Source organism: Falco biarmicus, chromosome 9 (genome assembly GCF_023638135.1).
Source record: "Falco biarmicus isolate bFalBia1 chromosome 9, bFalBia1.pri, whole genome shotgun sequence".
Taxonomy (NCBI): domain Eukaryota; kingdom Metazoa; phylum Chordata; class Aves; order Falconiformes; family Falconidae; genus Falco; species Falco biarmicus.
The window spans coordinates 13,935,994-14,062,495 of NC_079296.1; the positions used below are offsets into that span (position 1 = coordinate 13,935,994).

Consider the following 126,502-nt stretch of genomic DNA (forward strand, 5'->3'; position numbering starts at 1 on the left):
TGCGCGAGGGGGGTCCCACCGCAGCCTGGGGAAGCTCTGAAATCTGTTCCCAGCTGTAGCGCGGGTGCATCCCGCCGCTTCTGTTACCTTCTTTCCCAGAGAGGATTCGGGAAGAACAGCCACATCCCTCGCTCGTGGATGCTCCGGCACCTGGGGCGCAGCGGGTGCCTCAGCCCCGCGCTCCTGGCTGCTTCGGTCTCAGTCAGCGGCCACCTGGCTGCACAGGGCACTGCGGCACTTTACCGGGGCAGCTGTGTTGAAATGTTGATAAAAATCATGGAGTCTAAACCTCCAACAATCATTCAAATCCTTTTGCTTTCTTTTTTTTATTCCAGGTAAATGAAAACCTGCAGGAATCTTCCTTGGACACCCCCAGAGATGGTGTCAGTGCTCGTCAAATCTCACGCAGAGGCTGTACATGAGGCGGCCGGGCTGCTCCCCGCCTGCCCCAAACACCCCGAGAACCTCCCTGCTCCGAGGGTTGCAAAGGAACTCGCTCGGAACAGCGGGAAGCTCGGGACAGCTCAGCAGGCTCCATCTACAAACAGAAAAAAAAAGGTGGGCAGCCCAGTTCCCCTTCTTTGCAGAGAGGTGTACATTTTAAAGCTTAATGAAGGCAATTTGAGTAGTAACAATATTACCCACTTGCAAGTAGAAACATTTTGATGCTCTGAAATAATTTGTCCTAGGGAATGTATTCTCACTGTTTTGTGATTAAAATAATTTGGTGCATGTTACACTTTGTATCTTTTCTTACAGCTTCAAAACCTCTCTTAACAGAGATCAGCGCTTACCTCGGTCTCAAGGGTTTCAACCTAAACAACTGGTTGAAATTAGGCTTAGTTCTAGAAAGTCTCCACTGGAAAGTTTCTGAGTGGAGAATCTAGATTCTTAGGAGATTCCAGCTAGGAGTTCCATGCTGCTGGAAGCCTAGGGTGTCTTACTGTGCTCTTACAACATGGTACATTTTCAGCGTCCTAGAGGCAGTTCAGTGTGATGGTTCCTCCTCCTGCTTCAGGCACCTGGAGTCTGATCCTCTTGAGAGTTTACTGTGACCATTGAATTAACTGGCAGCTGAACCCTTGCAGGGCCAGGGTATTAAGAAGAAAGTCACGCTGGCCTTAAAGCAGATCGACTGTTTTAAGCTAGAGTCTTTTCATAAGTACTCAGCTTCTGCCCACTTACAAAGCTTAGGCTGTGGAATGCAAGCCACAGATCCGTTACAAAGTGCAGAGGCAATCTGCACAGCCAAATATTGTTCTGATTTCCTCCTCCCTTTCACATAATTTCCTAACGATGCTCTCTTCCTCCACGCCTCTTTTCTAATGACAAACAGTATTGTATCCCTTGGAGTGATGAAAGGAAAAGCCACTGAACTGCACCATCAACACATGGCAGTTCCTTTCATTTTTAATGAAATATATGACAGCAAATGGACCAGTAATGTACCTAAATAAACCACATTCATAGACCAAAGGAAGAAGACATTGTTAAGCACTAGGTTTAATACACAGCGGGTATCCAATGGATACAACGGAAAAGTTAATTCATTCAGAATTGTAAGGAAGCAACAGTTGTGCATTATTATTTTTTCGCTTGGTTTCACCATGTACAAACATTTGAACCAGGCCTCTCAACATTAGGCAGGTCAATGGACAGAGTAAAAGCAGGTGCTTGCTCATTATAACCGAGGTTATTTTCTTGAAGCAAAACAAGGAAATACATATTTGGTTAGCTTAAAAACTTTTTTAAATGAGAAAAGAATTACAACCAGTGACAATTATATGATATCAAAATATAGTCTGCTAATGCAGAAGTGTTTCAGTTCAGCAGGAAATCTCTCATTCCTTTCTTTAAGTGCTGTCTTCTCATCCAGCCCCTACGTTACTTTTCATCCATTCCTGACAACTATTACCCTCTGCTTCATACATGTGGATGTCATGGAGACCAGCTGTTTCCCTACTTTTCTTCCCCCCCCCCCCCCCCCCCCCCCCCAGCACAAGCTACCCTCTAATACCTGAGCTGTGGCAGGCTCCTCCCTAAAGAGTCTGAAGAAAATGTCTTTTCTATGGAGCAGGGCCTGAACGCAGCGCCCCTGTGGCTCTTGTCCTACTGGTGATCAACTGCCGCCTTCATGAGGGAACAGGCTCACAGCTCCAAGGCTTTTCTCCCCTCTCATCTTCCGCAGAGACCAGAGCGGCTGCAGCAGAAGCCCAACCAAGGTGACAAGCTGGGTAGGATTCAGTGCTGAACAGATACCGTTTCAGCCAGTAGGTGGGTGCAGGGTAACAGCAGCCATCATGCAAACGGGGCAGATGAATTATCTGCAATATTACTAATTGCCACAAATATCAGTGCTAAACTTTCTTGGCTTGGTTTAGATGAGAAAGCCTAGTGCTGCTGGGTGTTTGTTAAGCATCATACAAGTAGCTGCCAATCCTTATAAGCGATTCCTCCCACAGATCTTGTAAAATGGAAGCACTTGTGGGAAGTTGCCCACCAATTTGCTCTCATCTATTCCAGAGAAGAGGGCAGACACTGACACCCTGCGTGCTGAGGACCGTGGTACCATTGACTTGGGCCACTGACCAAGGAGGCACCCACCAGCCAGGAAGGAAACTATGTACGGTCAAGGTAGAGGGTCCCTTTGTTGGCACAGTCTCTGCAGAGAACTACCAGGTTGTGTTTGTGCTCTGCTTGCCAAGCTTTCGAATATTAAAGAAAATGTAGTAGTGAAAGTATGAATAAGAGTCTGAATGGGACAACAGCTACGGCCCCTCTGCTGTGTCTTTACACACTATGAACTTTTCTCCAGCTGGATTTTCATTTGACAGATAGAACCCTGTTCTAGTTTTCTGGGCAGGGTTGGTTGTTGGCTCTATATTTCTGTGTGGAGTTGAAGTCTCCTGGTTCGTTCCTTTGATCCAGCAAAGGTGGAAGGCCTGAAAGGCTTCCCTCCAAGTCAAGCATTTCAGGGTATCCAACTCCCCCTTTTACATTAGACCTTCACAAAAAATCAGCCACTTTGCCCTCCCCTCCTTTGCAGAATATTGGTATGTCTGCAGGTGCCTATCCTGAGCACTGGATCTATGGCAGCAATTCGTTAACTCCTCCTTGCCTCCAAAAAGTGCTTTCAGGTCATGGTGCAGCATTATGCCTAGGGCGCTCCTGTCCTTCCAGTTAGGGAAACCGTGATACAAGCTAGTTTCAAATTTCCAGTTTCAGGAACTCCTGGATTATGCTCAGGTGTTCAGAGGCTACCTTTCTCTCTTTGGCCCCTTACTGAAAGGGAAATGTCATTTTTCAGCTCACAAAGTCTGTTGGCTTGAACACATGTTGAAACGTGTAGTCAAAACTCGTGTTACTTTAACAGGGATGTGGTTTCTTTCAAAATGCTGTCTCAGGAGTTTACCTTGCTGGTGGCCTGACTCAAAATCTTGTGTGTAGCTACCTGTAACAGAGCAGTTGTAGTTCCCCCCTTCCCCCTGGGATCAGCAACAGAATTCAGAAGACTTAAGCTCTTCTTGCAGGCTCGTCTGACTCCATTAATCTCCATGTTGCTGGGAATTTTAAATCTTTTTATCCTGGCTCAGGTACAGCTTGATAAGGATGTGTGAGCAGTGAGGATAGAGGTTGTCTTTACAATGGGAAACAAAGGTTCGATACCATGGTCCAGCTCGCAGCAGGTGAGATTTCACCAACAGCTGAGCTTACAGGGGCACTGGTCTGAAAAACCCAAACCTTTGGTGTCTTGAGGCAGATGGAACCAAGCCATCCGTTGTTCGTTAACCCTGATGTAGTTGTGCCACAATCTCAGCGTAAAGCCTGGTTGTTTTGCTGGGATTACAATGCGAGGCTGAGGTCTGCTCTAGCCGAGACAGGAGCTCCTGAGCTCCAGCTGTCCCCACAGTGTGGCACCTGCATTCTGAGGACACGAGTTTCTGATGCCTCTTGCATCTGTGACGTGTCCCCTTCTGCTCCACTCCCACCTTGCCAACATGGTCAGAATCTTGAGTGCTTTTTGTCAAGTGATCCAAGATTTTAGTGGCGGGGGCTTTCACTATGTGGGCACTAAACAGAAGGAAGCCTAGCGGGTGGCACTGTCACGTGAAACAGCTTCCGAAGGACAGCAGCACTAAATGGAGCTTCAAGTGAGCAAAACCCGACTCCCCTAATGCACTGAGGCTGGCTGGCGCTATTTGCAGCCTCCCTTAGTTTTGCATCTTGAAGGAAGATTAGCAAAAGTTATACAGAAAACAGATCCCGAAATAAGCTTCCCTGTCTCAAAGCTCATAGGGACACAAATTCTTGGAGAACAGGAATAAGAGAGAGAAAAATACATTTCAATCAAACGACTGCAAAAAAGTATAATTTGTCAAGTTTTGCAAACCATATGAAAACAATTCAAAAGTGACACAAAAATATATATAAGTTTGAAAAATACTTAAAGAAAAAAGTACAGATCTCACAATACCAGAACAAATGACGTATGGTTAAAAAGAAGAAAAAAAAAAAAAAAAAAAGACATCGAATAACACCATATTGGCAGAAAAAAGTAAACCTCTCCAGGGCAGCTGTGTTCTGTCATTTAAAGTGTCAGTTGTTTGTGTATCTAGGATCCGTCTATAACGTGCTCGGCAATGACAACATTAACTCTGAGCATTAGAAGAACCTCATAGCAGCAAGTCAAATCCAAGAGCGACGTATACAAGGGAAGAGAGCAGGGAGGGTTACTGTGCTCAGAGGCCTGAAATGTCCTAACCCCATGGCCGTAGTCTCCTCTTCCTGCCACCAGACATAAAAATCTTTTCTAAATCCTTTCTCAGGGGAGATTTGTGAATTGGGAAAGAACCGTGGCAAGCAGAGGGCTCCAAGCATGGACTGCATGTGGTGTCGTCGAGCGCCTAACTGCGAGGCAAGCCTTGGCCTTGGGCTTCTTGAGCCTTTACAGGTCTGGAGTCCTACAGGTGACGACCACCTTAGTGGGACTCTCCTCTCCCCTACATCATATAAATTGGAGTAACGCTGCCGACATGAGCAGGACTGCACTGGTAAGTGCCACTGGGAGTCGGGTAAGAGCAGGGCCTTCTGCTTCCCAAAAGAGAAGGAAGATGTTGGGGTGGAACAAGAGGTGCTATTTCATGAGACCACCTGCCAAAGGGTGCCCGGAGACTCACCAGTCCCAGTAGAGGACTTTAGCACACCAATTACAGCGTTTGTGCTGCAGTGAGCTTCCTGTAAAGGGAGATTACTTTGCCACTGAGCATGGCTTGCACTGCTGCAGGCTGAAAAAGAGCAGAACAGCTTCAGTCCGTTACTGGGACTTGCACAAGTGGTACAAGTTGCCCCAGACTAGGGCCTGGTAGAGCGTATTATGCGGAGGGGAAACGCTCTCTGGCATTTGTAGCCCTTCCCCATAAAATAGAACACAACTAAAAAGGGGGTGAAGAACTGGAATGAAGATGTGTAGCCCTTTGTGAACAAATTTTGTTCCTTGTTGCACAGGCTCCCTTAGAGAGAAAAGCTCTGTGTTGCCAAGAATGTCTAACTGGTTTTACTGGTCATCCCTGACCTTATCAGGCTGGGTGGGCTGGCAGATCCTACTGTACCACCAAAGGGGACAAACCAGACCTCTTTACTTGAATGGGAACATCTTCCCAATGACCCACGCAGAGTTACCAATGCTTCCATTAATGTGAGTCTTCTATTAAAAAAAACCTTAAGGAGCGAATTGACTTGAAAGATCTTTCTTCCCCATTTCCTCTGTTTACAAGGATCACTAAAAAGGTTAGTTCTTTTGGTCTAACTCTCTGGTATTGTGTCCCCCAACCTCTTTAACCAAATAAGTAACTCATCACTGCCTGTAGCCCCATCGAGCAGCCAATACCAATTCAGGACTGGTGTTCTTGCAGACATTACAGGACCTCATGCAATACAGCAAAAGGGAATTTTCTAAAAAGTGGGAGATCAAAATGTCACACTAGCGATCACACAACTAGGTCTTCAAGCTCATGGTCATTTGAGGCTCTCTGTGTGGTCTAAAATAAAAAGGTTAAACAATACATGATGTAGTTGTCTTTGTTTTTTGTTTTCTTTTTATACAGAAATCATACACACAGAACTTCAACCAGAAACTTCATAACAAAAAAGTCCACTAATTTAAGGAAAGCATTTTGTTGTGCAAAAAGTCCCTCCCCCCTCCCCTGTTCACCTTCATCTACTGAGGGTCTCACACACACACATGAAGTTTCCTTCCAACAGGCAAGTTGGTAAGAAAGAGTCCTCCCTATGTACAGTGAATTAGAGAGAAGCTGGATACAGTGCTGGCGAGAGGCATGAGATGATTGCCTCTATCTGGAAGTGTCCATGTTCTCCTCCTTAAAGTTACTGCAGTGCTCTATAACTTTCCTATGGACAAAACAAGGAGAGAGGGTTTAGTTTAAAGCTCATTGCACGATAGCTGTGGGACAGTAACGTAAAAACTGTCCAACAGGCTTGATCGCGATGTAGATGGACGCTGTTCGCAGCAGGCAGTCTCTTCTGAGATAAGCATCAACTGGTGTCAAAACCAGCATTCTCCACAAAAGCAGCTTAGGGCTCACAGTTCACCCCCTTGGAATTTCAAGTCATGTTAGTACAGATCCAGATCCATATGTGACCGTTCATTCCTCACCCCCATATCCAAATCATCGGGTAACTTCGAATCACATCGGGAAACACATGCATACAAATGTTTGTCATTCACTCTGATGTCATCTGTCCCTGCTTTTCCTATTTATTCACCATTCTTGCACTCTACCATCCCCATACACGACCTGCCTGTGATAGTCTCCTGCAGGCTTCAGTCACCTCCAGCATTTAGCAACCCTCCAGCGACGGGGAATGCCTGCCGCCCGCCCACAAGGTGCGTATTCCCAGCCCCTCTCTGCCTCTCATTTATATGCATCCCGCAGGTACGAAATCCTACCTCTCAGACTGCCAACGATTAGAAACCGCAGCTGGCTTTTAAAACTCTGAAAGAATGACTCCAAAGGAAGGTCACACAGCACACCACAAAGGTGATGGACTCTTCCACCTTTTGAAATAATCCTCTCATTTTAACTGCAGTCAGCAAGTGCAGTGACAGGCCAGTACAAGTGTGGAGCCAGGGAGCCCACCCCAGTACGGAGACTGGTGCTGGCTGGGGACTACGGGCCTAAGAGATGCAGTTAGCCATGTGGCTCCCCTGTCCCACGAGCCACTTCCATAACCAATGTGCCCCGCACCCACCAACGCTGAATGACCTGTGTGTATTGCCCGACTCCGAACCCTCACTACTCTTCTGCTTTCATCCTCGTTTTTCCTGCTCTGTGCTTCTTACCCCTTGAGCACATCAGTGCAGGCCTTTCTTTGGGAGCCTTACTTGATGTAGAAGAATAAACCCTAAAGTAAAGCTAAACTGAACGTTCGATGATAGCGCGCTGGTTTCCTACCGGGCCATTTCCTTGGTCTCCTGCCGTGCTGAGGCCATTTTAATCATGTCCTTCAGAAGGGGAATCCCGCCTTCTTTGATCAGCAGTGGGCAGTACTTGTCAGCTGCAGGGAAAAAGAATAAAACAGAGCCTTGTGAACCTTCACAAGAGTGGTGTAAAGGGCAGCCGGAGGGGAAGGAGAAGCCTGTGGCCTGAGAAGCCACAAAACTTTTTTATGAAGCCAGCCTGCTAGGGGTGCCCCAGCTGTGAGAACAGACAAAATGTCTGAGAACGTAAGAGTGGGGCCAGAAGGATCAAAGCATTGAAGCCGCTTCCTACACACCGCGTCTCATTGTTTCTCGTTTGGCTGTGCTGCCCAGCCATTCCCGCACCATTCAGAGAAGGTTCTCTCTACCTGCACAGCTGCACCAGGAAAGCTTTTTCCGCTAACAAGCTCAGATCCACACCCTCAGCCTTCACAGTGCAGTGGACGTGATTTCGAAAAGGAAACTTACGGTAGACAGAGACAAGGTTGTACAGTGCCCAGGTAGCCCAGTGCTGGCTGACTGGGGAGATCCCTTGCGGAAGAAGTCGAAGGATTGGTTCAAATGACCTGCACGGAAACATTGCAGAAGCTGTTAAAAATCCAAGAGCTGCTTCACTCGGCACCTTTGCCACTGAAAGCGGTACAAACTGCGCTCATAGGTACCCCAGCAGTAAATCCACTGGCATGTCAAAGGTTCTGGCACCAATGGCGAAGGCTGTGTCACGCGGCAGCGCTGGCAGGGTGACAGGCCCTAGCACCTTGCCACAAACACACTGCCCAGATAAAGAGCTGCGACAAATGCAATCGAATCCAGGAACTGATTTCCACCCTCTGTCAGTGATTTCCTCGTGACAGCCGAAATGCAGCCGCACTGCTCCATCTGTAGAGAGGCCAGAGCAACGCTGTGCCCAGCCAAAGCTGGCTGCTCACGTGCAACGGTTGCTGCGTTTCTTCTGGCAACGATAATGTGTCTACACCACAGAACAGGCACTGGAATGCCGTTTGTTCTAGATCCCTGGCAAGCACTAAGGGAATACAGAGCACCTGATACAGGAAGGGCTTTGGAGGATTCCACCAGCTGTATTAACCCTTGAAGGGATTTCTGGGAACTGTGTCTAAATACCCCCAGAGCAGAGTGAAAGCTACAGCAATCCACATGACTCACACAAGCAAACAGACTTAAGGAGGTGCAAAGGACAGTCTTGGAGGAAAATGTTTAGGCAGTCCCAGACAGTCAGATCACAGGTCTCCTGAACTGTGCAATTTCACCACAAACACATGGGAGGGATTCTGTTGGGGTCCCACACTTCTTCCATAGGAATTGCCAGGCAAGGTGTCCAATTTCAACATGTTTCAGAGGAAGATGTAAAACCTGTACTAAAGAGTATCTCCCTGAGGATGTTTCTCCTTCACTCTAAACAGAGCCTCCATGCTAGGCTACCCCTCTTCCCTTCTCTGTTGGTGCTTGCCTCCTGTGATCATCCTGGCTCCTAGGTGAGTGCACCAGTCTTTCTACTCCTCACCTGTAATTGATATTTCTCCTGGAGTTGATATCCCAGCTCTGGATGGCTGCCCACATCCTCTTTACAACTTCCTCTCGGTGCGGCTCACATATACCCCAAGCCTCTGGACCATCAAACATGATATGGGAGAGCACCCCACAGGCATTATAGGATACCTCAATCCCATCTGCTTTGCTCTCCAGCAGGTTGCTGCCAAGGGAGAAGAGATCATTTAGAGGTGCTGATGCACCTTTCAAACCAAAGGTTTAAAAGTCCCCAGTGATTCAGGAGCAGAGCTCCAGAGCATTCTCCCTGCCCCAACCCAGCTGTTTGTTAGCCAGGCACTCACCTGAACACACTGATGAACTGGGAGGTCATGAGCTGCGGGCGGAGCTCCTTCACCTCTGCTACATTGCCCAGGAGACCCAGCATGTTGCGATGCAGCTCCTGTTTCTCTGGGAACTCCTAGGTAAGCAAACAACAGGATTATACAAAAGTAGGGCTACAGAGAGGTTGAGAACAAGCAACCCTGAAGAAAGGTTGTACAGCACATGTAGAAAAGCTGAGGGTTTTTGATTAGTCAGCAATGGTGCTTTAGCAGATGCCAAATGGGATTTCTAGTGTCAAAGATGCATGTGAGATGAGAGAATTGAGGCCAGAGCCCACTACTCACTGCTGCTCTGCCTAAGGGTAACTGTACACAAGATGGGGAAAGAGGAAGGGATGTTGAGTGTAAGTTTCTCTGTTCTTCTACTGGTTGGGTGGACAGACATGAGAAAGATGCAAAAATGCAAGCTTTTTCTGTTTGACCAATATAGGAAGTACCATTTATAGATTAGTGTGGTCAGGGATCCTGCCCAGGCACCTGCACCTCTGCTGCTAACACCAGTGTTCCTCTAGAGAAAACCAGGTGTACTTACTTTCAAGCACTCCAAGAACAGTTTCATGCCACTGTAGTTAAGGAACATCTCGCAGTTATCAGGGGTTTCATCAGTGATGTTCCAGAGGGCACTCCAGGAGAACTCCATCACCTGATCACACTACAGAGCCGAGGAGAAAGGGACAGAAAGAGCTTTGCTAACTTGGGAGCCCAGCGCAAACCAGCTACTCGTGTTTCCTCTCTGGTATCACCCTCAATGACTTCAAAGGTAAGAAAACCTCATTATTCACTTTCAACTTGCCAGCAAGTGAGTTTTTTGTTTAATTTTTTTGCCTCCCAGCAAACAGTGGAGGGACATTCCCTCGCCCTCACCCTGGGACAGGAAATTCTGCAGCATCAGCTGAGATGTCTTGTTTTTTAGAGAAGCTGAGCTGGCACTCTGGACTGACCTTCATGCCTAAGTCAGACTGAAGAAAAAAATACTCTATGTATACGTTTTTTGGGGAAATACTCACCGTTTTATCAGCCAGCTTCTTCTGAATCAACTTCAGCATTGTCTGTGGGCAGAGGAAAGGGAAGAGTGAGAAACAGTTCGAGAATCACAGAGCTAAAGCTAACTGCTGTAGCACTGCAGGGCTGGCTGCAGCCCATTTGCAGGCGTATGCAATTTTGATCCTTTGTAGAGAACAGATGCAGTATCTCTTTCCCTAAATCGGTAGGACTGGGTTATGCTCAATGTTGCAAGTATCCACAGAACTGAACTATATGTCACGGTTCCCAAGCTGTCGAGTCTGCAGTCAAGTCAGTCTTGATCTGTATGATACAAGTCCTGAATGTGGTATAACTGCACCAAAGCAGTGGCTTTTGCAGCTCTTTGAAAAGGTGAGGGATACAGGTTGACAAGAGTTGGGAAGTTGATGCAGGAGGTAGTCACGAGGTGGTGCCAGCTCTGGTGAAGAGGTAAGATACAAGGTTATGCTGCTTCCCTGCTCCCGCAGACAGCCCATCTCTGAGATCGTGACCTTTCGTGCTAGCAAGCAAGTAAAAGATGCCACGTGGAGGGGCAGGTTCCAGGAAAGTCTGGCACTGCTGGGATGCTAGCTCCCTCCTGTAATACTGCAAGGTCGGCGCACTGGCTGGATGTGTTTGGCAGACTGCTGCAAGGGAATTGTGCTAGCTTGGGTTAAGGATAAGTAGATGTCTTGGGACCATACCAACCATGACAAACCCCATCTTGCCCACAGCTTCCTTATGATCGTTGTCCACCTGGCAGACCAGAGCGTTACAGAGGTGCACAGCGATGCGCTGAATAGACTCATCCTGCCGGCTCTGGTTGAGGATGTTCAGCAGCAGCTCATTGACTCGGCGGTACTGGAACTCCAGCTCCTCAGGAATGCTGAAGTTACACAGTGTCAAGCAGCAGTTTCGCTGTACCTGGGTCAAAAGGAAGCAAATACTGAGCCAAGTGGCTACGAAAACATGGACCCCATCACCTCACGTCTTCTTGCTGCTTGGTACTGAAACCATCTTTCTGCTTGAGCACAACCATTACAATTTCTGCTACCCTCCTATCCAGCACTGTGCTTTAGCTGTGCTCTACTGGTACCCTCTCCTCTCTCCCTGTCACTCTAGTCTCACAGGGCCACCAATCGCCCAGTGCCCGTCACTTTCCAAGCCAGCTCCTTGCTGCCTGGAAGCCCCCTATGCAGCGGTCTCCATTCTGCAACCCAGTGGCATCATAATGTCAGCTACGTATTCCATTACAGTGCAGTGGGATAATGTTTCCATCTGTTGACTCAACACCCCACACCCTTTTCACCCCACAGTGAGCACCGGACATCTCTGCTGTATGTCGGATATACCCTTTGACCACTATCATCAGATAAAAAGGAGCCTTGCTATCATCACTTTTTTCCCCCTTGTTCTGGAGAACATCACGTGGCTAAGGAGCACCCTGCATGCCATGACAGAATTATTTAGGTTGGAAAAGACCTTTAAGATCACTGAATCCAACCATAAACCTAATGCTGCCAAGTCCACCACTAAGCCATGAGTGAGGGCAAGGATCAGATCTGGGCAACAGCTTCTCTGGTGTCTGCCTTAGCTAACATCCTGGGGGCTCAGAAGACAGATGCTAACAGCAGGCTAAAGACTTGATACAGGGAAGGTGGACTAAGGGAGCTGAAGGAGGCTGGGCTGCCCTTACTGTGACTTCCTGGTAGGACTCCATGCCGTTCAGCACCACCTGGATGACCTGGCGCCGCAGCTTTACACTCTGCTCCATGCGGTACTCAGAATTGGTCAAGTAGAACAGTGCTGCGCTGCCCGTCACCTGGATGTTTTTGTCATCTTTGTGGCACTTGAGGGCTGTGATCACCAGCTGCAGAGAAGCGACATGAAGCTTGAGTGCCACTGACTTGCTGTTGAGCCTTGGAATGACTGTTACAAGCCCGCAAGGAATGTGCGGCCCGGGCACTGCCAGAACATGCTTATGAAATGAAGGGACACAGTTCCACTGCATTACTGGAACTTTCTCCAGAATGGCCTGATATGGTGTCCCAGGGTGAGGAATGACTGAGACTGCAAACTTTCCCTTGTCAGGGTGAGGTGAATGCTAGCGTGGGGCTTACCTGAAGGGCTCGCAGCAGCTGGCTGCAGCGTTCAATACGGGCAATGTCAAAAAGGAGGTTGATGGCCCGGGAAGTGATTTCTGGTCTGTGTTCAGTGTAAGCCTCGATAGCGTTCAGGACTTGCTCTTCATTCTTGTCTCCACTCACCTGGCACGGAGGAACAAAAAGGGAAGAAATCATGAAGGAGGAAAATGAACATGAGAAGGGAACTCTGAAAGGTCGAAGGGTACAACTTCCCTCTACTCTGCTAGTAGGATTAGGCCCAGGATGGGAGCAAAGAAGTTGAGTCACTTCTAGTGACACTTCTAGGATGCTAGTCACAAGCAAGACTCCTACTGTCTTAAATAATCTTTTTGTAGTTACAGATGTCCTGGTCCTTAGGCAGAATGTTTTTTTCATGGCCCTCTTACAGAGGTATGGGGTTTTAACCCTTGTAAAAACCACATGGGGTACAGGTCTTGCCTTCTGGCAGGTTCCCTGCATTATCAAGTATTAGCAATTGAAAGGTCAGAGCACCTGAGACCTGAAGAACTCCACTGTACTGGCAGCCAGTAATTTTCATGTTCTTTCAACTCCGACCAAGTACCTACCAACCAATATTCTTGTGGCCTTGTTACCTTGTAGGCTGGAATATGTGTCAGGCGGCACAGCGATGTTTCAAAAAGGCCCAAGAACTGGAGCGGTCGTTTCAGACCCCGGAAGGGAGCAATGCTGCTCTTTGCTGGCTCAATGCTGAAGGGGGGGAAAAACATCACTTGTGTCAGTACTGTGTTTCTTCAGGCGTCTCCTGCCACAGAGGCAGCTGTCGGCTCTCCATTCCTCTGAGCCTACTGCTTCATAACTAGAGTGATAATAGCTACATTGTGGTTACACTGGCTAGCTTTTCCTAAATGTAACATTCGACATTCATCCCAGGTGATCCCGAGCGAAAGGCTGAACGTGTTGAACAGAACAGCTGGAAGAATTCAGACAGACAGAAGGCAGCTTTCCCAGGTAGAATGTGTCTGGAAACCCACTAGCTGGGGTGAACACTTCCTTTTAGAAAAGGGCCGTGGACTTCACTGATCCAAAGCATTTGCAAACTGGATTGCATGTCATCTGATAAGACATGTTAGTCTGCTTCTGTGATCATGCAAGAACACTAGTTTTGCTGCCATCTTCCTTATTGATCAAGAGCCGGTATTTTTTTCACCAGCTCTGGCGGCAAGGAGCCAGTACTGTCCCACTTGTTTGCTTTTGTTCACCAAGTGCTCAGGGAATAGGAGTGTCGAGTTCTTGGCTGATCTGGAAAGCCAGACCTCTAGGTATGCCTCTACTGAGGTGCACCAGGATTTTCAAAGGTTGATCTGCCCAGTATCCAGGTCAAATCTGAAAATATGCCTTTAGATTCTAAGTTCCTAAAACACTTAGCCCTCCTATGAATGCCAGTGTATTGACTTGGTATAGAAGTCTTCTGTTTTGGAAAAGCCTGAATTTCAGTGAGGGTAAGAATGTTTTGTGTAGAAAATGTTTAAAAGGCTTTGGAGTCCCTTCAGAAAAAAACATTAACTACTGCAAGAGAGCCCTGGAAGAATGTGTGTGGAAAAGGACAGAAATACTTCTTCAGACATGCATGGCAGGTAGATAGGATGAATCCTTTACTACTCTTATAAGTCCTTACACCTGTCATGTACAGGAGTCACAGCTGATTTCCATACCAGCCTTTACCATCAGGGGATGCTTTTTAGCATTAATTAGACCTACAGAATATGGAAGCTTAGAGGGAACTGTTCGTAATTCATCATTGCCTAATCCATCCACCCAAGCAGACCTCAGTAACTGCTGTTTCCTTACCTTGTCTGGCCCATCTTCTCCTCCATGCTTGGGATAGTGCAGTTCTCCAGCATGGTGTGCCCTGAGATATCGAGCGAAGTGAGGTTTACCAAGTTTTCCACAAACAGGTTTAGAACCCGCCGGGTCAGCTTGAATTTGTAATAACTGGACAGATGGTCTCGGGAGATATCCAAGTGCCTGCAAATGACAGAGAGCATCTCAGAGCCTGGAAAGCGTTGTCTGGGGCTTCCGCCTCTCTACCGGAGGAAGATGACAAGCCAAGTGTGATTATTACTTCTTTGTTATGACTATTTCCTTCACAAGATACAGGAATGTGGTTCTCTAGGATCTGGCCCTGTGTCTAACTGAAGCATGCAGATATCTGCTGGAGGTCTACTTAGAATGGAGCACAACAAATCGTCTGGCCACAAAGGAAATTGCTCCTGGCTCAGGAACTGCCTTTCCCAAGCTCCATCACAGCAGCCACCTAAGCATTTCTGCCTGGTGATTAAGATGCTCTAGAGGATCTTTGCATGTCCAGAAACATACGTTGCCTCATCCCACAAATGGTTACATGAGTTCTTGTCTGCTTCCCCAACCTTATATTTTTTCCACTCCAGGCTATTACACTGCCATGACTTCATTCAGGTATTTAATTGCTTAAGCTTTGGGGAAACCCTGATGCTAAGGGAGTGGTGGGACAAACTGACCAGCCATCATGTGCAGGACAGGGGCCGCTCTTGCCGGCCAAACAGTAGCGGAGACCCTTGAGAGACTTTGAAACTGCCAACATCCCACTCACAAAAGTGTCTTCTACTTGTTGTAGACCAAGTTTCACTGCAAGTCACTGGGAGTTTAAGTACTTGGATTTATAAAATGTTATTCAGGACGTTCCCCGAGACTCCAGGCCCTACGTTAACATGGTACCCCCTAGTGCCTGCAGTCAGTAGAGACAATACTAAAGCCATTGCACAGCATCCTTCCTGTGACTAGTAAGGCTTAGGAAGCCCTGGATCCCTTTCCTGATACCACTGTGCAGTTTGAATAGCAATTGTCTCAGCTCTGTTTCAGGAAGTCGTTTTACTGCCAACACTGTCTGCCTATTTATTTACACTGCTCGTTCCCTTGGTTGCACCATCCATGCACAGTGTGCTTCCACAGAGTGCACCGAGCAGACAGTCCGAGCTCAGAGTTTTTTCCAGGTTTTACCTCAGAGGCAGGCTTAAACTTTGGACATTCCTGTTTGACAAGCGGTTTGGAGGACTGAGCTTCACAGTATGATTATCACTATATTGGTTTATGTACACATATGTAGTAATTTTTTTTCCCATCTCTCAGGTATTTAGCTGTTCTTTTTTGTTCGGCTAGAGGGAGTGGTTAGTTTTGGTTTGGTTTTGGGTTTTTCTTCTTTCTTTGGTGTGTGGTGGTTTGAGTGTGTGGTGTTTTTCGTTTTTCTGAGAGGGAGTTTCTGCTAAGTGGTGTCTTTTCCGAGCAAAACACAGGCTGGCTTTAGACATGTCAGATACGGATAGCGAGTCAATGAGTGAGCCTGTTCACAGGAAGGCTTGTAACTTGAAAGCAGCAGTGGGTGGCTCTCTGTTAGCAGGCAAGTAGACCATTCTTAAAAGATCTTTCCCTATCAGTGGGAGAAGGATAAACAAGGAAGAACAGATCTGCTGACCTGAGCTTGTGAAGCTGTGCGATCACTTGGATGTGCTCCTCTGAAAGGTCCATGTTGTAAAGCACTAAGGAAACCAGACTGTCCTTCCACTGGGTCAGAAACCCCACATCATTCAGCTGGATCCCAGAGAGATCAAGAGCTGCAAGGGAGGCCAAAGGCCGAAGCAACGTTTCCACGTTTACCCCTTCGATCAAGCGGCCCAGGTTCAGGAAGCGCAAGCGGCTAAAGCCTTCAAAAGTAAAGTCCTTGACCAAGACCTGGCGAGTGGGGTTCACCAAACAGTCATCTTCACAGCCTCCAGGGTTCTCCTCCTCGTAGAAGATATTACAGCAGCCAAAGAGGCTAAGGGAGATAAGTGTGTGGCTGAAGCTCACCAAGGTTTGCAGACTCTTGGCTGTCAGCTTCTCACAGTTAGTCAGGTAGAGCTCAACAAGATCCTGGAAGATGGGAAACCAAAGTCAGAAATACTTCATGGGCACAGTGGCCACCCTGCTTGCTACACCACCTCCCACTGGGAGAGCCTGACACCGTATACCACCAAACCTGACCAGTGCCCCCATCCCAATCCATACAGCGGCTCTGGGAGCTGAGAAGGGAGAAGCTAAGGCTCTCCCAAAGAAAATCTGGACAGTGAAGGACAGAGTCTTGCGAATCTCTGAGTGGCTGGGATTCTAGCTGGTGCCCATGCAGCCGTGCTGCTAGGCAAAGTGGCAGCTGGAGGCTGTCAGTGCAATACCACCTGCTTCCTGATGGCCTCCAGGTCCTGGTCCTGCACAATCTGTTCCCGCAAGTGGATCCGAGCCAGCCTGGTGCTCCGAGGATCTGAGAACAGGGTGAAGAAGCTTTCATGGGGTTCAAAGATGCTGTCCGTCTTCACCAACTCCACGTACCTGTATTGGGGCAATGGCATTAGCACAGCACCACACAAAAGCTCAGCTACAGCTCTAGCGCCTTCACTGGTCACAAGAAAACGTGACCAAGTGCGTAGGCACACACAGACTTCCTCCTGATGATCCAGAATAGCCTTTGGGGTAAAGGGAGCTGGCCTATTATCTCTTCTTGCACAGAACTAATGATCCTTGGGAAAATCTCAGGCAAAGATTTGTGCAAAGTTGTGTGTGTGTGTGAGCAAACCGGATTCTGGCAAGCACAGACTCCAGGATTCTTTTCCCTAGCTGTTTAAAGCTAGTAATTTGATTATTTTTTTTTTCATTTTTCTGAAAATTAGCGGGCCAAAGTTCTCTGCCAGACTTTGTGGGCAGGAGTTCAGCCAAGAGGGACTGTGATAGCCAAATTATATAAAACCCTGGAAACGGGTTGCTTTGTAAAGCTATGGGAGTAGCAGCCTTAACATTTAACATCTGTTAGCACTTTGCACTCTCATTTCTCTGGTTTGAGAGAGTTGTAACGCTTTAGTGGTGGGAAGCGGGAAGACTCCTTGGCTTACTGGTGGCTTCTTCCAAGAACACGACTTTTGCTCTGGGTTCACCTATGTTGAAATGGTGATTTCCACAGAAACTAAAAATACATATAGCAGTACTGTAACCCCTGGGGATGCTTCCTTCTGCAAACCCTTATTTCCAATATGAGGATCAACTAGAAAAAAAAAAACAACCACCAACAAACCAGCCCTGGGGATTCTTCCCCATTTTTTTCCTGCTTTTCTATCAATCCTTTTAGAGAACTATACTCCTCCTTCCCTGAGCTCCCAGCTTGCTCCCAAACCAGACAACAGCTTCTCTACAGGCCTGAAACGTACTCGTTGACAAGTTTGTCACAAATCTCGCTTGGCAAGAAGATGTCAGGATGGAGCCGGAGAGTTTCATTGTCCAGTAGGTAGCAGAGAGTCCCTTCCAAGTTGCGAAGGCAGTAATCTGTGCACAAGGTCATTAGCGACTCGGGGCTATCAGATGCCATCTTGAGGGAATTATGGGAAGGGAAGACCAGAAGGAAGCTATTGATTCAGGAGATCCTTTCTTCAAACGAAGTTCCAGGATGAAATTACAGGGACATCAAGACAGCTATAAGCAGAGGAGGGGAAAAAAAGAAGATACATTGAGAAAGGCACATTGACACACAAAGCTGTCGTACCAGCAGGACATTGATAGTTGTATTTACAGCCCATCACTTGCTGACCTCAAAAAAACCTGCAGCGTTTTGGCTGCTCTGGCAGTATGCCCTTAATTCCTTGGTATCCCCACCCCCAGGGGATACTGTGGGAATGAGTTAACATGAAACGTGTTTAGAAATGAGGCTACACAGCAAGAAAATGTTTCCTGATTGCAGGGGTTATCTGGCTGATAAAGGCCCTCTGAAAGGGAAGTGGCAGAAACCATGTTGCTTGGCTTTCTTCAGGGCGGGTTGGATAAACGACCAGAAAATTTACTGGCAGGACAGTGCTTTGTTTGGCCCCAGTGCAATCTGGTAGCCCAGTATCTCATGCCTGTAATTTGGACTGCCACCATTCCAAGTTTCATGTTCAAGCTGAATGTTTCTCCATACTGCCAAGCCAGAAGCTTCGTGCAAGCCCTTGAACTAGACCGTGAAGTGGATCAGAAGCCAGAGGGAAAGACAACGGACTGGTCTGGCTTCCCTCCGAGTGCAGTGCATGTTTATGCATGTGCCAGACATCTATACACCAGGCTCCCTGGGATGGGCTTACCCAAACCATTCCAAGCCTGTCGCAAAAAGGTGTGAGTGACTAACCTGGAAAAAGGCAAGACACTTTTGCCCTCTTTCGTTTTTAGTACGGGACAAAGAAGGATAGGCAAGGCAGACAACTGGGGGAAGCTATTCTTGTCTATTTTCTTATTTGAAAAAAATCTCACAGCTCTAGTATTAAGACTTGCTCACTGGCACTGAAGGAGGGCTCACTGAAGCCTTGGAGGTGTTTAGCAGAAGTGACTGAAGGCCAACAATGCCATTTCCCTTTCAAAGGGTCAAATAACATTAGAAGTAACCCTAATGTGAACTCGTCTATGCATTTCTAGGGACACACAAAAATTGTGTTGAAATGTTTATTTCTGATGTAAAACCTGTGTCTTATTGATAAGTATGTCTCTGCTGGCAATGAGAACACCAGTGCTATGGAGTCAGTCGCTATTCTCTGCGCCACAGCTGAGCAGCCATTGCTGGGGAAGCTGTTGCAAAATCTCCTTAAATATATTCTGTTTCTGATCTTTATCCTGCAGCTGTGAAGATCAGGACACTTGTCTGTGTCTCCAGCTCTCTGCTTCTCTAAAGCCTCTAAGTGTGCTCCCTTTCTTTCATTCCTGCAGTTATCGGTACAAGACGGAAGAGTTTGACTCCCTCTCCTCAGCTTAATCACGATCCCCAAAGGCACCCAGGGTGGATCAAGCACCTTCCCTTCTCCCCTTTCGAATGCTCTGTTCCACCACACCCTGGCACAAAGGATCAGTCAAGGCTGTGCATGAGGTAACCTTTCAAATTTGGGCACCAAATGGTCTCTTTGGGTGACAGGAGCACAGCTTGACTGAGCCTGCCTGGCAGCCTGGGCTCCTGGCCTTCTGATCCCTCCCCATGCTGCAGAATGGATTTCCATGCAAATATGAAGGCAGCACAAGTCAGAAATCAAAGCTCTTTTCTTCCTTCCTTGTGTGTTTCATGAATTCTTGTTCTGAGGGTGTGCTTCAGTGCCGGGGCAAAGAGCTGGCCAAGGAATTAACCAATGCAGAAAGGATTTTCTCAAAAAGCCAGGGGAGATCGGCAGCACTGCTCTTCACTCAGCAATGCAGGACCGGCCATGCTGGATCACTCCTGTGGTACGCCCACCCCAGGCCTCCTCGCGTTCCAGTGTAAGTGGACAAAACCTTACTGGCAGAGGCAGGCACTAGTGCTGAGCTTGACTTGTCTTTTGGCTTTACTCATGTTTGATGAATAGTTTCACTTTCCTATAAGCACCTTTGGGAAATACATCTGCAGGCAACTGGCAGGATCATGTTCCAACCCCAAACTTCTGACCCACTGTGTTCTGACCTACAGCTTTCAACAGCCATTCCGGTGGGGAGCTCAGACAGGTTCTCTGCTGGTTTTGGCTCAAGAGGCAAAAGGTCTCCAAGCAAAAGCAGATGCTGAGGGGGAAAAAAAATCCCAACCCCCAAACTTCAGCAATCACAAAAATTGTATTTAACATCCTGATCAGAGATAGTTTAAAGGGTATAACCTGCTCTGCTGGGTCACAGAGTCCTGAGCTAGGGTCATGGTAACATAAAATGTGACTTGTCAAGGGGTGCCATGGTAGCTTGGAGACCTCTGACATGCATGCAGTACAAACAATGAAAATGAATAAAGTGGTGGCTCTTCAATTTTGAAAATCCATAGTGCTCTCCTGTGTAGGGAAGTCAGGAGAGAAGTGAAGGATGAAATGGGCTGCTGAGTGCAGAGTATCATCTCACTGGCAGTGGGGTCCTGGCCAAGGGAATGCAGGTAGGAGGAAGCTGTTCTGCATTCTGCACTATGTCTGTTCTGGAGATGAATCTGCTTCACCTCCAGAACGAGTCTCTCTCGCAGATTTTGCCTGAAGCTTCCTTGAGAGAATCTTTCCAGAAAGGCAAGATCAACAGGAAGATCTGAACCGGTCAGCAAGCATGTTCTGCTACCCCTACCAGTTCCCTGTGCCATCAGACAGGAGGTCCCTGCAGCCAGTGTCCTTCTACTGTTTACTACCAATGGCCAGAGAACTCAAAAACAAATTCCCATTGACAATCTGTTATCACGTGCAGCTGGAAACGGCCAGTACTTGGGACTTGTCCAAGCAGCTTAGAGCACTAAAGGGCAAGGACTGCCTTCCTGTGGCTCTGACAATCCTCTGTTCCCTCGCTGCTGAGACCAGCACAATGTAGCCAGTTGATCCTAGCCCTGGAGAAATCAGCTGCCCTTTGATTTCTGAGCTCCCCGTGAGCCACCAACAAAATCCCATACAGAAGGTTAATATAAGAGAAAAGTGGTTAAACCATTCCAGTGAAATAACACCAAAGAAAAGCACTCGTCCTCATGATTTATTATGGATATTTGAGCAGTGTCCAGAGCTGCTGCTGTGACCTCTTTGTACGGGACACAATAGGAGCTAGCCTCTCCCTCCTCCGTTAGACTCAAGACACAACACATGGGCAGGGGGAGATGGAAGTCAGAGTGCCAATAGCTGCACTGATCAATACTGTCTCTAGTTATAAGCTCACTGTGTTGATAAAATTAAATGAGCTAGAGATGCTGACAAATCATTAACATTTGCCTAATCATTACCCTCAGGCAGCTTTCCATAGGCAAGAGATCAGCAAGCCGCCTGCCTAGCAGACTGTCACCAGCGCTTTCCGATGATGAGCAATGAACTGTCTAGTGCATATGTGCTTCTGAAGGGTCAAAGACAGATATGTGAAATGCTGAAAATTCAAGTGCAAGAATCAAAAAGTGACTAGAACTACAGCTGCTGATATTTTTTCCAATTTATTTCTCCAATAGATTTGCCTCCATCTTAATGCACGAAGGAATCGAGTCCCTTGGAGACACAGGAGCAGGCATATAAAAGCTATATGCCCAAGCACCCCCAGAAGCAGCCCCCTCCCACCATCCGTGGACCCCAAGGAAGCTGCAGTACATGCAGCTTTACTCTCCCCTGTCACCAGCCTTCCAAGCCCAGACAGCCTCTTTGGCAAATAATGCTTATATGTAGGCTATGTCTGTATTTGTTGTGATGTTTCAGGCTGCACTGGCACACGAGGCTTGGGGCTGCTTTTGGCACTCCTGGGGCCACCTGTGCCAGTATTCTCTACCTTGGACTTCAGACTGATCTTCTCTCCCAGTCCCTCTCTCCAGGCGGCTGCCCAGAGCCAAGCCTGACTCACCATGGCTCCGCGCCAACGACATAACGTTTACGCTGTTGCTACAAAAATGATTGGCAAAGCTGACTTTTCCACAATGAGGGACTTGTCCAAGGAGAGGGCAAACAATATGCACTGACATGAAATGATTACGATGCTTCAGAATAACAAATTCAATGTAAATGCAGAGTTTGGCAGAGGTTACATTTTGAAGGAAAACTGCACTGTCATTTTAGCTGGCATCTTGCAGCTGCAAATCACTGTCTTTTTTATTAATTGATGGGTCATCGCAGCTTGTGCGGGGAAATACCATCCCTGCCTTACAGCAGGGAAACTGAAGTAGATGGAACTAATCTGTGCCCAGCAAAGCTTGCAATTTTCAAACTTGTCAGCTTGCCGAGACCGACATTATAAATGAGGCGACTCCTGCTAGCCAGGAAACAGGCTGATCTCTGTACCTGCCTGCAGTACAGATGCTCCTTCGGCTCACTGGATTCCATCACCGATTTCTCCCCCAGAGGTCACCTGCCCAAGTGGGCAGCCCCTGCAGCCCCGGGTTACTGCTCCCGGGCACCGGGATCTGCCGCCGCAGGACCGCAGTGGTCTGACAGCCGGTGTGAGCCCCCTCCCCAGCCCACAGGCAGCTCCGGCCACCGACCCAGCCCCTCCGCCGCTCCCCCCACATGGCCGGCCGCGCTCCGTGGGCCGGCTCCGCGCTCCCGCGGCACGCAGAGGTCACCTCGGCCGGGCTGCCGCGGCCCAGGGCCCTGCCCGGCGGCTCCCGGCGCTGCTGCCCAGGGGAGGGGGGCTTCGCCGGCGGGCACCGGGCGGCGCTGCCGGGGACGGCGGTTCCGCGTGGGGCGGCGCTGCCTCCCTCCGCCTCAGCGGGGCAAGGCCCGGTGCCCCCGGGGAGGGCGAGCCCCGCGGGTGGGACTGAGGAGGGGGCCGCCGGCACTCACCTGGCGCCAGGCCCCCGCCCGGCGCGGCGGATAGCTGGCGGCGGGAGTCCCGGCTGGTCCCGGCGCCGCTCCCCGGGGCGGGCAGGGGGTCCGCGTCCTCCTCGGGCCCGCTCCCCCCGCCGCGGCCTCCGCTGTCAACAAACCCCGCCGTCACTTCCGCCAGCCGGGCCGCCCGCACCGGAAGCGCCGCCGCTTTCCCCCCGGAAACAGCGGCCAGGCCGGAACGTGCGGGCCGCGCCCGCCGCTCCCGCTCCCCGGCGCCGGGCGGCAGCGCGGGGCTCTCGCGGCCCCAGCTCCCCCTCGCACGCCGCGACCTGGCGGGGACGTGACGCGACGCGACGGCAGCGGCGCTCACGGCGGCGACACGGCTGCGCTGCTGCGCGGTGTCATGGCGCGGGTTGGGGCTCGAAGCGGCCCCCGGCAGGGCCTGCCCGGGGCAACTGGCGCGGCCTGGCTCCGCAACCCCCCGCTCACCCACCCCGGCCGCGGGGCCCGGGGTCTCCCTTAGTGCTGCAAGCGCCAGCGAGGCCGGGCCGCGCCGGGCGGCCGGTGGAGCCCCGGGGCGGGGGGGGGGAGGGGGGGGGGCCGGCTCCTGCCTGCGGGGCTTTTCCTGAGGTGGGCGATGCGGGCAGCTGCCTGGGGAGGGGCCTCAGCCACGGCAGGGCACGGCCCGCAGCAGAACCGCTGTCTGGCAGGGGAGCCGGCCCCTAACAGCTCCGCGCGCCGGGAGGGTGCTCTGAGGCCACCCCGGGGCGCGAAGGCTGCCCTGGGGTGAGGCGACCGCCGCAGGGTGAGAAGGAAGGGCCGGCCCAGCGTGAGGCGGCCCGCGCGGGGCACGGCCGAAGGGCCGCCCCGAGGTGTGAAGGCCGGCCCGGGCTGAGGAGACCGCCCCGGCCGCGGCGGCTGCGGGGACGGGGCGCACGCCCCCCAGGGGGGCGGTACCGAAGGCCGGGCCCGCCCCCCGCGGGCAGGGTTTCCAGCCGGAGCGTTTATGCGGCGCGCGGGGAGGGGGCGCGGGGGCCGCCATGTCGCGGTTGCACCAGAGCAGGTGGGTGCTGGGGCCCTCCTGCCCTCCCGTGCGGGGGATGTGGCGGGGGGCCCGGCGGGGGGCCAGGGAGGCCCGTAACAAGCGCTGTAACGCCTGCGGCTCCGCTCCCTTTAGGATCGCGGACTTCCAGGAGGTGCTCGGCGAACCCACGGTGGCTCTGGCCAAGCTCCGCGACCTCTGCTTCAGCGGTGAGCGGCCCGGGGGGGAGGGCGCGGGGCACGGCCGCGGCCCGGGGAGGCTCCGGCCGGCGGTGCCTGAGGCTGGCGCTGCGCCGCAGGGCTCGGCCCGGGGACGCCAGGCCCCAGGGGGGCTGAGGCCGCCCCAGCTGCCACGAAGGAGCCCAGTCCCGAGCTGGTGTGAAGCAGTGAGTGCTGGAAACCAGGGGCTGGCGGCTGGGTTTTCAAGCCCGAGGTCCCATCAGGCCGCAGCGGTCCCCAGCTGGCCTTTGAGCTCAGCCACAGACTTCCAGGCAAGCCCTTCCTTCCCCCTTTCTGACATGCCTGTGGGTTTCCTTGCTTCTGCTGTGCCCTGTCCATCACCTGTGCGGTCCCCCAGCTTTCTGCTTCCAACGCCTGCTGCAGGCACCCTGCCCCGTGGGAGGCACCGGCAAGTTTGGCACCGTATATAAACCCTATGGCGTCCCTGCGAAAACTCCTTGCCCCCTGGGGAGGAAAAGTGCTGCCTTGCCTGTTTGTGTGGCGACGCTGGCAAACCGCGGTGAGCAGACTGGGGCTGACGTAGCTATTTCTCTGCCTGATGTTCCACAGGAATTCCTTTTGACGGTGGGCTGCGCTGCCTGTGCTGGAAGGTGGGTTTTGCTTGGGGTGCTTTTGTTTCTTGTGAGCGACGCTTTGGTTTGCTTAAGTACACGTAGTATTTTTGGGCACTTAAAACTGTAAACAACCATAAAATCTAGAGCTTAAAAGCCATTCAGAATTGGCAGTCATTTGTGGAGATCAGCACTGGCACAGTCACAATAGCATTTAATGACACAGGGCAGCTGTCACCTAGGATGACAGAAAGCGGGTGTCTGCTCTTTGCATGAGAACAGTCCTCAGTATTAAGCTAGGAGCGCATTGTGGTCAAGTTGGCTATTGATCAATCCTACCAATAGGTCTGCATTGAAAGCCAGTCCCCAAAATATTCCTGACACTAGCTTGGCAAAGTACTAAAGCTCCCAGTATGTTCAAAGGACCAGTTCTAGCCACTGTGTTTGGTTTGCTCATCTTACAGGTATAACAGCTCGTTCTCCAAATACTAATTTGTGTGCATCTGTCTTCTGTACAGATACTCCTGAACTACCTCCCATTAGAGAAAGCCTTATGGAGCTCTTTGCTCAAGAAACAGAGGTGAGCATGTTGGTACTTGCCCTTTTATTTCAATGATATCTGCGGGGAAGGAGCATAGTTCCTTAAATAATTAAGTACCTTCATAACATGAATTGTTCTTGTGTGGAATGCACTGTTCTGTAGACTGCCTGGTGGACTGACCTCTTCAGCTGAAGAGAAAATCAAATGCCTTCTGGCTGAGCACGGTGGTAGAGAGATCTATTTGAACTCAGTCTGGTTGCATTCATTGACTTAATCTTCTGCTCCTTTGCAAACTCTTATTTTCTTCCTTAAGGGATCTGTATTCCCAGTTCCTAAAGGAAATGATTATACAGCCTGGGATCGCCAAAGCCAACCTGGGTGTTTCAAGGGAAGATGTGACCTTAGAAGATCACGTAAGTGTTGTTGGTGTTGCACAAAACTCCCCAGAGCTGTAAACTGTTGTTCTGGAGCCTGAACTCCTGGCCTGTTCTTGGCTCTGTTCTCAGCTGTTTTGCCCTGCTAGCAGGAAGGACGGTTCCTGGGTACCAGCCTGGCACTTGCATCTTAGTAGCCTTCAGTGGGAGTAATTGGCAAAGCACCAATAGCTCTGAAGAGGGCTGTTTGCAGCTATGCCTGTCCCTTCTCCCCTACCTTGTGGCTAGCTGCCCAGGCTGTGGGTCTCCTAGGAGAGAGGAGAGGATCACAAGAGGTACCTCTAGCAAAGAAATGCTCTCCTGGGAAGTCAGGTCTGGGGGTGGACTCAGAGCAGGCTAATCTGAACAGAGGATATAAGAGGCAGGAGAGTTAAGTTGGACCATGTCATGGAAGACAGGAGACTCCCTTATTTCTAGTTCTTCTGCTGGCTTTGGTTTTTTAAATGGAATATTTCCTGCATGCCTTGGCTTTTTCCTTCTCTGATAGCACTATAAGAGTGTATATGTTGGGGGAGGGAATGAAGTAACTGATCAGAAGAGACTGTAAAATGATATAGCTGCTTCCATGACTGGTCCTGAATGTTAATTTCTCTGCTAGCGTGCAGTTGTCTGTGCTGCTGTGGTCTCTGGAGGCTTTGGTGCTGTAAAACCAACATGCTTGTAAAACTCCATGTGTTGGCAGGTTGCAGTGATCTTTGAATCTCTTGTAACATTGATCCCACCCCCCCCCCCCCCGCCTTCTCTCGGTTAGTTGTTAACTTTGCGTGGCTCGTGGTGTGGAGAGAGGAAAGCGTGTGTGGAAGGGGAGTTAAGTTTGCCATATTAGAAAACTGGTGAGATGTGGGATAGGTTGTTCATAGTAAAGTGTATTTCCTTTTTCCTGGACACAGTGGTGGTGCTTAGTCAGCCTTCTCAGAGCTGAGATAGAGGGCAATACTTGTAACTAATAGCCACAGTGCCTAAGTACTGCGTGGGTGGGTAACTCTTACCCGAAGTACAAAGACCGTCTCTGTTGTACAGGTCGGAGCTGCAATGAGGAATCTTGTTGGCAGGGGACAGGATACCTGATTTGGGAACAAAGTCATTAAGAGACAGGTGAAAAGCAACTGGAAACGTTGGCTTCTGTCTCTCCAAGTGAACCGGCACACTCAGTTGTTTCACAAGCTCTGATCTGCTTCCTGCATGCTGTGTGAAGAAACAACACTAAATGTAGCTAGTGAGAGAAAAAATCAGACCTGATGTGCTAGGAGTATGCTGACGAGATGCCAGAGGGACAGCAGAAGTGTTAAATCTTTACTGAGGGTTTTGACATGTGAAACATGCTTGTTCTGTTTCTGTTGTTTATTTCTTTAGCCCCTCAATCCAAATCCAGACAGTCGATGGAATACTTACTTCAAGGATAATGAAGTGCTTCTCCAGATAGACAAAGATGTCAGGTGTGTGAAGCAGGACAACTCAGGTTTCTGAACCCGAGTGGTTTGGTTAACACATTGTACTTCGAAAACAAAGTTTAGTATTAAATTGAGCCTCGCGTTCAACATGGGGCATGTACTTCCTTCTTATGCCTGATCTCCTTCTGTATCCGTCCTAGGAGGCTGTACCCTGACATGGCATTTTTCCAGCGCCCAACGGACTACCCCTGCCTTTTAATCCTGGACCCCCAAAATGAGTTTGAGACGCTGCGCAAGCGGGTGGAGCAGACCACGCTCAAGTCGCAGACGGTGGCACGAAACCGCAGCGGGGTCACAAATGTGAGCTCTAGGTGGGGTCTGTCCATGGGGCAAGACAGCTGATAAGGGGTTTTGTCTGTTTCTCTCTCCACTTGTGCGCTGGAATTAAGCAAATACCCCAGTAGGTACTGTGTATTCTGGTGGCTGGACAGCTTTGTAGAACCAGTTGGGGTGCCTGACAGTTGGGAATTACAGGTATATTTAATTTTAAGGATTACTTTTTCCTGACTTCTGGCAGAAGCTGGAGTTTTAGGAAAAGGTGAGTGTGTTATGCTTGACGTGTGCCTTTCTGTATGGGAACAAAACACTGAAGGGTTAATTTATTGAAGTTGAATTTATATAGCCTGCCAGAACTGGATCTCATAAACCTGCTATTAGGAAAAGAGCTGGCTATCTACTGAAATGTGTGGTTGTCTTTTTTTCATGAGCATTACAGTGCAAGTGCCAGATGGTGTTGGGGAAGGTGGCTTGCTACCACAACACATCTGTACTTCTCCTCATACCACTAACAAAGAAGTGGAACTGCTGTGGTTTTTTGCTGCATGGGGTCGGGCGGTGCAGTGGTTCAGGGGAACTGTCTGTTGCTGCACAGACTGCTTTGTTCTTCAGGGAGAGCCAGCGCTACGACTTCACTGCGTCTGTGCTTTGAGTTACTTGTCTTGGTTTATGTGAATACCTGCCTGCTTGGTATAAGCTGGTCTAATCTTTTGGGGGCCTGTCGTGTACAAAACTATCTGTGCCAGTTGGTTGTCCTGAATCAGCCATAGTCTTGCCTTGCTTTTCAGGTGAGCTCCCCTCTTAAAACGACACCCAGTTCTCTGAGCGAGTATGAAGTTCTGCCTAATGGCTGTGAAGCTCACTGGGAAGTGGTGGAGCGAATCCTGTTCATCTATGCCAAGCTGAACCCTGGGATAGCATATGTTCAGGGGATGAATGAAATTGTGGGGCCTCTTTACTACACCTTTGCTACAGATCCAAACAGCGAATGGAAAGGTGAGAGACTTTGGGCCACTTGGTAATGGCTGTCGTACTGCATGCTTTCTGTAAAGAACTGTTTTGGGAACAAGACTCTCTTTAAACAACTCTGTTTTGACCAGTCAGGGCTAAAAAGCAAATACAGCAAGAGATAAGGAGTTTTGGGAACCATAGCAAATTGATAGAAACTGAATGGGTGGTGAGTGGTAAGGACATGGGAAGTGAGGATTTCTGAAGGGTTTTGTTTGTCTTGTATGGATCTGGGTTGCACTTTGTGAAAATTAAAATCCCTGTAGAAGCTCTTGTTTGCTTACACTGTATATACCTGGTAAGAAAAGAACGGAGTAGGAGGACTTTGCCTTTTGCTTCTGCTTCACAGGAGCTCCTAGGATGTGTGCTGATGGCAGGGAGAGCAGATGATGTTCTTGGGCATAGATAACTGGCTGGTTTGTGACCCAATGTCATGAAGACCTTGTGTTGCCCACAGGGTTGGTATCTGCAGTAGCTCTGTAGAAATTTCTATTTAAAAAAAAAAAAAAAAAGTCCAGACTAAGCAAGCCAAAATTTTGTAGGATCTGCTACTTGATTCCAGTACAGCAACCAGACTATGGAGCCGGAACAGTTCTGTGTGCCTCAATCAGTGATGCTTTCTCTACTCCCCCGTGATTATTTTTTTTTTTTTTCTTCCCTCCCCCAGAACACGCTGAAGCAGACACATTTTTCTGCTTTACCAATCTAATGGCTGAAATTCGGGACAACTTCATTAAGAGCCTGGATGATTCTCAGTGTGGTATTACCTACAAAATGGAGAAGGTCTACTCCACCCTGAAAGAAAAAGATGTGGAGCTGTATTTGAAACTGGTGAGGAGCTTAGGTGTTTCTCCGAGTCTCAGCTGGAACGTGAGGAGGAGAGCTTAATAGCGCATTTAAATGTCAACCGATTTTGTTAAACTGTTACTGTGCTTGAATAGAAAGGTTGAGAGAGTGTGTGAAGGGCTTTGCCTACAGGGCATAAAGGTTCTCTTATCTGTGGGCTGAAATAACCTCTCCTTGGAGTAAGCCTAGAGCGAGCTGACACAGCAAGGCTTTTCTCCCCTGCCTGACTGTGAAAGCAAACAACTCTTGTTGCAAAGCTGCCAGCTGTGAGTCCAAAGTGAGTTGGCCGCATTCCCTGGTCACCTGGGTTGAGGCGTAGCTAGCGCTAGAGTCTTTAGTTTCTTCTAGTTATCAGGCAAAACATGAGTTTTGCTGTATATTTCCTTGGAATGTGAAATTACAGGAATTGTGTCTGTCCTTTAAGAACAAAACAAAAACCAGCCTCCCCTGCTTCCATGCACGCACTGCTATAGCCTCTGATTGCCCTGACAGCACTGACTTAAACTGCATGGAGATAATCCCAGAAGTAAAGTGAAATCCAGCAAGATGGACCATCCCACCCACCTAATTTTACAATTCTTGTTCATCCAGGGGTCTCTGAGTGCCATGGGTTGGTGTGAGTTTTGTAGAACATGTAGAAGGCAGCTATTGCTGAAAACATTTTCAGGTCTTATAGTCAATTTGGAGTGGAAGTCCAAGGAGGATTTGGAAGGGAAAGCTGTTCTTGTTACTCCAACCTCCACCAAATCACACTTGAGATTTTTTGCATTTAGAAAAATCAGGATTTATTTCTTTTATAATCCAAAAGATGGTTTGTCAGGCCAGTGACAGGACCCACAGTGTTGGCTGGTGGCTGATTCAGTGGGGAGAAAATAGGCTGCTAACTGTTTGTCTGGCAGGAAATGGTCTTGGCCATGCAGCAGCTGGTCCTTAAGAATATCAACAGCATCCTGAACTTGTTTGACCTTGATTAAACTCATGGTTCCTTGGATTTAACAGCAGAAAACAAGAAAGCTTCAGGCTAGAAGTGCTTACAGTACACTTTACTGACCATCAGTGTGAACTCTTCCATCTTTGTTTCTTTTTGTGAACAGTAAACATTTTGATAAATTCAGGGCTTCTGGAAAGGAGAGGAAATCCTGACAAAACAGTGTCTCTGGTAGAGGGGGAGGGCTGCAGCTTTGCAGAAAAAATTCAAATGGGAACGTTAAGGTTACTTGGCAGGTTTAACGGAACTTACACAAATAGTGCCTTTAGGAAGAAAAGCTTCCTCTACCCCATGTTGTGGACAGAGGAGCATTTTCTGGCTTGTCTGTAGACATGGAGCATGGCTGCACTAAAAATCTCAGTCTAGCTTAAACATGAGAGCCTTCAAAGGAGGCAGCGGGCTTGCTGATGTTGTAGCATGAGTTGGCAGCTTAGAGCTATATCAGGGTGGAGATGGGGATGGAAACATGGGGTGCATCTCTTGCTTGTAGGGAACTGGCCGAGAGCACGTATTCATTCTTTGCCTGGTGCATGTCTGACAGCAAGAACAGAACATCAAACCCCAGTTCTTTGCCTTCCGCTGGCTGACGCTGCTCTTGTCCCAAGAGTTCCTGCTGCCAGATGTCATCCGTATCTGGGACTCCCTCTTCGCTGATGATAAGCGCTTTGATTTTCTTCTGCTCGTCTGTTGTGCCATGTTGACGTAAGTACACAGGTAGTCCTCCTGCTCTTTTCTTTCCCTCCTTTCCAGGAGTCTTCTGTAGGCATGTGTTAAGGCATCTGGTGAATAGGTTATAGTCACTGTTCACAGTGGTATCAAAAGTGTTTTTTTAAAACCTCTATAAGGGCACAGTGTAGTCTGTTTTTAAAGTTCCTTTTAAAAGTAAAAAGTCAGAAGCAGCTGGAATAACTTCTGTCTTTCAGATTAATACGGGATCAGTTGCTGGAAGGAGACTTCACTCTGAACATGAGGCTGCTACAGGTAAGGATTAAATATCATGGGCATAGGGAGCAATTTGAAGAGAAAATAGTACTGGGAGAGGGGATGATGGTATGGGAGAGGGTACGCCTGGCTGAAGAGAAGTACCAGATTTCTGATGTTTGCATGCAGAAAAATCATAAGGGACCTTACAGCACGCTCATTACAGGGAGCGTGAATCTTTCGCTTGTGCACCCATTCCAGCCTACAGGGAAATTATGATAGACTAGAAGTTTCTAATGTTCCTTTGGTTTGCAAAAAATGTAATTTCTAGCAAAGATGTGAAACCCTGTGTAACATTGTTAAAGTTTTGGCCAGAGGCTTTTGATTAGTTCTGAGATCTGTGAGAACCCAAGGTTGAAAGCACCTGCACGGCACAGTAGGATATCTTTGATTCTGCCAGTTCCTGCTTTGGGCTGTGCAAGATACTGGCTTTGATAAGGCTTTCTGGCATGACAATAGCCCTTGTAGCAGGCCAGCTTACTGCACCCTTGGAGGACAAATTAAAACAAACAACCAAACAACCTTCTTGAAGGATATTTGAGGCTTGATCAGTTGCAAAACAGGAAGCTGTTAGCTGTTAAGGGAGTAACTGAACATGGCAGTTATTATATATATATATATTATATTATAATAGGCCAAGAATGCTGTTGTCAAGGTTTGCCCTGCTTAAGTGAAACAACGTGTACAAGAAATGCTAGGTAGTCACTTACATCGCTTTGTTTCTTTGACATAGGATTATCCTATCTCTGATGTTCATCTGATTTTGAAGAAGGCAAAGGAACTTCAAGATTCCAAATAGTCCGTGAGCCTAATAAAAGGTGTCAGAGAAACTGTATGGCAGTGGATCCCAGGAGATGCCCCCACACAATGTGGTGCATTAAAGCCCCTAGTGGTCTCTGCAGGACTTCAGGTTTTGTGTTTGGGCTGCTGGCCACCTTGAAGATTTCCTTCTACTCTATTTATTAGGTCAAGGACTGATTACTTCCCCATCTACTTGGGTCCTGCACTCCAGATTTTTTTCAAATCTCAAATGCCTCTGTGCTGCCAAAAGCAGTTCTTTGTATCTTTTTTTAATGACTTTTAAGTAAGGGGAGAAAGAAATCATCTGTCTGCTTATTCCTGAAGGGATGGACTCCTATAGCATGGAAGTAACACACGGAGTAACTTCTGACAGGGAAGGGACAAGCTAAGTCCAGTGGCTTTTGGTGGGTGAATATAGAAGGATCTTCCTCCTGTGTATAAATTGTATTCCAATGAAGTCATGCATCCTGCCATTCAAGTAGCTTCTGGATTCTTCTCCCTTGTGTCTGCACTTCGCCATCCCTGGGGTGTGCAAAGAAGATTGCATCAGTTTCTCGTGATTGTCATCTGGCAGTTTGGACACCTTTGCCTGGGAGAGAGACCTTGAGAAGCTGAGATGGGAGGACACAATTACAGCTGGTGGCTTTGTGCACTGAAACTGCCTGAATCTGGAATCGCCTTACCAACAAGGTCTCCTTGAAAGCAAGACCGTGGTGGTCTTAATGAGTGTAGTTTGAAGTCAAGCCTTATTACGCACAGCCTTAGATCAGGAACTTGTTGCTGCAGGGAGGCCTCATGCTGCATTTCTGGCTCTGAACTGGAGCATATCCAGCTACAATCAAGAATCTGAAATACAAGAATCCGGCGCCTAGTCGCATGCAGTGAAGACAGCCGTATTTAGGGGCTTATACAGACATTGCACTGGGGTTTTCTGCCTCAGTGGCTTGTATAATATCACCCTGCATAAGCTGTGGTCAGAGTAACCTTGATATTGTCTCATAGTGCTTCTTGCCAGGAAGAGACAGGGTACTGGTCTGACCTACAAGTAAGAGTGCTCTTCTGATGTAATCCAGTGGGCATACAAGCATTTGTCATTAGCTGGCTGCTGGGGCTGATCCACTCTCCTGTGTACCGGTCCTGCTGGAGTCACAGTCCTGTGTTGGACACTGGTTCCTCCTGAGAGGGAAACCGCTGCATTTCAAATACAGCAGAGCAGGCTCAGGTGAACGTTGACTAAGACAAACTACGGAGAGAACTGCTAACCTGCCGGCAGCGTTGAGCTGATCAGAAACTGTAATCCTCAGAGGGAGAAGTTGCCGGCACCCAGGTGCTTTGGTGGTGCAGAAGCTCTCGAGCGAACACTAATCCAGCGTGCTTTTCCCTTTCTTTCTGTGCTGTGTTGGCTCACCTCTGCATAGCTGTTTGACACTGCAGTTTCTGGTATTTATGGGTATTGATTTGTTAAAGGTCAGTTGTCTTTGTAAGATTTGCTTAAGCTCCTGATGGCCCAGAATCACCCTAGCAGGAGGGATGTTGTCAGCTTTCAGCTTTTTTACTAGTGTTACTTCCTTCACTGAAGGCCAGTTCTTTACACGCTACTGTAATTCTCACAAAGGTGGGTGGGGAGACTGGAGGACAGGTTGATGCTTGTACCCACGTTCTTATTGGCAATCCCAAGCAATCTTTGCCTCTTCAGAAGATGCTTGAGTAACACTGATGCAGCCAGGTGTTGCTGCTGTGGCGGAGCAATAGCAAGCGAAGACTTAAAACAATCTGTAATCAACAGCTGTGGCTAACAGTATCCCTCTCTGCTGCAGTCCCTTCTAGAGGGTAGAGTTTTCCTCCCAAGAAATACAGAGCTGATTGACCAGGACAGCTCTGTGATGAAGCATTCTGTCTGCTCTAAGCACTGGGGCTGTGTTCTTCCTGCCTTGTATCGCTGAGCTATTCCTGGTGGTCTCATGGTCTCGGTTCTTGGGTACCCTGCACTAGAGAGGCCGGTGGTTAGACCCTGTATGGCCAAATGGCTAGCTGGGAGACACAAATGCAGAACCGGAGGGTCAAACCCTTCGGCAGAATTGGACCTCCTCCAAACACTTATGCCTCAGAACTGCTCTAAACTGCTGTAGCCTGCTCACATTCCACTTACAAGCTCTGCTCTCACATCCCTGAATACCTAGGCTGTCTGTTCCAGGTCCTTCTGACAAGCGCAGGGTTCCCTTAAGCTGTATTTTCTCTCTGGTAAATGGGAGCGTCTGTGAGGATTCCTGCTCTGAACAGCTAGAAGTCTCCTTAAAAATAACCTGAGAAGGCAGCAGGCAAATCGGGATTAAAGATTTTACTTGGAGATGAACTTCTGCTTGTTTTTTAGAGTGGCGTTTGGGCCCTGCGGTTGACCTCCTGCAGAGGAGTTGCCCAGCTCTGAGGTGGGTGCTGGTCTGTCGCATTACAAACACTTGAGGAAGACACTGGGAAGGTGGCTAATTAAGTGGCAAGTGCAGGTGGCTGGCTGGGTACGGGTGTCATGCTGTCTTCTCTTTTCCTAGGTGCTGAAGGGCTTATGTTACGCCATCTTCTCTTTAGGGGGAGATGCTAAATGCTTTTAGAAGGAGTCTGCTGTGGTCTAACAGGATGCAATGAGGGCTTTGGCTGCTGGAAAGGTTCTCTGGGATAAATTCTCTAGCCTTATCCAGACTACAGCTGCTAAATTGATTGAGCTTTTCAGAGAGAACTTTTAATGACTTTGATACACCCAGACAGGCTGGTTCCTATGTGAAAAGCAGTTTTATATTCCTGCTTATCCCCTCCTGTGTGGTAGGACTTCTGTCTGGCTGTTGGAAGGACTTGTTGGACTTTTCAATGGCTTGGGACATCCCATTTTTTATTGTTGGGGTCAGACTATTTCAATAGCACTTCCTTGCTCTTGTGGCCAAATAACACCTGCTCCACCCTTGAGATGTTTTCCCCTCTGATTTCTTTTAATCTCAGTCTGCTGCAGGAGCAGTGAGGTTGGCTGAAGCAGCGGTTCTTTGGGTTGGGGGGCATTGGCCTGTGGTGCCTTGGACACCCCTTCTATCTTAGGGGCCCAAACAGAGGATGTTTAAGTGGCTGTTACAGCGCGTTGCTCACAGGCGTGGCTGCTGCCAGGAGGGGAAGGGGGACCCATCTTCAACTGGGAGGAAAAATGGGACGCTGTGCTGGATGCAGGGGAGCCGAGCCTTCCCTGGGAAGAAGAGGGGCCGCTCTGCCTGCAGCACCCTGCAGCTCGGGCTGTGGGAAACGTGGTGGCTTTGCCAGGGGGGTAGAAGCAAGAGGATGCTGGCCATCGAGTTGTTGACGGCGGTCACTCAGAACACTGATTTTGCGTTTGGATTTTGTGACCTAACGTGGGCTGATTCACGCTGAGGCTGAGGCAGCGGGCGGGATGGGGGGCAGCGGCGCTTTGGGGGAGGCCGGGGTGCCTGGGCAGGTGGGAAGGGACAAATGCCGGAGGGCCGGGGCTGGGTGTGCCCTGGGTGGGGGAGGCGCCGGCGCGGGTGGTCGAGGTCACTCCATCGCCCTCGGGCTCGTCCGCGCTTCCGCTGAAGCTCCGTTTGGGCGGCGCTGCCCCGGCCCCAGCGGGCGGCTGCGCGTTACGCGGCCGGGCGGGGGGGGCGGGCCGCCCCGGGGACGCCGCCGCTCCCGGAGGGGCTGGCGGTGCCCCCGCTGCGGTTTTTGTACTCGCCGCCGCGGGGGCTCCCCGTTCGGCGCTGTGCTCCCGCCTGCGCAGCCAAGCCCCGCCCCGCCGGTGCCGCTTCTGCCGCCGCCGGGCCCGGGGGTCGCGGCCTGCCCGGCCCGGCGCCCCTCGTCCTTAAGAGGGCGACGCTGCCGCGGCCCCTTTAAGCGGCGGCCGCCCCGCCCCTCGGCGCAGCGCACGGCCATGCTGCGCGCCCGGTGGCTGCTGCCCGGCGCCGCGCTGGCCCTGGGCGCGGGGCTGGGGGCGGCCCTGGGCGCCCGGCGGCGGCCCGAGAGCGACGCGGTGGCGGCGCTGCTGGGCCGCCTGCCCGTGGTGCCCGCCGTGGCGGCGGCCGGCCCGCCGGGGGCGGCGGGGGGCGAGCTGGCCAAGTACGGGCTGCCCGGGCTGGCGCAGCTGCGCGCGCGCGGCTCCTACCTGCTGTGCTACGACCCGCGCAGCCGCGGCGCGCTCTGGGTGATCGAGCGGCTCGAGCGCGAGCGGCTGCGCGGGCCCTCGGAGCGCGCCGCCTGCGTGTTCCGCGAGGACGACTCGGTGCACGAGTACCACCGCGCCACCAACGCCGACTACCGCGGCAGCGGCTTCGACCGCGGGCACCTGGCGGCCGCCGCCAACCACCGCTGGAGCCAGGAGGCCATGCAGGACACCTTCTACCTCAGCAACGTGGCCCCGCAGGTAGGGCCGCGCCGGGCCCGCCGGGGGGGGGGGGGGGTGAGGAGCCGGGCCCGCGGGGGGCGCGGGGAGGCGGAGCGGGGAGGGCCCCCAGTAACCGGCTGCTGCCCCGCGGCCGGGCCAGGACCCCCACCTGAACGCGCACGCCTGGAACAGCCTGGAGCGGTACAGCAGGAGCTTGGCCAGGAGCAACAAGGACGTCTACGTCTGCACGGGGCCGCTTTACCTGCCCAGGTAAACGCGGGGGCCGAGCGCGGGGGGAGGAGAGGGGCAGAGGGGGCACCCCCTGCACCCCTGGCCGGGGCGATGTGCAGGAAGGAGCCCCCTCGGGGCAGGGTCACCCTGCCCCTGCCCCCCTTGAGCTGGAGCTGCAGCGTAACCGCCGCCCGCAGCGGTAGTTACCGGGTTAGACCGCAGGCCTCTGAGCACAGAGTTTCGAGGTTTTGTTTCGTGGGCTGTTTCTCCACTTCAGACTGTGACTCTGCTTGCAGAGACCCTCACGCAGTGCTAAAGCGCAGCCGTCTCGTGTGGGGTCTCTTCAGCAGCAGGAAACGCTTGGGAAGGCTGTTAGGGAGAGAGCAGGGGAGAAGGGATATGGGGGCGCAGAGCCGACACACAGCTCAGCCTTCCTGTGTCACGTAGCCCCCGTCTCAGCAGTGGGTTTGCACCCCTGCTGCAGAAGTGGGGCTGCTCCCTGCTGTCCTGTGGGGTGGGAGCTTGCTTCGGGGGCAGAGGGCTGAGGGGGTGGACGTGGCACCAGACTAGGAGGTAACACAGGCGTTGCTGTTGGTGCAGGATGGAGGCGGACGGGAAGATGTATGTCAAGTACCAGGTGATCGGGAAGAACCACGTAGCCGTCCCCACCCACTTCTTCAAGGTGCTCATCTTGGAAAAGGAGAGCGGGGAGATAGAGTTGCGCTCCTACGTGATGCCAAACAGCCCCGTGGATGAGAAGATCCCCCTGGAACGGTTCCTGGTTCCTATTGAGAGTATTGAGCGAGCCTCGGGGCTTCTCTTTGTCCCCAACATCCTGAAGAGAACAAGTAACTTGAAAGCTATCACAGCTGGAAACCAGCGTTGAACCCCAACTAAGCAAATCCAGGTATCCCCTAGGAAGGACCGAGAGCAGTTGCCTGCAGGGTAATAGTTCTTTGTGCAGTTTTAAAGGTGGGAAATAAGAATCAAACCAATGCTTCTCCTTACCCTTGCCCTCATCCTGCATAACAGTGGAACACGCCATGCAGCAGGTCTCAAGGGCAGGTCCTGCAGAAGGCTCCCAGGCACTTCACTTTAGCAGCCTGCTACAGAATCTGCTCTTGCTCTGCCACACAGACCATGCTCCTGTAATTGTTCCCTTTGGGTTGTGTGTGGCTCATTAAAACAAAGGGAAGTTAATTTAATTTCTGCTACTTAGCGGGGAAGGATGGCTGCAGGGGGGGAGGACATGAGAGGTTCCCGCCTTTCTGTGGCCAAAGGCTTCTGTGATTGTTTTCTTTCAGCAGATGGTTTTAGCAGTAAAGCTTTTGATCATCACCAGTATTGGGTGTTTCTTATCTGCTCTTACCAAAGCTCTGAATATCCTGGCAGGAAGAGGGGAGGACAGAGCCAACTTTTCCCGCTGCTTTCCTGTTTGAGCTCAGTGTAGGCAGAGCTTAAGGCATCACAGATAGAGCTGAACTGTAACAAGCTATGCTGATGTGCTTTAGTGCTGAGGCCCAACAGAGGCTCCAGCCTTTCCTACTGTTGGTGAGGATGAAGACTTGGAGTTGAAGGGGGCTGGGAGAAGTCAGGCCAAGACAGGAACAGCTTCTTGGCACAAGGATTAAGCTTTGACGTCCTTCAAATCTGAGGGCCACACGGCTCTAGAGGCACTGAGCATGCAGGATCTTTGCACGCTGAGCACCCACCCAAACATGGACTTCAAGGCAGCTGAGGTTCTGTACTGCTTTATTCCCCACCCCAGACACCTGAACTGCTGTGACCCAGGGCTGGTGCCAGCCCTTGCCTCAGCTGCTGAGGGGCAGCAACCAGCCCTTGGCCAGGCCGTGCAGGCTGGAGGGCGCAGACCTGCTGCTCCCAAGGGCAGCCCGGCGCTGGGTCGAGCAGCGCTGCCAGCTTCAGTCACGCTGCGTCTTGGCCCCACCAGGATCTTGGAAGTGATTTGCCCAGCACCTCACGTTTGAACAGCCGCTTCCCCATGGCAGACCTCAGCAAGGTCAGTTGTTTTCCTTCCCTCAGCTGGCGCTGGGTGTCCTCACGGCCTCATCTATGTGGGGTCTCAGCGCAGACAGAGAGATCAGCAATGCTTCCTGGAACAGACCCAGTCGGCAGTCAGAACTGCCAGGCAGGCCAGCTGCTCTCTGCCAAGGCATCGCCATGGGGAACAACATGGGGGCCACAACTGTTGCTGCCAGAGGTGGAACCGCAGCGGTGCTCTGCGCACGCGGGCATCGCACCCCGTTAGCCACCCGCCCTACCTCTGTCCGGATGGTTCTGCTGCCTTGGTTGGGACAAGTGTTCAGGTAGAAGTCAAATAAGACGCTTGGGTCTGTGACCTCCAGGTTTGGGTCCACGTCAACCCCAGCTTCCAAGCCCTCAAGACCTCCAAACACGACGAGGGCATGCCTAGGGGAGAGCACAGGGACAGGCTGAGAGGGGACGTGGCCCCTATGCCCGCCCCGAGGCAGATGCCGCAAGCTGTACAGAGGAGCACTGCTTGTGTGCCTTGAGCCTTCAAGCGTGTGAAGAACTGGCCTCGCAGGAACAGTTCTCTTTAAGTTGATCTGCAAGAAGCAGGCTTGTTTCTTTTGAGTATCTGGGTCTGTGTTCAAGCTCCTCTGTGCCGCTGAAGCAGCGAGTTGTGTCCCTTGCTGACTATCCATTCCAGCGGCCTCTCTAACAAAGGCACTTTGCCAACGCGACAGTCCCTGCTCCCAACTCCAGAGAGACAGGAAAGGAATCAGCCTTGTCCTGGGGTACTCCCCCAGCTTCTGATGCAGAGGAACGTGCCTTGGCATAAAAGGAAGCAGCAGAGCACAGGAGGGGGCCTGCAGGCGCTTCTGTCTAGGAGCATTCCTGCCTGGGAGGACAGCAGTGCCGCAGTGCAGCTCTGTGGCTGCACTAGGCCTCTGGTGGCTCCACACAGGGCCAAGCCAGTGGGACACAAACCTGAAGGACGGGAGAGTGGCCTGATCTACAGAGCTGCCCCGCTCTGAGGTCCCAATAGAGAGGTCATAGCCTTCCTTGAATGGGCACTCTGAAAAGACAGCACCTGCAAAACAAACACGATGTGTGGTTACTTATGTGGTGCTCTCACCCACGCAGCGTGGTTCCTGGACAGGCTGACGCCCCACAGGTGAGGTAGCAGCCAAAGGAATTGCTTTTTGGTGCCACTAGTGCATCAGGAAACAAAAGAAATATTTGTCTTTCCTATGCACTTTCCCTGCTGCAGGAGTCTCCAGCACACTTCACCGCAGCACCTTCTCCTCAAAGCTCAAACAGGTGCCGGGAATCATTCCTTGACTAACAGCTTACAATTTTCCTAGGAAGTCCAATCAACCAAAAGACAAGAAAAGGATTTTGCAGGGCTTTTGAGCTCAAATGTGACTGCCGGCTTTGACGTGAATGAGTGGGAGGTAGTTATCATGGAAATGGAGATGTACTGGCTGGAGATGGAGAGCACGAACTCCTGTCTTTTGCTACAACGTGGACGTTTGGAGCAATGACGAGTGGAGGTACAGGGCAGAGTACTGGTGGCACTTGGGGTGATTAATACCCCTAGCTTTAGCCCTTGCATTTCATTGCTGCAAAGCTGCTAGCTGCGTGTGTAAGCTGCCTTTAAAATGAGAGACTTCTAAGAAAGGGACATAATGTGTGCTGCAGGTGTGCAGCCAGTAGGCCTGAAGCTGGTGTGGAAGCCCAGGCAGAGCCAGGGCAGACAGCAGAGAATCCCTGTGAATACTCACTCAAGCAGGAGGCAAGGCGGACGCTGTAACCCCAGTACAAGCCTGAGACTGTCCGAGGGTGGTGTGTGGACACCACGGTGCCTTTCCGCACTCTGGCTTCTGAAAGGGAAGCAAAGGGATTAACAGCCCTGTGACCTCCTAGTGAGCTGGATGTGACCAGCCACGCATGGCAGTTTCTCCTGGGGCAGGGCACCGACTTGGTGTACAACCCAGAACCTCCCTTTTGAGCACATTCCAGTAAGCGTGCAAGTAGGACAGGGCTGTTTATCAGCTCTTTGACCAGTAAGAGCTTTTTCCAGTTAACTAGGGAGGTATGGTAAGGGTGATACTAAAATGGTGTGTGGAGTGAAAGACACCCTGCGGCTTTGCACTATCTTCAAACATCAGTAATCTGAAGGCTGTCATGTGAAAGGACCAGCCCCTGCAGGACTGAAGGTTACAGATGTGAGCAGGGCAGTGGGTTACCTGGCTTCTGGGGTTCTGCCAGGCGCACAGTGACTCGCAGTCCAGGCTTCAGCTGTCTGTCGATCTGCACCTCCTGCAGTGACAGTCACCATCAGCATCAGACATTCTAGTACTGGGGAAGGTGGGGATGGACAGGGAGGATGGAAGACATTCTAGTACTGAGGAAGTGGGTGTCTGTTCTGGCCTGGAGCTGGAATGAGGAGCTCTGTGACCAGGGCCTGTGTGGCTCAAAGCAGGCTCAGGGCGGCTCGTCGGCAGCCTGAGACTTATTTTGCTGCTTAAAGGTTCAACTCCAGTAGCAAAGCAATGATGTGCTGGAACGGGCAGGCCCACCAGGACTTGGGAAGCCACAAACATTGACGAGCCAGGAGGGACAAGATAGCAACAGCATTTAAACCTCATGCCAGCCCACCACTTCATGCCAGCAGTACCCATCTTGCCTGCTTCAAATCTGCCAGAGACAGAGGAAGTTGTTTTGGGATCTGTGGGTAACAGACGTACCTTCCGCATCCCACAGTTAACAAAAGAGCCTCTGTCTGGCTTAGTTGGCCGGTCCAAGACCACCCCTTCTCGGTACTCTGAATCCTCATCCACACGCATGTGATGGGGGCTGTCCAGGGGGTTGAGCAGCCCTAGAACAGCACAGAGGAACGCAACCAGTAAGGAGAGGACGTAATAGGTGGGAACGCAGGTTTAAGTACAGCTGCTCTGCTGCCCCCTCCCTCCCTGGCCCAGTGTAGCCAGCACAGCACCTCACCACCACTCTGACTGAAGCGGGGGCAAGTTACACTGTGCATCTGTGCAAAACAAGCCAGAGCTCAGGCAGGGGCAGCCAACGTGCTGTTGGCAACAGGGACAACTGAATCGTTACCTGCAAACTGCAGATCCTCATGTTTTGGAAAAAAGGATTTCCTCAAGTACCTGTTACCAGAGAAGGTTGAAATGTGAAAACAGAATCCAAGCCTCAGTTCTAGGCCTGTTCTGACTCAAAGGAGCGGAGTACAGAGAAAAGCATGCTTAGCTGCCTCATGTCGCTGATCTGCCCCTAACGTATCATGCAGGTTGTATCCTGCATTCACTGCTCTTCTTTTAGTTAAACTCCTGAACCAGACAGGTGAAACCATGATATTCGTGTTCCCGCATAATTATGCGGCACAAACAGAATTTGCCTCCTGCCTCCGTGCCCTCTAGCATGACGTGCCCACAGTAGTCAGTTCTGATGCAGACATGATGTAGTCTGACTGTGGTAGACTTACTGAGGACACTCCAAGTACTGCAGGATCCGAGCCAGCTGCACGCAAGCCTTGCCTCTCCTCCCAATTCCATCAAAGTCCCCCTCCACGCTCCTGAAAGAGAAAGCAAACAGCTTGCGAAGTTGGCATGAGGCTGGTCAGGCCTCCAGAAGACCAAGCAGATGCTCCTTAGTTTGAAAACAGCAGCACAACCCTCCCCTCCACCCCTTGTAAAAGGGCTGTTCCAGAGGTGGAGACTGTTAACAAAGCATGTTTGGAATGCTCTCTGCCAGCCGAGTACCTTTTCCAGCTTTTTGATTTCTATGTATTGACACAACCTGGCAGTTGGATGCTACAGGACCGCATGGCTTGGCCAGTTAATGCCGATGCAGGTCCAAGTAAAAAGCTGAAGGACAGGAATTCCTGTTCTGTAAGGATATAGCCCTGCCCTGCCCCCTCCACAGCAAGATTTAAGAGTACAGAACTTGACCTCCTGCTGCTTTGTCATCCCTATGCTGGGATAAAGGATCCTAGTCCCGTGGGCAGTTAAGGCGACCCCTTTGCCCAGCAGCACAGGGCTCCCTGTAGTCCTGGCATTTGAGAGAGGCTCAAACATTTGCTTGAGCTCCACATGGTTCTTTCCTGGTCTCAGCTTAATAAAAGCCTGAAGAAACCGAAAGCAGAGAGGCAATGCTTTCTGAGCATGATGGCTCCTCCTTACTTTACATCTTCTCCGTGCTCATCAAACACGACGATCTCATCCACGCAGAAAATGGCACAGGCCCGGGCGATCTGGCCAGCAAGGTAGGTGCGCAGCTCCAGCGACTGGGCGTTGTTCAGGATGGAGCCTGGCAGGGCTACGCTCAGCGTGTGGTGCCGCCCTGGGGAGCGGCACCGTCAGAGGGACCCGCGGCCCAACAGCCGCGCCCCCCGCACCTCCCCGCCGGGCGCCCCCCCACTCGCAACCTGAAACCGACCCGGCCGCACCGGGACGCCCCAGGGCCGCGATCGCCCCCGCCGGGGCCGCCCATCGCGCGTCACCTCGGTCTGCGCTGGGCTCCTGCTCCCCCGCCTGCTTCTCCGCCAGCTCCCGCACCCGCTGCTTCTCCAGCTTCTTCAGCAGCTTCACCTCCCGCCACTTCTTCTTCTCCGCCTTCCCTGCGAGGGACAACAGCACCTCGCCTCAAGCAGCGCGCCGCGGGGGCGCCGGGGCCCGCAGCGCTCGGGGCGGCCCTTCCCGCCGGCCTTACTCTCCTGCTTCCAGCGCCGCCAGTCCACCTTCCTCTCCACAGCCTGCGGGACACAGCGGCGGTTACGGCCGGGTCCGGGCCCGGCCCCCGGCCCCAGGCCCGGCCCCAGCTCACCTGCAGACCCTGCGGCCGCCCCACGCCGCCGTCCGCCATCTTGCGCCGCGCACCCCCCTCAGCGCTGATTGGCCGGAGCGCGGCGGGGCCGCCCACGGCGGGGCGGGGCCGCCGTCACGTGAGGCAGTGGGCGGGCGGGGCAGCGTTTCGGTTGCCCGCGCGTACCGAGAAGCCAGGCAGCGCTCGCCTCGCTCTGCGGGAGGGTGGGCGGCCGGGGGAGCCCCGCGGCGCAGCTCAGCGTGGCCGGGGGGAGCAGGACCCCCGCCTGCGGGTGTCTGCACCGCACCGCGTGCGTGTCGGAGGATGGGCAGGTGCACCCTGCCCCTGCGGGTGTTGCGTTAATCTTGATGTTGGTTTGTCAGTTTCGGTGACCACAGCTCGCCCCGCCTCTGGCCCAGATGCGTGCACGAGGGCCTTCAGCGCCGCCCTCACCCACCCGGCGGGGCGCATCCCCCCATCTCCCGCCGGCCCTAGGGGTGGCCGGTGCCACGGGCTGCAGCCCCACTCAAGCCCCTGCGGGGCGGCTAACGGCCGTGGGACAAGCAGCCGCCGCCATGGGATCCCGCTGCAAATGCTGCAGGGGTGCTGGCGGCTCTCTGGGAGAGCTGCATCAGCCCCATAATCATTACAGAGGCATCTACTCTTCAGTAATTGCAGTAATTCCACTTTAATAATTTAACTGCCACAAACAGTTATTGCATGGTCTGTTGCACATAACTCCTGCATGATTGATGACGATGCTTTATGTTCTTATCCAGCAGCAGGAGCAGCCCGAGGCCACTGTGCCCGCCCTGCCTGGCCACAGTGTGTGCTCATCAAAAGTCTGGAGGTTTTGCTTTGCAGCCTGGACGATGCTGCCAAGCCCCGACAAAGCGCCAGGAATAGTTTGGGGGTGCACAGGGAAGGTCTGGCAATAGCCGGGGTATTTATTAAAGCCTCATTCCCGGGGGAAACCAGTTACCAATTCTGTGGTCACCTTTCCCAGAGATGCACAGAAAAAAATAATGGGAAAATTGTTAATTATGGGAAACAGTATTTCACTGGGTTTATAATTTTCAGGATCAGAGGAATCAGCCTACTGATGGGTGGTAACACTGCACAGTCCCACGGGAACACAGGTGCTGGTGGAAATGCTGTCCTGCATGCTGGGGCACATGAGTGAGGAGATGGAACAAGACAAGGCACACCAACCCCTCCAGCATGCCCTCAAAGGTAGGTCCTGAAGCACCTTTTCAGAATTTGGTGGTGGAAAAGACCCCAGGAGCCATCCTTACCTCGTGTCTTGCTGTACGCATCCCAGAACTGATGAGCAAAGTCTTCAAACGTTAGAAGAAACATTGAATACTGTCAGTGCACACAAAGACTCACTTTTTCTTGCAAGGAACAGCACAATCATTTCACAGTGACAATGTCCCGCAGACCCTGCGCCTGGCAAACCTCTTACCCTTTTGTCTGACAGAAAATGTGGTTGAAAGCACAAAAATAAGAATGTATCAAAGTTTGTAGCCAAGCAAAGGAAGTGGAGGAAGTGCAGCTGGGGCAGGTGAGGACCATGAAGAGCCTGGTTCTCTCTCCAGTGCTCAGGGACTGGTTTTTTCCTGTTTCCATTTTTGCAATATGTCATTTGCTGCCTTCAGTGTAGCTTCCTCCTAAACAAACACCGCAGGTTCAGTCAGTGGCTTTCAGCCAAATCCCCCTTCCCCTCACTGCAGTCATCCATATAAAAATCCTGTTCTTGTTCTGGAACACTGCAACTGCCCCAGGTTCAATATGAGGCAGGTTCTGCCACCGCCAGGGTGGCCATAGCTGCTGGGCAGTTAAACGTACACCCAGAAGACTCCTGCCTTGGCCAAGGATGTAAGATGCTGATGGGAGAAAGCTTAGGATGGCGCTGGCGCACCTGCCCCCGGCTCGGCTTGTGTGTCTGCAGGAGGGCACTGGACCAGCTGTGGTGCCCTGCTTAGGCTCTAACACCCAAGGTGCTCTGACTTCTTGGCATTTAGCTTGTTACACCAGCCCTGATTAGCACACCCAGCCTCACCTTCCTTCGTGCTGCCGTGTGTCTCACCTTTGCGAAGCAGAACCGGATGAAATGGTTGTAGTTGTTCTTGTGGGCCTCAGAGTAGAAAGCAGAAAGCGGGATGGCAGCAAGTCCCTGGGAAGGGGAAACATGCGGAGCTGCAGTTACCCATCCCGGGCTGGCGTGCAGCCCGCCGTGCCCAGAAGGGGTGATGCTGACCGCCCCAGGCAGCCCTGGGCCATGAGCTGCCAGACCCAGCAGCGGTGTGGTGCTGCTGGCTCCCATGAGCACAGTCAGCGGTGAGGGCACAAACCCACCACAGCAATCACGGTGGAAAGGGCCAGACGCATTTACCTTGTTCTTGACCATCCACTTTGCAAATCTGGAGTCATAGGGCTCATCGGAGTCAGGGACATCGGGGACGCTGGATCCTGCAGAAGCAAAGCAGCACAGAGGTTGGGGCTGCTGCCGGGTGCCCCAGCTGAGCCCCCAGCGCACAGCCGCTGGGGAACACGCTCTTGTCCGTCGCACTTTGGTGGTGGTTTTTGCAGGTTCCTGTCCCTGCTAGTGGTACCACTCCAAGCTGGCCTGCCACACTCAGCCCTGCCTGCGCAAAACTGCAGCTGACTCACTGAATTTGGAGATGTCTGCCACCAAGAAGTAGGTGCCCTCAGGGATGATGGGTTTCATCCCCACAGCATCCAGGCTCTGGACCAGCCAGTCTCTCTTCTTCTGCAGCTCCTCGGGCAGTTGGACAAAGTAGCTGTCTGGTTTCCCGTAGAGCATGAGCTCCCTCTGGAAACCCTGAGCCACAGCCTCCTGCAAGAAGAGAGGAGCCAGTGCCTGGTGGGAAGATGGTCAAGGCTTGCTTGGGAACTGGAGTCTTTGCTCCGATGCAATTCACTGATGATTAGGGAGCTCTCTGCCTCCAGCCCCTCTGACTGGCCCCTTAGGCTTGTCAGTGCAAAATAAGGAATATAGCCCAGGCAGGCTGGCCTCTCCCCTTCCTCTCAGACATGGGGCAACTGCAGGGAGAAGGGAAGAGGCCTCTCCGGGGCACCTGTCTCATCTGTCTGGCCTTTCAGGTCAGCCACGGGCAGGAGGACCCTCTGTCACCCCTGCTTTGGGGGTTTGGGAATTGCAGGGCTATTTGCAGGGAGATACCTTACCTGGGCAAGTGTGGCACAGTGGTACACTGAGTTTTGGTGCACAGTGCGGAGGTGCTGCAGCAGCCTGTTGGGTCCCATGGTCCAGCCCACCTGCAGCAAGGAGAGGAGGGGGAAGGTGGTGAGTCTCTGGGTACCTGCTCGGGCTCCCCTTTACTTGCCTGTGCTGCCTTCATTGTATTCTCCAGACAGGGCTATCATAAAGCAGATTTGGTACTTTCAGACCCTGAGGCTCAAAGCTGAGTGCGCAGCAGCAGTGTTCCCAGTGCTGCGCTGTGGTGACGGGACCCACATCCTGGAGCAAAGGGACAGGTATGGGGACACAACGAGGTGCCGCATGGGGGAATTCACCTTCCATCCAGTCGCACTGAAGGTCTTCCCAGCACTCCCAATGACCACCGTGCGGTCCCACATCCCTTGCAAGGTGGCTGGCCATGGAACAAGAGAGAAACACCAATGGCAGAGCTCAGCATGCTTGCCTCCGGGCTGTGTTAATGACGGTGGGAGCTCTTTGACCACTATAACCTGTGGTGACCTCTTGTGTGCACAGCACATCTTTCACCTGGATGAGCCTCAAAGCATGTTCCAGCAGGAAGCTGGACTTCTGAAGAGCATCTCTTTATAACTAACTGTTTCCATATGCATGCACCCAGCCCCAGGGGTTCCCAGAGGTGCCAAGCACCATCACCCTGCAAGACGGTGTTATTGCAACAGGAAGAACATGCCTCTGAAATCATGTTGACATGGATGTTCCAAAACTAGAGACACTCAGAAAACTGTGAGTTTACAAAGTATGGGGAAAAATTCAGTTTCACTGAAGCCAAAGGGCTCTTTGCTCCGGATCTCATGCTGTGAAGCTCTTTTGTTCCCTCTAACTGGCTCTGGAAGTCAAGGCTCTGGTTTAAGACCTGGCTTGGAGGCTGAGACTGAAGTGCAGCAAAATACCTCTAAGGGGCATACAAGCCCAGTAGCATCATGTGGGCAGGCAGCCCGTGTAATTTCCAGGGGACCCCAGTTAAATCACCAGTTCCTTCCCCGAAGCTGCTGTACCCAGAGAAGATATCCAGGCTCAGCCAAGCCATTCTCCATACCGATGCGGATGTGTTCCTTCCCATCGTAGACCAGCCACTCGTACACTTCATCGCTGAAGCACAGGACGTCATGCTTCACACACAGCTCTGCAATGAGCTCCAGCTCCCCTCGGCTGAACACCTGCAGGGAGCAGAGCAGAGATGCGGCAGGAGCGCCTCTGAGCCCCTCCTGTCCCAGCCCTTCCATGAAAGCTGTGCACCCTGCCTGCACCACCTCCCAAGCCAGGGTGGGCAGGAGCTGGCTGAGTGGTCTGACAGGGCAAAACCACTGCTGGCACAGAAGATCAGGCTTAAAAACACCAGAAGAGCGAGGGCAGCATGTGATGCTCCCACAACACCCATTCCCTTATGTGCGAGGAAGGTTGAGTGACTGCGACACTGCAAATGTGGCCAGGTGAGCTGTAGCACCCCAGCAGCTTTTGGGGCCAGCCACAGCAAGGCCAGAGGCATTACCTTGCCCAGAGGGTTGTTGGGTGAGTTCAGGACGATGGCTTTTGTCCGTTCACTGAATTTGGAAGCCAGTTCAGCTGGGTCCAGCTGCCAGTCTGCACTAGACATCAATTTTCCATCTTTTGGAGCTTTCTAGAGAGAACAAAGGAGAATCTTGGCTTGCTTTGCTACCTCTGCACTCACCTCTTCGCTTGCTTTGCTATGACTCTTCCCTCCTTGACAGCTTTGCTCCAACCCACTCACCGGTCTCAGCGGCACAAACACAGTTGTCCCACCAGCCATTTTCACCATTGGCTCGTAGCAGTCGAAGAAGGGCTCAATGATTATCACCTGGAAGAAAAGGGACATGTCATGCCCTCCTAACCCTGCTCAGACCTCTCAGACCCAGAGAGCAGTGAGAGGGACGGGAAATTTTAATCCCTGAATTACTGTAATGGAGAATCTGCGTTGCCTGTTGGCAGTGCCAGGGAAGAACACCACTGCTCAGGGTAAAACGGTTATTTCGCTTTATGCAGAAATGAGACAGTGTGCTGCAGCAAATAATTTTTTCCCTTTAGAAGCTCAGATACTGGAGAATGGGGATAAACCGCTTCTGCTTTGGAAAAGGACAATGAAAACCATCCTACAGCTGCTGGCAGACCCACAGCCAGGAACGGCTCCCTTGGGGGAAAGCTGCCAGTGCAACAAGCCCAAATCTTGGGTTACCTCATCGCCTTCACCAATGAAAGCCTGGAAGCAGCAGAAAAGGGCCTGGTATGCCCCCACAGTCACCATCACATTGGTCATAGGATCCAGCTCTCGTCCAAGCAGCTTCCCAAAAAACTGGGCTAGGATCTTCACCAGAGGTGGGTGGCCCTGTGGGGTAAGAGAAGGGGTCAGAACTGGGTTGCAGAAGCCTTCTAAGACATGGGTAAGACCCTGGACGGGACCTGGGCAGCCAAGTGCCTTGTGAGGGAGCGTGCGGGGCATCTTCCAGCCTGGCTGCTCCAAACGCCCTGGTAAAGCAGGGCGTTATAGCCCTGGGTGCAGGGGGCCAGGCTGAGGGTGGATGTGTGTTTTGCCTCATGAGATTTGCCCTGTTTCTTGCTGCCTGATAAGCCCTGAAGTGGCCAAGGCTAACAGAGAGCGAGCAGGTATTGCGGGTGAGGGAGTCTGTCCACGCACGAAGGCACGGGTGTACTGGTGCAGCATGTGGTTCTCCTCGCTGAGGGCTCTCAGGAATGCCTCCTTCAGAAAGCCGGGGGGAGGGAAGTCAGGGAAGCCCTGTCCCAGGTTCACTGTGGAGTAGGTGGCAGCCAGCTTTACAAACTCCACCCTGGAGAGAAGAAAGTTAGAGAAAGAAGCATTTACAGAGGGTTCGAGCAGCGTGCTGGCGCCAGCTCTGCTTGCCAGCATCCCTTTGAAGTCACCAAGGTTGGTGTCCCTCCTGCAAAGCCATCCCACTGCTCACAGGCGGACAGGACCGAGCACAGGTCACTTCAGACCTGTTTCAATTAAACCAAGGATGAGGTACTATTGCATTGGGGGGTGGGTTTAATTGTTTAATTGTTCTCGAAGGAAACAGCCACTATGTTGTCTGGGTGTGCGGTCGTAGCTGAAGCTGCACACCACTTCTGATCAGACCAGACCGAGCAGGAGAGGACTCAGAGGTTTTCAAGCTCATGCCAGTTCTGCAAAATTTAGCAACTAGGCATGTTGAAGGACACTGCAGAGGGAAAGGTAGGCTGAACTCATCGGTAGTTTGTGCCTTGAAACCAGACAGAGCAGGGCACTGGGGGAAAGCCCATTTAAATCTCTTCAAGCATGCAGCTTTCCCAATGCTAACCTGTGCCTGGCAGGCTGGGAATCGCATTTGCAGCATCCCTTTGCCTGCCTCTCTGCTTGCAGTGTCCTAGAGTGACTTGAAGCAGATGCCAGGCTGCAGCTAGTGTGCTGAACCACCTGGCTCAGATTTGGGTGCTGCTGGGATCATTCAGGTGGATGGTTGGATGGGGTGCAACACACTACAAGGCAGTCCTGCCTGCCTTCCTGCAGGATGGTGCAGAGCACCTGATACAGCACGAAGTGGGAGCAGCAGGTACATAACTGAGCCAGGGTAAAATCTCCAGGGACAAACTTGCCCTTTTGTGCGCTGCCTGAACAAATGCAAAGCAGCCAAGGGAGACTGCTGCTCTGTGCTGTGAGGGTGCAGTGGTTTCTGTCTGGCGTTAGGCTGCTTAAAACCACATCTACCATCAGGGTAAACCAGATATTCTCTTAACTCACCAGATATTCTTATCTATTCCCTCCAGCCTCCGAGCTTGCACTGGCCTTGACATTTCTGCCTGCAAAAAGAGAAAAAGAGAGTCTGAAGCTTTTACCAACGGCAATGGGGCTGCGTGCGAAGGGGATGTGGCCTCCCCAGGTGTGCTTTTCTGAATAGAAGGTGTGCCCTTTAGTATTGCTTCATGGGTTGCTGACCGATGTTAGAGCAGTAACGCTGTTGCAGTGGTTTCTGGAAAAAGCTTCATGCACTTTTTGTGAAAGATCAGACAAGAGCTGGCAGAGAAGGATGTTTCATTTACAAGTCTCAACAAGAACTGAGAAAACAGATAAACAAAAGAAGTGTGTGTACATTCACTGGGGAGCTGGCAGTGCCTTACACCTCATTTTCAGCTGCAATAAATCATCAGGTCAAATGACCTCAGCCAACCTGTAACAGCCAGGCCAACGACCCCAGACCTCAGGCTTTTGCCTGCCATAGCCTCTCTTGTCCTCCATTGGAAGGACCTCCTTGTTCTCTATAGGCCACAAAATATCCCCTTTTCCTAGAATAACAAACTTTTTTACTCCACACTGCTCTATGGAATAGCAGAAGTATTTACTCCTTTGTCCTGCTGGAGCGCTTGGTGAAGGGAGTTGCTCTGGATCCTAAACAATATGCTGTCTTTTGCGCCTAAAGTTCATGGCACAAACAGGCAGCAAGAGGGTACAGGCAAGAGGGGAGCACAGCACAGGTCAGTCTGATGTACAGAGGCACCAAGGTACTGTCTGCCTGACTGGTATCTGGTTTCCATGTGCGTCATGGCTGGGGGTGGTGGGAAGAAGGACAACAGGAGACACTGAGAGCAAAGTCCTCCTTCTGGTCGGATAAGCACAGTGGGAGAAAGTCAGATGTGCCTAAGGGAGCCCCACTCCTCTCCCCCAGCCCCCTGCTTTGCTCTTTCTGTACAAGCTCACAGATATTATGGTCAGCAAGACCCAGTGCCTGAGCTGATTTTGGTTGGAGTAGAAGGATTTGTGGCTTGGAAAGTAAAAGCTGGAGGTGAAATATTAACAGTTCTCTTGCAGTGAGGCTGCTGCTGGCCACAGTTCAGAGAACGAACAGCATCGGCAAGTGTCATGGGGGTCAGTAGGAAAAAGATGATTTAAGCCTAGAAATTCCCAGTTCTGAGGAAAGGCTTTGTCTGCTCCAGCCTTTTCAGGCAGGAAAATAACAACTATTTTCTTCTTTTGATGTCCCACCCATGCCATCCCCAGCCTGAGTGATGCTGCCGTGGGCAGCTACCCATCAGGCTGGGGAGCAACATGGTCTTGGGGCCATGCAGCCCCCAAATCTGTCAGTCTATTCTGCTCCCCAAACCAAATGATGAGTTTCTCCAGTTGCAACCTGCCTGGCAGCCAGACAGGATGGTTGATTGCAAATGTAGAAGACTAAGTGGCCACAACCTTTCACCGCTGATTCCCTGCCACATGTGATTTCCTCACTCTGCATGTTTGTATCTGCAAAAGGGATGCTGATATTTCCCAAGTACTTTGCAACCCAAGAAGCTTTAGTAGAAGAGACCATCAGATGGGGCAACCCCACCATGAGCTTTGTTCTGTATTAAAGATATTCTCTCACTTATGTTTCCTTTAAATAGGCTACCTGGAAATAAGCAGGTACAGAGGAGATTGCACCAGTGTGACTTTTCCTGGTGTGTCCTACCCACCTTCCCCGCCAAGGCTAGCTCCTGGGCAGTGAGTTCCCTGGGCTCCACAGGGCTGCAGCCTCAGGCAGGGACCAGGCTGCTGGCCAGAAACAGTCACATTGGGCATTCAATACCTCACTGGAGTATGAGCTATATCCAGCGCTGCTCTTTCTCTTCAGCAAGAAGTGACGCAGAGACGGTCCTGCTCTCCTGAGCATGCCACGGCTCCTGCTGTCTCACTGGTACGGGCACAGGCCTGCATTTCCCCCAGACACAAGCAGAAGAGTAAGACAAGCACTCCATGGCTGCAGGAGTAAAGCAAATGCTCTGTGTACCCAGGGCCGAGGCAGGTCCAGACCCAAAGCTGTGATCATTCTGCCACAGAAAGGAAAAAGGGGAACAAGGTGCATGCTGTCGCTGCAACGTCAAAGAGTGCCAGGGCTGTACTTCGTACCCATGACACACACAGACTCAGGATCCCATGGGCAACCATGGCTTCCGCCTCCTCTCTCCTGAATTCCAGGTTCTCCCCACTTTCCTCTGCGCTGGGGGGAGCGGTACAGACACCACTGAGAGGGCATCCTCCGGGAATTCTGTATTCAATATCAGCTTCCCATCCAGTTTCATTTATCCCAGGTATCTCTTGCCTCTGCCCTTCCTGGCTGCTGGGGCTGTGCCTCAGCCAGGCTGTTTGAATACCCTGCCTCTTGGGGCTGGCAAGTGAAACAAGGGGCCTTAGGGATGTGCCACACAAACCCATCTCTTTTTTCATGTTCTTAAGGTTACCAAAAAAATCAAAGCAAGACTACTGCTGTTTTTGAGACTCTCTGACCTCTCAGCTGCTGCAGCTCTGGGCTGTTTAGTCACAAGTCTTACTCTGATTGACAAGATGACAGCTTCCATCTTCAAAGTGATTTTGGTGTTTACCTTTCCTTCAAGGCCCCAGACAACTTAATTTCTGTGCCTGCTGCTGCCTGTTCCTTCACCTCAGACCCCCTCAACTATTCTACAACATTGCTTAAACATGCAGCATTTAAGCTAAAGTAAGTTATTTTTTCGTTAGGTACTTGAGGTAAAAGTGGTGTGTCTGGAGGACGCACGTGCCTTTATTTTGACCAGCCATGGATTAATTTACCCAGCTGCCAAAAAGTAAATTAAAACAGGTTTGAAGCTGACCAGCCCACAGGTAAGTTCTCAGTACTGCTAGGTGCACTTTCCACCTTGACATGCAGGATGTACGTCCCCACGGTTTCCATCTTGTGTTATTTCTAACAAAAGTCCAAAGTGGCTGCCAGCTGAAACCAGTGGGGTTTTACATCTCTTTGCCCAGGTGGGACAAAACAGCACAATTCATGGAAAAATGGGAAGCCACAGCATAATATTAGTCAGGACTGTGAAATATCCACCTTGCCCCTGTGTGCAGGACAGCTGCATGTTGGGGCCAATACTGAGATGTGGGGGGACACTGCTTTGGGATGCAAAGCAAATGAGTACTGGAATGAGGGGACTAACTCTGCAGGTGACAAAATGGAAGTGTGGTAGTTAAAGAGGGCTTCAACAGATTACAGTGAACTAGGAGCAGGTGTTAAGAGCTGTGCACGAGGCTGCTGCAAAGAACTAGAGGCAGCACCAGGGTCAGGGCACTGCTGCCAGTGGGAGCAGCCGAGCAGGGCTGGGGCAGAGGGCTCTGCCTCACCGCCACAGCCCTGGCGAATGTTTTGGAGCAGGGACAGCCACCAGAGCCGGAAAGCCTGGGAAGGGCTCAGGGAGCCTCTCACCTGGTGGGGCATTTCAGGCTATGCTGTACATACGCTCCCTGGACAGGAGCCGGGGCACCTCTTGCCCTGGCAGGGTGCACAGGACGGAGCACACTAAGGATTTTGGAGGTGACAGCTGAAAGGTCATGGTGGGGACCGGTCACTCACCACCTCCTGCCCTGCAGCCTGCGGGCACCAGCCGTCTCCTCTGTCCCGCTGCTCACCAAGCACCTCCGCAGCGCTGGCCAGCCTGGGTGCTCACAGGTGCACCCGAAAGACTTTTGGGGACAAGGGTCCCCCTGAACCCCTCACACCACGGGGTGCAAGGCCACAGCACAGCGGGAGCACGAGCGAATGCAGCAGCAACAGCCAGAAAGCGCACACACGCAGGCACAAGGCAGCTCCCAGATGGGATAGTGGGGGTAAAACTGACTTACATCAAGCTGCGCTACGCTGGTTTATGCTGGAAAGTCTGGCACAACTGCCCAGGCTGCCTTTGCACACATGCTGCCCTCCCCCTGCCTCTGAAAGGCTCCATCTGCAGCTGGGACTTCCTGGGAGGAGTCGGAGGCTGCAGGAAGGTGGGAGTCGAGCTGCAACACTCCGAGGGGGAAAATCGTACCGGGGGAAAAAGAGATCTTGGGCTGCTCTCTAAATCACCAGGGTGAGGGAGGAGAGGGCTTTTGGGACACAGGTCCCTTCCAGAGGCTCAGAGTCAGAGCTGCCAGAGGGTTTTAGCTGCCTGGGAAAATAGCCCAGCATATTGTTCAGATGGAGGATCATACCACCATAATTATAGTGGGATAATTTTTGTGGTATGGCTATAATTACTTTGGCATGACAATGGCAGGGAATTTCCCTTTGAGTGAAGTGTTCAGTCATTTTGAAAAATTATTTCTTAATTTATTAGAGTCAGAGACTCTAAAATATTTTACCCTGCAGGCTTAATACTATTGGAGAATGGATCACAGGTACAGAAGGTGGAGGCATGAGGGTAACGACCTACTGTCACGATACAACCTAAAGCAGGATCTTGCAGTGTTGTCTGACCCCTGGGCTGTGGATGGGCTGGGAGACAGATAGCAGCCTCAGAGGGGGATTTCAGCACAGGGATGCAGACGCTGAACTCTCCGTCAGTTGTTTGAGAGGTGACAATTGCTGCAGTGAGGCGTAGAGCGCAAATCATCCTCTCTTGGCTTCCCTTTTCCTTTTGTGACAAGGCTTTACAAGCACTGATGAATCAGGTTGTGTGGGTCTCCTGAGTGAGTATTTACTGTCTCCCTTTCACAGCTGGAAAAAGTGAGCCACAAGGAAAGGAAGCGGCTGACATCCGCTGTGCCAAAGGTTCCTGGATCCTAACCCCATGTCTGGCCACTGTGCTCACAGCACCCCTGCCATGACTAAGCAGGAGGGAAAGTCTGCACAGGCAGATGCGAACTCTGTTTTCTAAACCGCTGTTTAACCCAAACACTGAAATAAACAGATGGAAGGAAAACTTGTGTTTGCTCCTGTAACAATGCATCTGGTACATCCTGAGCCATCTAACAGCTCAACGCCATTTTATCCTCTCCGTCCTGCCGTCCTCACTATGCTTTCTTTGCCCCCTCCTCCACCAGCCTTGCACCTTCGCTGGTGGTTGTTTACCCCTGAGCTGAGCTCACTTGACTAACTAAACTGGCAAAAAGCCAACTGACAGAAAAGCGGACAATTTTCTGTAAGGTCCGTGAGTTGAACTGGCTCAGGGCAGGGTGCGCTTGAGTGCTAAAGGCACTGCAAGGAAACAAGAGATCCAGGTAGGGAGCAGAGCAGAGAGGAATGGGGACGAGAGGAGATGGACCGGAGCACAAGATCCCACCTTCTCTGGCAGGATTTGGCCTTTATATTGGTTGGTTCAACAGTAACATGTTACTTTACCTTCATGTCCTCTTGAAATTCAGCTGAAATTGCTGGATAATATCTATGCGGCCAGCAAGGAAAAGGACACATCTAACCTTCTTGGAGTTTGTATTGTAAAACTCAAGGAAAATTAGGACCCTTTCTTTCTGCAGGTCATTTGAATTTAGCAGGTGCATCTGGACACAAACATTTCTTCTTAATGATTTTCTTTTTTTTTTTAAATCTAGCTATTGCACTGGTTTTGTGAGTGGCTACAACAGGCAGGTTGTTGCCTGATCCTGGTGGGTGGGCTCATAGCTCCTCTGGTAGCAGTCCTGTGCCTGTGGCTACAGGAGGATGCTAAGACCTACAATGTTCCTAGAAAGCCACAGATATGCTTATTTTACTGTAACAGTGATCACTGGTGTATACAATTTTAAACTGGCTGCACTTAACCACTCAGAACTATCTCTTGTATACTAATGAAATTATAATGCATGACTTTGAACCATCTTTTATGAATTAAAAAAAAAAAAGATGCTGCCCAGTATCTTCCAGTGAGTGAGCCAAACAACAATAACCACTAGTGAATCAGCCTGCTTTTTTCAGGTACCACAAAATTACTGTTGGATGTATCGTCATAACACAGCAGTGTTACTATTCCTGCCGTGAGGAAACACATGCTTGATTTTGCTGTGGGCTTAGTTCAGTGAGCTGTTGTTAAAGAAAGGGAATGGGGTTTTCAAAATATTCCACTTTAGAAATGTCACATAGGTTGGTTCTTAAGGAAGAAAGTGGTAAAAGCTGCAGCTTAAATGATTTTCATTCTTTTATTGTTAATTAGCCTTACTGTTGATAGTAGTTGTATCCACTATTTTTTATTTGAGGCATCCAGTGAAACATTCCCCAGATTTTCTCCACTGACCCGGACCACGTGCCCCTGGTCCCTAAGTGTGAGTGATGCCTGTGGCCTTGGTCATTGCTCAGTGGTTTGAAGGACAGGAACCAGGCACCCGCCAGAGCTCTGCGTGGGCATGGGCGTGTGAGGCCTGGCTCTGTACTGACCTCCTGCACGGGCACAGCCAGAGCCAGGCAGGTGAAGTGGATTGTAACCCTTTTGGAAAGGGTTTAACATCACCTGGGAGGAGGCAGGGCCCTAACGAGGAAAGACGCAGCCTCCTTTTTGTCTGCAGCCTGGGGTGCCGCACACCAGTTCTGCGCGTCTTTAACCATGCCAAGGGGCTTAAACAGAAACAGTGCGGTGTCAGGGCACGGCAGATGCAATTTTCTACCCTTCTGTGACACCAGCCCGAATCAGGGCCTGAAGCCGCCCATGGCAGGCCTGCCTTTCCTCAAGTTCCTCCCCGGGGGACAGCGGCTGCCACCCCTCAATGCCACAGGACAGCACGGCTACGCATGGTACTATATTACATGAAATAATAACAGAAGGCTTGATCACGATTAGGTCATAAACCTTAATAAAGAGTGTTTGGGGAGTTCTTTGACAAAAATAATCAGTTCTGGGCGCCAAAGTTACTTACAGCAAGCGCTGGCGCTCAGCTCATGAAATGCGGCATCCCCTTTAAGACGCTCACCATTTTGCGCGCTGCCCTGCACCAAGATGGCGCCCCCGCCCTCATTTTCCGCTTCCCAATTCTACCTCGCCCACTCGCCCCCGTCGACCGCGCCCTGGACAAAGATGGCGGCGCGCCCCTCCCATCATGCCTGCTCCCAAGATGGCGGCGCCCTCCTCACTCGGGGCTGGCGGCGGGACGGGCTGATGGCCGCCATGCCGCGCGGGTGAGGTCAGTTCCGGGGTGGGGCTGCCGCGGTGCGGTTAGGAGCGAACAAAAGGAGCCGGAGCCGGCGTGAGGGCGGGCGGGGGTCGAGGCGGCCAGGTGGGTGCTGGTCGGTGGCTGGTTCACGCCGCGCTTCCCGTGGGGGGTGCGGCTCAGGGGGAGGGTAGCGGCAGGTGGGGCCTGAGTGCCGAGCCGCTCAGCTCGCGGCGGGCGGGCGAGGTTTACTGACTGGCTCGGTGGTAATTCGCTTTTTCCGTGTCCCCGCCGCCCCTGCCCTGTCAGGCGGCCGGGGTTGGGGCACGTCGGTGGGGGGGGGCGGCCGGGACCCCCGTGTTTGTGGGGCGAGGTAGGGCCGTTCTGTGTGCGCTGGGCTCCCCTGCGGCCGCCCTGGCCTCCCCGGTGAGGGGGAGAAGCCGCCTGGCAGCGGCGCGGGAAGCTGGCCGGGGTGGGTTTATGCTTCACGGGGGGTGTCCGGGCCGCCCTGGGGCCGGGGCGGCGGGGCGCGCTGAAGGCCGGGGGCCGCTGCCCGGGCGGCGGCACGGAGCGGGCCGGCGGCCCTCCCCGCTGAGCGCTGCCTGTGCAGCCGTCTGCCGCAGCTAAACTGGAGTAGCTGTGGCTGTCAGGGGGTCGCCTCGGAACCTGTCGGCTTTCCCGGTAACTCTCTAACCGGCAGGAATGTCTTGGGCGTCCACCGGCGTGGGTGGCTCCCCCGCCCCGGGATGGCTCTTCATTTCTCCGGGTTGCTGACAGATGCCCTCTGCGGCCTGCAGGCCCCCTGCGGAGGGGGGGCTGGGCGCGCCGGAGAGCTCCCAGGGCTTGGGGCTACTCCCTTGCCTGTTTTCCCATGCCCCGTGCTGACATGCAGGAAGCAAGGAAAAAAAGCTGTTGTAATTTTTGTTGGTGGTGCTAAACTGCTGCCACTTTAAAAAGATACGTGTTGGTAGATATGTGTTGAGAGGAAAGGGGACAGGTGCTTGAATCCAGAGTGATTAGGAATGTGATCTACGTTTTCAGATACTCCTGATAGCAACATTAAAAAAAAAATCAGGCTTCTCAGACTAGAAAGTACGTAGTAAAGTCATTGATCCTTTTTCCCATTTGAAGAAAAAAAAATAAATTCAGGAGGTTAACTGGTCTCTACCAGTTTAGGCTTAGGTATAATAGTGACCTTCAGCATCCCCTTTGGCTGGATCTGCAGCACTTGCTTTTTTTGTAATTTCTGTTGAAGATTCCTTTCTCTTAAGAGTTTTACTGGGCTCTTAGAGCTCTTACCATCTTTCTGGGTACCAGGGTGTGTGTTTCTGGTTCCCAGTGACCCTCTGAGCTGTTTCTTGCTTCTTAGGTATGCTTTACCAAGCTTTTATGTGACATGGTCCCTCTGTGAACTTGATTCCTCTCTTCTTTGCTGATAATCTTCATTTAATTTCAGGGAAGCTGTTCCCATGGCGTGTGGGGAATGCAACGGTTCAGCACCCACTCAGGATCCAGCACGCAGGAACGTCATCTACTTCCAGCACAGAGAACTAAAGTGCAGATAGCAGAACCCAGCTGCAGGGTAAGGGCTACAGGCCAGCTCTTGAGTGGTAAAGTAAAACCAAAAAAATAACCAGGATACTGCTTAAACATAGTTGCAAAGCACAGGGCAGTAATGAGGTGACAGATAAGGAGGAAAGGTGGTTGATCAGAGGGTGATATGAGGGGAGTGGTGGTATGCTAATTAAATTCTGTGAGCCCTTAGCTTGCAAATGAAAAAAGAACTGAGCATTGTTCAAAGTAGAATATAACTGTTATATATTCACCTGTACATTGAACTCCTGGCCACATAAACCCTGACATCTCAATGCACTAAATGGTAAATACTTGAAGGCTGTCCAGTAAATGGTTTGGTGACCGCTTCCTAAAAGGAACGTAGCTGAGAATTAGCAAGAACTGTTCAGTTTGGTAGGTGCGGGGGGATGTTTGTGTTGCTGTATAGGCATCTCCTAGGCAGTTTTTCACAGTGAGCTCTTAGGACTGCACAGGCTTGTCACCCGTGTGGGTGTCAATTAGGCAATGGCAGAAACTCATTGCAAGAAACTCACTGCTTCCTTGGTGCTTCACTAGGATGGTGATGAAAGGTATTGCAGAATTCTGTGCTTATCTTCAAGATGAGAAATGTTTTGCAGGTTGGTTGTGTTCTCAGCAGTGGGATGTGTGGTATGTTGCTTCCAGGATACAAGTACCCCTAAGACTTGTCTACTGTTCTGGCAGTTCACTGACTTGTTTTTTGTACTAATCCTCTTGTGGTATTTGGAAACCCTAACTTTATTTGTGTAGATCAAAGACAAAGTGCATAAATATCTCCTTGAAGTATGCCAGAAAACATGTTAAAAGCTGATGTTTCCATGTTTGAAATGTGGAGTGCCTGAAGCCTTCTAGTGATGACTTACTGAATACTTAGTTGATTGTGTTCTAGTAAGGGCTGCAGGCATTCAGAAAGGTGGTCTGTGGTTTGGGATTCTCTGATACTATTTTTTTAACATATATTTGATCTCCACTGCTTAAGTTAATAAGTTATTGCTGTGTGATTGAAACAGGCTTATTAGAGGCCTTCATGTGGTTCTTTCACATCCTAAAGGATTTTGTTCAGTAAAGTACTCGGATAGGAAGTGAAACACACTTCTGGTGTTAAATTGAGCCTAACTGGTGTCTAGGAAAATGGTGGTGTGATGGTTAGGTGAGAGGTGGTAGAGGACAGAGCAGATAAGTTTAGGAGTTTTGTGTGGGGCTTCTTAATTGGAGGGGGAGGGATATGCATAGCTGTTGTTTTGGTAATAACAAAAAATTAACATATTTAGCTGCAGTGTGGTGAGCCTCCTTTGTGTGTTTTTTTAAGTGTTTTTAAAAATAGCCTCAGTTTAGGATGTGCACACTAATGCTCTTAAAAGCATGTAGACTGTTCAGTATATCTTGAATGCTTCCAAGCAGCTTTTCCAACCACAGCAGTTGATGTGGTGCCTGTATCTTGTATTGCAACTTGAAACCCAGTTCATATAGCTGGATTATACATGCCCCTCCTACTGCTATGAAACTGTATTTGAAACTAAAAGCTATTCAGTCCTGACCTCACTGCTGAAATAATAGTGCTTCCTTCTCCTCGTGTACTGAGAATTGTTAACACTTGCTATAAAATTACATTGGCAATTCACAAAGCTCCTTTTGTGACAAATTTGCAAGCTGCTTGTCTAGTCACAGCCTACCTTTGTGCAGTAAAGGTGTGTACTGGACTAGTTAACAGGTTCTCCTTCAGACCCTTGGTCTTATCAGATCTTGGTGATGAAAGGTTCAGCGCCCTGTCCTTTGTTAATTAACTAATGCAGTCAGAAATTGTTCTGAGAGGGAAGTCATAGTCACTGTTTTGGAGCTTGTGGTCCTGAAGGCAAGGCTGATAGGGTATGGTGAATATGTACTTGCTACTTTTTTTTTCCTCAGACTGAGGCTGAATATTATTGTGCTGATAGGTGGTGCCTTCTTTATCTTGCTTTGCTCTCATCTGCATCCTATTTAGTCTTAACTCACTCATCTCTTTGAGCTTGAAAACAGCTGTGGCAACACCCATGGATTTGTGCATGTTGTGACAGTCTGTCAACAATCAATTAAGATTATACTTGCTTAAAAGTTTTTACACACTTAAGAAATCAAGATGCTAATGTCTTGATTTCTTAATCTGTTAGGTATGTCAAAGCTCTGCGCTGTCTGACATTTCTTTAGCTGAAAACAGTTGGTTACTTGCTCTTGTATGACTCTTCTCAATGCTGGAATTAAATGTTGAAGAGCTTCCTTCTGCAGCTGATGAGGTGCTTGAAGCTTCTTCTGGTTGCTACAAGTTAATGGTGTTGCTCTGTTTATCTTAAGTAGTTACTAACAGAATTAATTCAATCATTTGCATTAGTTGGTACAAGGGACCGTTTCATAGTGTCCTGTTGGAATAAGGCAGTTGTACTTTCCCAAGACAAGCTCCAGTGCCCTGTCCTTGAAGCATCTTTTTTTATGGCAAAGAGAAAATTTATTTTGTATAGGAAGCCTGTGACTGTGTACATTCAAAATTTATAAGCTGACGCGGACATTTTTCTCTGGTTTGCATCACTGTTGGAAGCCATCTGATAGTACTTAAATGTATATAGCTGTGTGACACTGACATGCAGTCCCTGCGCCAAGTGTCAGTGATGCTGATAACTTCAGACTGTTAAGTCTATGCAGCTGGGGCAAAATGCTGTCTGAAGTCAGAAAATGTAGCAGGCCAAGCCAGGTCTCCAGCATGGATTGTTCTGATAGTGCAGATGTTCATCCCTGTACTTGTTAGGACAGGCTTGCTTGTGTGACGGTAAACGGGAGCTGTTGCACTAGATGGTTAAGGAAAGGATGTCAGTCTTCCATCTGACAGGAAGAGTCAACTAATGGGTGGCTTAAAGATAGTGCTATCCATAGTGTAGGTCGATTATTCTTTTCCATGAGCTTCAGTGAAGTTCCCCTTCACTGGCCCAGTCAGTGCAAGATGAAGTGAACTATCTTGTGGCTTGGGTGGGGCTGAATGTTCTGTACGGCTGCTGGGTGGTTGTGTGAACACCAGCTTGCCTTGCTCTCAGTGTTGAGTTCACTGGGTGTTTCACCAAGTGAAGAATGTCAGTTCTGGCAGCTGCTGTTCCACTACTCTATCCACTAGTCAGTCTACATGATAAATGACTTCTTAAACTTCATGTGTTTGCTCGTCTGTCTCAGAAGACATTTTGTCCCGAATAAGGGATTTTTTTTTTTTCTAATGCAGAAAGGGCCTGATGTAGGGATGATGGTTGGTCAGGGCTTTGGCACCTGTCTTCACTGCTGTTTATTTCTGAACAGCAAAGGACAAAATCACTTGAGTTGTTCTGTTTGAGGTCTTGGACTTTTCCAGTTGATCATGTGGCTGTCCTTGTGCTTGGAAGGTTTTCTGAGGGGTGCCTGAAAGCAGCTCTGTTTCAGCCTCCTTTTTTTTTTTTTTTTTTCTTTTTCTTTTAATTCTAGGCCTAATAAGCATGGAGGACGAGACAGTCGGGAGATTCCCAGTCCCATTTCTGACCAGTAAAGCTCTTACATTTCCTGGTTTTTGAACAAGGAGTTCAGTTTCATGCCCTTTAGGATTTCAGGTAGCAGCAAGCTGGGGAGAGAAGCTCTGCTTTGTCGCAAACTTACTGTAACATGTTGTAGCTTGTCAATGATCAAGCTATAGTCTTAACAGCATTGAGGTTTTCCTTTCCCTTATCTACCTCTGATGCTGTCAGCACATGAACAACTCCCTCTTTCTCTGGGCTTCTGAGAGGTAAGAAATCATGTCAGCAGTGCTTGACTTCTGCTTTGCAGTCCATGATCTTAGATGGAAATCCACTGAGAATTAAGAATATGTGTAGTGGAAACTAAAGAGTTGCAAAATCCAACATACAATGGATCCATGTCTACTTACCTAAAACTGCCTCACTTGAAAGCTGCACACCACTAAAGGTGAGGAGAGCCTCCATGATTTCAGTTAGGCCTTGGACATAAGGGATAGAAACTTAAATTCTTCTGCGTGCCATGATCTTGCACATACTCCTGTTTTGCCAGTAGCTCCATTAGTAACAGAATGGCCAACAGAAAGGGGGAGGAAAGAGGAGGCTGGATAAAGTATTCAGCAAATGATGAGTCAAGCTGACAAACTAGCCAGTGAAACAGAACAGTGATGTTGTTTCTGTTCACTTTGTCCTAAGCTGGGTGTGCTGGGCAGCAGTTGCAGGCAGGAATTTCAAGCACTGCTCGGCCAGGTGTCTGCCAACAGTAAGTCAGTTTTAGCGTGTTTAGATTGGATGATTTTGGATAGAGGAATTGCCCAGATCAGAGGATGTTTGCTCCTACAGCAGTTGCTCTGTTAATAGCTTGGACTTGTTAAAAATCGCAGAGGTCCTGGTGTTTGTGGAAAGCCTTCATGCTCGCAGCTCTGTCAGCCTTTATCTCATAAGGTACGTGCTGCTTTATGGTATGTCTGTCAGCCAGATATGTTTAATCTTGTTTCTGACTGGTTTTACTATTTAGGTGTGGTGTGCTCAGAATGTCCCTGTTCTTCTAACATGAGTGATTATGTTTCTGCTCCAGGTGTGTCTAGTAAAACATAGGATTAGTACTTGGTGATGCTTATGGTTGGCTGAAGTCTGGGTAGGTTTGGCAGGCTGGTTATGTAAGTCTGAAACTGCTGTTTCTTCTGTCGTATCAGCCTGTTCAGCATTAATGGTGAGGCTGTGCTGCAGCGTAGTAGGTAGGTGCCCAGCAGGCTGAGGCAGGGATGGTTCTCTGGCAAAAGGAGTCCATGGTGGGATGCAAACTTGGATCCAGGTGAATCTGCAGGCACTGAAGGGGTATGTAGTACCTAAAGGTGGAATGTGCAAAGATTTCAAGAGTGTATGTGTTTAGGCTGGATTGATCCTGCTTTGTGATAATGAGGCTTTAGCATACAGATCTTTCCCTGTACAATCTCAGATGTTGCTGCTATAAACTTTGCTGGATTGATTCTGTGTTGGATATGAACTGTAGTGCTGCTTTGGTGCAGCTGAAACCCTCAAAGCTAAAGTAATTTCTTGGGGGGCAGGGAGTGAGGGACTGCTCAGGGACTGTGGTAGCTGGGAAGGTGCTGTGGAATGCAAAAGCTGAAACACATCTGAGACATAAAATACATTTTTTTCTCCCTCAGTGTTAAATACCTAAAGCCTGCCTACTTAATTATACCCTTGGAATAATTACTTCCTTATGGTTCTGATAAGTTGACAGAAGTTCAGGCAGAGATGTTGTGACCTAGCAGCATGTGAGAGTTTAGTGAAACCAGCTTGCGTTTAAACTTGAATAAAGCACTCATTCAAAATCTCTGTATTGATGCCTTCCATGTGGCAGAGTTAACTATGCTGTTAGCAAATTACCTGTTTCTGAGCTCCAGCTGGAAAGTTCTGCAACTTGAGGTGTGTATGAAGGAGCTCGGATCCTTTTTCACCAAGACTGCTCTGATGCAGTGCTTCTTTCCGGTTATGTCTGTTCCTGTCTATAAAATCCTTCACTCAGTTCGTGTGTTCTTTGCTCAGCCTTCAGTGAGGCTACATGACAGAAGTGACTTCACAAATGAAGCTTCTTCACAGTAGACACTTTCCTGCTGACAAAGCATGCTGGAGTTCAACTCCTGGAAAGAGCAGAAGCTTGAAATCACTGCAGTCTGCCTACTGGTCCTGTGGAGTTTGGTCTGGTCTTGATCACAAAGGAGGTAACTTTATTTTTGGCCAGCTGTTTTAATGCAAGCATTGTTTCTAGTCTTACACCAGAATAATATCCTCCATGTAAATCATTCTGTTCTGCTGCCTGTGTACTTGTTGTGAGAGTCTGTGTTCCAGCTACCTGCTTGTTTTCTGTGTAGTGGTCTGAATCACAGTCCTTATGGGAGGAATTCTGCTGCACAAGGGAGCATCAGGTGACAGAGATTGGCTCCTGAAATCTGACTTCTTGGAGTTAGCCTGCTGTTGTCATTGACCCCAGCAGCAAAACTGCTTGCCCTAATCCAGAAAGGACAGTGTTGCAGCAAGAATCGCATTCTAAAATGATTACAAAATGGAGTCCACAAAATAAAGATGGCATTTGCTTCTTGATGCAGAGCCGTCTTTCAGGAACTAGAAGTGGATTGCATACATTCTGGGTGATGAGGGATGAATCTTTCCCACTTTCTCAAGTTTTTGGTGGGCAATTTTCCCTTTCACTGCAGATGCTGAGAGTAAGATTAGACAAGACATGGCAAATTCCAGCTTCTGTAAAGGTGGCCTCTAGCTTTATTGTTTTTCTGGGACTTGAACAGGGTCTCCACTGCTGCCAGGAGGAGTGGGGACTTGCTATGAATGCCCTTGTCTTCTTCCAGTGACCCTGTCATTGTTACTGGAAGGCAGGAGATTTCCTGCTCCACCCTACTGGGGGTTAATTGCTGCCACTGAGCTGTAATAACTATTATGGAACAATCAGATGATTCTTTTTTTTTTTGTAGTTGTCTTGTAGGTGCACAATGTAAAGGGAAATCTTGTACCCCATGTAACTGGTAAATAGAACTAGAGCGCCTGCTGTGCTAGTTTCTTGTTGGCTTGCTTCCTTCCTAGCTATCCTGAGATACAAATCAAAGTGGGCTTAAGGTTAATTTCTTGTGAGAAGTTAGGCATTTCCTGGATTGGGCAAAACTAGCAATCCAGCACTACAAGTCAAGTCTGCAAATGCCGTGAGACCCAATAGGACATCTTCCCTATTTCATAAGCCTACTAGAGGTAACTATGAAAGGCCTGTCAATTCCTTCAAAAGTTTTCAGTTTTCCTACCAAGAGTGATGGAGTACTGGAGGGAGGAGGAAAGATCTTTGGAGAGAGGAGTGGTATCTAGGCAAGAGGAGGAAAGAGATAATTTTTTTTTAATCTTGGTGTGGGGTAGGATGAGTAAGGAGTTGTTTAAATAGGGAGCAGTTCTTTTATGGACAATATTGATGTTTTCACTGCATGCTGCTGAAAATAGGAGGAATAGTGTTTTACACAGCATTTATGGAGAGCAATGAATGGTATGGTAGCATTTGTGTTATCTCTTAGAAGAAGTCACAGCAAAAGCTTTCCATTGCATCTGGCAAGTGTTTAAAAAGTGTGTACTTGCTGGAAGACTGCAACTAGAGTCTCATGGAGCCTTAGGGTGGTGTGTAGTGAGACCTCTGGATCTTGAAGCCCCTCTGCCCCAGTTAATGAGTCTGGCAGAGCCGAAGCTGTGTTTACCTACAAGCGTAGTTGGATTTCAGAAGTCAAAGTTTACTGTTCTAGCAGATAAATGCAGTAGCTTTAGATGTTTCCCTTTTGCAAAGCTTTCCAGGTTTTCTGCTTGGACTGTAGAAGTGCAGGACTCTGCTCGTGCAGTCTGATTACAGTGAAGGGGATGCAGAGGGTGACAGAGAGGACATGTGTGTTCTTTTGTGGTCCTGCCCTGGCTCTCAGACCTTTTAACAGCTGAGCTTCCTAGTTTCTCTGTGAATTGTCCTGCTTTCCTAGCCTGGCGAAGTAGGGGTCCTAAAAAAACCCCAACCAAACAAGAAAAGCATGAAAAAGAATTGGGTATATACCCTGTTTTCTTGCTTCTGAAGAGGGAGGGAATGGATGGGTAAAGGGCCTGGGATAGTATAAGGCTTCTGTCAGTAGTGATTAAGGGTCTCTGTCAGAGGTATAGATTCTCCTGCAGAAAAGACAAATATGAAATGGGTTTTGACTTTTAATTTTCTTGTTTATGTAGACAAACTGAGGTGGCATACATCGCCAGGAATTGATTTCAGGGAGCTGTTTAACTGCTGGCTTCGTTTTAGGTGTTCTGGAGTGCAGGGGGTGTAAAGAAAACTTCTGTATCCTGTTTTATCCTAGAGTTAGTGTTTCTGTAGTAGGCACAGACAGCTCTTCTCAAATGTATCTTGCAAATGGACTCTCTTCTCTGAGTACATCCACCTCGGGGAGAAGGAAGCTGAGGCGTGGCTGAATTACCTTTAGAGCCTTGCAGGAGGCTGGCAACAGGACTGCAGGGGGGCTCTGAACACCTTGTCGCTCCTCTGATTCTGGCTGCTCAGGTGCTGTTCACAGGTTCAGTTTTGCTTGTTCTCTCTCCTTGTGAATGTGTAATTGTCTTGCTCTGATCTGCTCAATGCAGTCGATTCTGCAGAGGCATGCCAGGCACTTTGCTAGTGCTCTGCAGCTTAACAGGATGTTCATTTCTTCTGACAGTGCTGTAGGTGGCTATTTTCATCTCTTGTTTCTGCATCCTGTGCCAGGACTGCATGAGCTTAGTGGCTGATAAATGAATAGATTTTGCTGTTCTGCCTTGTTTTACTGAACTTCTAGAACAGGTATTGTCATTTTGTCTCTCAAAATTCCCCACTAATAAAATAGTGTGTAGAGTTACCAGTCTGTCTCTTGGGATGGACTGATGTAGTATTGGAACTGGATGGGCAGAAGGACAAACAGTTCCTCAGGGATGGCTGTCATCTTTCAATCTTGCAGCCTTCCCAAAGTAGCACTAAGTCAAAGCTGGCATTTTACCATCTATTGTTGTAAGCAGCAAACCAGGGAATAGAGTTCTGTATTTAGTGTCTCTAGGGGATGTGGTGCTTTTTGAGTTCATTAGGAAGGGATTCCTTTGCAGTTTTGTGCTGGAATTTAAATACAAACTTTAATTCTACCAGAGTAGGTGGTGTGGGCACCCCACTTGTCCAAGAAGGCTTTTTCCCGGCCAGTGGCATATGGAAACCTGCTATTGACCCTGCAGCCCCGTGGGACTGGTTGAGACTGTGCAAATCATATCTTATGGGTTGGAGAAACACAGCTGAATTTTTGCTTTCCTTCTTTACAGTTGAATTCATGTAACTTTCAAAATGAAAGATTAGTGCTTGTCCTACTCCTGAACTTTGCTAGCAAGCATGGTGTGATATTACTGCTTTTCCACTGTCATTAGAACAAGTTACAATGACTTCTTGTTCTTTCCTTGTGTTGCCTGTGAGCTCAGTTATCCATGGATCAGTCAGGCTTCCGGGCTTTCTATGGCTTGTTGAAGAATGTGCTTGAAGTTTCATCTGGAAGTCTGAAGGACAGAACGAGTGTGGCCATAAGGCCTCTGCTTCCCAGAACCTTTTGATTTCCTTTGTGACACTTAAATCCCAGCTGAGATGAACTCTAGGTGGGAGTGGTTGGGCAGGGAAATGAATGCTTCTTTTAAGTATGTCTCCCCGTCCTCTACTTCTGAAGTAAATAAGGCAAAGAGCAGCTGTTACAGGATCTTAGTCCCGAATCTCTCAGAGGGCAAGTAACTAATCTTTCCTTGGAGAATTAATGCAAAGGGGGGAAGCCAAAACTACTTGATGTGGAAGGAAAGACTGTGGTATCAGGCAACTTTTTTGTCCAAAACAAAGAATATTTGTTTTTCCAGCTTGCTTTATTAATGTGATGTTGAGTTGCATCAGTGAAGTGGTTCTAAGAAATATAACTGTATTGTACATAAATCCTCTTCCTTGCGCCTGCGGTTCCAGAACCACACAAATGCAGAATTGTTATTTTCTAGCTCTGTAAAAACGGGAACAAAATTATGATAACTGTACTCTGTGCATGGATTAGCAGTGCTGACAAACGCATTTAATCCCTGAAATAAAATCCCTACATAAACCAGTAAACTTCCAAATACTGGTCTGGCCACAGTAGTCTGTCCTTTTGAGCTTCAAGTGTGAATGTCTTGCCCTGGAGCCTGCTAATGGTAAGTACCAGTTGTGGTGTTTCATGTGTGAGAATTTATCTGCCAGGGAAGACAGCAACAAACTAACTTTGCGGCCTCAGCTGTAGCAAATTACTCACAGGAAGCCTCATTCATTTGTTTCCATGTGACTTGAAACTGGGTCTTGGCTAATTCCAGTCTTGCTGTGCCAGTGCTTAACATGAGTTTCCTGGTGCCCTCTTGAAAAGCAGAACAAAACAGTTTAAGCTCGTAATGCTTGCTTCTGGTTTCCTTTCAGGTGAATCATGATTCCAGTCACTGAATTGCGCTACTTTGCTGACACTCAGCCAGCATACCGTATCCTGAAGCCATGGTGGGATGTCTTCACAGACTACATTTCTATAGTGATGCTGATGATTGCAGTGTTTGGAGGGACGCTTCAGGTCACCCAGGACAAAATGATTTGTTTGCCCTGTAAATGGGTTACCAAAGACTCTTGCAATGACTCAGTCAGAGGCTGGACAGCCACAACCCCAGAGCGTACCTACTATAACTCTAGTCTTGTTCCCTCCACTGATACAGGACCTACAGGGATCAGATATGATTTGGACCGGCACCAGTATAACTATGTGGATGCGGTGTGTTATGAGAACCGTCTTCACTGGTTTGCCAAGTATTTCCCTTATCTGGTGCTGCTACATACTCTCATTTTCCTGGCTTGTAGCAACTTCTGGTTCAAATTCCCAAGGACCAGCTCCAAGCTGGAACATTTTGTGTCTATTTTGCTTAAGTGTTTTGACTCCCCATGGACAACAAGGGCGTTATCTGAGACAGTGGTGGAAGAGAGTGATACCAAGCCAGCATTTGGAAAAATGAATGGCTCCATGGACAAGAAATCCTCCACAGTCAGTGAGGATGTGGAAGCCACTGTTCCCATGCTGCAGAGAACAAAGTCTCGAATTGAGCAAGGGATTGTGGACCGGTCTGAGACTGGTGTCTTGGACAAAAAGGAAGGTGAACAGGCCAAAGCACTCTTTGAGAAAGTGAAGAAGTTCCGCACGCATGTGGAAGAGGGAGATATAGTTTATCGTCTGTACATGAGACAGACAATCATCAAAGTGATCAAGTTCATTCTGATAATCTGCTATACTGTTTACTATGTCAACAACATAACGTTTGATGTTGACTGTAAAGTGGATATTGAGAGCTTGACAGGCTACAGGATGTACCGCTGCGCTCATCCTTTGGCCACTCTCTTCAAAATCTTGGCGTCTTTCTATATCAGTTTGGTGATATTCTATGGCTTGATCTGCATGTACACACTCTGGTGGATGTTGAGGCGATCACTCAAGAAATACTCCTTTGAGTCCATCAGGGAGGAGAGCAGTTACAGTGACATTCCTGATGTGAAAAACGACTTTGCTTTTATGCTCCATCTGATTGATCAGTATGACCCGCTCTACTCCAAGCGCTTTGCTGTCTTTCTGTCAGAGGTGAGTGAGAACAAGCTGCGGCAGCTGAACCTCAACAATGAATGGACTTTGGAGAAGCTGCGCCAGAGGATCACCAAGAACTCCCAGGATAAGCTGGAATTGCATCTTTTCATGTTGAGTGGCATACCTGATACAGTCTTTGACCTCATTGAGCTGGAGGTCTTGAAGCTGGAGCTTATCCCCGATGTCACTATTCCCCCAAGCATTGCTCAGCTCACCAGCCTTAAAGAACTGTGGCTTTACCACACAGCTGCCAAAATTGAGGCTCCAGCCCTTGCCTTTTTGAGGGAGAATTTGAAATCTCTGCACATCAAGTTCACAGACATCAAGGAGATTCCTCTTTGGATTTATAGCCTGAAGACACTAGAGGAGCTTCACCTGACAGGGAATTTGAGTGCTGAAAACAACCGGTACATTGTGATAGATGGGTTGAGGGAGCTGAAGAGGCTGAAGGTGTTGAGGTTGAAGAGTAACCTCACCAAGCTGCCACAGGTTGTGACAGATGTTGGTGTGCATCTTCAGAAGCTTTCAATCAACAATGAGGGCACCAAGCTTATTGTTCTCAACAGCCTTAAGAAAATGGTCAACTTGACAGAGCTTGAGCTGATCCGTTGTGACTTGGAACGCATTCCTCACTCTATCTTTAGTCTCCACAATCTGCAGGAGATAGACCTGAAGGACAATAACCTAAAGACCATTGAGGAAATCATCAGCTTTCAGCACTTACATCGTCTCACTTGCCTTAAATTGTGGTACAACCACATTGCCTACATCCCCATGCAAATAGGCAACCTAACCAATTTAGAACGCCTTTACCTGAATCGTAACAAGATAGAAAAGATCCCTACCCAGCTCTTCTATTGCCGAAAACTTCGGTATTTGGATCTCAGCCACAACAACTTGACTTCCATACCGCCAGACATTGGACTTCTTCAAAACCTGCAGAATCTAGCTGTGACAGCCAACAGGGTAAGTGAGCAAGGAGTTGAGCCTTCTGTGTGAGTAGAAGTAGCTCTGGCAGTGTGTTTTCTGTGTGATTAAACATGCTACAATGGTGTGTGGCATACTCCTAGCACTACCTTTCTTTTTAAATTCTCAAGCATTTGTTTCTCTCGGAGGGTTTTATCTAAGGCAAGATTGCAAGTAACTCTGGGGCAAGCCTTTCTTTGCCCAGCCCTTGTTCTATAGCATTTACTGTCTTAGCAGTGAAACTGCTTCTAAGTGCCAGTTGGAGGCTGGTTAGAGATCCTGCTTGTCAGCTGTTTCTCTGCTGAAACAAGTTGGAAGCTTGTAGTCTCCAGATCGGACATCAGTTTGGGGCTTAAAATGGAGATCTGAGAAACTGTAGTCTTAATTTAGAACTAGGCACTTCAGCCTATGTACTTCAGACACGTACATGCACTATGGCAGCAGCAGTCTAAAGCATGTATGTGTGTGGCTTACAGTACTTTGCATTTCCAGGAGATACTCCATAGTTTGATCTTGTAAGCCTGTGCTTTTTGTGAGGAGTTGGATATGGACAGACTTAAGAAAAACGGTTCTTAAGCTCTCGCTCTAAAATGCACTGTCTCATTCCACAAAGGCGACTTTGGAGAGAACAAAGCAATCCTCTGCGGTGTCCTTACTGAGGGCAGAGCGAAGTAAACCAGGTCATATCAACTGGCAGTTGGTTAGATGTGAAAGCGTGAACTGTGGCAATTCCTTGACTTTGAGGGGAGTGAATAAGATGGCACCTTGCTATGCCTCCGCACGATGGCTGTGGGGTTTCTTATGTAATCCCGGATAGGTTAAGTCTAAGTCTTAACTGTTTAAGTGCAGGGCAAGTTAGAGGGGATAACTGAGTGCTGTGCTGCCTGATTACCATCAGTTGTTTCTTGGCTTGTGTTGGAGGACATTTATTTACCTAAAAAACCTTACCCATGTGTTTTCCTCAGTCTTTGTTCCTGTGTTTGGGAGTAAGGAAACTTCATTTACCATGTACCACGAAGATCAGCCTGGGACTGCACATGCTGATGTGCTGAGCTCAGTGACTTGTTGGAGTCATTCATTCTGTCTGCAAATTCCTGGGAGGCTCTTTTTCTCTTGGAATTTATTACCACCTGCAGTTGCAAAAGGCTCTAACATAACTACAAATTGCAGACAGATCTAATTAGTGGCTTCTGGGTTCTTCTGGGAACATGCAGTGGAATTGTTCTGGAGCAGTATGGTTTGGCTTTTCATGGGGGAAGTGCACTCAAATCAAGTGTTTAATTGCTATTGCAGTTCAGTATTACACAGGGTTCCTCAAACTCCAGCCAGCAGTTTGAAGTTCGTGTCTGAAAGTTCAAGTCTGTGTTGTACCACTGAATAGTAACAGCAGGCAAGCAGCAGCTATTCAGCTATTCCAGTTTAGTAGCTGTTTTCCCAGCACTAACTGGCCTGAATGGCTGTGCATCTGTTTGTATGGGTGTCTTAAGCTCTGGTAAACTTCATGATGTATGCACACAACATTTCCTATTAAGTTAAAAGCCAAGATATTTGGCATTTGTCAGTGGGGCTGATACGGGCAGTTTCTGAGGGATGGCATTAACCCAAAGATGAGGAACTCTTAAAGGCTTCTAAGCTGCTGTTCAGAACTTGGATAATTCTGTACTGTTTGTCTTCTGGCAATTTTCTTCACGCAGCTTCCTGAGGGTTAATCTGCAGTGTCCTCTGCAGTCTTGGAGTGGAGCATCTCTTGGATGAAAAGGAGTTAAGAGGCAGCTCTGTTTTCTGCAGCACTGTGTGGTACCACCTATTTTGATGGGGGGCGGGGGGGAACAACCAACACAACAACTAACTGCTAATGCAACAGGAAGGCTAGAGCAGCCTTGCTCTGGTGTGTTCTGAAGCAAAAGGTGGTGAGGAGCCAGTGAAACAGCTGTCTATCCTCTGCAGCTGTTTGTATTCTCTGCAGGTGCCTGGGCAAGGCCGCGATTACCCTGGGGCTCTGACAGCCTGGTAGGTTACAGTAGACAGTGACAGCAAGAAACACAAGGACTGGTAGGCTGGCATTTCCCAAGGCCAGGAATTCTCAAGTGTCCTCTCCTAGCTCAGCAGTCATAGCAAACAGAGACTTCTGGAGCTGGCTGGTACTAGTGTACCATTCTGGGAAGCAGGCTGTATTATAGCACACTGCTTCCTTCCTAAACCAATACTTGTCTGTTAAATAACACTTTCAAGAGTTTGTATTAATTTGATTGCATGTTGCTGTTTGCAAAACACTCAACAGTACTAGTAACAATGACTGAATTGAACTATCTTTAATTGGTCTAGTCTCATCTTGGATTTTCCTTGGATTCCATGTCATTCAGAACCAATTAGTCTAATTTAGCCATGAATGATATCATGCATAATTTAAGTTTTAAAAAGGACATGGTTGCATTTAAAGATGAATGGTCGTCCTCAAAGTGAGACTTTGAATTAAGGGAAGAATACAGAGCTGCTACGTTTAGTTCATAGCCTGGTGTTAAACCTTGGCCATACTGTTTTCCTAGAAATTCTTTGGGAGGACTGGACTATTAAAAGGCTTTAATGGAAATAAGCCTTATTAAATTAGTGACTCATGGATGCAAGAAGGTGGTGGTGGTAAAGCTAACAGCTGGTGGCTTTGGATTTTTTGTTGCATTTTGGCACTGTCAAAAATACCCAACCCCACACTCACCAGCTCTGCACTTTGCAGCCTAGAAAGTTTTTGCAACATTTGAAAGCCCTACAGAAATTATGGAAGAATAGTTCCAGTTCTCAGGGCCCAGAGAGTGTACCCATGTATCCTCTGTTCTCACTACAGCAAAACTAGGAGTCCTGACTAAATCCAGTGTGCGTGGTGTTCAGTATGATACCAGTTGTACAATGGCTACTTAAAGCAAAGGAGCTGTGATCCAGTGACGGTATAAAGGGTTTGGGATGGAAAGCAGCTGATGCTGATGGGAACATGTGACAGTATAGGCCAGCTGTGTGTAGGTTTCTGGTCCTTTAATCCTGTCCTTGGTGATGTCTTCTGCTATTATCCACCATCATTGGTGATTTCTTGTAGCTAACTGCAGTGCCTGAAAGAGGAATCCATACAGTCATGGTGTAGTGACTGTTACTTTGGGACAGTCCTTGTGGAAGGCAGGAGAGAAGTGGGTGATTTGAAAATGGGTGCTCTGTAAACCCTGAAGCATTGTTTGGGCTTGTTGGTCTCTTATGAGCATGTGTCCATGTTTGCTGGTGACTTTGTCTGCGATTGGTTTCTTTTTTCAGATTGAGAGTCTCCCACCAGAGCTATTCCAGTGCAGGAAGCTGAGAACCTTGAACCTGGGAAACAATGTGCTGCAGTCGCTCCCATCCCGGGTTGGAGAGCTGACAAATCTGTCACAAATAGAGCTACGAGGGAACCGCTTGGAGTGCCTGCCTGTGGAGCTGGGAGAATGTCCTCTGCTGAAACGCAGTGGGCTTGTGGTAGAGGAGGACCTGTTCAACACGCTGCCCTTGGAAGTCAAAGAGCGGCTGTGGAGAGCAGACAAAGAGCAAGCTTGAACCCCTGAAAAAAGGGAAAAGCCTCTGACCAACTAGAAGGAAACAAAAGGCCATTCCAGTCCCCTTTTCCCCAGATCCTCCCTGTTCTCTTCTCCAATCACTACCAGACTAGCCAAGGAGTCCCTGAACAAACATGACTCTGAGGTGGCTTCTTGCCTCAGATGCAGGATGGGGGAAGCTTGGGATCAGGATGAAGATCGAGACAGATTAGTTGGCCTCTGAGCAAGGGCCAGTGGGAATAAGAGGTGTTGCTGTTCTGGACAGGCAGTGGGGTGAGGTGGATGGTGCTGATGAGAAGAAATGACCTTTGAATGGAGCAGAAAACAAAATGTGGGGATTACTGGCATTGCTCCAAATGGGGCTTATATGTGTCAGGGACTGAGAGTGTCCGGTGTCCTGCAAGCAAAGATCAAGAGACTAGGAAACCTCTTGAACCTCCATCTCTGTCACACCTGGTACTGTTGTTCCCCTCTGACTCAAGAGGTTCAGTCAGCGCGGCCCTGTGGTGGGGTAGGATAGGATACAGACAGCTGGTTTTATCTATATGCTGGCATTAGGATTTGGGGGATAAACTTACTTTGGACATCAGCTTGAATGCAGGATTATTTTTTTTTTTTTACTAATTGTCTTTCCCCTTTGCACTCCACATCTTCTCCTCTGCCACTGGAGAAGGAACCAAACTCCCCAAACCCTTATCTAATCATTTAAGATTGCACTATTTTAACAGTTTCAAGTCACTTGTGCTGATGAGTAGATCATGTAGCATCCTTTTCCAGCTGATGCGCTAGGGCCACTGACTGACCTAATTCCAGGGGTTTAGTCTGTTCTGAAATGGATGGTTATAGTGCAAGTGGGAGAAGATCTGGGTAAAAAGCAGTTGGACTGTTTAATCTACTCTCCCAGAAGCATCAAGTTGCTTCAGGATCTGACTTTTAAAGTTTTTAAGCTACTTTAAAATTCTAGGTATTTTATCACATATCAAATATGAACATACAGCTGGCCAGTGTGTCAGGGTCTGTCCTGGGGTTGGTGGTGTTACTGAAGAGGAACACCTGTGTTTTCTCTGCACCTCTGCCCCCCACCCCAAGTTGTTAGATGCTTTGCCACTGTTTTTCCTGAACGCAGTCTACAGAGCTGCTTGATTGTTCTTTTCTCTTGTCCTCCTCAACAGCTGTCAGGTCCCATTACATCTCTGGACCTAAATAAGAGGCTAATGCTGATTGAACCTGGTGCTGGAAAAGAAACATGTCCTCCTACTTCTCCCCTTTTTCATTCCCTCAGTGTTAAGGAGCAGTATGAGAATCCTCATGGACTGAGCTCATCTAGATCCCTGGGACAGAGCAGTCTTTATTGAAAGAAGTCTGACCTGTTTGGTATCTGACCGAACAACCGCAACCTTCTGCATTGGCAGAGGTAGATAACTTGTAACAACTACTGATAATCATGTCCTTGAGGTGGAGTGGTTAAGGTGTGCCTACAATATACCCTAAATCTGCTCTTTTCTGTCAGAAGGAAGAGGAGGGTCATGGACCTGCAGGTCCTGGTTATAAATCTCTGCATCAGACCAACAGCTTGGCTCCAAGGTGGAGTGCTGCACGCTGAGGCATGAGAAGTTTGGAGGCTTCCCATATGTACAGGAGGGAGCTGCAGCCATCTCCAGAGTGGTTCCTGTCAAGCTGCCAGTGCGTGCCCTGGCTTAGCAAATTGTGGTGATCCCTTGGATGCGGGGGTGATAAGGCACGCTGGGGCTTTCTTCATCAGATGTAATATATATATATATACACTAAACGTGCTGAAACAATGAACAATGTTAACTGGGCTCTGGATTTGTTATGTTCAGATGCTTAAATAAAGCTACATTAAAATCCAGGAGATCTGTTTATAAAACTGGTTTTAAGAAAGGTATAAATTCTGCCTCCCTGAGTCCTTTCATTATGAAAAGTTTAAACAGGCCAGGGAATAATATAATTAAATCTCTTTATGTGGGAGGCAAGGCATTAAAAGCTCTTCTTGTTTCTAACAGGGTCTTGAAATTGTGTTAGAGTTGGGGCCACTGCTGAGCGGATGGGGAAGTGCTGATGCTTAGTGGATCACACTCCTCCTATTTACATGAGCCTTTTGGATCAACAGAGAGGACAGAAGTTGCTAGGTGGGCTTAATGCTTCTTAAGTAAAGCAGGAATGGCTTCAGGCTTAGCTACAGTAATACTGTTTTCGTTGTGGGGGATGTGGGGGCTGTTTGGATGGTGAAGGAAACCTTTTTTTTTTCTTTTTTTTTTTTTTTCTTTTTTTCCCCCTTTTGTGCCAAAAGTTAGTGCTGGAGAGTAATGGCTACAGAACAGAGGTTTGAACTCATGTTTTGTATTCAAGGTCACTGAATAACTGGTCCCCAACACATGTGTTTTAGACTAGGAAGGGCTGAAAGGGCTAAAGCACCTCGCAGGACTTTCACCTAGCTTACAGGAGCAGAGACACTTCTTCCATATGTGTAGATTGTAGATGAGTGCTTGGACTCTTGATTCCAGGTGTGGTCTTAGTTATACAACCAAACTTTACACAGCTAGGTTAACAGTTTCTATAAGCAGCTCCTGAAAGTGTGCTACAGTGCTTCTAGAAGCTTGCAGGCCTCCTGAACTGCCATGTATCTTAGTGCTGAGTCCCTAGGACAAGTGGGCGATAGGCTGTTCTGCTGGAGGTGAGAGACTTATGATGCAATAACAGTTATACTCTCGCTGCTTGCTGAGTAGAGACTGCTCTATGCCTGAAGTCTACAAAGCAATTGTAAGAGAGGCGAGTATTGATTGTGCATGAGAACTTAGCTTTTTGCTGCTCTTACAATATTCCAAGCTTGATTTTTTTTTTTTTTTGGTGTGGCTGCTAGGGCTTGAGATACCTTACTATGTAGCAAAATTGGGGTGAGCGGTCTAGTAACTTCTTACACCAGAAGCACAGGTGGCACAAAAATACAATGCCATTCTGGAAGGCAGCAATATGTACTATTTACTCCTGATATGTGCTCCTTGATCTTCCCTCAAATAGATACTGATTCCCAAGTATCAGTCTTGTCTGATGAAATGGAAGAAGCTTTAAAACGTCAAGGACAGGGTTTAAACCATGAGGTCCTGAACATGTTTACTGCTCAGGACTGCTGCAAAACTCAACCCACAGCAGAGTGAGTCATCCACTTCCCATACTTGCCTGGATTGCTCGGTCTGAGGGATGAGCTTACACCAACAATCCTTCCTCATTTGCAAGTATTCAATCACAGTATATTATATTTTTTCCTTTAAGTTTTCATCAAACTGAAGTTTAGGGGTTTTATTTCCAGCACTGATCTATGCATGCAGAGAAATGAGTTCAACTTAAGCAGACAATCAACAGTCTGGTCAGTGTCTTGTTCTCCTGGCAGGCTTTTCAAAGCAGTCTAGTAGTTGCAAACCAGATTACTAGCTGCTAAACCATACAACGACTTGAATTAAAACCAAGTGTTTCCTTAACACTTCTAAGATGAATGGGTTCTTGGAGCCCCTGTAGATCACCCCTGAGAAACGTGCTCATTTCATGCTAGGACGGAAGGTTAGTAAAATGGAATACTACCTTTCCTGCTAAATACCCCAAAAAGTAGTAACTTGCAGCTAATTATTTTGAACCAGCTGAAAGGCAAGGAATACCAAGGCTGTTAAATATTGCTGTATCTCAAACTATGCACTGGAATGTTAGCTGAAGTTGTTCTTTGTTTAAGATTATTTTCTGATTTTTATTATTTGGTCCCCAGTTAATTCAGCAGCTGGCATTTACTCTGCCAGTCTGAATGGTTAAATAGCTGTTACAGGTAGCTTTCATGATGTGGTATTCTTTGGTATTAATTGTCACTTCCTGATCATATCCTACCTCATTTTTTATTTTTTCTTATAACCATTTATATGCTCCATTTAGCTCAATCTTAATTAAATTTTTAGTGTTCATTACCATAAATAGTGCTAAGTGGCTTCCCATTGCTGAACCACACTGAGGTCCCCCTTTTTATTTTCCTCTCTAACAAACGATTCTAGGAATTTTGAGAACAATAACATATCCTTTGCCAAGGATGAGGTGTACGGAAAAAAGTTTCAAATATTATCAATTCAGCAGCTGTGATGTTGTTTCCTTAACTTTTTTCTGCTTTGGAAAGGGACTGACATTCGATTTTAAAAAAAAAATTTTTTTAGTTCCCCTTCAGGGGTAACTTTTTTTTCTCATTAATGGCTGCGCCTTCTCTAGAGATACATTAATGTAACTTCTTCAGAGGCACTTGCTCCTTTGAGCGTATTTTTAATAGTCTGTGCCTGAAGCCCACTGTTCCCTCTGATTCTTTTTCTTTCAACCACAGAGAGATTTCTTAACTCCTGGCATGACTTCTCAATGACAAACAATACTGTCATACCATAAACAGTAGAGTCATCTACTCTGAAATGTTACCTAAGATAAGGCTGTGTGAATGCTAAAGACTAAAACTATTGCTTAAACTTAACTTTTTTTCCTTATTGCATTTTAAAAGGAAAAAAAATTCCGTACTGTCTGGCCACACAGTGGATCCTGTAGTTACACTAAGCACGTGCCAAAACAGAGTTGAGTGTTCTGGCCTACCTGCATTCTAATAGTGCATGAAGCAGAACTGGAACTGGGCAAGAAATTGTTTGACTTGGACCTTTCCCCCTCCATCCCTCTGGCTGTACTGGTAGGTTAATATTCATACTGCTTCGGCAGCATGAAATCCTCCAGAAATCTAATTTCCAAAATCCTGTTTGAAAAGTAGCTGTACTTGAATTGCTGGACCCCAACAGCAAAGGTGAATGTTGTGTGAGTTCCCACAAAAAAAGGCTTAATTCAGGATTTCTGGAGTTACCCTTCCCTTCTTCCTCCTTGGTCTCCTTTAAAGGAATTTTATTGAACAATGGGGGAAATTTTTCTAGAGGAGACTTAATGAGAAGGGGGCTAATGAACGCGAGTCATATTTTACAGCTGACAAATGTGTCCATTTAAGTAAGACACTACTCGGCTTAAACATTGTTCACTCCCATTTTGTAAATGCATGAGCAGGGCTGTGGTTTGGCATCTGAGACCTGTGACTTGATGTAACATTTTGAATCATGACATTCACTTTGTGCGTGGGATTGTTTGGGCAGCTGATCAACGGCACCTCCACCTTCAGCACTGAAGGCTGCTATTGTTTTCTCTGAAAGACTTGTAAGACTGGACACTTTAACAGAATAAAGGTTTTAATTTTTAATTTGCATTTTCCTTCTCTGTCTGCTTTCTTTTTCTGTATGCAAAGGCACTTAGCTTTTCACGATCTCACTTTTCAGAAGACAGGTGTTAATAATTCCAGCTGTTATTTATCGGGTTTTTTTATTCATCACATGAGGCCTTGTGGATTATGACATTCCTTTATGAATAAGCAAAAAGTAGAGATAGAGCAAAAGACGTCCAGCACGGTGACAAGCCTGGGCTGCCTTACCAAGTATCACCATCACTTCGACAAATGGCTGACACAGTTTGCGTTGTTGGGAGCATTGTCTGCATTGTTCTATAGAAGCTCTGTTGAGTTTTCAAAATGTATATTGTGTGCTCCTTCCCTGGGGAAGGGACAGGGACTGAAGTCAATGGAGGAAACTGCCTGTTGCCATAGAAATTGTCATCAGCCAGCTACTGCTCACAGATTATTTAAATGTGTTTCCTAGCTGTCTGCCTCCCCCACACGCTACTTTTTTGAACTGAAAATGCTGGCAGACAGGGTCTTTCCTAATTGAGCATATTCAGGATGTGTTACAGAACCAGCCTGTAACTTTCAAAGCCAGTCCGAGTTTCTGTGCAGCTTGTTTATTGCATAGAAAGGCATTTCTCTTGTGTTTTGCCTTCCCTTGCTTCCTTTGTCCGAGACCACTTGACCGCGGTGACGCTGCCCCAGATGTGAGCAGGCTGTGAAACAGGTGGAAGGTGGTATCTGCTGTGCTTGTTGGCATTGATGAGTTTTAATGAAATGCTTAGCAGGACTGAACAAGAAAGGAGAGGACAAAGCGTCCCTTGTCATCTAAGGCGTGCTCGGACTGCAGCTCCTTTTGGCAAGGATTTACCAACTCTGAACAGCTGAGCAAAAGGGAAGAATGAAAGGTATAGTCAAAGAAAACCGGTGCTTGCTGGATTCCTGCAGGACTTTAATGCAGGGTTAGGAAGAGCCTGAGGGTAAAGAGCTGGTCTGTCTGTTGGAAAAAGACTTTTAATCCTGAAAATTCCAAATTTTCTATGCAGAAGGCAGCTGGAACTATCTGGGTTTTATTCCAGTAAAATCCTCCAGCCCTACTGCACTGTAAGCTTTTTACCTTGCTGCTATTTTTGCAGAAAGTAACCATCTTGGTTTTACCTGTTGATGACAAAGCAGTTCTCCATCAAGAGAATCCTCAAACTTGAAAGAAAGGACTGCCAATATAGGGAAAACAAAAGTGTTTGAGTATCTATGACATTTTAAATACCGGTACACTATTGAATTTAAATACTCATTGTGGTTATCATTGTTCCTGTGCTCCTTCTTTCTCATTAAATATTCTGTCACTTGTTGCTGATCATATTGAAGACTTAAGAGGAGGTGGCAAGAGATCTAGGTGAAAATTTTCCCCACCTAATAACGCTGGCAGCTCCAGCCACAGCAGCGGTGACGAGAGCACTGAGCTGCTTAAACCGGCTCTGGGAAGTGGCACGCTGGCTTGGCTCCAGGTGGTTTCAATAGGAACTCTGACGGGGGAGGACACTGGGATAATCGTGACAGTCAAAAAGGCGTTTGAAACACCTGTGCTGCGTCTGCTGCAGGGTTGTCTGTGTTCCAGGGGTCACTCGCTCCTGTGCCTTTTGTAAAGACACGGGATGGGCTCTGGCAGCCTCCAACGGAGTTTGCCAGGAGTGCGATTTTCTTGTGGAGCTGGCAGGAGCAAATGCTGTTGACAGGCTGCAAAAGAGCTCTTGGAGGGGGAGGAAGGGAAGGAAAAGGAGGCTGTTTCCTAGTTTTGTCCGAGTACTTTCTACCTTCCTTATTTAAACTTACTGGAAAAGAAGGTCTTTACAAAGGGGGCATCCTTCTCTCTGACTTTTTTAGGGCATTATGTGGTGGGGGTGGTTTTCCTCTTGCTGAAAAGCTCTTTTTAAGCCTCGAAATAGGAGCATGTCTGGCATGGCAAAGAACGAGAGAACTCCTAAGGACAGCCACTGAGGAATGCTCCTGCAACCAAGACGGGTCACTCGGTCAGTTATCTGCTGGTCCTTGCTGTGTTGCATGCTGCAGCCTGCTGTTTATATTGCTTCAAAACAATCCGTGGAGCAGGAAAGTTGTGGTTTGCTGCCATGCGTATGGACTAAACCAGCTCATGAAGTCATCACGTGTGCGTAAGGTGGGGAGTGGAGATGATGACGTGCTAAATTGCTGGGGAAAAAAATGACTGGGGATGAGAAGTACGTGACCTCAGGAATGACGGGGGTAACAGAGGGGTTGAGGAGTGGTGCGAGTGTGCAGAACACGTGGTGCTCTGGGTTTGCTGCCTCCTGGTGAAGCCTGAGGTGGGTCCTGGTGAGATCAACCTACAGGCAATAGCTACAGCAGGATTTTTTTCCAGTGTTTACACATCTTTCTTAAAAACATTTGCCTCCATCAGTTGGTCAGAGTCTGTTAACAGGGATGAGGAACTAATTGATCATTTTTTTTCAGCATTGGAGGCTGATTGTTTCCCTTCCATGTTTGCAGCCCAGTGAATAACTTCTCTGGCAAAATCTAGCTTTTTAAACTACTGAACTTATATCCTCTTGTGTGCAAAGAGAAGCTTGAAAACGAGCTGTAAATGATCAAAAAGAATAGATGTTTTCCAATTAAACCAATGAATGCCCTTTTTATTAAAAAGCAAACAAAAAAAAAAGATTTGAATGAGATGGGGAGGGATTTTTATCCAGAGTTTATTTTCGCTATTTTTTCAAGCAACATCTCTTTAAGATGGATTTTCAGTTGCTAGCAAATATATTTGGAAGTAAACACTTTCCCATGAGCATTTTGCACTCACTCATTTTGTTGGGTTTTCTTTCAGAGTGATGCGTGAAGCTGCCCCTGTGATGTTCGTTGTGGAGTGCTGCTGAAAGGATGCTTTTGGTGTTGCCTGCAAGAGCCAAACACGTTTTTCTCCAGAGAGAAGAATCTTCCCCAGGGATTCCTGTGTGATGGGAGGGGTGTGTTGGCTGGGGGCACTGCTGCTGGGCTGGCATCTCTTCTTCTGGTTTTTTAGACCAAATTTCTGCTTTTTCTCTCTGGTTTCAGCTGTGTCTTTGGGTTTATGCATTTATGTGCACTTTTGGAGCTGCAGGAGGATGAACTGAGTAAATCAAAGTGTAAATTGCCAAAGAACATCTGTGAGTGAAAATAGTAGATGTATTCTCTAGGAATTCTACCGAGCCCTTTGTGAGAGCTCTTTAGCTTTAACACCTTTTAGTCTGACATTGTCACCTCCTGGGGTGCAGGAGCCCCTTTCAGGCGCTGAAGCTCTGGCAGGACTGGCTGCCTGAGCAAAAGGGCTCTAGGAGCCTGGAGCACCACTTTAAATTTGTTTAAAAACTCTTAGACCTTTTCATCCCACTTGATTCTTATTTTACTTGCCTTATTTTATCACTGTGTTTACCAGCTTAGCTGCTTTATTTTTAAATCTGAGTTATTATTTAAAACAGTGATTCCTCCCTGCAGTGAAGTGAATCAAGTGTGTGACTGCACTTCAGCAGAACATTCTTGTGCACTTTGTTAGCGCCGGGAGCCAAAGGGCAGCCCCGGGTGCCCCCGGCAGAAGCACGTGGCTGCGGTGGTGGCGGTGGCTGCCCCGCGCTGCCGCCCGTCACGTGCTGGCAGAGGCTCCGTGAGGAGCCCAGCGGGCAGCCCGCAGTGCCCGGCTGGCGTCGTGGTGCTGCTGGCGGGTGCTGGCACCTCCTGCCCGATGGCGTTGGTGACCCAGGGCCAGCTCCAGCAGGTAAGGGGCTGCGCTGCGGGGGGAGTGGCTGCTGTACGGGCGGGGGACGCTGCTCCTCAGGTACACCTTTGGTCAGGACCAGCAAAGATTTGCTTTACAAACACTTTATGGTCTTCTCAGCTTCTCACGTTACATTCTTTTGAGTGTGTGAGGGCCCTGTGGTGGCTACGAGCTCTTCCAGAGGGAGACCGCTACCACACAGCTCTGGGGGGAAATTCTGTCTTGCCCTTCTGCCTGCGCTGCCCGGCTCTCATCCCTGAACTGGAAATCTGCCTGCCAAGGGATAATCCTCAGGGTATTCTATACAAAGAAACAGCAGTGGTGACAGAGGTCGCTTCATTTTGTAAGAGGTTGTGTGGTCGCCTGTGAGAAATCACCCCGGGGATTTTTCCGGTAGAGGAAACAATGCTGTCGGGCTGGTGGAGGAACCTTGTTATCTGGGGTACAGGTACAGCTGCTCTGTTGTGTTAGCGAGCTTTGTAATGTGAAGGTTGCTGGCTGCACATTTTCCATAAGATATCCTCAAACCACAGGGGCTCTAGTGATGGTACCTCCTCTGCTTCATGGACTGCAGGGCTGAGACGTGTTCTCAGCTGTGTGGAATCCCAGCCTGTTAACAAACTATCTTTTTTACAACAGAAATCCCTCCTGAAATTAAAAGTTAAGAGCGCGTTGCCCAGCTCAGAGCTGAAGTCAGGATGCTTTTACACTGAGCTGAGGCTCAACGAGGGGCCAGAACTGTTTTCTCTTGCTTTGTGCTGCTTCCCCCGAGGACCCTGGAGGAAAGCAGCCACCCCATCTCTTCCAGTTCCACAAGGATGGCTTCCTTGTCCTAGAGCGGTTTTTTACTGCAGAGGAGTGTGACAGCATGAGGAACCAGATTCAGAGAATCGTAGCGGAGATGGAAGTGCCGCCACACTGCCGCACCGAGTTCTCCACCAAGGAGCAGGAGCAGCTCCAGGAGCAGGTACCGAGGCAGGGCTGTCCTGGCCACAGGGCTGGGGACCGGCAAAGGGCTGCTCGGGATTTACGCCGCGGGAACGCAACATAACCCTGTGAGAGGCACTTGCTCTCCAGCTTTCTACCACTGTTGGGTGGTGGGCTTACCAGGGGGCGAAGGGGGAGGTGTGCCATGGCGCTGCTGTGCTTTCAGCCCCTGCAGCTGTGGCCCCTGCCAGCCACAAGCAGCTTTCGCAGATTGCTTTGGACTTGTTCTGCAGAGAGAAAAGAGGTTATTTTCCAGGCAGCCAACAAAAGAAAAGCAAGGGTAGGCTCTTTGTGAGAGGTTCTTGTAAAGTCCTATATCAATGCCAAGACATTTAGCATGGTGGAAAACCTTTTTATGAGTGATTTCTATTGACTCTGTTTTGCTTATGCTGCGGCTTGATGGGGAAAAAGATGCAGGTGAGTATTAATGCTTCAATAGAAGTATCCTTGTAAAAGCATAAATGAATGTATCTTTATTGGACTCTTATCCCTGGCAGGGTAGTTCAGATTATTTCCTAACCAGTGGAGACAAGATTAGATTCTTCTTTGAGAAAGGTGTTTTGGATGAGAGAGGTAAGCCCTGGCTGGAGACAACCACAGGGAGGGGACAGGAGAAGGCTGGTGAGGGGCTGGCAGCCCGTTTCCAGCTCTAGGGACGGTTCCTGCTTTACAAACATTAAGTTCTGGTTTTGTTTTGTAGGTAACTTCCGAATTCCAAAGGAGAAATCTGTCAGCAAGATTGGCCACGGTATGTTTAAAGGGCGGGGGTTTTCAAGGGAGGGATGGAAGGGATGTGGTTTTCAGACTCAAGGATTTCTCCAGACCTATGCGCTATAAATAACCGTGGCCACTGAGCTGAAGCCGTTCTGCGCCGAGGAGTGGCGTCCCTCTGCCATGGCTTCTCCCAGCCGCCGGGCGAGGGCTACATCGAATACTGCGCCCCTCGCCCCTCTCGCCGTTGTGGCTGTGCTGCTCTATCTTTGCAGCCCCGGGCTGTTTTGCTTCGGGTTTCTGCATTAAATTCTTCAACTTGATTTCTGCTCGTCAGTCTGCTCTTGCTCGCGTCGCTCTGCCGCTCTCCGCTGTTCTCCCAGCGCTGCCCCTCACTCTCTGCTGTCAAAGGACTGAAATCTTCCATTATGATCCTTTTCACAAAAACCCTCCTGGGAGGTTTTTCAGCCATGCATAGCTTGGAGGCACTGACATGTGAAAGTTTGGACTTCAGCCCTTGTCTCTTTTTCTCTTTTATGCAAGAGACTGCTCTAACAGACTGACCACGACGACTGGTCACTCTCAGCACAGATCAAACTGTCTCTCCTGTCCCGTGCAGTGGCGGGCTGCTGCTGCTGAAGCTGTCCTCCCTCCTTTGGTGTCACCAGCATCTTTTCTTTACCCTTACTGGTTTCACTTTGACCTATTTCCTCTCTCCCAGCAACTGGACTTGCATTTTGATCCCTTTTGTTTTCAAACAAAATGTGGAAGACGAGAGCAGGATTCACTGCACTTGAACCTTGTTCAGATTAAACTTCGCTAACCTTGGAAATTCAGTACGGAGAGTTCTTGGTTCTCTGGTTTTCTCAGAAAAACACTCTTCCCCCCCAGCCCGCCTGCCATGCTGCTGTACTTCAGCTTTTCCCCAGGGGAAGTGAAAACAACTGTAGCTGCCCACTGACTCGGCAACTCGGCACTGGGAGGGGCATCTCTAGGCTGATTTTTTTGCAGTTACCCCTTTTGGCTGAGCCCAGCCTCACCCCTTGCCCGGGAGCAGCCCCTGCCAGACCCACATGTGTCCTCGTGGCCCGTCTGGTCACCACGAGCTGGAGGCACCATCCGGCCTCGTGGCGCTGTCAGAGCGGGGCTGCGGCCGGCACCTGCGCCAGGGCGTGCGGGCTGCGGTGCGCTGCCGAGGGACCCGGGATGAGCCCGAGGTCATTTCTGCAGTAATTACTTGTTTTGTAGGTCCCAAGAACTGTGTTCAGTTTTAAAGGGTGAATTCACTGTGCGCCTCAGGGTCATGTATAGCAGTTGTTGTGCTAGCATTTGCATAATATAATACTTAATCACACAATACTCCGCTTTTGTTTGCTCTGTTATACACTGTTTTTTCTGGAGCTGCGGTTTGTGGCTAGTGACTGATTATATTTTTGGTCTCTAAAGAAGATTGTACAAATCTACAAGTGTTGTATCGCCTTAGGCTGATAAGCCACGTGTAACCATTTTTGGGAGGGATGAAAGTTACTGGCTGCAATTTATCTTGCTCGGCTGTTGCCTCTGCAGCTCATCCCCGAGCGCTGCCAGCTCCCTCTGTCAATGCAATCTTCACTGAACCGTTTCTTTCCCCTTAGCTTTGCATGCTTATGATCCTGTCTTCAAGCAAATCACCCACTCCTCCAAGGTGCAGGTGAGCTGTTACTGTTTCCTAGAATGATCTGGGGGAAAATATAAATTACGGAGTAGCTAATCTTAATTTTTAGACTCCCAATGATAGTGATTTTTGTCTGTGAAAGGAAACTTTAAATGTCTTCAGGGAATAATGTTTTATAGTGTGCAGAAAACAGCAGAGTTAAATCTTAGAAGGTTTTCTTGCAGGAATTGGGAAGAAAACTAGGCCTTGAGAGACCGGTAGTTGTGCAAAGCATGTATATCTTCAAGGTACAGTAATTCAAGGCACTTGTCACTCAAGAAACCAGACCCTGTTGGGTGGGCAGCTGTGAAACTCTTCTCTTCACACATCACTTTTCTTTCCTTGCAGCAGCCTGGCATCGGCGGTGAAGGTGAGCTTTGTATTACCTGTGCCTCGCACCGTGGGTAACGCTCCTTCAGGAGAGGAACGTTACCAGGAGAAGCTCACAATCACACTTAAGCCTGAGTTTTGTGGTCCAAACCTGAAAATTATTAAAAAGCATCCATGTTTTCCAGAAATGTTTCTGCATCATATCCAGCTTGAACAAAGAGCTACTTTTACTGAGAGGTGGCATTTTAATGTGACATTTAATGTGTACAGTGGATGGGTGGGCAGGGTAGGTCAGGATGTTGGGGAGACACAAGCCTCCCGTCCCAGGGCTACTGAGCTCCTCAGGCATCGAAGACCCTCACGACTGTCTCTCGTTGCAGTGACACCACACCAGGATGCCACCTTCCTGCACACGGAGCCTCTGGGCAGAATCCTGGGGTTCTGGATTGCCCTGGAGGATGCCACGCGGGAGAACGGCTGCCTGTGGTTCATTCCCGGCTCTCACACCAGTAAGAGTCGTGGTGTTTGGTGTGTGCCATGGCACTGCGTGGCATCTTCAGGCTGAAGGGTGGAGGGAAGCACGGGCAGAGTTACGGTCCCTGCATCGCACGCTGCCCGCGGGAGCGTGCCACTGCCCTTGTTTGTGGAAAGGACATTCCTGCATTTACTGCAAAGGTTGCTCTGTGTGCAACCGCTGCTGGGTTACCAGCAGAGTCCTCTGTTTTTTCACTAACTCTAGGGTACGCTAATCAGCTTTAAACTGTTGCTTGCCTAAGCATTGGCTCAGTGAGTGCAAGCATAGTGCTTTTAAGATTTTTAAGGTGCTCATCCCTCATAAATTCTAGAGTCAGCTGCACTCTGATGACAGTTTCTGCTCTCTTAGAAAGGAGAAATGGATGAAAGGTTGGCTTTGCGTAAGTGTATGCCTATTTGTGTTCCTGAAGGGCTATGTTGCAATGCACGGAAAGAGCCAGAAATGCGAAAAAGGCAGGTGTTTATCAGTTTCTGCCACAGCTGGGAAATCCTAAATCTTTGCTTAATGGAAAACCCACCCAAATTACTAAAGAAAAATTGAATGTACTACAATAAGGTTCCTGTCACTGCCAAGAGAAATCACAGATACCATTTCTCTGCTGTGCAGAGTGTGGCTAGCTGTTTAATTTTCATGTGTCTGCTTATTCTTTGGATTTGCAGGTGGAATTAACCGGAGAATGGTCCGTGCAGCTCCAGGTTCCTCAACCTGTGTAGAGTTTGTAGGGTCAGAGCCGGCCTATGACAACAGCCAGTTCATACCTCTGCCTATAAGTAAAGGTACAAACAACCCCCAAATGTTTCTGCTTTGCAGCACAAGAAAAAACAAGGGAGCTAAACTGGCATTTTAACACTTGTAACTTCCCTTATATTTTAAAGATGGCACTCACGATTTGAAAAAAAGAGCAGTACAGGTGTTTTTTTTTCAAACAGGTGGGCTCATTCTCATCCACGGTGAAGTTGTCCATAAGAGTGAGCTCAACAGCTCAGAGTCTTCTCGCCATGCGTTCACCTTCCACGTGATGGAAGCCAAAGACACCAGCTGGAGCAAAGAGAACTGGTAAGGTCGCATCCTGACAGGCAGCTCAGGAGGGTAGAGCCTTTTTGCTGCAATAGCCAGGATCACCTTTTGTCGTTGGTCTTGCCTGTCACACGGGTCTGTTGGTAGTTAGCGCTGATTTCGTACCTGCAGAGCTGGAATAGCCTCTGAAGTTTTGGTTTTCCCTCTTTCTCACTTCCCAGGCTCCAGCCAACTCCTGAACTGCCTTTTCCATCGCTCTACACTTGAAGCTAGTGGTTGGCGTCTGGAGTCAATAGCTGATCAATATTCCTTTCTGTTCGCGTTCCCTTTAAACACAACTCTGGCTGGGTCAGCTCCCAAGGTTAATTCGCCCTTTTCTCAGAACGACAATCCCCGGCACAGCTGAACACACCAGACAGACGCTTCTGCTGCAGCGTGAGCCTTACTGGTGTGAGAAGTCACCCCATCCTTTTGGTGAGAAAACTTCTCCAGTCTTGAGAATAGGCCATTAAAGACCATTGCACCTTGACTGGGACCAGTTAAGAAGTATTTCTCCTTGCAGACGGTCAGTATTTTCTTCTGTTCAAGTCAGGAGCTCGCCTAGTGCGTTTCTCGGCTGTGCTGATTCCAGCAGTGCAGGCAATGCATCCTGCGAGGGTGGCTGACTTTTACCCTTGGGTCTCTGTCCTGTTGTTTGAGTAACAGTGATTAAAAATAATCCTATTGTGGGTGAAATGAAGCAGGAATTTTACAAGTATTTCTAGAAGACTGTAGCAAAGTGTGATCTCTGGGTGTGTTGACTAAAAATATTAGAATTCCTAAAGACTGATGTTGAAACAATGAAAGCAAAACCCCCCAAACTCCTAACATTTAAATAAAAAAAAATAGAAATTCTCCTTTTCATCTCCCTCATCTTCAAGGAAGGCGCAGTGCGACCTTCTCCTGATGGCTGTGGCCAGCACCAAGCTGTGGCACTCCCATGGTATACGGGGCCGGTTACCGTCCCCAAACCCCACGAAGCCACACCCAGGCAGAGCAAGGTGCAGCCCGAGCTCAGGGCCATGTCCTGACCTCAGTGGGAGCCCAGCGTCCGTGACAGCAGTGGCCCTGGGGTGCGAGCCTGGTGCCATCGGCACACCGACTGCATCACGGCCGCCTCGAGGCTGCCTGGAGCCTGGCACGAGCCATGGTGGAGGTACTGCCCAGCCCTGGCTCTTGGTGTGAGATAGTCAAGTGGGGTTCCTGTAGGGGGGAGGTTTCCTTCCAGCCTTCGGGCTTTGCTAGACGGGGCAGGCGGGTCCCGCACAGCTGCCAGCTGCTGCAGGGTGGGGGCCCACAGGGGCCGGGGGTCCGCAGGGTAATGGCTAGCGCGGGGACGCTGTGCCCCAGGTCACTGCTGTGCCCGGAGAGTGGGTGGGGGGAGAGCGGGTCCCTTCGCCCCTGGCGCTGTTCTGTGGCATCCGCGGTGAGGGCTGTGGGTTGTGACAGAAGCAGCTGAAGCTTTTTCTGTCCCTTTCCATTGGAAGAGTTGATCTGAAATGGCACCTTCCAGCTGCAGAGTGATGGTTTATCAGAGATTCTCTCTCACACCACCGCGCCCCGCAGCACACACCATCCAGCTCAAGCGCGTAAATGAAAGGAAGGAGCTGGAGGGGATTTGCCGGGTCTCCTGTTGGATGCCAAGGAAGCTCAGCCCAGCGCAGTTAGGGAGTTTGGTTTCCTACAAAGAGTACCCGAGTACTCACTGCGTTACTAACCACAGCCGACGGGCCGGTGCTGACCCTCAGGAGAAGCAGCACCGACCCCAGGCAGGCGGTGGGTGCCTTGGGCCACGCTCTGCTCTGCAGGGACAAACACAACATCGGCTCCTGGGGCCGGCTCCGCTGGCCCACAGCAGCAGCTTCACCTCCGCCCTGGTCTTGCTCTCAGCCCTGAGATGGAGACCAGGGCAGGGACCGTACTGTGTGCTGCGTGAGCTTGGGCTCGCACAAAACTGTTCACAGAAGTGAGTCAAAGAAGCGTCAGGAGTTAAAACTCCTTCCTGCAGACAAGAGCCCTGTTTTGCTCTAATGGACACCTGGCAAACTGGCGAGAAGAGATCGTCAATACAGAAGTGTTCAATATGTAAAAATTAGGTGGGTTTTTTTGGCCACAAAATGGTAGTTATTTTAATTAAATGGACACAGTTAAATGGCTTTACTCAATTTGTTGATAGAAGCATTTTTATAAATTGATTAGATATCTAGCTGAAAAAATGTGAAAAGTAGAAAACTGCAGTAGTATTAGAAAAGTTTATTGACTTTAACAGATTTTTCTGCTTTTGTTATTAATGTGTAATTAGTTTTATCTGTGATTTCGCTTAGCTTCTTCTCCTATATTGAATATTATTCCACGTGAATCTAGAGATTAAGATCTGGAAGAAGAAAAAACATTCTTCTTGTTGCATAAACCTTCAGGGCTAAAACTGCAACCCTCGTTAGCGCTGTTTGGAATAAACAGTCTCTTACATTCGCAAACCTCCCCTGCCTGCCCTGGGCGAGCAGAGCTATTGCAGCTCCCGAGTCTGAAGTTGCATCCGTGCACCGCAGTGCGTTAGCGCGGCTCTTGCCGACAGTGACCGGCTACATCTGGACAGTCGTACTCACTCTGTGTGGCCACCCCTGTTCTAAAACATGCTTTACATTGTGCCTATACAGAAACACGGAGTTCACGTATTCAGTAGTACAAGATGGCAGGACTCAGTACAGCAAAACGAGTTTTGGCTCCGATAAGATACAGAGGTGGCAACATCTGAGAGGTTTGCATATTTTTCTATTTCTTTTTTTCCTAATTGACTTACCTCTTCTGCCTCTACTTCCTTTGCCTCTGGGCACCCAGAAGAAACTTAAACTGGATTATTAAACACAAATGCTGTTTTTATCAGTTATGCTTGTGTTCCTGTGAGAACATAAAGCAACTCATGGTGTTTTAAATGGGGGGAAAAAAACCAAGACCAAACCAAAACCTTTATTTTAAATAGGTCTTTTTCATTTCTGCTTTGAACAATTTTATCTGCTGTACCAAAAGCAGTGTTTATATCAGCTTTGAGCTCTCCTGGCTGTGCATATTCTGTTACCACTTCTCTCTAGAAAGGGAGGAACCTCTGTTCCTAGAAACACTGCTATGCCATAAACATTATCTGGAGGTAGAGAGGCAACAGCAGATTATCAATTTGGGTGGTATAAGCTTCCAAAAGTGAAACTAAGGTCACAGATGCCAGAATCCAGGCATAGCTGGAGTTGAGGTTCACACTGCTGTCAAAAATCAGAATAAGAGCCACAGCAATGATCTGGGCAAAAATAGCAGTCATTGTCCCTTCAAAGGTCTTCTTTGTTCCTGGCCACTTGATTTCCCCCACCGTGCTGCCAAAAATGGAGGCAATGGTGTCTCCTACCCCGACTGCCAGTACCCCAGAGTAGGGGACCAGTGCCCCTGCCCCAGGCAAGGTACCTTTAGGAGCACAAGATCTGGGGAACAACCACACTGGGAGGGACATGCCAAGGAGGAGATAAATATGAGTCAAGATTAGAGGTCCGCTGTCTCTTTCATCCAAGAAGAGAGACAGCAGATGCCTAAGGGTTTGGCCAAATGGTTTGATCCTGAAGTACCGAATATACTCTAAGATGACAAACACTGCCAGACACAGTACTGCCGCAACGTAGAGAAGCTGGCGGTCATAAATTAGTCCAGGAACGTAAGTAGCTACAACAATGAAATGGAAATATTTCCTGGTTATAGTTGAGGCCTGGTGTTTTTTAGATTCAGATGATCTCTTAGCATTCTGGTAGAAAACTACACCACACGCCGAAGCAGCCAAAAAGGACCAATATACAAGAAGGTAAACTCTTGTCTGGGTCTGAAACAGAAACTGGAGCAGCCAGAACAAAGGGTTCCTCTGGATCAGTCTGTACAGCCAAGGCATGATGACCCCTAAGCCTAGCACCGCTGTCATCATGTGGAAAAACATGGAGGAGATCCACGTACCCGAATCCATGAAAATGAAGAGCACAGTGAAAAAAAGCCCAAGAAGAACAACTCCAACAACAGCTACCAGAAGGAAAAAGTCTATGGGATCACCTCTGCCCTCAATTACATTCAGGGAGCGTTTAATGAGCTGATTGAGAACGAAACTTATACCTCCAAGAACTAGCAATGCTTCTCCAGGAGTGAAACATCGCGGCAACAAGTACAGCAAGATCATACTGAGGTAGACAAATATTAGCAGCACTTCTAGGACCTCTATCACTTCTGAAACAGTCAAAGAGTGCTTCATGGTATAGATAATTACACTGCCAGCAACACCAGTAAGTATGCAAGTGTTGGTTGGCACAGGTTTTGTGATGCCAACTGCTATCACAGACAGAAAGAGAGCAACCAGCATGCCAGTGGAAGCTACGACTATTCCAAAACGTTCGAAGTACACAATGCCAGCAGACTTGCACCTCTCCTTCATCACTATGCCCAGCAAGGGAATGACCATGCTGGCTGGCAGGAGGCCGCTGTTTGCTGCTGCACGGAACTGGAATACAGCCCCCCCCAGCTGGAGCAGACGGTCCCATTTGAATTGGACATAAAAAGCCTGGATGGCGAGAGCGACAGCACACCAAGAGTACCGGTCCCACACCACTGTGTGCACAAAGAGAACGATGATCAACACGATCAGGGATTCCACCAGCACTGGCTTGTTTAACATGATTCCAGTCCAATGTGGCTCAAGCTTTCAAAATCTTTCTCAGGAGTCCCCAATGTGCTCAATAGTTGTCCATTAGGAAGAACTCCTTTTCATGCTACTGCAATCCCTATTAAAAAAAAAAAAAAAAAAGCAAACAATTAAAGTGACTGCTAGAAAAGCTAAAGCTTTCACACAGTTGTTTTGGTCTTAAGCTTAATTTAAACTGATAATTATGTGCCAATTGTTAATGTCAACACACAGGTGGATAAAAACCCCCAAAAACCAATGAGGTAATGGTCATCCAAAACCAGTAGCTTCCTCTGAGAGTCCGAGAGGTCAGCCTGCAGTGGCAGAAACACCGGAGTACTCAGATACAGTTTCAAATATTTCTGTTGCAGTGTCTTTGAATTGAAATGTGAAGCAAATAAGCCATGAATATTCCCAGAAGGGTCACTGTGATGTGTGAATTTGAAGGATAGTTAATTTAAAAGTGTAAAGGTAACTTGGGAACCTAATTTTGTAGGTAGTTTTCACTGTATGTTTTTCCAGAATGTTCCTCCTTTTATTAAATATTTCTCCTCCCACTGGTGTGCAGAACCCTCGACGTACCTTTCTCTCCTTCTGTCACTGGTGTTATGATTGAATACTTTACTACTGCAGCAGGTGTTTTATAATGCTGCATAGTATTTACAATAGAAGTAGGAAAGAAAATATCACAATTGTTGGGGGTGGTGAGTCAAATGGTATACTTTATCTAATTTTGATCTATTGCCTGTCAAGCTAAGCTGGAGATCTGAGCACAGAAAAATGAACAGGGCTCATCTTGCCTGTAGCCATGAGAGGATGTTTATTACACCCTTAGTATTAAGCAGCTTAATTTCTTTTGCTACTACAGCAATTCTAAATTCTAAAAGTGTATTCTAAAATACACTTCTAGTCCATCTTGACATATCGGCAATTTTCTGTTTTAACTCTAGGCTGTGTTGTAGCCATATCATGTAATTATTACACAGTTTCATACATGAATAAAAAAGTCTGATTTATTCTTCCTTATCTTTAAAGAAAGATATCGGCTCCATTTCTCTTTAACTCATCGCACAGCCTCTTCCCCGTCAGCTACCTTCATTCCCATTTTCCAAGTGAGAATCCCACACTCCTACTTTACGCAGACTCTAGATGTGTACAAATATGTGAAATATTTTACTGTTAGTCATTAATGACAACGGACAAATATTAGCAAGTGTCATCCTAAAAATGCTTACTTTATCTTACTTACTTTATAAGTTATTTAACTAACCTCTGGCATGCACTATTTCTCTCAAATTCAAGGGTAAGTAAACCTTGTAAGACATTCTTGATCATGATCTAAAGCTGTCATTGTTTTCTATATCCCCTCACTCCCCTGTCTCACAAACACTTACTGCATTTACAGCACTTCCCCTTCTCTGAATCAAGGCTCACAACCAAACTAAACTTTGCTTTAAACTTTTGGACTATAAGATAAATAGTTGAGATAATTAGCAATGTACATGATGACTCTGTTGGGTTAAATCACATCTTATCTTTGCAGTACTGTGGGCACTCCCAACCAGCAATTGCTTATGCAATTCTCACCAGCATTTATTGCTTTCTGGCAACCTTTACTTCTCCTTTTTCGTAATCTGATGTTATGTCTTAACCATACACAAGCCAACGCCATTACACTGGCACCTCTTTGGGGTTCTTTAAAGGTATCAGTTTCTGTATTTCTGTTGGCAATAGAACGGCTGATCCATTTGTATCTATCCCTGCTGGATAAGGTATCTCCAGCTGAAACTTTGGATTGCTTCATCCTTTCTGGTCTAATCTTAAGCTGATCTGCAATAAACTTATTAAATTTTGTCTTGCCAGGCTCACGGCTAATATCTACATTAGCTCACGGAAGACTAGAAGTTTATTTAAAGTTCTGGTTTGGGGTTTCATCCAGTGTTGAATGGTATCACCAGATTATAAAGCTGATTAAGAACTTAGTAGTAGTATTACTGGGCAACCATTGAAGTTTGTACCATCAAGCTCCCTTGCACTGTGGCTCTGGAGCATTTAGTTATTCATGACTTTGCACTGAAGACTCCGAATTGCTAATGCATTGCTTTATGGCATCCTTGGCCTGAAATACTTGATTGCCCAACAACTTCATTAGGTTTACTGCTGCTTTACAGCTAAATCAGGCCAAGTGTAATCTTTTTGCCATTGCAACTCATTTTTAAACAGAATGGGAGAACAATTAATCATACAGTCATTAAAATGGAAGCGGCATGGGCAATATCTACCTACAGCTAATAATGGTTTTGGGGTCCCACCCCTTATTTCTAAGCACAGGGGAGGGGGAAGCTTAAGACTTGTTTGAAAAGAGGCAGAGTAAGTAGCACATGCTAGCCAAAGGCTGAAACAGACCTTCCCCTCGGTCCGGCAATTTTAAGGTTGTAGCCCAGCTCTTGCATCAACAGCAAGACACGGCAGCCGGCCAGCCGGGCCGTGAGACAGGGAGGGATTCCGCCTCAGGGCAGGGCTCCGGTAACACGGCCTATCTCAGTGCCGAGTTATTTCATTCTCCTGTGCCTGCTGCAGTTCCCTCCTCCACACCCGCCCTTCAGCTGCCGCGGGGCCCGCCGCACCCAGCCCCCGCCGGACGAAGCAGTTGCTGCCCGTCCCGTCACCCGCTGCCCGGGGAAGCCTCCTGCGGGCGTGCTGCCGAAGGCCGGGCAGCCCTCGTCCGGCTGCAGCACCGGCCCTCCTCCCCGCCCGGCGCGGCCCCCCTTCCCCCAGGCTTCCCTACTGGAGAGCCGCGGCAGCCGCCACAGTCCCCGGAAGGTGCCGGAGCACGCTGCCCGGGCGAGCCCCGGGTCCCGCCAAGGGGCCGCGGCCTTCCCCGCTGCACCGGGGACCCAGCGCGCACCCACCTCGCAGGACGCCGCCATGCTGCCGCTGCCGCCGGTCACATGACGCGGGCGGGGCCGGGCCGGGGCCCCCACGTGACGCCGGCGCTGGAGAGGCGGGGGGAGGGCGCAGCGCGGCGGGTCACGTGAGAGGGGAGCGAAGATGGCGGCGGGCGGGCTGTGCGCGAGGTGCGGGGGCGCGGCGGCGACGGCGGGCGCGAGGGCGGCCCCGATCCCGGCCTCGCGCGGGGACCCTCCGCGGGGCGGGATGAGGGGGGCGGCGGCGGCGGGCGGTGCGGGGGGGAGGTGGTGGGGCAGGGAGGGTTAACGGCGGAGGGGCCCGCGCCGGCCTGGTCCCGCCTCCCGCGCGCGCGGCGAGGCCATGCCCCGCCCCTCTCTCGCCGTTGTGCCGCTCGCTGAGGCGCCCCGCGGGGAGCCCGGGCGCTCAGCCCCGCGGCCGGCGGTGGCTGCTCGGCGGCTCTTGGGTTTCTTTTCCTCCGCCATATTGTGGCAGGCGGAGCGTTCGGTAGCTCTGCGAGGAGCCTTCGCTTAGGCGAGGCTGCAGCCCCACTCACGCCGCCCGGAGGCGCCGACCAGGCCTTGGCCGGTCCCGGGGCCGTTGGGCTTCACCTGCTGGGCAGCCCTTTGCCGACAGAGCGGCCAGCGTAGCCATCTGGAGGATGTGTAAAGGAGGCGATTTGTTGAACCCCAAGTTCAGTCATCACTTTAGATTGGTGCTTTTGTTTGCCCTGGACACGTTTTTTGGCGTTTATTGTAACGTTTTATGCTCTGGAGCGTTCCTACGTGTCTGATTCTTATTCAGTGAATGCCTGTAAGCCCTCCTGGGACAACGCTGCTGTGCTGTCACGTGTGATCACCTGGAGAGCGCTCTCCCTCCTTAGCTGTCTCGGAGCAATTAACAAACCGGCACCAAACCATGCTCTGTGACAGGCTGAAGCGGTTAGGACGTGGTAAAAAGCAGAAGGGCTGGCTCTGCCGGGCTGGTGCTCAGTTCTGGGCAGTTCTTTTACCAGTACAATTCAGTGGCCTTCCAGTGCCCAGTGTGGGCCGCAGCAGTTGCGCCTGCAGCAGCTGACTGAATCGGAGAGGTTCGTTAGTTTACACACTGGGAGGTGCACCCAACTATCGAGGAATTAGCTGGTGGAAATTATGTTGTTAGGTGTACTGGAAATAATAGGTCTCACTGTTCATTTAAGTGGCACCATGTGTCAGAAGTTGCATATGACTTTCACTGCCATCATGAGTTATTTTGATGGTACTGTTCTAAAAATAAGTTAATGAGTGTTCTTGCTTTTGTAGATAGTCTTTGCGTGGGGAGCTGTGGTGTTTAACTCCTGGTTTGGATTACACTGCTGACAAATGATCGTTTCTCTTAAGTTCCTGAAATATTTTTTTTAGTAAACATCTTTTTTCAGAGCTGTTGTGGGGAGATTAATTTTTCCTGGATGTATGTAGCAGGGTCAGGATTTGATCTGTAGTACCTTATAGTGCAGACTGGCTTTTGTGCAGCATACTTGGGGAGAAACAAGAAGTCGAGGGTGAATGTTCTGAAGACCTGCAGCAAATGATTCTACCTTTTGTAAAGGTGTTGCAGTTCTTCAATTCCAGTTTTATGTTCCACTTAGAGTGGAGGATGAAACTGTTACAGAAGAATTTGTTCGGAGGAGAGCATCAAATGTAACTGCATGAAATACTGCTCTGTGCTTCATTGGGTTTCTTTTTACTAACCTCAAACATCCAAGTAGCACAATCACATTGAGCTAGGAAACAGATATAAATGTGGTGCTTCTTTAACAGGAGTTTGCAAGTCTTGCTATATCAGTTGTCACCCTCTTTGGGACTTTCCTGGGTTCTTCCAGGACATGGGAAACTGGACAGCTAAAAACTAATGTTCCTTAAATCATTTTTCTTACATCTTCTATTGCAATGCAATCTGCTCTGATGTAATTGCGGGTTTGAAAAGGGGTAAGCTAAATGGCAGTCTGAAATAGTGTTCATCATTAAAATACTCTCCACCTTTTCCCTTTGCTTACAGGAGCAGCAGAGAATTATGGACAATTCTTCTCGGCAGATCAGCTTTAAGAGAACCGGTAAGTCCCTGTTTTGCTAAGCAGGTTTGCCCATAACTGAATGGACTCCATGGCCAAATATATTATTTGTACATCTCTTTGTATCTTAGTGAAAATGTGCTTTGCTGCTTTTTCTTCTCCCTCAGTGTGATTGTTATTCCTTTATCTCTGCCACTTGTTCATTCTTCCATTCCTTGTTAATAGCTGCTTCATGAACTACCTGGAAGGGTGTATGTGAAAAGGTGGTTCCCTTCTGGAGAAGACATGAGTGCTACTTTCTAGGCTGGCTGGCCTGGTGTATTCATGAGTGGTACAGCCTGCTTCCTTATTTGCAGGGATGGAGCCCATGTTTTCCAGAATTTGCCCAGAGGTTGGAAATCCAAATGGTTGTGAATCCAGTCCATTGCCTCCTATCTTCTCTCCCTTCCTGTGATTAGGCAAGGCAGCGAGCTGTCTTGTACAATAATGTACTTTGAATCAGTCTGAATCAAAAATGCTTGTCTTGTGTTGTTCCTTCTCTTTGTGGTGGTGAAATTCCTTTGCTGCAACTTAAATTTAACAAATCTGATACTTGGCAGTATATGTTGAGGAGGAGTCTGTTCAGTAGTATTTGGTTCTTTTTTTTAGGCACAGATTGCAGCAGAATTGAACAAGCATTGGCAGAGATTGTTAGCGGGACTTTCATACTATAAACCGCCAAGGTATGGTGATTGCCTGATCTTAGAAATTAATCTCTAAAACAGGGTCTCCTAAATAAGTAGAGTATTATGTTGAATATTTCTTCCTGATTACATAGAAATAGATTATTAGTCCTTGCATGACTTGAAGGTTCAGGAGAGGAGTAGTAAGAAAAAGTACTGAATCCACATAACGTCCTGGGCACGAAATACAGATCAGAAAGAAGCAACAGCAGTTTCTGCTCTCATTACTAATGTTAGGTAGCTCTTAACCCTTGCCTCTGCTGAGCTGAAGCAATTACGTGCAAGTATGCAGGCTGTGAGGAAGTGACTCCTCCTGACACTCAGTCATCCCAGAAGGATAACTGGATTCCCTTATTGGAACAGGTGGAATGAATGTAGCCTGCATTTATCATAGTAATAAGGTTATGAATGGTGTTGAGTTTTGTCTGGTGAGAAGGTTACAGAATATTTTATGAAATATTTAAAGGCCATTGAGGAAAAAGCAAATGTTCAGTTTAAAATGATAAAACTAAGGCTATTTAGTTCATTCCTTGGAACCATGCATTTTTAATGACTAAAATTTCTTTCTTCTTTAGTACAACTTCAGCAGAAAAAATAAAAGCTGATAAAGATGTGGCTGCCCCACTGAAAGAGTTGGGTCTGAGGGTCAGCAAGTTTTTGGTGAGTGAAGGTGCTATCTGATTGTATTTTATTCCTGCACTTGGAATACATTATTATTTGGATTCTGATATTTAAGTAAACTTGTTGATGTTGAATAGAGGCAAACTTAAGTTCCTTTCAGTTCAAAATAATCTGAAGGAGCTTAGAAGTACATGTTGAGGCTGTAGGTCAAAATTTTCAAAAGTGGTTAGTGACCATGAGGTACTTTGGTTTTTCTGGTTAACATCTCTTTCTGCTGCAAAGGGCCCTGCTTTTCAGAAGCAGCCACCTGGTTTTGGTCTCGGGTTCTTTCAAGACATCTGAAATTGCTCAGCTAAAAACTTCTGTCCCTTAAATTGGTTGCCATGTTTGAAAATACTGTCGGTTTACCTGCAAGGTTATGTTCCTTCAAGCTGGAAGTTTAAAATTCAGTGGCTGGGGACGGTAGCTTCATTTGAATGATGGTTATGCCCCTTTTGCTGAAGTTAAAGTGGCTCCATCTAAGTGACATCAAAGCCTATGTATTTTGCTTTAAACAAGTGGTGACTAAAGCAAGCATCTGCCTGATGCAAAAGTTTTCTTTTCACATATTTTGGAAGTTATTTGTTTAGAAGAGAGGAGCTGCCTGAGTATTTGGGGTGAATCTTCATCTTTAATGGATTCAGTTGCCTTTAATTCATTGCAGAGCATCTCTTTTTTTTTTTTCCTCTCTCTCCACCCCCAGGGTCTGGATGAAGAGCAGAGTGTGCAGTTGTTACAGTGTTACCTGCAAGAGGATTACAGAGGAACAAGGGACTCACTGAAGGTCCATAGCTCCTATTTATGTTCTATTTACTCCACATCTTTCCTTAATACCCATGGTTTGTTCATGCATATGGTCACGTTAGTCTGAGTTCTTATTTGGAAATGGCTTTGTAGCTTTTCTTTGAAATTACAATGCCCAAATGCTGCTTTAAGGAATGTGATAGCAGATATCCAGGCCTAACTTTCTAGTATCTCTTCCTGCTTTGATCTCTCTGCAGGAACTCGGCTCTCTGTGTCAGGAGTACAGGAGAGCTACAGATTTGTGAAGGAGAGCGAGTGGAGATGAAGAATAAATATGTAGTTAAAAATGAGTGGTTTGGGTTTGTGCTTTTGGAATCTGTCTTTCCGAAAGAAATGGAAAAAAAAAAAGTCCTTTGTTTATGTCAGTCTTTTTTGTGAACATGTATTTTGTCGGTAGGTATTTCTGCAATAAATATTTATTTTGTTATGTTTTGCTTACAGACAGTTCTTCAGGATGAAAGGCAGAGTCAGGCTCTGATGCTGAAGGTTAGTCATTTCCATTTGTATTTTCTGTTGAAAAGATCTGTTGACAGAGAACCAACCTTATTTCTATGGATCCAGAAAATCTTGGAATAATTGAGGTATTCCTTCATATAAAGAACAAATTTTAGAAACTGGTTCTGAAATAAGGGGATGTGCTTATAGGTTTGAACAGTGTTAACAGTTGCTATAGAAAGGAAATTTTAGGCTTAGTATCAGGGAATTTAGCTGGGCAGACACGCCTCCTTGTTTTCCAAAGCTTGTAGGTTTATGTTACTGTCTGAAGTGACAACTCTGAAATGGAGACTGATGATTATATCTGACAGAGGGTAACAGGCATGAGGAACAAGAGATCATCTGTCTTTTTGCCTTTCTTTTCCAAGTTTCTTAGCAGTGTAATTATAGACATATCCCTATGGGCATGTTTTATTGACTTTTGTAAAGTTAATTAAATATTGGTTTGGTTTTTTTTCCAGATATCTTAAAAACTGCTTAGTTGAAACTCCATCTGTAGTAATGTTTGAGCACTATATATTCTTGTGAGGAAGGCCTTGGCAATGTATGGAAAGTGTATGGGAGCTGGACAGGATACTAAATTGGTATTGATTACACTATATATTCACAGCTTGCTGACTATTACTATGAAGAGAGGATCTGCATTCTGCGCTGTGTCCTCCATCTACTCACTTATTTTCAGGATGAGAGGCACCCTTACACAGTGAGTAAAGAAACCTTTTTGTCGGGGTGATGTCATTGAAATAGGCTAAATATTTAAGTTGTGTAGTAATTGTCTACTTGTGATTGTAAAAAGCAGGTGAGGTGCATGTGAGAAGTTCACTTTTATTTGTTTATTTAAGGCACAGTACTTCCAGTGTGTTGAAAAACTGGACAAGGAACTAGTTCCTAATTACCGGAAACAGTTTGAAGCGCTGTACAGAGCAGAAGCTCCTACATGGGAAACGCATGGAAATCTCATGGTATTTTCTTTCTGCCATTATTTATCAAACTTGTAAAGTCTTTCTGTATATGTAGTGTAGTGGAAAATGCGTATGTGCAGATACAGTTAAACAGGATGTTTCTCTTTAAGAGAACACACTTTGCTCAGAAACAGAGAGTGTTGTGTGGAACATATTGTTCCTTGTGATAAATCCATTGATAGCCCTAGGCTAACAGATCCAGACTAACAGTGTGCATCAGCACTCTGTATTTATAGTGGCTTTCCTTGCCATTGATACACACCGCTGGCTACACAAGCTGTTGAAATGCTTCAACACTTCTCAGTTTGTAACTGCTTTGACTGACCTGTGAGCTTCAACATATGATGGTAGAACTTTTCCTTGTGCAGACAGAACGTCAGGTCTCCCGTTGGTTTGTGCAATGCCTCCGTGAACAGTCCATGCTCTTGGAAGTCATCTTCCTCTACTATGCATACTTCGAAATGGCACCTGATGAACTTCTGGCATTTGCAAAGATGTTCAAAGAACAGGGATTTGGCACTAGACAAACCAACAGACATTTGGTAGATGAGAGCATGGATCACCTGGTGGATCGTATTGGGTAAGTATCGTGTATGTTTGTAAAGTGAGTACAGAGCAAACCAATTATTTTCCTCAGGGAAAAAGCATTTATAATTCTTGCTGCTGCCTCTTCAAAGCACCACTATTTCAGGCTAAGCTTATCTTGATGAAGGCATAATAGCTTTTTGGGTCACTTTGGTGCTTTGTGGCAAAGCGAAGGTGTGATTGCAAAGTAGAGAGGTATCCATATACTAGCTTTAATCTTACATATAATTTTGCCTCTGGTAAGAACGGCAATGAAGACAGAGTGCCACTCCTTCTTAGGTGGTCTGGTAGCAAAGTGAAACTGCATCTTCAGAGTCCTGTGCTGGCAGTCTGGCTGCTACCTGCACGGCGGCTAGCATTCCCTTTCTAACCTGTGTTGTTAACTGCGTTGCCTCAGATCAAGCTATTGTGGGCCTGCTTACAAAACGTCAGTAATGTCTTGGTGTTGCTGCATGGGACATAACTGGAGCTGCAGCCAGGCAGAATGAAAATTCTGCCAAGTGGCAGAAAGTTACAAAGATGGAAAAGCGATCATCAAATTTCAGTGACCTTTTTTTGTCTGTTCAACCAGAAATGGTAGTTCTGAAGATCGTAATCTGTCATATACTAGCATTTCAAGACAAAATTTGGATGTAATTTCATGTAATTTCTTATTGCTTCCAAGAACAGCTGAACAAAAACAAACTAAAGGTTGTTTTTTGACCACTTGTATTTTTTAAACCGCCCCCCCTCTGAATTCTTAAATAAAGTTTATGATCTACTTGTTTTTGTTCTTCTCCTGCTTGTAGCTACTTTAGTGCTCTTATTCTGGTGGAAGGTATGGAAATTGACTCCCTCCATGAGCGTGCTTTGGATGACAGGACGGAAGAGCACAAGTTAGCCAATAACAAGTGCATCCACCAGGTAAAGTGCTGGCAGAATAACCCCTCATCAGCACTAACATTACAGAATTTACTGAGGTTACCCAAGAAGTGCTGTTTAAAGATTATGTCTCTAAGTGTCTGGTCCTTGGGTTTGTTGACCAGGTGTAGGAACTAGCATCCACATAACATTCTGCAGCAAATAAGAACTAAATTAATTCCTCTAGCCCTTATATTTCCTTGGTTATCCCGGGGCTTTCTCTAAAGAAAGATTTGTGCAAAGAGATAGGCATTGCGAAGCTTCCAGAAGGGAATGAAACAAAAGATTTAGTGTTGGTGCTTTTAGGGCAGAGAACATCTGAGGTTGGACCAACTGTAAGTCAGTAGACAGTGCAGAAAATGAGACCGAGGCTGCAAACATATAATTTGGTCAGTTCCATGTTTGAAATAGTTACCTGCATGGAAAGGTGACTGTTAGGCGGAAGATGCAGTCAGCTGTATGCTTGCTGAGTATAAACTTCTTTCAGAAGATCTCAGTTGTTTTGCTTTTGTCCCGTCTCTGCACAGGAGATGGACAGTCAGCTGCTGCAGTTAGGGGATGTCTCACATCATGCTCCAGTGCTTTTGGCATGGGCTCTGCTCCGTCACACTGTAAACCCAGAGGAGTCAACAAATGTTATCAGGAGAATGGGCAGCACTGCTATCCAGCTGAATGTTTTTCAGTATCTGACAAAGCTGCTGCGATCACTGAGCAGTGGGGGGAAGAATGTAAGTTTCTTATAATTACATATGTAAGCTCTTGAAGGTTTTTAATTGCTACTGATGTAAAGGTGTGACGGGAAGTGGATGATTTTGAACCAGTGTTCTTTCAAACTAAATCTGATTTTAAGCAGAAGATGCAGTAAAACACTTCATCTTACCTTCTTTCAGTGAAGATCAGAAATGAAGTTGAAACATATTTTTATACCCAAAGAATAATAAAAAAAAGCTTTTGTAAGTTTTGAAGAACTACATCTCTTCGGAGCAGAATGGACTGCTTTTAATCACAGTTTGTTGATTTTCCTCCAAAAGTGTAGTTGGCATTGTGGGTCTTGGGTATTAGATTATTTAACTCTGCACTGTTCTCTGTATATGGTTTCATTAGACAATACTGTATATGTAAACTACTTTGTAGGCAGAAACCAGGGAAGGCAAATCCTTTTGCTTTCTTTGAACATGAAATGCTTAATTTTTTTTTATGGTAATGGTAATGGTAGTGGCAAGATTTCTCATTTTGGTGAAATATTTTGCATTAATGTGGACCTTAACTAATGAATGCTTCCTGGTTTGCTGCCCCTCTGCTGACTGCAGCAAAGATGTATGAAAAAGGCAGTTACTTAGTTTGTAGAGCAGACTGATTACGGTTATAGTATGTTCGGTAATTCAGTCTTTCCTGTAATGGTCTTGTGTATTTCTTTCCAGTGTACTGCCAGCACAGCTTGTATGTGTATTTATGGACTTCTTTCCTTTGTCCTGACATCACTGGAATTACATACATTGGGCAATCAGCAGGTAAGCATTCAAGGCTCATTGTGTCTGTTACCTAATTTAAAATAACCTGTCATAAATGATGATAATTACTTTTGTTGAATTGTAGTCCTGCATTTGAGACTGAAAACTTTGTGACATAGATACTGAAGAGTGATTTGCTTTTTCTCCTGCTACATTTACACAATGCAAACTTAGTAAAGACCTCTGCAAATTGGCTGATTAACAGTGAAAGAGCATGTCTTGCACTTGAAGTCCTATGGGTTTGAAATTAACTGTTGATGTGTTATTTCCAAAACAATGGAAATAATATATACTCCATTTCCAAGTCTGAGAAGACATCAGGTAGCCCTTTGCAGTTATAAGTGAACATACTTGTCCTGGCCAATCCACTCATGATAAGGAGCATGTCTTTAGCCTACCTGTGTGTTCTGGGTTTGGGTGTGCTGGGTCTTTCTGTTTTGACTAGAGGAAGTAGTTAAATCTTGGCTGGTAAACATGGAAACTTAAATTCCTCCAAAGATGTGGCTGAACTTGGTTGAGATTAAATCTCCCTGTGTGAATTAACCTTTATTTTTCTCTGTCCTCTCTTCCTTTGAAGGATATAATTGATGCTGCATGTGAAGTTCTGGCAGCTTCCAGCATTCCTCAGCTCTTCTGGAAGACAGTGAGTGTGTTTGCAACTTCTTTGACCTTGCTTATAACTAAAACCTGATAAAAGATCCCCTGTTAGGAAATTAACAGACTGATTGTATTTAGTTAGTTTTAGGAGGGCCTGAGGAGCTAGTGTTTGTTTGTATCAATCTTTGATTTACTTTTGCCCTTTCCTGCCTTTTAGGTACAGCCTTGGCTTTACTCTTGAAGGATACTGGAACAAGTTTTAATATAGGTGATAGTTTAAACCAGGGCTGGGGTTGCAAGGATTGAACTAACTGCTGGCAAAAGCATTGTGCTTATTTTTTTGTTGTCACAGAATTAGGATGATACGTAGTGCGTTACAGTCTTCCTGCCTTATACTTGCACACTGCCTCATGCTTTAGTCTGTGCAAGGACTGGAGTGATACTTTTCTGCATGATTAATGTTAAATGTACACCTTAAAAAAGAACTGTATCCTTGTGTTATGCTGAGACCATTTTAGCATTTCTTTTTAGTAATAGGACATTTGTTTTCTGTTTCCACCACCAGGAACCTACTGCAGGTCTAGGTATTATCCTGGACAGTGTGTGTGGTATGTTCCCCCATCTTCTTACTCCGCTCCTTCAGCTGCTCCAAGCCCTTGTGTCTGATAAATCTACTGCAAAAAAGGTACAGGATCTCTCTTGCTGTTTTGGAGATGATTTATTTTAAGTCAGGGATAACATGCTGTGTGATTATTTCTGTTATTTGTGCTTATCTCAATTACAGACTTAGGTAACAGACATCAAGCTTTTGTCAAAGAGCGGGGGACTGGGCTCCTTTTTAGTCCTGTGCTGTTGCAGGACTTCTGGCTTTTAGAACACTTTTTTACTCTAGCGGCTGAAGATTAAGATGACTAATTTCTCGGGTTGTGCTTTACCCATAAGGCATTCCTGATTCATTAGATGAGGCTTGTCTGGACATGTGGGCTGTCTAATGATGTTTTCGTAGGGTTGGTGTATTAGGAGGATGTTGTATGCATCAAGAAAACTTGCCTATTCCTGGAAATGACCTGGTTGATTCATTTTTAAGGAGGTCTGGCTCTTCAGCTGTATTGTTTAAGCTCTGTCTGTATGCAGGTGTACAGTTTCCTGGATAAAATGTCCTTCTATATTGAACTGTACAAACATAAACCTCCTGATGTGATCTCTCATGAAGATGGCACACTTTGGCGAAGACAGGCTCCAAAACTCCTTTATCCTCTTGGTAAGGAAACTGCACTTAAGCTTTTCTCATTGTGAAATGGTTTGGGGAATTTAGTTCTTTATCTGGATTTTAACTTGTGGGTAAATTTGTGACTTTATTTCACCTGCTTCAATCTTCAGGACTAGGTCAAACAAATCTGCGGATACCTCAGGGAACAGTGGGCCAAGTAATGTTGGATGATCGGGCTTATTTGGTACGATGGGAATATTCCTACAGCAGCTGGACACTGTTTACCTGTGAGATTGAGATGCTGCTCCATGTTGTATCGACAGCAGGTGAGATATCTGGGAGTATGAAAGAGAACAAATAATTGTTAATTGGTATCAATTTGAGGTTAATATGAATGTTTTTTGGCATGGGGAATGACTGTGGGGATGTGTGGTAAGGTTAATTGCCACGATTGAGAGACGGGATGCAGCTTGATGCAAGTGAATGTCACTTTAATTAGCCAAGTAGCATGATTATATACACACAAGCAATTGTTACATCTTATTCTGATTGGTCCAAAAACTTGTGTATTCTATAACTATGTGGCAACTCGTGTGAAGATCTCACGCTAGCTATTTAGCAATTCAGCAACAGTTAAAGATAACAATGTCTGCAGTTCTTGTACCATGTCCTTGAGCAATCTGGCTAACCAACCGCCTTGTTCCCTGTATAGTCTCAACTTGACGCTTAGTCCCTGTTTCTATATCCTTCAGCAGTTTTTCATGTCTCTTATCACCAGGCCTTGTGACCCACAAGCTTGAGCGCATTCCTTTCAGCTAACTGATTGTTACTTACTGTCCTGCTTCCCGGGCCCCCTCCTGCAGTTAATGTGCATTGTTTCAGATTTGATTGCTACTTAAGTATGATTTTGCATTCTAGTATTAGTTTTCTTTACCCAGATGTGATTCAGCATTGCCAGAGGGTCAAGCCAATAATTGATCTGGTTCATAAAGTCATCAGCACTGATGTATCAATAGCAGATTGTCTTCTGCCAATCACGTCACGAATCTACATGCTCCTGCAGAGGTAAGTCACTGAATGGCATGAAGTCACTAACAGCAGAGGTAGCTGAGAAGATATAGTGAGCTCGAAGAATGGCTAATTACTAATTTTGCCAAGAGCTTTGCAAGAAGTGTGTCTCTGTGCTTGAGCTCCCCAAGGTTGCCTGTTCAGTTCTCAAGACTGTTCCGGCTACACACTGTTTAATGCTTTGATGCAGCAGAACGGACCCTCTTCCACTTCTTTCCTGAATGTTGTGCAGTTTTATTCATCTAAAGGCATTTTTTATCGGTAGCTGTATTTACATGAAAGGGGAATAAAACATAGCATTAGAGCAGTAACTTCCAGGTGTTATAACAGTTGTACTTATTTACTCTCCTGTCAGTGTGAACTGCCTGGGAACTGACATTCTTCTGCAAAATTACTGTTCAGTGTGACAGTGCTGTCTTGCCAGCCTTGCCTCTTGCAGTAAATTGGTCTGACTCAGGTGTGAGGGGGAGGTGGCAAGTCTAGACTGAAAGTGCAGACTCTGGTGTCTGTATGTACCTGCTTAGATTTTATACTTGTGTACTTCAGTGGGAGAGAAGCTTTTTTCATTTAAAAAAATGCAGTATATAGGCTAGACTCCAGGTGGCAGTGCATTTTATGCATACTGTTTCTCTTTTGTAGGCTAACAACTGTAATCTCTCCCCCTGTGGATGTTATTGCTTCTTGTGTCAATTGTTTGACAGTACTGGCTGCTCGGATGCCAGCCAAGGTGAGGAAATGACCTTCTGGGTTTGCTGGATTTGAGAACTAGTGGGCTTGTATAGATGAATGAGAGGGAATATCTGTACTTTTTCTCTTGCAGGTTTGGACTGACCTTCACCATACAGGGTTCTTACCGTTTGTTGCCAATCCAGTGTCCAGTATGAATCATGTGATTAGGTATTCATGATCTATTCCACACGCCACACACCCCCCCCCTTTTTTTTTTTTTTTGGCCTAACCTATTCATAACATGTCATCAGAACATTTTGTCAGTGTGAAATCTATTGTCTGACATCTCTCACTCATGTCAGAATCCTGCTAGTCACCTAGTAGTGTAATAAACCCTCTTGCTCATTTCACAGTGCAGAGGGAATGAATGCTGGAGGCTATGGAAATCTGTTGCTGAGCATAGAACAGCCTCAAGGCGAGTACAGTGTTACCATCTCCTTCCTGAACCTGATAACTACTCTTGTCCGGGTGAGTGCGTCTGCAATTGTCTGCATGTGAAATCAGCTGTTAGGTGTTATGGTAGGAAGGTGAAATACAGCTGTGTCTGAGATCAACCTCCTGTGCAGCAGGTCTCTGAGTTATCATTGGTTGATGCTCCCTTCCACACTACTGTTTGTGCTTTCTCTGTCGTCCGATTCTTTCAAAAAACTGTTTTGTTTCATCTCATCTACAAAAGAAGTCGCTTGTAAATCTATGTCCCCGTGCTTGATGATTTTCTCACACTTTAAAGACATACGGCACATCTTCCTTGCAAAAGGTTTCTTGTCCCTTTTAAACCAGAAGGGGGACAGCAAAATTTCTGTTTCTTCTAGGGACAACTTGGTAGCACCCAGAGCCAAGGACTTGTGCCCTGCATTGTGTTTGTCCTGAAGGAGTTGTTGCCAAATTACCACAAATGGCGCTATAACTCTCATGGAGTGAGAGAGAAAATTGGTAAGGATGTTGAAGGGGGGAGAAGAGGAGGGGATGAAAAGGATCGCCTGTCTTCTCAGACAGAATCTGTAAATTTTTCTTCCTTTTTTTTATCATACCTTTTCTAGCAGCTATTTGGAATTTGCTTTGTATGTCTACCAGTATTGCTAGATGCTGTGATTTGTCTGAAAGTAGTAGGAGCTAGGCAACAGATCTTCCTGAAAACTGAGCAGTCTGTTTAATCTCTGTTTTAGGATGCCTAATTCTGCAGTTGATCCATGCTATACTGAACTTATGCCCTGAAATGGATCCTCGCAGTAGGTAAGACAGGTGATGGATTTTGTATCTGCGTTAGCCTGACTTACAGTACAGGAGTCTATTGTTTTGTTTCAGTTTATAAATGCAAATGACTAGGCGTGAACTGGCATAGTTGTATAGTGGTGGTTTCAGCTCTTTTCTGTGTTACTGAGTGCAGGAAGGGTAGAAGAAGATGAGGAACAGAGCAAACCACGTTGGTTTCTAGAATGGTGAAAAAAGAGAAAGCAGTAAATAGATTTCCTGGGACAGACAGCCATTCACTTTTCTATTTGGTGTATCCACTCTAAAGAAAGTAGAAGGGAGAGTAAGGTTAGGGGTCAGTGGGACTGCAGAAATTAAGAGGTTACTTTGTGGTAGTTTTCTAAATGCTATGTGGCAAAATACTGCAAGTGCTCCTAGTGATGATGTCCTGTGTTGTTTGTGACTCACAGCAATGCCCCCAGCCTTCAGTCCTTGTGCATCTTCAGCCTGGCCAACACTGAAGCAGGGCAAGCTGTCATTAACATCATGGGAATTGGTGTGGACACTATTGATATGGTAATGGCCTCCCAGTCCAGTAGGTGAGTGGTGTCTTTCATTTCAGTAGTGTGGGGAAAGCAGCAATGATGTTGGAAATGTAGCTTTGACTTGATTACATGTAATGGGGGATCAGTGTAGCGGCTAGCCATGGCAGCCTGCCTTGTATGGTCTGGAGGAACAAGCCTTGTTTGTTCCAGGTCTGTATATGGTTTCTGCTGTACACCCTCCATTTCAGGCAGTTGTTTTAGTTTTCTATTTATAAATGACATTTGGAGCATGCTGGTGGGTGTAAATGTGCTGAATTGTTTATGTCTGCTAGCACTTACATTGTTTTATAAAGAATTTACTTGGAACTCAATTTTGTAAGATTGAATGAATGAATTTGGAGCAAGAAGATTAGAGCCAATGTTAGTTCTGTGTCTTCGGGTAACACCAGAGTTCAGCTGGTTCATGAGCTACGCTCATGAATAAATTGTAATAAGGCTTGAACTGGGATTTTGGAAGTGCTAACGAAGATCAGTCTGTACAGGGTGGTTCTGAAGGCGGCTTGAAGAACTCTAGAATTATTGAAGATACCTTCAGTGTTGAGTGCCTTAACTTCCTTATGTGACCGTCTGAAGGCTTGAATCTTTTGCTTAGCTATGATTGAATCTCTCCACTTTTTCCTCTGTTCTCTGTTCCTGGCCAACTTTACTTGACACATAGCCAGTCAAACTTGTTAGCAGGTTGTTTATGATAAAGTCTGCTGATCTTTTTTCTTTCCAAACAAGTCTGGGAGGGAATCCAGACTTATCAGGGAGAAAGTGAGACCTATTTGAGAAGCGGTTTTGGCTTTAATGTCTCTCCAAAATGTTTATTTGATAAGGAAGGTCTTAGGAAAAACCCAGAATTGGAGCCAGTGTTACCTCTTAATCCAGTTTTGGTTCACTATAATTTCTGTGAGATTGGTTCTGTAAATGTTTCTCCCTCTGTCTTAATAAGTTTTGTATTTCTGTATCCCAAAGAGGGAAAAAAAATGACAATAGGCTGTCAGACTCTTTTTCTTTTTTGTTCAGTGCTGAAAACTCAGGGCTGGGTAGGCAATATTTTTTTGTGAATATGTGAAAGTCAGTATTTCAGCAGCTTGTGTGTGGTGACGTGGCAGTCTGAGTAAAAATGTCTTATAACCCCTGATTGACAGAGTATAGAATTTCCTTTTTGACTGTTGTGCAAATAATAAATGTCAGTTGTCAACACGGTTATTTCAGTTACTTACTTCGGTTTCTTTTTGGAAACACAGTGATGAGTCACAAGGCCAAGGTCAACTGCTGATCCAAACAGTTAAGCTGGCATTCTCGGTCACCAATAACGTCATCCGGTTGAAACCCCCCTCGAGCGTGGTATCTCCATTAGAACAGGCACTTACTCAGCATGGTATGTATTTCTCCATGGGGGCAGCCTGGGCAGCTGTGCTTTTGTGTTAATTGCAAATAGTGTGTGTCTCATCACAAACAGTAGTTAAGATTTCAAGGTTCCAAAAAGTGGTTTCTAGTGATGGGAGGAGGCCTATTCTCTCTCCTTTAAGGCCTTTTTCTCCTTTAGGACAGCTTCTGAAGTATTAAGCAAATGTGGCTTGTTTGCTGCTTTGTAATGAGATGGGTGTAATTACAGAATATAGTAAGTCAGTTGCCATTAGTACCTGTGGCTGGGCCCATGCCTTGTTGTTTTGGAAGACTGACCTAGTTCTCACCTTCTGCTATGGAAATCATTATTTGGTAAATAGTTACATCTTGTTGCAGTTTCTTCTCTTTGATTTTAATTGTGTTCTCTCCAGGTGCTCATGGAAACAATCTTATTGCAGTCTTGGCCAAATACATCTACCACAGGCATGACCCTGCACTTCCACGCCTTGCCATCCAGTTGCTCAAACGGCTGGCTACGGTAAGATGAGGCTCACATGGGTGTTCCTTTGCTTCTCCCCTTGTGACTTATTCCACCACTGAAATTCTATCAGGATAATTTCTTCAGGCTTTTTTGTATCAGGTAGCTTAATGCAAGTCAGTTGAAGGCAGTGTGGACTGAAAGCTGTAAGGCAGAGCACATTAAAAATCACATAAAGGGCCCTTTAGTTTTCTGCTGTTTCAGAAGTCACTTAACATCTCAGTGAGAGGCTTCACAAGTGGGTTTTTTTCTGCAAAGTATTTGCACCTCCAGTTGATCTCTTTCCACTTTTTTTTGAGAGCTTTCTCAAGTCACACTCTTAAATACAATTCCTACACCTTCTTAACTGGAACTTTAACATCTTACTGGGAAGAGGATCCTACTTAAGTTTTTATTGGGAGCTTTCAACTTTGCCTTTTAGAGTTACTTCTTATGGCTACTAAACATTTGAGAATGTGTTTGCAATTTTATTAAAGCATATAAATCCATCTCTGGTTTATTTATTTCAAGAAATATTATTCCAAAACTGGTTTTGTCTTTGTCTTTTCCAGTTTTGTCATAACTCCGGAGAAGTAGGTGAGGGTTAGAGCAGAATTGCTAAAGATTGGATTGCTGTGCAGGTTTCTTCTCACTTACTGACAACAACTTACTTCTGACTTTCCTCACATACGTTCATAGATTCAGTACAAATATTTTGGAGCTTCAATGTGAAACACAAATCACCTTTTGTATAGACAAGAAGCATTCTGTAGAATTTGGTTGGTTTTGCTTCTGATGTTTCTTTCCTTTTGCAGGTTGCTCCCATGTCTGTTTATGCCTGCCTTGGTAGTGATGCTGCTGCCATCCGTGATGCCTTCCTCACCCACCTACAGAGCAAGATTGAGGACATGCGTATTAAGGTCATGATACTGGAGTTCCTCACAGTTGCAGTGGAGACACAACCTGGGCTCATTGAGCTGTTCCTGAACTTGGAAGTGAAGGATGGCAGTGATGGGTCAAAGGTAGAATAGCCCAAGGACTCACTGGTCTTGTAGCGTTCATAGCAGTCTTGCAGTGCTAGTCTCTAAAATCTGGTAGTTCCTAAATGTAAAGATAAATGCGGCTTGTGCTTACAATTAATGGTGCTGCTGTCCCAGTTTTACTTTTCCCTATAACTAAAGAGAAACCTTCCCCAGTATTTCAAGGCACATACTGTGTTAACGTAAGAACATCTGCCAGGTCAGACCAAAGATCTCTGTGGTCCACTCTCTTGACTCTTGACAGTGGCCAGTCAGTAAGAAAGCTGAAGACTGTGGTACAACAGACGATACCAGTTTTCCAGAATACCCACTCTGGTGCTTTGCAGTTCAAGGTCTTCTTGGGTTGGGACCCTTTGAAGGCACTTGGTCTTACTAAGTCTTAGCTCGTTTTTTATTCCCTGAAAAATATGTATTTTTTCCTCTCCTGTGTTACAACTACATTCCTTGTAGTCATATACAAAATATATGGTGGCGTCACATACTCAAGATTTATTTCTCTGTGTGTTGTTCAAGTGGAATCAAGCACATTCTACCTTAATAGATGGTTCTGTGGCAATATAACCTCTCTAGTTTCCTTTTGCTTCAGGAATTCAGCTTAGGGGAGTGGAGTTGCCTCCAAGTAGTCTTAGAGCTGATAGACTCCAAACAACAGGAGAGGTATTGGTGCCCTCCCCTCTTGCACCGGGCTGCCATTGCCTTCCTGCATGCTTTGTGGCAGGACCGTCGAGATAGCGCCATGCTAGTTCTGAGGACAAAGTGAGTAGTTTTTCTAAAATGTGTTTTCTTTCCTTTTTTCCAAAACACTTTTTCTTTGGTTCATCAGACTTTTCAGGGACGATTGCATCTTAGTCTTTGTGTGCCCTGGTAGGGGTAGGTAGTGTGTGGGCTTTGAACTTAGTCTTTCGGGAGAGAGGATGAGAAACCCCTATGTGCGTGTTCAGAAGCAAATGTATCTATATAAGCTTGTATTTACTAAAGCCTATTTTCTATGGAGTTTAGAACAGTCAAAGTGCTGCTGGGCACGTGGGGTGGGGTAGATAACTGATATTACTTCTGTATTTATCTTTTAGGCCAAAGTTTTGGGAAAATTTAACCAATCCCCTCTTTGGGACCCTTCCTCCGCCTTCAGAATCATCAGAGGTAAGTTACATCTAAACAAAATGAAGGTAGTTACGTACTTCTCAGAAAAGGTTTCTAAGTGATGTATGTGTCTCTTCCCTCTGCTTGCAGTTTTCTAAAAGGAAGTATGGTCAAGTGGTTTAAACACAGGCGCAGGAGATGAAGTGAATGCTTTCTGGCTTTGCAGAGGCTGTACAGCCATGAACTGTCTTTTGAAATTCTCTGCTCTTTATTCACATATGAAACAAAAATAGATGTTACCTAGCATTTGTGGTAACACTTACTCTTTGGAAGGTATGCTCTCTGTAGTGTATCCATACTATACGTCGTGTGCTGTTTGGCAAAAGAAACTCCTTTGTTTTTTAGGCATAGCTTAGACTGGCTAGTATCACAGAGGAGTCAATTAGGTTCTTGTTATTCATTCTTCCTTTCTGTGGGAGTTTTCCCTTTCATTATGAAAGTCCTGTGCTCTCACTCAGAGTGCTGCTTTGAACACAGCATTCTATCACCAGTCCATGGTCAAATGACATAACTATTGCTATTGTGGGAGAAACAAGTCTCCTGCAAAACTGGAATATCAGTCACAAGTGGTCAGGTAGCAATAAATCAGAATTCCACTTACCCTGCAGAGCTAGGTGCTCAAATTTTTCTTTTTTTGTTTTTTTTTCTTTCTAGCTCAGTGTCTTGGATACCTGTGCCTTAATCATGAAAATCATCTGTTTGGAGATCTACTATGTTGTCAAGTGAGTCTCTGGTAGTCTCTCCTTCTTCCCTGTACTTTTTTTCTTGATGCTTTGTGTTAATTCTTGATAGCCCAGCAGGCTTTGTGGGACAAAGTACATGTAGTCCTGTGAAGATGTGAGCGGAGCAGTGATTTATAAACAAATTACAAATACGCGTTTGAGATTCTTGCAGTCACCAATTGCAGAAAGAGAATGTTACAGTCTTTCTGCAGCCTGTAGGTGAGAATGTTAGTGTTTTCCTTGTATCCTGGAATAAGAATATACAGCATTTATTAAAACTAATTGTAAACTAAGCTAAGTACTCCTACTATAGTGATTGCTGAATAACATTTAGCAGTTTTCTCCCACTCATTTTGTTTTCCTGAGCACAACTGCCCTTTAATATGTTGAAAAGTCAGGATTAACTAAAATATGTGCTGAAAACCCCCCCCAAGTCTGTAGATTTTCTTCAGGGATTATATTTCTCCTTCACATTTGATGCGAAAAGTGGGATTCCCTGCACAGGTCTAATATGTGGAATAACCTTCATTTGCAAGCTGTGTCCTTGGCTTTCCTACCTGAATTTCAGAAGAAGTATGTTTTCTGACCAAAGAATAAATGAAGATAACTTCTCCTCTTGATTTGGTCAGGGGCTCACTGGATCAGTCCCTGAAAGACATGCTGAAGAATTTCTCCACCAAAAAGCGCTTTGCTTATTGGTCAGAGTATGTGAAGTTACTGGCGTATCATGTGGCAGAGACAGAGGGTAGCAGCTGTGCCTCCGTGACAGAATATCAGATGCTCATCTCAGCTTGGCGAATGCTGCTGATAATCTCTACTGGCCATGTAAGAGCTACCTCTTATCTGTCATGATAATCTGAGATTAACATTTTGAATAATACAATGCCAACTTCTTAGGGCCTGCTAAGCTGTAATGAAGAATTCAGTGTTTGTTCTTTGAATTTTGTTGTATATATGCTTACAAGTTGACATGAGCGTGGTACAAGACGGAGTGGGTGATGGTGTTTTGCTCTTTCATCAACATGAGTGTATTGTCTGTCTGAGCAGAGGAGGGAGGTAGTAAATAATTTTTATAGCAATTCTAAGTAATTCTGTAATCCTGAAGAGATTTTGCTGAGTCAAGTGAGACAGGGAAGCACCATTTGGGAAATTAGTCATTGCTGACTTCTTGTCAGCTGTTAATGTAATACTTCAGTGATTTCTGTAAAACTGCGTCATTCAGCAGCTATAAAATTTGCTGAATTCTTGAAGTAACAAATTAAAACAGTAGACTCATGTTAGACTGCTAAGAAGGTGCATCTTTTGTTGTGATTGATTTCTCTCTTTGTGGATCTTAGGCGGATATAATGCATCTGACTGATTCTGCAGTTCATCAGCAGCTGTTTCTGGATGTGCTAAATGGCACCAAGGTTTTGGTAGGTGGTGCTTCCTGTCAGTTCTTTAATTTCCCAGTTGCTCATCATCTTTGTACTACTAGGAGTTCTCTTTCTTGAGCTGCTTGCCATCATAGGTTTTTTTAGATCTTGTGAAACTGGGCTGAAACAAAGCCTCTCTCTCCCTGAACTGATGAGCTTCTTATAGATGTTTATTTTGCATGTGTCATTCCTGTCATCACTGAGTGAGCCTGCAGAGGGTTCCCTTTGATGCTGCTAGCTGCTAAAGAACAAACCTGGTCATCTACGGTTGGACTCGATGATCTTAAAGGTCTTTTCCAACGTAAATGATTCTATGATTCAAATTGGTGGCGGTGCTTGGGCTCTTGAGTGCTTGAGGATTTCTTAAGTCTTCTTAGATGTGACTGTTTGCAGCTGTAACTCTTGTAGTATTTCTTCTTAGCTTCTAGTTCCCATGTCAGTATCCTGTCTGCAGCTGGGGTCTATGCTATGTACCCTTCTTCTGATCCTGCTCAAACAGTGGAAGAGGTAGGTATTTTGTTTGGATAATTACTAGTCACTGCTAAATATAAAAACTTGGGAGATTATATTTAAGTGTTTTGCTTTAGTGAGATTCCCGTAGTGATTTGGGGAGGAAACTGAAGCCTTATCATGCAGTTCTCTTTTGGGATGGCAAATGTCTGTAGGTTGTGGCTGAAGTCTCTTGTAGCAATACATTTATGGTTTGGCTTCCTGCTTACTGGCAAAGAGTGTATCAAAAAAGCTTTTGTGATAGTCCTGCATTCTCACTGTACTGTGGAATGTCTTTAGTGAGATCCAGGTGGTGACTTAAACTTTACACGGAAGAACTGCTATTATTTGTGTGGCTCATATAACTTATGATCCATAGAGCTCAGTCAAGCCAATATATTTATTGAGGGATCTTTGTCTAATCTGAAGAGCTCTCCCTTTTTGTTGTCAGCGAGTTGGGTTCTGTGGATAAAATCATAAACTCCTTGACGCAGATTCTGGAGGGAGTACTACAGGCAGATCAGCAGATGATGGAGAAAACCAAAGCCAAAGTGTTCTCAGCTCTTATCACTGTTCTGCAGATGAAGGAGATGAAAGGTGAGTTGGTGTGTGTACAAGTGTCAAGAGCAGGGCTGCCATGGCTGAATACACCCTATCACTCTAGTGTTTCCAAGATAAAAATGCATATGGTGTTAGTAGTAGTACAGGATGCTGAATGTCGTCACCAACCTGTGGGACTTCCCTACTTTTTTCTCACTTGTTTTAGCTCGTTTTAGAAAGAGATGAGATTTATCATTCGCAGCATGTCTGTGTCTTCCCTTCCCTTCCCTTTCCCCAATAATAACCTCTGAGTTTGATAAAGACAAGATAGGGTTTCTGTGTGGTTTCGAAAATAGCTCAGCAGGTGTGGGAGGAACACTCTAGTGATGCCATCTCATGGAGCAACTGTAGAGCTTAGATTTTGACATGAATTTCTATTTAGAGATAACAAAAGACCCAAACACAAGAAAGTCTTCTGAGGGTACATTTTGTTACAAACCAGAGAAACAAGCATTACTCCTGTCACTTGTGGGACACCTTGCATTGCAGTAACAATTGAAGACCCTCAGTGGAATCTGGGCAGTATTTCTCTGTACAACACATACAAAGGCAACTGTGGTGGTGAGAATCGTATCAGGTTACCGTTCTGTGTATTCCTTGTTCCACTGCATGGGCCCTGCAAGCCCATATATTTTGGAAAATAACTAGAAAGTGGAGGGTTGGGGGTTTTTTTAACGTTTTTCTTTGCTGTTGAATTTGAGTTTCCAGTCATGCTGGTAAAAGGTAGTGTAGTTTATTATAATGGTGTTGATGAGAATGTTTTATTTATATGGACTCACAGAGCATAGACTGCACCCAATCTGTACAGGCCAGTACCAGAAGTCTGGAGAAATGTGTAGGAGATGCTGTAGTGTGCAGTCATGGAATAATTTGTCCACAGCAGCGCTTGATTTGTGCATTGAGATATCATAAGTTTATACAATTTCTTGGTAAAACTACATGTTTTTGCTATCCAGCTGACCATCTAATCCCTTATTATGTCCTCCTAGACTTAACCATCTGACTTAGTCATAGTTCCTCACATTCTGTTATGTAGGTTTTGAAATGTAAACAGAACAAGTAATAACTCCGAGAAATGTGGCCCAGTGATGTTATCAGTTAAACTGGAAACCCAGGTACAAGGATTGTGTGTTAACTGTTGTCTGTTCTCTGTGTGTCACAGTGAATGAGATCCCCCAGTACTCCCAGCTGGTGTTTTGTGTGTGTGAAACACTCCAAGATGAGGTCATTGCACTCTTTGATCAAACTCGACACAGCCTGACCTTGGGAGATGCTACAGATGACAAGGACAGCATGGAAACAGATGATGTCTCCCGAGTTAAACACAAAGACCAGCGAGATGGGGTAAAGGGCCTGTTTGTCTGCTTTGTAGCCATGTTTCTTGTTTCCAGATGGAAGTTCCATGTATGTTTGGAACAACTTTCCCTTGCGGCCTGCTGCCTTCAAAGGAAGTTTTCAGCAGTTTCTATTTCAGAACTACTCCATGTCTTTTTGGCATGCATCAATCTGGGAAGTTGGCTGTTGCTGCCTCTCTTTCAGATCTGTACTAAAAAACATTGTCGCAATTGTGAATACAGTCAGGAAGTGTGCAGAGTGTGATGTGGGGGATACCAGGTGCCTGAATTTATGGTTCTGAGAATGACTGAACTTTCAGTTGTGTTAGTAAATGCTTTCAAGATTTTCTTGGTACCCATGTTAAGCCTATACCTCGTTCTCCTTTCCTTGTCACTACAGGTGTGTGTTCTGGGTCTGCATCTGGCTAAAGAGCTCTGTGAAGTTGATGAAGATGGAGACTATTGGCTGCAGATTACAAGGAAAGTCCCTGTGCTTCCTACTATCTTTGCTGCATTGGAGATCAGCCTGAGAGTTAAACAAAACCTTCACTTCACAGAGGCCTCCTTACATCTACTGCTGACCTTAGCAAGGACTCAACAGGTGAGACGTGCCGAGAAATGAAAGCATATAGCTATATGTTTTTAATAGGAACTGTATATCTCATTATTCTGGCTGCAGTGCAGCTGAACACTCATCTGTAGCTAAAGAGTTTTTTTCGAGGCTGGCAAGCAGTAGGCCCTGTATGTACGCCTGCTTAGTTTGCCTGGTTCTCGACAATGGGATGTCTTGGATGGAATTGCTGAGCCAGCCAGAGCAGACCCATAATTTAGAGCTGGTGCTTTCACTCAGTGTATTCCTCTGCAATGCAAATTATCTTCCCCTTGTTAAAACAACCTTAAGTGTTGGAACCTGCTTTCTCATTAGTTGCAACAAAATGTTATTTATCTGTTACAAGTTCAGCTTGTTTGGGGTTTTAGGTGAAAGCAAGGTCTTTCCAAAGCCAGTCCTTTTCAAAGATTACGTATGTACCAAGCCAAGTGGTATTGAAATGGAATTCATAGCACAGGTATGCAGGTTAAATTTTACTGGAAGAACAGTGTTGCTTTTCTTGATATTGCATTGTTAACAACATAGAGGTGTGTGTAGATGAAAGTGTAATGCAAAATAAGTGTCTTCAGTCTCAGAGAGCAGCCACACCTGCAGATTTTAACAGTAGTTTGTTTTCTGTCTTGTAGGGAGCAGCAGCAGTGGCTGGAGCTGGTGTCACACAGAGTGTCTGCCTGCCTCTCTTGAGTGTGTACCAGCTCAGCACTAATGGAGCTATTCAGGTGGGTTCTGCTTCCTTTTGTGAGGGGAATGTGCCAGGGGACCTTGCCATCCCCTGCCGTGCGGGCTGTGGTTGGAGCAGAGCCATCCCAGCCAGGGAGGACAGCAGCCACCCCTGGGGACTGGAGACTTCCAAAACTGAATAGAGGGTTTGTGGCCTGTGCCACACTGGGTGGCAGAGTAAATAAGTCATTTACTTTTGTATCTGATTTGTTCAGACATCTGCTTCATCTCGAAAGTCTCTGGATGCCCCCTCTTGGCCTGGGGTCTATCGTCTCTCCATGTCGCTGATGGAACGCCTTCTTAAAACACTTAGATACAACTTCCTGACGGAAGCACTGGACTTCGTCGGTGTTCATCAAGAGAGGATTCTTCAGGTATATCACATACTTTCTCTGTGATGGTTCACTTGGCTTCCGTGTTGCAGTAGCAGCGGAAACAGGTCAGGAAGTGCAGAAGCATTGAAAAGAGGCTCCTGCCTCAGAAAGATTTACAGTGGAAATAATTCAGTAGTGTGAGAAGGAGGACAGAAGTACAAGCCATGCTGTGGTCAGTCAGGGACGATTGTTATGATACCTGTTAGAGCCGGGCAGTCATCATCTGTTCATCCTTTTCTCTCTCGGGTTTATAACTTTGCTACAAGTGTTTAATATGCCTACTCAACACAGTAGCAGAAAGTTTGATGAGAACTTACCTTGTGGCTGTTTGCTGTGGAAAGAAAAGTATGAGAGCTGTTCTTGGAGGTGGCTTCAGCTCAGCCTTGCTCAAAGAATGAAAATGCTGTGGTCAGGGTTCAGTCACCATTCAGGTCAGCAAGCCCTCTTGTCTTGCAGTACTGAAATACCTGTACTGGCTGGATTGTGTCGGTGCAGATGTGCTGAAGAGTCCTGTTAGTACATAGGTGCTGAATTACCTGTTTGTAAGCATGCTCCCTAGACAGATAGTCTTGTATGGCAGCACAGTTTGTGAAATGCATTGACCTCTGACTAACAATATAAAGTTCTCCATGTCTGACCCATGTGCTGTGTGGCAGCTTTCTTGAATGCATTTTCTGTCCCTAAGGGCAGATCCTCGGCATATTCAGCTTTTTCTTCTAGAGGAGGGAATGGGATTTTTGTGATTTAACTGCCATTGCCCTGATTTACTTCTCTCTGCTTTCCAGTGCCTGAATGCAGTACGGACAGTACAGAGCTTGGCCTGTCTGGAAGAGGCCGATCACACTGTTGGCTTCATTCTTCAGCTCTCCAATTTCACAAAGGAGTGGCATTTCCACCTGCCACAGCTTATGAGGGACATGCAGGTAGGAATCAGGATATTGCTGTGAATAATACTTTGGAGCACAGGGATTTGGATGTGTTAAGAGAAAATGGTACTGCGTCACCTTTTTATTATTGATCTGTTAATAGGAACTACTGCTGAGGTCATTTAAATGTTTGTTCTGTCAGTACCTTGTCTGAATCAAGTGAGGAAACGTGACTGTTGGGGACAGAGAAATGATAGCTTGGAGAAGTAATTTGGGGATTTCAGTGGCTTACTCTCAGTTCTCGGTGCCACGCGACTCCAAGAAAATACTGGGAAATCAAGAGACTGCACTGATCCTTGATGATCAGTGGGTTCTGTTTAACTGGATTTTCTAGCTTCCACCAATGATAGTGAACAGATGGGGTTTGAGAATTTTTTAAGAGATTTCTCCTTCACCTTATTTATTTCAGGTGAATCTGTGTTACCTGTGTCAGGCCTGTACCTCCCTCCTGCACAGCCGCAAAATGCTCCAGCACTACCTGCAGGTGAGGATGGGGATTCTAAACCAAACTGTAAGTTAGGAGTGTTGCATGTCCATGCTCCCTGTTAAAAGGCAAATATAGTTTAATGTCCAGGCTCTTGGATATTGACTTGATTGTTTGTCCTAGTGGTGATTATTGACAGCCATCAATAGTTAGAATTTGCATTTCTCCACAGCAAAAAAATGTGCAAAGAGTAGTCTGGACTCTAAAAACTCTGGCCTATGTAAAGCCAGTCCTACAGAAGCAGCAGCCTGTGTTTGAGTATTGCTGTTACCACTTTACAGCTGCCTATGCTGCAGCAAGAAGGCTGCATTGCTGTAGTACTCTGTAGTACCATTAATTAAGCCACTGTTGACCTGGTGTCCTTGATCTGATTTAATTTTTTTTCGAGAGCGCTCTTGTTCTTGGGGAATCCTTAGATTCATGAGGGGGAGATGATGCATTGCAACTGTTATTTCAGCATGGCTGGTGTGTTGATTAGGGATTCTTTTTCTGAAATGTGGAATCTAAGTAGCCTCTGCAGCTGCCTCCCTGCAATGCAGTGCCTCCCCTGATGCACACTAGTGTGGATTCTCCTGCTTCTAGCAGGTGACAGACTTTGGGTGCCGTATTTTCTCATTCCTTTTGTTCATAGCATTTTTTCCCCCTCAAAGTATTGGTCTTAGTGCAAAGTAATCATGTCTGTATTCAAGATTTTCTTTTTTCTTTTTCCACAGACAAAAAATGGTGATTCCCTTCCATCAAGTGTGACTCCACGGGTGCAGCGTAATCCCCAAGCCTCCTCCAAACATCCCAGTCCTGAGTCAGAGGCAGCAGAGCAGAAAGCACTGCTTACAGTGCAGTACAGCCTCTTGAAAATCCTCAGCAAATCTCTTGCTGCCCTGCGCCATTTCACCCCCGATGTCTGCCAGATCCTCCTTGATCAGGTAGGGAAAGAGGAGAGATGCTTCCTGAAGGGGGGAGTTTCCAGCTTCTCAAGTGAGGTTCACTTGAGGCACAGTCTGTCCTGCTTGTGACAGCGACCCCACCATACAGCTGTCTGCTGTCCCACTGCGCAGAGCAGGATGGCAGGACACAGGGAATTCCCCTGATCCTGAAAGAAAGGCTTGGCTGAGCTTTTGTGTGATCTGCACTGTGCTGTGCATGTGTAAGCTTACTGGAGCAGACTAATAACCCCGCTAGGTTTGTATCCTCAGTATGCCACTCTTCAGAAGAGACATCCTCTTGTTATCTTTCTGTGTCAGTGTGACCTAGTGGCTGCTCTCCAGGTTCCGAAAAGGAAAGTTTTTAATCCTTGATTCTGGCAGTGTCTTGCTGCTTACTTTTGGATAGTTAAATTCCTTTTCCTCTAGGTACATAAGCCTGGGTGTTTGAAAACAATCTGGGAACAGTCTTTACTTCAGCTTGCCGCTTGGTGGCAAGCTGCACGGCTTGGGAGTTGGAGAAGGCTCATTCATGTGAGAGGAGCTGTACAGTACTGTACAGAATGCTCTCTGCTGCTCCATCTCTATACCTGAGCTTTGGGAAATTATCTCAGTGCTTCTACTTCTTCATACAAAAAGTGTGATAGAAGGGACTAGGTATTCCTGTTACTATGACAGTAGCATACTCATTGCCTCTGGGGTCACTCACTCCTCTTTCCATTTCTCCACAGTCGCTGGACCTTGCTGAATACAACGTGCTCTTCGTTTTGAGTTTCACCACACCAGCCTTTGATTCAGATGTTGCACCTTCTTTTGGGACACTCCTTGCCACAGTCAATGTGGCCCTTAACATGCTGGGAGAGGTACTGGCCATTTCTCTGTCTGGGATTGCACAGCAGCTGCAGTGATCCCAGAGCACTCATTCAACTGGTACTTTGAAGAGCAGGAGTATTTCTTCTTGTGTATCTCCTGTCTCTAATGCCTTTTTTTTTTTTTTTTTCCCCTCCAAGCTGGATAAGAAGAAGGAACCTTTCCCTCAGGCTGCAGGGCTGAATATGCAAGAGGGAACCAAAACCCTCAAGTAAGTTTCTAGCTATTTGATATAGTTGTGGCCAAGGAGCGGAACTGAATGCTCCTCAGATCTGAACGTAGGTTTAGAGGCATTTGTGTAGCTTCAGAGCTGCTCTTCCTGAATCCAAGGAGTTTGAATAGCCCATCAGAAGCTCTCCAAAGCAAGCAGGGATTTTGGGGGGGAGGGTGTGTGAAGCCATCCTGTCCTAAGTCAACCACTGAAGATGCAGGTAGAGTTTTTGATGCTTATTTACCAGTACTTTTAAATTGGGCTTCCTTGATGGCCTGCCGGGGCTTGGTACTCTGCAGACCATAGCTTTTGGGTATCGCTGCCCAAGCAGAATGTGAAGAGTAACAGTGTTCTCTTGTATGCAGCCTGCATGTGAAGTTTTTCTAAGAGTATTTGACCTTGAAACTAGAGTATGCTGACCTTTTTGGCTCCTGCTGATGTGTGTTTCTTTGCACAGGTCTCTGCTCATGTTTACAATGGAAAACTGTTTCTACCTGCTCATCTCCCAGGCTGTTCGGTACTTGAGGGACCCAGCTGTGCATCCCCGTGATAAGCAGCGGATGAAACAGGAGCTCAGCTCTGAGCTGGTAAGCAGCTTGTACCACCCCCCCTTTCCCGCTGGTCAGTGTGAGTGTGTCTTGCGGGAGGTCGTTTGGCTTTGGCTGCTCAGTAGAGCCCATTCCCCAGCATGAGTCGGCCGCTGTAGGCGTCTTGGGCTGCGCATACTGGTGCCGGTCCCTGTGCCACTGGCACCTTGTCTGGGGAGGGAGAGGGGCGTGCGTTTGAAAGAAGCTAACTTGTTACGTGCTTCTAATTTCAGAGTACGCTGCTCTCCAGCCTGTCCCGTTACTTCCGCCGTGGTGGTCCCTCTTCACCTGCCAGCGGGGTTCTTCCCTCTCCCCAAGGAAAGTCTGCCTCCAAGCTGGGTCCGGAGGGGCAGGAGCCTTTGTTTCAGCTTGTGCAGGCCTTTGTCCGGCACGTGCAGAGATAGATTCTGTCCTGCCACTGCCTCCCTTTTCAAGACTCGCAGCAGAACGATTCACGTCCACCACAGAAGGCGTCACCTTTGGCAGAGCGCATAACGAGGACTGGGGAGGGGAGGGAGGCCTGGTGCGGGCAGGGGTGTAAACCGAGCTGTAACATCAGCCACGAGATCCCGGTGAACTCTTGCAGCCCAGCAGCAGAGTGAATGTAAGGAGAGCTGAGGGTGGCTCTTCAGCGATCAGCCCGCATGCACAGCCTGCTCGCTCCGTCTGCTAGAGCACCCTGGCTGGTACAAGTGCTGAACAGTCAAAACCTTTATTTTTATAGCTTGTACCTCAGCTGGGGAAGCTGTGGCTGGATGGAGAGAGGAGACAAACTTTCTGCTGGGCATTAACTCTGCTCTTAACACAAGGTGCAATCTGCCTCTCCCTCACAGTCAGAGTCCAGTTAAGGCACAACCAAGGGATCAGCCAGCAATTCAGAGACCATCTTTCTACTGCTATTTTTGTACTGAATGGTTCAAGGCAAGATGGTGTATGTGTGCTCACGCCTTCCCTTCACCCTGCAGTCTGTGTGTTGTGTGTGTTTCTGAAGAGCAAGGCCTCGCTCCAGGTTTTTAAGTCAAAATTCCATTGTTCCAGTCTTGCAGTTTTTTGTAACTGTGCCCTATTTATACTGATATTAAAACCTTTATAGACAGTAGCTGGGTTCATGGGTGTGTACTGGACATAGCAGCCTTCAGCACTGATTCTGCATCTGCTGTGCAGTAGTTCTGCTGGGCTGAGGTCCCAGCTAACGTGGTGCGAGTTGTGCCTTGTGAGTGACGATCCAGACAGTGTTTGAAGGGATTGTCATCAAAGGCTGACTCCCTCGGCTTCCCCACACCCACTCCCTTTCTCTTACTGTCATGTTGGGGAACTCGTAGGAGGTTTCAAATGAGCATCACTATAAAATACTCCTCAGAAATGATTCTGCACACGATGATGTG

General features: G+C 47.7%; 9 protein-coding genes and 1 long non-coding RNA gene across 22 annotated transcripts; 6 read left to right on the top strand and 4 right to left on the bottom strand.

Annotated features, from left to right (window-relative positions):
- Positions 1–6,062: 6,062 nt before the first annotated feature.
- On the bottom strand, positions 6,063–23,588 carry ZER1 (zyg-11 related cell cycle regulator). Its single transcript, XM_056352494.1, has 16 exons — positions 22,799–23,588; positions 17,762–18,023; positions 16,742–16,892; positions 16,003–16,439; positions 14,343–14,519; positions 13,127–13,241; positions 12,510–12,656; positions 12,086–12,259; positions 11,098–11,313; positions 10,395–10,436; positions 9,920–10,039; positions 9,349–9,464; positions 9,021–9,209; positions 7,967–8,064; positions 7,473–7,575; positions 6,063–6,408 (listed from the first exon to the last, which is right to left on the bottom strand). The coding sequence occupies exons 2-16, from the start codon at positions 17,917–17,919 to the stop codon at positions 6,351–6,353; spliced, it is 2,301 nt and encodes a 766-aa protein (XP_056208469.1). The 5' UTR covers positions 17,920–18,023; positions 22,799–23,588; the 3' UTR covers positions 6,063–6,350.
- Positions 23,589–23,594: 6 nt separating this feature from the next.
- Positions 23,595–34,294, top strand: TBC1D13 (TBC1 domain family member 13). 2 transcript variants are annotated; one of them, XM_056352505.1, is made up of 12 exons: positions 23,595–23,846; positions 23,961–24,034; positions 24,614–24,654; positions 25,134–25,195; positions 25,470–25,569; positions 26,944–27,026; positions 27,182–27,341; positions 28,106–28,313; positions 28,993–29,156; positions 30,701–30,861; positions 31,083–31,140; positions 31,874–34,294. In XM_056352505.1, exons 1-12 carry the CDS (start codon positions 23,824–23,826, stop codon positions 31,937–31,939), a joined length of 1,200 nt encoding a protein of 399 aa, XP_056208480.1. In that variant the 5' UTR covers positions 23,595–23,823; the 3' UTR covers positions 31,940–34,294. The 2 variants fall into 2 exon arrangements, with proteins under 2 accessions (XP_056208480.1, XP_056208479.1); XM_056352504.1 differs by lacking the exon at positions 23,595–23,846 and having other exon boundaries at positions 23,853–24,034.
- Positions 34,295–35,350: 1,056 nt separating this feature from the next.
- Positions 35,351–37,879, top strand: ENDOG (endonuclease G). The gene is made up of 3 exons (XM_056352496.1): positions 35,351–36,349; positions 36,471–36,580; positions 37,142–37,879. Exons 1-3 carry the CDS (start codon positions 35,366–35,368, stop codon positions 37,425–37,427), a joined length of 1,380 nt encoding a protein of 459 aa, XP_056208471.1. The 5' UTR covers positions 35,351–35,365; the 3' UTR covers positions 37,428–37,879.
- A 397-nt stretch (positions 37,880–38,276) lies between these two features.
- On the bottom strand, positions 38,277–43,442 carry SPOUT1 (SPOUT domain containing methyltransferase 1). Its single transcript, XM_056352506.1, has 12 exons — positions 43,373–43,442; positions 43,259–43,301; positions 43,050–43,166; positions 42,730–42,889; positions 42,033–42,122; positions 41,648–41,697; positions 41,278–41,408; positions 40,777–40,849; positions 40,312–40,410; positions 39,515–39,617; positions 38,824–38,971; positions 38,277–38,655 (listed from the first exon to the last, which is right to left on the bottom strand). Exons 1-12 carry the CDS (start codon positions 43,409–43,411, stop codon positions 38,581–38,583), a joined length of 1,128 nt encoding a protein of 375 aa, XP_056208481.1. The 5' UTR covers positions 43,412–43,442; the 3' UTR covers positions 38,277–38,580.
- A 581-nt stretch (positions 43,443–44,023) lies between these two features.
- KYAT1 (kynurenine aminotransferase 1) lies at positions 44,024–57,352 on the bottom strand. Of its 5 annotated transcripts, none has more exons than XM_056352498.1 (14): positions 57,223–57,352; positions 52,184–52,305; positions 50,365–50,423; positions 49,264–49,414; positions 48,805–48,954; positions 48,343–48,429; positions 48,103–48,231; positions 47,650–47,770; positions 46,910–46,986; positions 46,562–46,651; positions 46,025–46,211; positions 45,747–45,823; positions 45,441–45,527; positions 44,024–45,021 (listed from the first exon to the last, which is right to left on the bottom strand). In XM_056352498.1, the coding sequence occupies exons 2-14, from the start codon at positions 52,265–52,267 to the stop codon at positions 44,953–44,955; spliced, it is 1,368 nt and encodes a 455-aa protein (XP_056208473.1). In that variant the 5' UTR covers positions 52,268–52,305; positions 57,223–57,352; the 3' UTR covers positions 44,024–44,952. The 5 variants fall into 5 exon arrangements, with proteins under 5 accessions (XP_056208473.1, XP_056208472.1, XP_056208474.1 ...); XM_056352497.1 differs by lacking the exon at positions 57,223–57,352 and adding an exon at positions 54,244–54,374; XM_056352499.1 differs by lacking the exon at positions 57,223–57,352 and adding an exon at positions 53,975–54,205.
- Positions 50,399–55,301, top strand: LOC130155363 (uncharacterized). Of its 2 annotated transcripts, XR_008824042.1 has the most exons (3): positions 50,399–50,503; positions 53,113–53,235; positions 55,097–55,301. It is a non-coding gene; the product is annotated as an uncharacterized LOC130155363 (long non-coding RNA). The 2 variants fall into 2 exon arrangements; XR_008824041.1 differs by lacking the exon at positions 50,399–50,503 and having other exon boundaries at positions 52,315–53,235.
- Positions 57,353–57,384: 32 nt separating the features above from the next.
- Positions 57,385–80,065, top strand: LRRC8A (leucine rich repeat containing 8 VRAC subunit A). 4 transcript variants are annotated; one of them, XR_008824039.1, is made up of 5 exons: positions 57,385–57,486; positions 58,910–59,035; positions 69,058–71,221; positions 74,516–76,204; positions 76,301–80,065. XR_008824039.1 is itself a non-coding variant. In XM_056352492.1 (5 exons), the coding sequence occupies exons 4-5, from the start codon at positions 69,065–69,067 to the stop codon at positions 74,789–74,791; spliced, it is 2,433 nt and encodes an 810-aa protein (XP_056208467.1). In that variant the 5' UTR covers positions 57,385–57,486; positions 58,910–59,035; positions 64,596–64,771; positions 69,058–69,064; the 3' UTR covers positions 74,792–80,065. The 4 variants fall into 4 exon arrangements, 3 of the variants coding, with proteins under 3 accessions (XP_056208467.1, XP_056208465.1, XP_056208466.1); XM_056352492.1 differs by adding an exon at positions 64,596–64,771 and having other exon boundaries at positions 74,516–80,065; XM_056352490.1 differs by having other exon boundaries at positions 74,516–80,065.
- Positions 80,066–83,639: 3,574 nt separating this feature from the next.
- Positions 83,640–89,985, top strand: PHYHD1 (phytanoyl-CoA dioxygenase domain containing 1). Of its 4 annotated transcripts, none has more exons than XM_056352508.1 (11): positions 83,640–83,816; positions 84,625–84,783; positions 85,301–85,376; positions 85,504–85,551; positions 87,149–87,204; positions 87,393–87,455; positions 87,559–87,577; positions 87,918–88,046; positions 88,732–88,848; positions 89,002–89,128; positions 89,311–89,985. In XM_056352508.1, exons 1-11 carry the CDS (start codon positions 83,784–83,786, stop codon positions 89,354–89,356), a joined length of 873 nt encoding a protein of 290 aa, XP_056208483.1. In that variant the 5' UTR covers positions 83,640–83,783; the 3' UTR covers positions 89,357–89,985. The 4 variants fall into 4 exon arrangements, with proteins under 4 accessions (XP_056208483.1, XP_056208482.1, XP_056208484.1 ...); XM_056352507.1 differs by having other exon boundaries at positions 83,643–83,816; positions 87,556–87,577; XM_056352509.1 differs by lacking the exon at positions 83,640–83,816 and adding an exon at positions 83,848–84,264 and having other exon boundaries at positions 87,556–87,577.
- A 1,381-nt stretch (positions 89,986–91,366) lies between these two features.
- On the bottom strand, positions 91,367–96,878 carry DOLK (dolichol kinase). Its single transcript, XM_056352495.1, has 2 exons — positions 96,740–96,878; positions 91,367–93,927 (listed from the first exon to the last, which is right to left on the bottom strand). Exon 2 carries the CDS (start codon positions 93,819–93,821, stop codon positions 92,250–92,252), a length of 1,572 nt encoding a protein of 523 aa, XP_056208470.1. The 5' UTR covers positions 93,822–93,927; positions 96,740–96,878; the 3' UTR covers positions 91,367–92,249.
- NUP188 (nucleoporin 188) lies at positions 96,809–126,214 on the top strand. The gene is made up of 44 exons (XM_056352487.1): positions 96,809–96,904; positions 98,772–98,826; positions 99,433–99,506; positions 100,082–100,166; positions 100,870–100,950; positions 101,412–101,456; positions 102,076–102,168; positions 102,308–102,427; positions 102,796–103,007; positions 103,801–103,915; positions 104,440–104,640; positions 105,334–105,423; positions 106,001–106,066; positions 106,586–106,705; positions 107,155–107,281; positions 107,401–107,556; positions 108,169–108,295; positions 108,938–109,025; positions 109,119–109,195; positions 109,381–109,495; positions 109,840–109,960; positions 110,194–110,260; positions 110,689–110,817; positions 112,056–112,189; positions 112,590–112,696; positions 113,491–113,697; positions 114,302–114,471; positions 114,786–114,855; positions 115,510–115,577; positions 116,207–116,402; positions 116,915–116,992; positions 117,414–117,499; positions 117,933–118,078; positions 119,244–119,425; positions 119,816–120,016; positions 120,652–120,744; positions 120,961–121,119; positions 121,905–122,042; positions 122,455–122,529; positions 123,243–123,452; positions 124,181–124,312; positions 124,460–124,530; positions 124,988–125,117; positions 125,351–126,214. Exons 1-44 carry the CDS (start codon positions 96,879–96,881, stop codon positions 125,519–125,521), a joined length of 5,214 nt encoding a protein of 1,737 aa, XP_056208462.1. The 5' UTR covers positions 96,809–96,878; the 3' UTR covers positions 125,522–126,214.
- Positions 126,215–126,502: the final 288 nt, after the last annotated feature.

What these genes read in the sequence shown, in the direction of transcription:
- ZER1 (XM_056352494.1), bottom strand. Translation starts at nt 17,919, where the DNA reads ATGGCATCTGATAGCCCCGAGTCGCTAATGACCTTGTGCACAGATTAC. An exon ending in TGGAGGCCATCAGGAAGCAG is followed by an intron (nt 16,440 to 16,741) that starts GTGGTATTGCAC and finishes CCCATCTTCCAG; the next exon opens with GATCTTGTTGAGCTCTACCT. An exon ending in CACATATTCCAGCCTACAAG is followed by an intron (nt 12,657 to 13,126) that starts GTAACAAGGCCA and finishes CCTCCGTGCCAG; the next exon opens with GTGAGTGGAGACAAGAATGA.
- TBC1D13 (XM_056352504.1), top strand. Translation starts at nt 23,884, where the DNA reads ATGTGGCGGGGGGCCCGGCGGGGGGCCAGGGAGGCCCGTAACAAGCGC. An exon ending in ATGTGACCTTAGAAGATCAC is followed by an intron (nt 25,570 to 26,943) that starts GTAAGTGTTGTT and finishes TTATTTCTTTAG; the next exon opens with CCCCTCAATCCAAATCCAGA. An exon ending in CAGATAGACAAAGATGTCAG is followed by an intron (nt 27,027 to 27,181) that starts GTGTGTGAAGCA and finishes TATCCGTCCTAG; the next exon opens with GAGGCTGTACCCTGACATGG.
- ENDOG (XM_056352496.1), top strand. Translation starts at nt 35,366, where the DNA reads ATGGGGGGCAGCGGCGCTTTGGGGGAGGCCGGGGTGCCTGGGCAGGTG. An exon ending in TCAGCAACGTGGCCCCGCAG is followed by an intron (nt 36,350 to 36,470) that starts GTAGGGCCGCGC and finishes CGGCCGGGCCAG; the next exon opens with GACCCCCACCTGAACGCGCA. An exon ending in GGGCCGCTTTACCTGCCCAG is followed by an intron (nt 36,581 to 37,141) that starts GTAAACGCGGGG and finishes CTGTTGGTGCAG; the next exon opens with GATGGAGGCGGACGGGAAGA.
- SPOUT1 (XM_056352506.1), bottom strand. Translation starts at nt 43,411, where the DNA reads ATGGCGGACGGCGGCGTGGGGCGGCCGCAGGGTCTGCAG. An exon ending in GGCAGAACCCCAGAAGCCAG is followed by an intron (nt 40,411 to 40,776) that starts GTAACCCACTGC and finishes CTTCCCTTTCAG; the next exon opens with AAGCCAGAGTGCGGAAAGGC. An exon ending in CCGCCTTGCCTCCTGCTTGA is followed by an intron (nt 39,618 to 40,311) that starts GTGAGTATTCAC and finishes TTTGTTTTGCAG; the next exon opens with GTGCTGTCTTTTCAGAGTGC.
- KYAT1 (XM_056352498.1), bottom strand. Translation starts at nt 52,267, where the DNA reads ATGCTCAGGAGAGCAGGACCGTCTCTGCGTCACTTCTTGCTGAAGAGA. An exon ending in ATAGCTCATACTCCAGTGAG is followed by an intron (nt 50,424 to 52,183) that starts GTATTGAATGCC and finishes CTCTTTTTGCAG; the next exon opens with GCAGAAATGTCAAGGCCAGT. An exon ending in GAAGGAACACATCCGCATCG is followed by an intron (nt 46,987 to 47,649) that starts GTATGGAGAATG and finishes TTCCATGGCCAG; the next exon opens with CCACCTTGCAAGGGATGTGG.
- LRRC8A (XM_056352492.1), top strand. Translation starts at nt 69,065, where the DNA reads ATGATTCCAGTCACTGAATTGCGCTACTTTGCTGACACTCAGCCAGCA. An exon ending in TAGCTGTGACAGCCAACAGG is followed by an intron (nt 71,222 to 74,515) that starts GTAAGTGAGCAA and finishes TTCTTTTTTCAG; the next exon opens with ATTGAGAGTCTCCCACCAGA.
- PHYHD1 (XM_056352507.1), top strand. Translation starts at nt 83,784, where the DNA reads ATGGCGTTGGTGACCCAGGGCCAGCTCCAGCAG. An exon ending in AGGTGTTTTGGATGAGAGAG is followed by an intron (nt 85,377 to 85,503) that starts GTAAGCCCTGGC and finishes TTTGTTTTGTAG; the next exon opens with GTAACTTCCGAATTCCAAAG. An exon ending in CCCACTCCTCCAAGGTGCAG is followed by an intron (nt 87,205 to 87,392) that starts GTGAGCTGTTAC and finishes GTTTTCTTGCAG; the next exon opens with GAATTGGGAAGAAAACTAGG.
- DOLK (XM_056352495.1), bottom strand. Translation starts at nt 93,821, where the DNA reads ATGTTAAACAAGCCAGTGCTGGTGGAATCCCTGATCGTGTTGATCATC.
- NUP188 (XM_056352487.1), top strand. Translation starts at nt 96,879, where the DNA reads ATGGCGGCGGGCGGGCTGTGCGCGAG. An exon ending in GAAATGGATCCTCGCAGTAG is followed by an intron (nt 110,261 to 110,688) that starts GTAAGACAGGTG and finishes TGTGACTCACAG; the next exon opens with CAATGCCCCCAGCCTTCAGT. An exon ending in GCACTAATGGAGCTATTCAG is followed by an intron (nt 120,745 to 120,960) that starts GTGGGTTCTGCT and finishes TGATTTGTTCAG; the next exon opens with ACATCTGCTTCATCTCGAAA.